Genomic DNA, 144,179 nt, shown 5'->3' with positions numbered 1-144,179 from the left:
CATAATTAAACTTTCATATCTTACATAATTGTACAATACATTAATCATGCTCAATTAATATCAACATATCTTAAACAGCTTTACAGACTGCATTAAACGTCATCGTTAGGTCTCATTATCATAAGGGGGTTCACTCTTTATCCAAACGTGCGACACAGATCGCACAAGCACTCATTACACTCCAACCTGGAAGTGCTCGCGAGGCGAGAGTTCTTACTCGCCATGGCGAGTACAAGACAAGTTCCAAACTAATGCTGTTCTAGGTTTAATCTTGTCCTACATTCATCCCTAATCATTACTAGGTATGTTCAGGCACTCAAAGGCACTCAAGGTCCAACTAAAAAGTCGAAATTACAAAATCCAACATGCTCTCTGCCTTAGCTCGCTATGGCGAGTAAGGTTGCTCGCTATGGCGAGCAATACCAAAAGAACTCGCGAGGCGAAGGGAAAGGCTCGCGTGGCGAGCGCTGAAGATCATCCCTCGCGAGGCGAGGTTCATAGCTCGCCGTGGCGAGCGATGAAGGTAGCTACAGCCACGCTTCCTATTTTCACAAAAATCCGACGATTCACAGGGTTCTAAGTCTAGTATTGATTCCAAAGTTTGTCCTAAACATTATCTAAGGTCCAGGAACACTTTCAACACCAATTTAATCAATTCCTACCGTTTAATCATCAATTTAGGGATTTGACCTAGTTTTCGTTTTTTTCCAATTCAATCCTAATTCTTGCTAACTAATCATCAGAATTACATTCAATTAACAATACTGAGTTATTAGTCTCACCCTTACCTTAATTTGCAGAAAATCGTAGCTCTCCCTCTTGGTTTCTCTTCTCTTGGCTTTTTCTCCCTTTTTCTGCAAAAACGTACGTACAACAATGTTTTTCTAAAGCTAGGTCTAACTCTTTTATATCTCCTCTTATTTACTTATCTTATCTCACTTTCTCCCCCAAAACTATCTAAAATATCAAAACAGCCATCAACTAAATATTTTATATTATTTTCAAATCTTTATTTTATTTAACAATAAAATAAGTCCCTTAATCTTATTAAATCTTCCAAAACTCATAATTTATCTCAATATCAACCAAACCATCAATATAGTCGTAAATCATTCAATTCATACCAAAATCATGCATATATTATATAAATATAATATAATCGCCTAAACTCGATTAAATAAACAATTAACGAAAGTGGGCGTTACACCGAGCACTACTCCTGCACAACGTCTACTCACCCATACAGGCAAGTAGGCGGTTAAAACCACTGGGGTAAGCATTACATTATCATAATCCAGATAATAATCAAATCAAATAATATCATGTATTTGAATAATATTAGTCATGCATAAATACTTACATCACAATTTGATAGCTCATATCAACATACATCAATCACATGAATAATTATCCAATCATGAATATTCTTTCACAACATCAATCATTGACAATCATTAACAACATTCACTCATCTCATTTCATTACCAATCACATATTTAACATAGGACTCATGCTATGATATGCACTTATTGACACATAAATGCATGTGGTACCAAATCTCAACAAGGTCGTCACCTTTCGATGCCACTTGCACATCGTATGTAAGGGCTCACATCTGCCTTACAATAATCTCGAAGTAAAAGAGTTCAACCCTTTTACAGCAACAACGGCTATGATGCATGGACATGTATAAGGACTCGATAATGCGACAACAATTCACAATCTCAACTCAATATATAGGACAACACCCAATTATATTGATTATCTCCACAATATTGTATTACCAAGGAAACATGCCCACACACAATTAAATCATAGTATTCATCATCACATAAACAACTTGATTATCAACAATCACAATATCATTCGCACAATTTCACTTAATCATATGAACATTTCACCACACCAACTTGAAACGAAACAACAAGGACAATTGAACACTATTAACCAATCTTAATCAATAAATCATACATGAAGTTAAGTCGTCTTCGGACCATCACATTAACCCAAGCACAACTTAAGTTCATGAAAGAATCCCGTTTTTACAACCTTTCATTTCCACCCAAAATATCATTTTTACTTTGATTAAGATATTGACCACCCTTGCAAGCATCAGCTAAGTCTATATAAGCTGTAGGTTCACTTGCAAGCCTTATTAGATTACAAAATTTGTTTTTCAACAAAGTTTGGAATTCTCAAAATTTCACAAGTTAAGACTCATTTCAAAATTCCAAGTATATGAGAGCAATCATTGTTCCAGTAGGTTTTGGAGGATTAACAGTGGTTAAACATGTCTAAGACATCATTTAAGAAAACTCGGATTGGCCCCCAAAGACCCGGAACAAAAGATCAAAGTGGCTGAAACTGGAGCTGTTCGCTTAAGCGACCACCTGGTTCGCTTAAGCGAACACGTTACAGTAGCAACTCACTTTGTTCGCTTTCTGGTCGCTGGCTGGTCGCTCAACAGTTCGCTTAAGCGACGACATGTTCGCTTAAGCGAACGAGTTCCAGTAGCAACCAGAAATCTTCGCTTACCGCTCGCTCACAGTTCGCTTAAGCGAACTGAACCCAGAAAATACTATGAATGTTCGCTTACCAGGTCGCTTAAGCGAACCTCTAAGCGAACCTTCACAGGTTTGCAGAAAAGTTACGGGTTTGGAACCCCTTTCACTCAAAATCCTCCAATTTGATCCCCGAATCCCAAAATGTGTTTCCAGAACATGTTTATAGGTCAATATGACTAAAAAGACTCACAAAGACACAATCAAACTTGAAAACACTTGACATTTGAGCTAACTCTTCATTTTTACCAAAACACCAACACAATTCAAATTCTCATCATCAATCCATAAATATGCAAACCCAAGCAATTATTCATCAATCATAATATCAAATAACATTCATAACATCACTTGAACACGAATCACATCTCAAATTAACAACAACTTAGGAGAAATTCACCAATTTAGCACAATCTTCATAACATATCATTTTTGCATATATGAACATGTAACTTCACCTACAATCATACAACTAACATCAATTCATACATACAAACATAACATCACAGCAAGCGCACGAATTTAGCATGAATTGTTCATCAACCCATTTTCATACAACATGAGAAAATGCAAAATTATACATGATTATGATAATCACTAACCCCCTTACTTTTGAAGATGATTATCACTAACCCTTGCTTCAATTCAGCTCCTATGTCACCCCACTTGATTCCTCAAGCTTCGCCTTCAACTCTCTTGTTCTTCTCTTCACCTCTTTCTCTCTCTACCTCTCCCTCTCTCTAGGAAAATGTTTTGTGAATGAATGAATGACAATTCTATGACAACCCTAGTGTTATCCCCCTTAATGGGCTCAACTCAAAATTGTAATGGGCCTAACCCATTCTAACATAATTCTAAAAGTTTCTACACACTCAAGGGTAATTACTAACAACGGTAAAATATAACCAACGGTCACTAACGGTAAAAACTAATCACTACACTAGTAAATCAGTAAAATAAGGGTTCTCACTAATTATTAAAATAATTCTCACCAAAATTACCATTTTACCCATACCCGCCAAATGACCAAAATACCCTTCTAATACGGTAATCCAAGTAAATGTACGTGATGACAATAAAATACACACAATCACAATTAATCACACAATAAAAGTAATTAAAATAAAACTAGCTAAAAATCGGACTGTTACAACTCTCCCCCCTTAAAAAGAATTTTCGCCCTCGAAAATTTAGTTGAAGGAAACAACTCCGGATACGAAACTCTCATCCTACTCTCTGGTTCCCAAGTGGCACTCTCTCCAGTTGGTCCAATCCAAATCACTTTGACCAAAACAATCTCCTTGCCACGCAAACGCTTCAACTCGCGATCCTCAATCCCAACCGGCCAAGTCTCAACCGTCAAATTATCTCTTACTTCCAATTCATCCACTTGAATCACATGAGACGCATCATGCACATACTTCCTCAACTGAGACACATGAAACACATTATGAATATTCGACAAAGACGGTGGTAACGCAATCTGATAGGCTACAACCCCAACCTTCTCAATGACGTCAAACGGCCCAACAAAACGAGGAGTCAACTTCCTACACTTCAAAGCACGACCAACACCGGACACCGGGTTCACCCTCAAAAACACATGATCACCAACTCGAAACTCAATATCGTTCCCCCTCTTATCATGATAGCTCTTCTGTCTACTCTGAGACGCCTTCATCTTCTCCTGAATCATCTTAACCTTTCCCGTAGTTTCTTGCACAACTTGCGGTCCTAACAAAACACTCCCTCCGGACTCAAACCAACACAACGGTGTCCTACACCTTCGACCAAACAAAGCCTCAAACGGTGCCATTCCGATACTAGCATGAAAACTGTTGTTGTAAGTAAACTCAATCAACGGTAAACATTCGTCCCAACTAACACCTTGCTCCAAAACACAAGCTCTCAACAAATCTTCCAAACTCTGAATAGTCCTCTCCGTCTGCCCATCGGTCTGAGGATGGTAAGCAGAACTCAATCTCAACTTAGTTCCCAAAGCAGCTTGCAAACTCTCCCAAAACTTAGAAGTAAACCTCGGATCCCGATCCAACACAATACTAGAAGGAATACCATGCAATCTAACAATCTACTCAATGTAGATCTCAGCCAACTTTGCTACAGACATACCATTCTTGATAGGAACAAAATGCGCTGACTTCGTCAACCGATCAACAATCACCCAAATCGAATCAAAACTCTTACTAGTCTTAGGCAACGCTCCAACAAAATCCATAGAAATGCTATCCCATTTCCACTCTGGTACAAACTGTAACACCCCGTTTTCCCAACGTGAAAATTTCATTTATTTAATCAGAGTAATTAACAAAAGCAAAATGTCACACTTCTTTTCTTAAAATCATAAACTGAATAAATAACTATTTATCCTTTAAAATTCAATAACTAAAAAGTCTTTAATATTTCGCAGCGGACATTATTCAATAATCAAAACAGTCTTTGGCACCAGGCCTCATCATTAATATCTCATACAAATTCGACAACATCTTATTCATGAAAATTCTTTAAGCAATACGTAAGGAATAGAAAGACAACATTAAAATTCCCATGGCTAAAGTGCACTTTCCCCCCCTTAACTTTCAAAAAGTTGCAATTTTGGTCCCCTATGTACAAAAACTATAATTTTGGTCCCCTAAGAATTAGCCCCTTTGCATATTTGATCCTTTTTCCCAATTTTGACCGGTCAACGCCTATGTGGCATGCCACGTGTGTAATTATTGAATTAAAAAAATTTAAAAAAATCATATAATCCTTTTTTTAAATTAAATAATTGAAAAACTAAATTAAAAAATAAAAAAATCAGGAAAAAAAATTAAAATTAAAAGAAGAGAAAACGCTACTTTCTATTGTTTTCTGAATCTGTTTTTTCCATTAACTTTTGCAGAAACCAGTGAAAAAGGGTTCGTTTACATTAAACCCCGGTGTGCAAGGTTTTTTCATCACTTGCGATGGTGGAAGAGAACACCAAGCCACTCGCGAGCGAAGCTCTCAATCAATAACGTATTATTTCATCATTCCTTTTCTCTTATAATCGCTTTCCATGAATTTGCTTTTTTGAGTGTGATGCTTTCCATAATCATGGTCACTAGTTATAAGCCTTGGTTAATTAGGAAACGGAATGGATAGTGATTTGGGTTTTATTTTTAGTTTTTATTTATTTTTTAATTTAGTTTTTCAATTATTTAATTTACAAAAAGGATTATATGATTTTTTTTAAATTTTTTTAATTCAATAATTACACACGTGGCATGCCACGTAAGCGTTGACCGGTCAAAATTGGGAAAAAGGACCAAATATGCAAAGGGGCTAATTCTTGGGGGGCCAAAATTATAGTTTTTGTACATAAGGGACCAAAATTGCAACTTTTTAAAAGTTAAGGAATGTCACTTAAACGTGAAATTTTTTTTAAAAGTTTTTGTAGTTTTCCCAACCTGAAAATTTCATTTATTTAATCAGAGTAATTAACAAAAACGGAATGTCACACTTCTTTTCTTAAAATCATAAACTGAATAAATAACTATTTATCCTTTAAAATTCAATAATTAAAAAGTCTTTAATACTTCGCAGCGGACATTATTCAATAATCAAAACAGTCTTTGGCACCAGGCCTCATCATTAATATCTCATACAAATTCGATCAACATCTTATTCATGAAAATTCTTTAAGCAATACGTAAGGAATAGAAAGACAACATTAAAATTCCCATCCCATTACGTATCAGAGCACCTAAAGACACATATGAGAGCTAATTCACTCACAACAGCAACTTAAACTCGATCACCTGCAAGTTACTCATACGAAGAGCAACATTTTCAAGCAGAAGGGGTGAGATTTCAAAAAACAATAATATCAAGCATATAATTCAATAATTATATTTAACAACACAAATAACTTCATCTATTATTAATAATAATTCTTCATGTATAATTCTTAATAGTACAACCAACTTCTATTATCATTTACTTCATATTCACCACATCATAACATCATCATATATCACGTATTAACTTAAACTACACAATATAATCATCACATCATACTCATAGTTCATATTCAACATAACAACATCTTAATCCTAATTCATAACAACATCATTAATTTGTAATAACATTTCTCCACCAAGCATCTCATGAATAGAAGACAACTTATCAACTTAACATAACCATCATCAAGTACATTCAACAACTCCTAGATAACATCATGTAATCATCATCACTAATAACTTAAACTACACAATATAATCATCACTTAATAATAATACTTATATACATCATAACATAAACATCTTCTTATAATAATATAACAACAACATCATATTCATCATTCTATAATAATATAACAACAACATAACATAATATTCACTTAATAATAATAGTAATTATATATACATCATCTCGTCATAATATAATAATATAAAACAACATATTCATCTTCTTATATTATATAACAACAACGTATTCAGCATCTTATGAAAATATAACAACAACATATTCATAACATTCACTTAATAATAGTTAATCATATATAGTACAACATATTCATCACTTAATAGTAACAATTATATACAACATCATAACAACATAACAATATCATAATAACATCTTAAACAACATAGCAACGTAACAATATCATAATCATTATCTTAAACAACATAGCAACGTAACAATATCATAATCAACATGTTAAACAACATAGCAACATCTTAGTCAACATCATATAATTCACATCGTATAATCTACGTAGGTACTTCTTTAACAACACATGGGTAGAACACAACTCGACGACTCATGGATGATAATTCATCGACAACTTAACAACTCATGGATGATAATTCATCAACAACGACTTTGACTCCACAAATGCGACAATGCAACTTAGACACTTATATGCATGTGGTACCAATCGTCATCATAAGTATTAATATACTTTCATCGTGCGGAGGACAAAGCTCCTAAACGTGCGGAGGACAAAGCTTCTAATCGTGGTGAGGACAAAGCTCAATGAAATGCTATGCATGGACTCTTAACAACAAAACACCGTAATCATCGTAATCAACATATCATCATGCATCCAATAATTTGGAGCTAAACGTCATCATTTCATCATATATATAGACATCATGCACTTAGTTAAATAACAGCAGTAGCACAGTCAAGTCACACAACAACAGAGAGATATCAATATATCAATTGCAATTCACAACATAACAATATTAATGTGAAGCATCAACAACTTAAACATCAAACATCTTCCACATAAGGCATATAAATATTTCACATAATCAACAACAGCAACATAGGCGACACATAAACATCTCAGGATATAAGAATATCAAATGATAATCAACAACAACTCATGCAACTTAGTTAAATAACAATAGCAGCATAATCAGATCATATCAACAGCTTACTAACAATTCATTTTCAACAACTTCCTCATCATTCAATAATAATTCAAGTAATGCAATCAATCAATAAATCACATTATAAACACTTAGCATTTCAATATAGCTTCACAATTCACAATCATTATCTTTAATAGGTCACACTATGTACCTAAAGTTCATTTCTAACCAATCCAAGCAACTCAAGTCTCACAATGCACTAAAACACTCAATTCTGGAAGTGCTCGCGAGGCGAGAGAATCTTCTCGCCGTGGCGAGTACAAGCCAACTTTCCAACTTAGGTTGTTCTAGGTTCAATCTCGTCCCCATTTGTTCCCTAATCATTAGTAGGTATGTTCAGGCACTCAAAGGCACTCAAGGTCCAACTAAAAAGTCGAAATTACAAAATCTAACATGCTCTCTGCCTTAGCTCGCTATGGCGAGTAAGGTTGCTCGCTATGGCGAGCGACACCAAAGGAACTCGCGAGGCGAAGGGAAAGGGCTCGCGTGGCAAGCGATGAAGATCATCACTCGCGAGGTGAGGTTCATAGCTCGCCGTGGCGAGCGATGAATGTCGCTACGGCCAGGCTTCCTATTTTCACAAAAATCCGACGATTCACATGGTTCTAAGCCTAGTATCGATTCCAAAGTTTGTCCCAAACATTATCTAAGGTCCAGGAACACTTTCTACACCAATTTAATCAATTCTTACCGTTTAATCATCAATTTTAGGGATTTGACCTAATTTTCGTTTTCTCCCATTCAATCCTTTCTTAAGGTTTTAAGCCTAATTTCGATTCCTTAATTCATCTTAATCATTATCTAAGGTCTAAGGACAGTTTCTACATATTTTTAACAAGTTTCCACCGTTTATTCATTAATTCTACAATTTTAACCTACTTTTCAATTCCTCAAAAACTCATCCTACATCATGTTAAACCTAACCATTGATTCACATACTTAATAGAATTGCAAAGTTAGTCTCACCCTTCCCTTAGAATTGGAAAATCGCAGCTTTCCTAGGTCTTCTCCCTTCTCTTGGCTTTTTCTCCCTTTTCTCCAAAAACAGTCGTACGTACGTTATGTTTTTCTAAACTAGGTCTCTCCTATTTATATAAATCTTTAACCTACTTATTTTTCTCTTAAATCCAAATATTAATATTCTATTCTAATATATACATATATATAAAATATTTCTATAACAATAATAAATAACAAATATATCTCTATAACATATATATATATATATATATATATATATATATATTTCCATAACAAATCATTTATATTTCTATAGCAAATGACATATATTTCTACAACAAATCATGTATATATTTCTATAACAAATGACATATATTTCTACAACGAATCATGTATATTTCTAAACCAAATGACATATACTTCTACAACAAATCATGTATAATAACATATATACATTTCTAAATCAAATAACATATATTATATTTCTAAATCAAATAGCACATATATATATTTCTAAATCAAATAACATATATATACTTCTAAATCAAATAACATATATATTATATTAATAAATATATAACATATATCATAACAAAATATCACTCATCAAAGTAAATCATATAAATCACACAAATCATATAAGTATATTCTAAACTCATTCAAAATAATCAAATAATTAGAGAGGGCGTTACACAAACAACGGTTGCATCAAACCCGATGGTCTCTGATGTTCAATCTTCGATTTCTGACAAACCAAACAAGGATAAACAAACTCAGCGATCTCCTTCTTCATTCCAGGCCACCAAAACAACCTTTTCAAATCTTGATACATCTTAGTTGCTCCTGGATGAATACTCAAACTACTTCTATGACCTTCGTCCAAAATTTGCCTCTTAAGCTCGAGAACATCCGGCACACAAACTCGATCACGAAACATCAAAACACCATTCTCATCCAATCTAAAGTTTCCACTCTTACCTTGATTAACCAACGTCACTCGGTCCACGAGTTCCAAATCTTCCTTCTGACCCTTCTTGATCTCTTTGATGAGATAAAATCGCAAGTGCACGGTCTTACCGAAGTAGTATAAAAGAGTATCGTTCCGACAGGGAGTAGTTCAATTTAATTAACCTTCAGAAATGATTAGAGAAGAGAAAGGAATTGTAAGTTGGGGGTTTTCTAGCGTTTGAAAATTAATAATATAAAAAGAGCCTTGGGATCGTTGGTTTCATCTAAATAACAAGTCCTTCTCAAACCAAAACTATAAGCTTATAATGTTATCTTAGACCTAATTTCTCAAGACAGTTTCTCTTATGTTCCTCTAGCAACCAAGCCTATTTCGCTGACTTGATTACTATTAGATTTTGGTTCCTCTAACAACCAAGCCTATTTCGCTGACTTGATTGTTATTAGTTCCCTTGAAGATCGAAACTATATGTCTCAAAGGTTGCAAAGCCTATTTCGCTGAATTTGCAATCCTTGTCTGAATTCACTTGTTCGAATATCAAAGCTCCACTTTCGTTTTATGAATTGATAGTTGGAATAATGGATAAACAATTATCAAACCCTCCACTTTCGTTTCCACAGTTTGATAATGGTTGATCCATGTTAAAGCGGTGAATTCAGATAAGAAATTAGGGTTACATAAGATTAAGGCTTAGAGCTTGCTTTGATTAGGATTATGTCATTTAGACTTATCCAACAATCCCAAGACAAGGAGAAGTCTACCCACTCATGTTCATTGTAGACATGGGGGAGAAGAGAGAAAGCATAAAAGTAAATGACAAGAATGTAAAGTAAAAGAAAAGAACTTTAATTAGAAAAGCAATTGTCACTTATTGAATTCCAAGTAAAGATGAATATTTGTGATGGATGGCTACTCTATTTATAGCATTTGTTCGACTTAAAATCTAAGCTATTACATTCGGACTAAAAATAGAGTAGCTTAAAATCTAAGCAAAAGCAGCAAAAGTGACTCTTAAGGGTGGCACGGCCGTGCCAAGGCTAGCACGGGCCGTGCCAGGCTTCTGACATGGGGGAGACATATTTTTGTCTCTCAATCTTCATATTTTTGCATCCAATCGGCTCCAAGTCCCTTTCTTTTGCTCCAAGACTCAATCCATCAAATATTCATTCCTGAAATAAAATAAAATGCAATTTAAAGTAAACTATCCTAAAAAGGAAATAATACTAACATAAAATAAAATAAAATCTAAATAAAACTAAACTAAAAAGCATATTAAAATAGTCAATAAATGACTCATCACTCTTCCAAAATATTGCTTGTCAACTTCAACATACCCAACCTCACACCATCAGGTTTCAACTCACTAACCAAACTCAAGTCTCGAAACTGCTCAATCAATTCCAACTCTTTAACCATCAAAGCAGACATATGCAAAGTCTTCCTACTAAAAGCATCCGCAACAACATTAGCCTTTCCGGGATGATAACTCAACTAAAAATCAAAGTCCTTAAGATATTCCAACCATCTCCTCTGCCTCATATTCAACTCTTTTGGATCAAACAAGTACTTCAAACTCTTGTGGTCACTGAACACCTCAAACTTAGAACCATATAGATAATGCCTCCAAAATCTTCAATATATACACAACAGCCGCCAATTCCAAATCATGAGTCGGATAATACTTCTCATGCACTTTCAACTGCCTCGAAGCATAAGCCACAACCTGACGATTCTGCATAAGCACACCACCAAGACCCATCTTAGAAGCATCACAATACACCACAAACGATTCTTTCGGATTCGGCAAAATCAACACCGGAGCTGAAGTCAACCTCTTCTTCAACTCTTGGAAACTCTTCTCACACTTGGCATCCTAAACATAAGCTTGTCCTTTCCGAGTCAACTGCGTCAATGGCAACGCCAACTTAGAGAATCCCTCAATGAACCTCCGATAATAACCGGCCAAACCAAGAAAGCTTATAATCTCAAAAACAGACTTTGGAGACTCTCACTGTACCACTGCATAAACCTTGGAAGGATCCACAGAAATACCACCCTTAGAAATCACATGACCAAGGAAACTCACTTCTTTCAACCAAAACTCACACTTAGACAACTTGGCACACAACTGGTTCTCTTTCAAGACTTGCAACACAATCCTCAAATGCTCAACATGCTCTTCCTCAGACTTTGAATACACCAAAATATCATCTATGAACACCACCACAAAACGGTCCAGATAAGGATGAAATATTCTATTCATGTATTCCATAAAGACACCTGGCGCATTAGATACTCCAAATGGCATCACAGAATACTCATAGTGTCCATACCTTGTTCGGAACGCGGTTTTGGATATATCTTCCGCCTTTACTCTAATCTGAGGATATCCTAATCTCAAAACAATCTTAATAAACACCTCTGCACCAACTAGCTGATCCATCAAATCATCAATCCTTGGAAGTGGATACCGATTCTTAATCGTCACCTTGTTCAACTGCTGATAATCCACACACAACCTCATGCTTCCATCTTTCTTCTTAACTAACAACACTGGATTACCCCACGGCGAAACACTCGGTCTAATAAACTGCTTCTCAAGCAACTCTTCCAACTGATTCTTCAATTCACCCAACTCTGATGCAGACATCTGATACGGCACAATCGAAATAGGACTCGTGCCTGGTACCAAATCAATTGCAAACTCAACTTCCCACTCCGGCGGTAACTCGGTAATATCCTCTGGAAAAACCTCAGGAAACTCTCGCACTACCGGCAAATCACTAGCTCCTTTCTTACCATTAACCTTCAAGGATGCAAACATCATAAACACACAAGCTTCACCATCTAAAGACTTCTTCACTTGCTCCGCGGTCAAAAAGTTCCTATCTAACTCTTCTACCGGTTTAGAAAAAGTCACACTCCTAGTCAAACAATTAATGCTCACCCCAAAAGCTAACAACCAATCCATACCAAAATTAACAGGACACTTAGCACACAACAGGGAAAAACAACAAGCATTAGTCTTGACAAGACTGACCACGGCTCTGATACCAACTTGTAACACTCCTATTTCTATTAAAGCAATTAAACATGCGAATAATACATTTATTCAAGAAATAGAGATTACGTCTTATTCAAAATTCAAAAACCGATAGACATGTATGTAAACTTCAACAGTTACAGCGGAATATAAATAAGAGTGATCAAATATATACATGCCATGAGCAAATAAATCATATCCCAAAGATAAATCTCAAAAACCCAAACATACGGGTAGTCATCAACAAAACAATAATCCAAAGGAAAATATAAACAACCTAATCTAGACCGACACAACAAACCTAGATCAGAGCCGACACTACACCGATATCGGAGAAAGCTCCCGATATCCCAAGCAAAGACTCGCCGAGCACTACTCCTGCACAACGTCTACTCACCCATACAGGCAAGTAGGCGGTTAAAACCATTGGGGTAAGCATTACATTATCATAATCCAGATAATACTCAAATCAAATAATATCATGTATTTGAATAATATTAGTCATACATAAATACTTACATCACAATTTGATAGCTCATATCAACATACATCAATCACATGAATAATTATCCAATCATGAATATTCTTTCACAACATCAATCATTGACAATCATTAACAACATTCATTCATCTCATTTCATTACCAATCACATATTTCACATAGGACTCATGCTATGATATGCACTTATTGACACATAAATGCATGTAGTACCAAATCTCAACAAGGTCGTTACCTTTCGATGCCACTTGCACATCGTATGTAAGGGCTCACACCTGCCTTACAATAATCTCGAAGTAAAAGAGTTCAACCCTTTTACAGCAACAACGACTATGATGCATGGACATGTATAAGGACTCGATAATGCGACAACAATTCACAATCTCAACTCAATATATAGGACAACACCCAATTATATTGATTATCTCCACAACATTGCATTACCAAGGAAACATGCCCACACGCAATTAAATCATAGTATTCATCATCACATAAACAACTTGATTATCAACAATCACAATATCATTCACACAATTTCACTTAATCATATGAACATTTCACCACACCAACTTGAAACAAAACAACAAGGACAATTGAACACTATTAACCAATCTTAATCAATAATGCATACATGAAGTTAAGTCGTCTTTGGACCATCACATTAACCCAAACACAACTTAAGTTCATGAAAGAATCCCGTTTTTACAACCTTTCATTTCCACCCAAAATATCATTTTTACTTTGATTAAGATATTGACCACCCTTGCAAGCATCAGCTAAGTCTATATGAGCTGTAGGTTCACTTGCAAGCCTTATTAGATTACAAAATTTGTTTTTCGACAAAGTTTGGAATTCTCAAAATTTCACAAGTTAAGACTCATTTCAAAATTCCAAGTATATGCGAGCAATCATTGTTCCAGTAGGTTTTGGAGGATTAACAGTGGTTAAACATGTTTAAGACATCACTTAAGAAAACTCGGATTGGCCCCCAAAGACCCGGAACAAAAGATCAAAGTGGCTGAAACTAGAGCTGTTCGCTTAAGCGACCACCTGGTTCGCTTAAGCGAACAAGTTACAGTAGCAACTCACTTTGTTCGCTTTCTGGTCGCTGGCTGGTCGCTCAACAGTTCGCTTAAGCGACGACATGTTCGCTTAAGTGAACGAGTTCCAGTAGCAACCAGAAATTGTCGCTTACCGGTCGCTCACAGTTCGCTTAAGCTAACTGAACCCAGAAAATACTATGAATGTTCGCTTACCAGGTCACTTAAGCGAACCTCTAAGCGAACCTTCACAGGTTTGCAGAAAAGTTACGGGTTTGGAACCCCTTTCACTCAAAATCCTCCAATTTGATCCCCCAATCCCAAAATGTGTTTCCAGAACATGTATATAGGTCAATATGACTAAAAAGACTCACAAAGACACAATCAAACTTGAAAACACTTGACATTTGAGCTAACTCTTCATTTTTACCAAAACACCAACACAATTCAAATTCTCATTATCAATCCACGAATATGCAAACCCAAGCAATTATTCATCAATCATAATATCAAATAACATTCATAACATCACTTGAACACGAATCACATCTCAAATTAACAACCACTTAGGAGAAATTCACCAATTTAGCACAATCTTCATAACTTATCATTTTTGCATATATGAACATGTAATTTCACCAAGAATCATACAACTAACATCAATTCATACATACAAACATAACATCACAGCAAGAGCACGAATTTAGCATGAATTGTTCATCAACCCATTTTCATACAACATGAGAAAATGCAAAATTATACATGATTATGATAATCACTAACCCCCTTACCTTTGAAGATGATTATCACTAACCCTTGCTTCAATTCAGCTCTTATGTCACCCCACTTGATTCCTCAAGCTTCGCCTTCAACACTCTTGTTCTTATCTTCACCTCTTTCTCTCTCTACCTCTCCCTCTCTCTAGGAAAATGTTTTGTGAATGAATGAATGACAATTCTATGACAACACTAGTGTTATCCCCCTTAATGGGCTCAACTCAAAATTGTAATGGGCCTAACCCATTCTAACATAATTCTAAAAGTTTCTACACACTCAATGGTAATTACTAACAACGGTAAAATATAACCAACGGTCACTAACGGTAAAAACTAATCACTACACTAGTAACTCAGTAAAATAAGGGTTCTCACTAATTATTTAAATAATTCTCACCAAAATTACCATTTTACCCTTACCCGCCAAATGACCAAAATACCCTTCTAATACGGTAATCCAAGTAAATGCATCCGATGATAGTAAAATACACACAATCACAATTAATCACACAATAAAATCAATTAAAATAAAACTAGCTAAAAATCGGACTGTTACAATGAACTTCATCACTCGCGAGGCGAGGATCATCGTTCGCGAGGGCGAGCGATGAATATAGGCTCGGGCAGAATGCAGTTTTTCACGAAAATCCATCATCTCACATGGTTTTAAGCCTAATTTCAATTCCAGAATTCATCATATTCATAATCTAATGTCAAAGGACAGTTTTTACATCTTTTTAACAAGTTTCCACCGTTTAATCATCAATTCTATCAATTTGACCTAACTCTCGACTTCTCCAATTCAATCCTATTTCTTGCTAATTACAACCGGATGAATTACATGATTAATAAAATTGTAGAGTTAGTCTCACCCTTACCTTAAAATCAGAAAATCGCAGCCCTTCTTAGTCTTCTCCCTTCTCTTGGCTTTTTCTTCCTTTTTCCAAAACTGATCGTACGTACGTTATGTTTTTTCTAAACTAAGTCTCTCCTATTTATAAAAATCCTTAACCTACTTAATTTTCTCTTATATCCCAAATCTTAATATTCTATTCTAATATATATATATATATATATATATACATATATACATAAAATATTTCTATAACAAATAACATATATTTGTACAACAAATCATATATATTTCTATAACAAATAACATATATTTCTATAACATATCATATATATTTCTATAACAAATAACATATATTTCTATAACAAATCATATATATTTCTATAACAGATCATATATATTTCTAGAACAAATTATATATATATTATACTAATAAATATCAACATATAACATTACAAAATACCACACATCAAAATAAATCATATAAATCATATAAATCATATAAGTATATTCTAAACTCATTAAATTAATCAAATAATTAAACAGGGCGTTACAACTCTCCCCCCCTTAAATGAATTTCGTCCTCGAAATTCAAAGCACAAAAGTAATGAATTCAATTACTGCTTAAATATCTTAAACTATATTTAGCCAAATAGAAACTTCAACAAAACATGTAAACCACATCAAAGTTAGTCAATCAAACATGATCACATAATAAACACTATTAATAAGAAACACAACAACAACTAATCAAACAGCATAAAGATAGTAATATAACTATTACTAAAACTCGACACGACTCTTCTAATTGGCCGGACGGACCGACCTGCTCTGATACCAATTGTAACACCTCGTTTTCCCAACATAAAAATTTCACATATAAATCAAAGTATTTCAATATAAACGGAATGTCACATTCTTTTCTTAAAATCATAAACTAAATAAATAACTATTTATCCTTTAGAATTCAATAACAAAATCTTTTAATACTTCGCAGCGGAATTTATTCAATAACTAAAAACAGTCTTTGGTACGAAGGTCTCTTCGTAGATGTCTCATAAAAATTCAATCTAAAAACATAGTCATAAATCTTCAAAAACAATACGTAAGGAATAGAAAAGCAATAACAAGTTCCCATCCCGTTACGTATCAGAGCACCTAAGACACACGAGAGAGAAACTTCACACGACATCAACTATTCTTGGTTACCTGCAAGTTACTCATACGAAGACAACCTAGCAACTATACGTAACATCATCAATTCATAATAATAATTATTCATCAAACATCTCATTATCAATTCATGAATAAAAGACAACTTATCAACTTAACATAACCATCATCAAGTACATTTAACAACTCATAAATAACATTATGTAATCGTCATCACTAATAACTTAAACAACATATTATAATCATCATCTCATAATAATAATCATATATAATACAACATAATAATAATCAGATACAACACAACATAATCATCACTTAATAATAATAATTATATACATCACAACATAAACATCATCTTATAATAATATAACAACAACATATTCATCATTTTATAATAATATAACAACAACAACATATTCATCATCTTATAAAAATATAAACAACACATAATAACATCATAATCAACGTCACAAACAACATCATATAACAACATCACAGACAACATCATATAACAACATCACAAACAACATCATAAACAACATAGCAAACGTCATACGCAACTTGACAACGTCATGAACATCGTATAATCTTCATAGGTACTTCTGTAACAACACATGGTACCAATTCAGGGCATGAGCCCCCAACGTTATTGAGTATTAATATCCTTCCAGGGCAAAATCCCCCATCGCTAATTTGAGCTAAAGCTCCATCGTGGTGAGTACAAAGCTCCATCGTGGTGAGTACAAAGCTACAGGGCATGAGCCCCCAACAAATGTATGCTGATGGATGGACTCGAGCTCTTAAACATCATAATCATCATCTCTTATATTAGTCCAATAATTTGGAACATCATCATCTTCAACAACTTAGACAACATCAACAACTTAAGACTCCACTACTTTGGAATACTTTGGAACGACAACTTTACAACTTAGACCAACACCTGCAACTTGATCAATATTCAACAGCAACAGAAACAGCACAAGCAATTCACAACATAACAATATTAATGTGAAACATCAACAACTTAAACATCATACATCTTCCACATAAGGCATATAAATATTTCACATAACCAACAACAGCAACATAGGCAGCACGTAAACATCTCAAGATATAACAATATCAAATGATAATCAACAACAACTTTAAACATCTTATATAATTCACATAAAGCATATACAAATATATTACATTACCATCAACATCAAATCATATTCAAATAATTCTCAAGTAATGCATAAAACATTATATCACATCATAATCAACAACAACACATCTTAAACAGCTTCACAAATTATAATTAGCCTCTTCATTAAGTCTTAATATTACCCAAAGGTTCAACTCTCAATAACTCGTGCAACAAAGGTCGCAAAGTCTCACAAGGCACTCTGTTTCCAGGACACTCGCGAGGCGAGAGCCTCTGCTCGCCATGGCGAGTTCAGGTCAGAATCCCACAAGTTTCATTCCAGGTTCAATATCATCCTACATTCTTTTCTAATCATTATTAGTCATGTTCAGGAACTCAAAGGCATCTAAGGTTCAACTCAAAAGTCAAAAATACAGAATTCAACATGCTCTCTGGTCATGCTCGCTATGGCGAGTAAGGTTAGTCGCTGTGGCGAGCTGTGACATACAACTCGCGAGGCGAAGGGAAATGGATCATGTGGCGAGCGATGAACTTCATCCCTCGCGAGGCGAGGATCATCGTTCGCGAGGGCGAGCGATGAATATAGGCTCGGGCAGAATGCAGTTTTTCACGAAAATCCATCATCTCACATGGTTTTAAGCCTAATTTCAATTCCAGAATTCATCCTATTCATAATCTAATGTCAAAGGACAGTTTTTACATCTTTTTAACAAGTTTCCACCATTTAATCATCAATTCTATCAATTTGACCTAACTCTCGACTTCTCTAATTCAATCCTATTTCTTGCTAATTACAACCGGATGAATTACATGATTAATAAAATTGCAGAGTTAGTCTCACCCTTCCCTTAAAATCAGAAAATCGCAGCCCTCCTTGGTCTTCTCCCTTCTCTTGGCTTTTTCTCCCTTTTTCCAAAACTGATCGTACGTACGTTATGTTTTTTTTCTAAATTAGGTCTCTCCTATTTATAAAAATCCTTAACCTACTTATTTTTCTCTTATATCCCAAATCTTAATATTCTATTCTAATATATATATATATATATATATATACATATATTTCTATAACAAATCATATATATTTCTATAACAAATAACATATATTTCTATAACAAATCATATATATTTCTACAACAAATTATATATATATTATACTAATAAATATCGACATATAACATAACAAAATACCACTCATCAAAATAAATCATATAAATCATACAAATCATATAAGTATATTCTAAACTCATTAAAATAATCAAATAATTAAAGAGGGTGTTACACGATAAGGTGCCATCGACACCGGCTTCATTCCCGGAACAAGGTCAATTGAAAATTCAACTTCCCTTTCTGGTGGCACATCTGGAATCTCATCCGTAAAAACTTCAGGAAACTCATTCACCACTGGTAACCTGTCAATCACAGCTTGATTTTCTAACGACAAAGATGCCATTAGAGAAAACATCAGAATTTCATCACGCTCCAACTGCTTCAACTGTTTAGTAGTTAGGAACTCTGCTCCACTATCTTCTTCCGCAGAAGAAAAATGCACCGTCTTGCTAAAACAATTGATATGAACTCGGTTATACTCTAACCAGTTCATCCCAAAAATAACATCTATTCCCGTCAACGGTAAACACACTAAATCGACCTGAAAGTCCCTACCAAACATAGACAATAGACACCTTAGATAAACAAGAGAAGTAGTTATTGAACCATTTGCTGGAGTTTCAACAACCATTTCCCCTTTCTTATCAGATATAACCAGACCCAACTTATAAGCACATTCAATGGCAATGAAACAATGAGTAGCACCAGTGTCTATAATAGCAATTAAAGGAGTACTATTAAAGAAACAAGTACCTCTGATAAGTCGGTCCTCACTAGTAGTCTACGTACCGGTCAATGCAAACACTTTCCCACCGGTTCTAACCTTCTTCGGCTGAGTATAATGCGAACTGATATGGCCTTCTTCATTGCAGTTATAACAAACAACATTACCACGCTTGCAATCAACTAAAGTGTGTCCTTTCTGACCACACCTGAAACACTTCTTCTCATCCTTAGAACAAACATTACTCTTGTGGCCTTTCTCGCCACACTTGTAACAAACGATCTCAGCAGGAGCGTCTCTCCTATTGGGCCTCCTCTCATCATTCAACCTCTGTTTTCCCTTGTCAGCAGGGGCACTGTATGATTTAGGACGACTCTGCTGTCCTTTACCTCTTCGTTCACTCATCACCTTGTAATGAGCTTTCGTGTTCTCCTCATATATCCTGCAGCTACTCACCAACTCGGAGAAAATTCTGATCTTCTGATACCCAATGGCTCTCTTGATACCAGCTCTCAAGCAATTCTCAAACTTTATACATTTGGAGAACTCAGCTATCTCCGCGGTGTAGTGGGGGTAGAACCTTGCAAGTTCCACAAACTTAGCAGCATACTCTGTGACAAACATGTCACCCTGCTTCAGCTCAAAAAATTCAATCTCCTTCTTTCCTCGGACATCCTTCGGGAACTAACTGTTTAGAAATTCTCTCCTGAACACAGCGCAGGTCACTGCAGCTCCATCCTGTTCCATCACAGGTAGCAAACTTACCCACCAGTCATCTGCCTCCTCTGCCAACATGTGCGTCCCGAACCGCACCTTTTGCACCTTAGAGCATTGCATTACCCTGAAAATCCGTTCAACTTCCTTAAGCTACTTCTGGGCACCGCTAGGATCATTGTAACGCCCCAATTTTATTTAATTATTCTTAGTTGATTTAAAGTCTTTTATATGATTTTTAAATGATTTATGTTGATTTTTTGGTGTGATCTATTTTATTAAATGACTATTTTTATTATTTAATAGAATAAGTGAGAATTAGAAATTATTTTGGAGTTTGGGGTTAAATTAGAATTAATAGAATTTAAAGGAGTTAAGGAATATCGGGTGGTTATATTTATTAAAGAATTAGAAAATAGAAGTCAGAAGCAGTTTTCACTTACAACGGAGAAAAGGGAGAAAAGTCAAGAAAAGGGAAGAGGACCTAGAAGGGCTGCGATTTCGATTATCTAAGGTAAGGGTGAGGCTAACTCTCAATAATCATAGTGTATGTAAACTCTGAAATTGATTTAACATGTAGTTGTTCTTGATTTTGGGAATTGGGAATTAGGTTTTCCATTGTTGAGTTTGATTAGAAAAGTGTAGAAACCATGGTAATTGTGTTAAGAATTGATGTTCAGGTTGTAGAATAACAATAGGTGATGTTCCTTATCAAATTTGGGAGTTTGTGTTTGAGTTTAGTGATTTAAGAGTGATTCTTAGGTGAAAAAGGCATTGTTAAACTGATTTTTGAACAGCTGTGAAGCTCAAAATCGGCCACCGATTTCTGAGCTCATTTTCTAGCTTTGGTTCGACGAAAATTGGCCACCGATATATCAAAATCGGCCGCCGATTTTCTGTCAGGAAAAATTCACATTTTTCACCCGTTTCCGTTTCAAACTGGGTTTTGGTGTAAACATGAAAGTTGTAGATAATTTTGTTAGCTTTCCAATGGATTTGGTTTGACTTGAAAATGATTTTTAGTTTTTAAGATATGATGAAAATACTCCAAGAAGGTCTTAGTGAAATCTTATGAAAATTCAGCATAACTGTTTCTAAGTTAATCCAAAACATATGGGATAATTCCAAAGCTCAAAACTAGAAGTACTATGAGTTCAATTAAGGTGTTTAAGAGTATTTAATCCATGTTGTGAGTTGAACTTTGGGATAGCAATGAAAGTTGTATAGGATATTAAGGATGATCTGTGAAGTTGATTGTGACGAATTGAGGTTATTTTTAATATGATATAATTGCATACGCATTACTTGGATTATGTGGGAATGGTAGATAGTGTTGAATTGCAAAGATATTGTTATATCACGCTGTTTGTATACTGTTTGCGTTGCTGTTGATTGATTATGATTGTTGCTGATTGCTAGTTTATGTTTAACTGCATTCCATTAGAATACACAAGGTGTAGGTTCGAGTTGTAAAAGTTGCAAGTTGTCGTTCTAAGTAACGGAGTCATAGGTTGTTGATGTTGACCAAGTTGGGGAGTAAGTCATAGTTGTTATGCACGGTTGTTGTCATTGTCGTAGTTGAGTTGTATGCTGATATACACAAAGTCGAGTTCATTACATAAACATAAAGCGGTGAGGGCTCATGCCCTGGAACGCCTTGTCGTTCAAATTGGTGAGGGCTTATGCCCTGGAATGCTTTGTCATTCAATCTGTTGAGGGCTCATGCCCTAGAATGTTAATCATTCAACCGTTGAGGGCTTATGCCCTGGAATGCCTTGTCATTCAATCTGTTGAGGGCTCATGCCCTGGAATGATCATCATTCAAATTGTTGGGGGCTTATGCCCCGGAATGCTTAGTCATTCAACCCGTTGAAAATGGTACCACAAGCCTTTAAATGTTGTCGTTGTTGTTGATTATGCCGTTGTAGTGATCGTTGATGGAGTTATTGTTATTGTTGTTTGTTATGCCGTTGTAGTGGTCGCTGTTGGAGTTATTGTCGTTGTAGTTGATTGTGTAACACCCCGTTTTCCCAACATAAAAATTTCATAAATTAATCAGAGTAAAACACCGTAAACGGAATGTTACACTTCTTTTCTTAAAAATCATAAATGGAATGATTAAATAATTATCATTCAAATTTCAACAACGTAACAATTAAAACTTTGTAGTAGAATTAATTCAACGACAATAAAAACTTCAACAACATGTTCCAAAATTGATACATAAAGGAATGATAAACATAGCAACAATTTCCCATCCCGTTACGTATCAGAGCCCTAAGACACTTGAGCCACCACTCCTACTAATCTTTATTACCTGCAAGTTACCCATACGAAGGGCAAAATTTTCAAGCAGAAGGGGTGAGATTCACAATCAATAATAATAATATATAATTCATCAAATGCATCTAACAACTTAAACTCCATCAATTAGTAATAATAATTCTTTTAACGACTCCTAAACCATATCATGTACTCATCAGATCAACAGTCACAACAGCATCATTTAACATCATAATCAACATCTTAATCCTAATCATATAACATCATACTCATAATTTGTATACAACATGAAAACTTCATAATCCATGACATAAACAACGTAACAACATCATATTCATAGTTCATATACAACATAACAACATCATTAATTCGTATTAACATTCTCCACCAAGCACCTTATTAACAACTCATGAATAGAGGACAACTTAGCAACTATACGTAACATCATTATTTTATAATAATAATTATTCATCAAACATTCCATTAGCAATTCATGAATAAAAGACAACTTATCAACTTAACATAACCATCATCAAGTACATTTCAACAACTCATAGATAACATCACATAATCATCATCACAACATTCATAATCATCATCACAACATACATAATCATCATCATTTAACATCATAACAACCTCATATTCAACACCATAAACAGTCATCATCACATCGTAATCAATATCATAAACATCTTCTCATAATAATATAAACGACACAACATAATCATCACATCATAACAATATAAACAACTACATATATTCAACAATAATGTTCTCACTTCTTTAACTTTAGTAACACTTGCTAATTCAACCAACAACGACGACAACAACTTAATCAACAACAACAACAACAAATCTCTCAAGATTAACGGCAACTACAATTATCCAATATATGTATATATTTCATAATCAACAATATCATCAATAATAGATATCTAATTCATCAATTAAATCTAACACCCTGTCATAATAATAATTCATCAATATATAAGTATATCATCATTAACAACATCAACAACAAATGGTAAGTAAAACCAACAACGACGACTCATGCAACAACTCGACACCACCGCTAAGACTCATGCAAGACATGACAACTCCACTAAGACTCCTCAACAAATGCAACTATGCATGTGGTACCATATCAGGGCCGGAGCCCTCACCGCTATAGAATGGTTAAAGCATTCTTTTATCAGGACATGAGTCCTCACCGCTAACACCGCTTTGAACAACATAGTGTTCCACCGCTTTGAACGACAAGGTGTTCCAGGACCGAGGCCCTCACCGCTTTTATACTTATGCAACTGACTCCACTTGTGTATACCTACATACAACTCAACAACATCAACGACAACCACTACTCATCAATGCGTATATGTAACTATGACTTCACCTCGACAATCCAATTAATAATACTTCAACCTTTGAAAAGAATTCAGCAACATGTATAATTTATTTAAATATAAATATACATCACAGTCAACAATAATCCATCATAATTGATCCAACGATTCCAGAAAATACACAATTAATCATAATCAAACTAATGCATCGAGTTCATTCAACATAGTATATGTTCACTTGGTTTCATACTCAATCATCTCCAAATTCACTAAACTCAACAACGGCAACATCAACGACAACGTAGACAACGACGACTGTGCATAAATAATTATAACTTACTCCACAACTTGGTCAACATCAACAACTTAAGACTCCAATACTTTAGACGACATCTTACATCTTAGACCGACACACGCAGCTTAATCAATTTACAACAGCAACATAGGCAGCACATAAACATCTCAAGATATAACGATATCAAATAATAATCAACATCAACTTAAGAAACTTATATAATTCACATAATTCATATACAAATATATCTCATTACTAACAACATCAAATCATATTATATCTGACTCACTCAACATCAACAGTACTATAATCAACCTCCATTCCTACCCCAAGGGTCAACTCACAACATGTGTTAGATACTCTTCAACACCTTAATTGCACTCATATTACTTGTAGTTTTGAGCCTTGGAATTATCCCATAAGTTTTGGATTAACTTGGAAATGGTTGTGCTGAATTTTCATAAGATTTCCCTGAGACCTACTTGGAGTATTTTAATCATAACTCCTAAACCAAAAATCATTTTAAATTCAAACCAAAGCCATTGGAAAGCTAACAAAATTATCTAAAACTTCAATGTTTACACCAATGTCCAATTCAAAACAGAAACGTGTGAAAAAGACACAAGAACACGAAATAAGAAATGCTGTCAAAAGGCACTTCGCTTAAGCGAACTACTTACGGTAGCTGTTCGCTTACGGCTCGCTTCCGGCTCGCTTAAGCGAACAGTCATCGTTTCTGCATAATTTTTCACGCGTTTAAACCATTTTTCACCCCAAAACTCCCAATTTTGATCTCCCAATGCCCAAACATGTTTCCAAAGATTGTTTATAGGTTCATTATACAATTAGGCATCTAAAGCAACATAAAACATGCATCAACAACAACAAATACAGATCACTCCACCATCATAAAAATCTTCATCAATCCATCCAATCAATCATAATTTCAATCAATTTATGATCACAACAACAATATAGATTAAGTTTTCATTCTGAACATTACAACAGAATTAACATGATCAATACCCATTCCCCTCAGAATCATCATCAAACCCTAATTCCCAATTCTTATTTTTCAAGAACAATTCTAATCAAACAATTTTCAGAAATCATATATTATAATCATTGAAGGTTAGCCTCACCCTTACCTTAATTTAGATGAACAAAAGCACAACAATCGGATTCTCTGACTCCACTTGTTCTTCCCACCCTTGTTCTTGATTTTCTCTCCCAAAACTTGTTTCACGTAAAACTGCTTCTGACCTTTTCTTTTCCTCACTCCTAAAACTATAACTCCCCCTTTATTTCATTAAACTCCCTTAATTTTTATTAAATCCTAATTAACTCCCACACTCCAAAATAATCCTATTTCTCATATTATTCTAATTATATTAAAATAAATTATATAATAAAATAATACACACCACTTAAATCACAATTATTATTTAAAATCACATAAAAGGCTCTAAATAATTCTAAAATAAATAAAATAACAACTAGGGCGTTACAGATTGTGTCGTTGACGTAGTTGTCGATTGAGTTGTTGTTGTCGTCGTTCGTTGATTTAGTAAGTTTTATTAAAGTTGAAGAAGTATGAATATTAATGTTGAACATATGTTGTTAATAATATTATTTAATTAAGTTGTTAAATGCAGATGATGATTATATATATATCTATTATTATTGTTTGTGAATCTCACCCCTTCTGCTTGGAAATGTTGCCCTTCGTATGGGTAACTTGCAGGTAATGAAGATTAGTAGGAGTGGAGGCTCAAGTGTCTTAGGGCTCTGATACGTAACGGGATGGGAAATTGTTGTCGTGTTTTCATTCCTTATGTATCATTATGAACCTGTTGATGTTGAATTTAATCTTTACATATATTTTTGTTGAGGCCATGTGCCAAGGTTTTATTGGAAGTTGTTTAACGTTGAAAAATATTTTCCGCTGCGATGTTTGATAGGTTTTAACAAAACTATTAAGAATAAATAGTATTTTATTCTATTTATGGATTTTTGAAAAGCAGTGTAACATTCCGTTTGTTGTTTTACTCTGATTATATTATGAAATTTTTATGTTGGGATAACGAGGTGTTACAATCATACCTTCCCTTGAATGCTGGTGGATGATTCCTCAAAAAGGTCTCCAGCATCCTCACTTCACCATTACCAGCTCCAGCTTGCGGTTGCTGTTGAACAGCTTGAGCTACAGCCTCAAGTGCAGCAGCAAGAGCAGCATCATTACGACCAGCCATCTTAAGATTCTACATAAGAAACAACAATTCAGAACAACAACAAAACAACATTAGAGTTGACACTCTATCCTAGGTGGCTCAACACGACTCTACTACTCGGCCGAACGGACCAACTTGTTCTGATACCAATTGTAACACCCCATTACCCAAAACAATTAAATAATAAATAATCATACATCAGAGTATTTCCAAAACGGGCATGTCACACTACTTTTCAAAATTTCTTAAATAGATTATAAAACTATTTAATAAAACCACAACTTAATAATTTGATCAAAACCATGTAGCGGAATGTTTTCAACCTTTAAATAACATCAACATCCAACATATTAATTCTCCAATAATTAAATCTTGGCATAAAAGCCTCAACGACATAAATTCAACAAACAACCAAAGGGCTACATCATCAAGTTCCAAAAATTGATACACAAGGAATGAAAGCAATAAATAAATTCCATCCCGTACGTATCAGAGCCCTAGACACTTTGAGCCACCACCAACTACTCAGGATTACCTGCAAGTTATCCATAGGAAGGGCAACATTTTCAAGCAGAAGGGGTGAGATTCACAACAAAAATATAGATAAATAATTCATCAATTTGAATTCAACACCCTCTCATAATAATAATTCATCAACATATATAAATATCATCATTATCAACATCAATAACAATCGGTAATTAAAAACCAATAACTGCAACTCATGCAACACTCGACACCTCCACTAAGACTCCTCTACAATGCATGTGGTACCATATTCAGGGACGAAGCCCTCACCGCTAATCGAATGGTTAAAGCATTCTTTTTCAGGACATGAGTCCTCACCGCTAAACACCTCTTTGAACAACGTGTTCCACCGCTTTGAACGACAAGGCGTTCCAGGGCCGAGGTGTAACGCCCTACTTCTATTAAAGCAATTAAACATGCGAATAATACATTTATTCAAGAAATAGAGTAAATTCAAAACCGATAAACATGTATATAAACCTCAACAGTCGCAGCGGAATATAAACCAGAGTAAATTCAAATATACATGTTATGAATCAATAAATTACATCAACATAGATGCATCTCAAAAATCTCAACAAACGAGTAATCTCCAACAAAACAGAAACCAAAGATAACCTAATCTAGACCGACACAACGAAGCCTAGATCAGAGCCGACTAAATAACTAAACACCAATATCAGAGAAAGCTCCAGATATCCACCAAGCACAAGAACTCATCAAGCAACTAAACCTGCACAACGTCTACTCACCGATACAGGCAAGTAGGCGGTCCATAACAGATCCACTGGGGTAAGTATTACATTATCATAATCCAAATAACAGTTAACATGAATATTTCAATTTAAACATCATGCACTTGATCAATAATAATATTCTCATATCAATACTTACATCAAACTCCAATATCTCACATCAATAATCACCAATTACATGTGTCATGAACAAATATCAATTCACAGTTATTCATACACAATCACCAATCATATACATCATGAACAATCACCAATCATAAGCCATGAACAATCATTAATCATATTTCATGAACAATCACCAATCACATGTATCAGGAACAAATATCAATTCACAAATATTCATTCACAATCACCAATCACAAACATCATCAATAATCATTCATCTCATTTCATCACCAATCACATATGTCACATAAGACTCATGTTATGATCTGCACTTATTGACACATAAATGCATGTGGTACCAAATCTCCAAAAGGTCGTCACCTCCGATGGACAAGTCAACATCGCATGTAAGGGGTCACTCCTTACATAATCTCTGAAGTAAAAGAGCCGGATTCTTTTACAACAACTCGACTATGATGCATGGACATGTATAAGAACTCGATAATGCGACAACAATCCACAATTTCAACCTCAATATATAGGACAACACCCAATTATATTGATTATCTCCACAACATTGCATTATCAAGAAAACATGCCCACACAAATAAATCATAGTATTCACCATCACACATCAACATGATTATCAATAATCAACAATGTCATTCAACATCAACTATATCATATAGTTTCACCATTCCAAGCAATTCTCATATTCCAAGTAAGAGAACATACAACATGTCATGACAAATATCATATCCAACATATAACCATTCAACATCAACTATCACATATAGTTTCACCATTCAAGCATTCCTTACATTCTAAGTAAGATATCATACATAACTCATGATAAACATCATATCCAATACAATCATTCATTCATACAACTTCACTTAGTCATACAAGAATAATCTCAATAACTCACAAGACAATTTGCTAAAGAAATATTTCCGACAAAAATCCAAATCATGTGGCAAACGGCCAACATTGATAATTTTTAAAGCTAGGCAACTTATTCAAATTTGAAATCCTACAATTCGATCTTAATCAATCATATAGCCAAGGATTTAAGCCACTTACAAACTATTATAAATTAGTTCAAAGGATAGCTTAAGTTCGTATGAGAAAATCCAAGACAAAACGACATTTGAGCTCAAAATCCGTTTTCACCGATTCAACTCCGCCCAAAATATTTCTTAACCAACAACACATTCACATTCCAAAATACATAAATGCAAACTCAATCATTCACCATAAGTACCTCGTTAACCCATTATTAAGTTTGGAAAAGTTTCACGGCTTATAAAAAAAAATTATGATAAGTTTTCACAAAAATCCACATGACCCATGTGTAGTAATTTGATCATAACTCAAGTTCTAAAAATGATTTGGACCTCAAACCAACGTCATTATAAAGCTAACAAAATTATCTAAAACTTTCATGGTTACATCAAAATCCAATTCAAAGCAGAAAGGGGTGAAAAATAGTGAAATATGCAGGATCTGGTTCGCAGAAATCGTGTCCCGATTTTGAAAATCGTGTCACGTTTTTACGTCCAGAAACACTAAATTTTCAGCCAACAAAATCGTAACACGCTTGCCAAATCGTGACACGTTTTGCCAGCATCAAGTCCAGAAATCAGTTCTTCAAAAAGTGCGTTTTTCACAATTTCGCGCGTAAAATTCAAACCGTTAATCGGATTTTGATGCCGTTTTCTCCTACACGCTCTTGACATTTGACTCTAACATAATCTACAAAAATTTCATGTTTCAACCATCCCAAAAGTCATTTTCCAAAACCTCACATAATCACTTATTGGCGAAAACGCTTAAACATCGACATTTCACACGAAAGACCCGTTTTCTCCCAAACGACTCAACTAACACAACCACAACATGAAAACAGAAATTCTCATAGGTTCAATTCATCCAACAATAAAAAAATTTCAGTCAACAACCATATATATATCAAAAGTTCATTTTGGTCCTTCACATGAACACTTAACTCAACTTCACCAATTTCACAAAACCACCAACAACAATTTATTTCTCATCATCAATCCACAATTAAGTATACCCAAATCATGATTCACCCACAATAGCATAAGTTAACAATAACCACATCAATGGAATATGATTCACATCTCATTTCAATCAAAACATATCAAATTTCATCAATTAAGCATAATTTCATAACTTAACATTTATACATACTTTGAAACATGTAACTTCACCCACAAACATACCATAATCATCAATTCATGCACAAGAAAATAGCATCACAGCAAGAGCACGAATTTAGCAACAATTGTTCATCAACCCATTTTCATACAACATGAGAAAATGCAAAAATTGTACATGATTATGATAATAACTAACCCCCTTACCTTAGAAGAAGATTAACTCAAACTCTTGCTTCAATTCAGCTCCTAAGCTTACCCCAATTGATTCCTCAAGCTATTCTCTTCAAAACCCTTGTTCTTCTCTTCACCTCTTTCTCTCTCTACCTCTCTCTCTAGGAAAATATTTTGTGAAGTGAATGAATGATATTTTCTATGACAACCCTAATGTTATCTCCCTTAATGAGCTCAATTCCAAATTCTAATGGGCCTAACCTATTCTAACATAATTCTAAAAAGTTTCTATACACTCAACGGTAATTACTAACAACGGTAAAATATAACGAACGGTCACTAAACGGTAAAAACTAATCACTACACTAGTAACTTAGTAAAATAAGGGTTCTTACTAAATACTAAAATAGTTCTCACCAAAATTACCATTTTACCCTTACCCGCCAAATGACCAAAATACCCTTCTAATACGCTAATCCATGTAAATGCACCCAATGACAATTAAATACACACAAGCACAAATAATTACACACAAACATATAATAAAAGTAATTAAAAATAAATCTAGCTAAAAATCGGGGTGTTACACGAGGCCCTCCCGCTTTCATGTTTGTGCAACTGACCCACTTGTGTATATCTACATACAACTCCAACAATGCATATGTATTTATATGACTCACCACTCCATAATACCACATCATGTATAACTTAATTAAATAGAAGCATACATCCCAACCAATAACAAATCATTATAAACAGTCCAGTCAGTCCAGAAAAATGTACAATTTAATCATAATCATGCTTAAACACCAATACCAATCAACATTAATCAATTAAAAACAAACAGCTTAGAAAACTGGGCACCTCGCCTCGCGAGTACTTCTACTCGCTATGGCGAGCTCAAGAAAAAGGATGCTCACCGTGGCGAACTCAAAACAGGTGCTCTCGGGAGTTTTGACATTTTTCTCACTAAAACCTCATTTTTAAGTTCCTTATTCATATTTTTAATCTGAAAATTGTCACAGACCTCTCTAAAATCATCTAGGTACACAAAACTAACCAAATTACGGCTTATAACAACAATTCAAAAATCATGATCTCACAGGCACTAGCTCGCCGTGGCGAGTGGTTCTGCTCGCGAGGCGAGCCATGAAGATTGCTCACTCGCGAGGCAGGAAGGTCTACTCGCCTAGGCGAGCGATGAATATCAACACGACCAGAGTCTAGATTTTTCCCCAAAATCCCAATTTTCTCAATTTCACTCCCCAAATCAGTTTACAGATATGAAACTAAATGTTGTATGCAACCAGAACATATTTCTAACATCAAAACAACAGTCTCTGCACTCAAACCCACTAATTCAACATAAACCTAAAATTCCCAATTTTCTACCAAAACCTATTAAATTCAAAATCGGCAATTAGAATCTATACTAATGAAGAAAACCTCACCCTTACCGTAGAATTGCAGAAAAATATGCACAGCAAAATCAGTTCTTGGCTCTACTTGTTCTTCTCTCCCTTTTCTCCCAAAAATTATGTTGTACGTAAAACGTTTTCTGACTTCTCTCTTTTCTTAACTCCCAAAAGTAACATCCCTTTCTTTTCATTAAACCCCCTTAATTCTAATAACTTCCAATAACTCCCCAAACTCCAAAATAATATTAATTTTTCACTTATTCTAATTATTATAAAATAAACTATATAATAAAATAATACACATCACATAATCCACAAATATTATATAAAATCATATAAAAGACTCTAAATAAATCAAAATAATTAATATATCGACTAGGGCGTTACACTACGCATTGTTTTATTGCTTATGATTTGTGCTACTAAGTTGGGTCTTGTCATGTCTGATATGAATGGAGAAATGGTTGTCGAAACTCCAGCTAAGGGTTCGGTGACTACTTCTCTTGTGTGTTGAAGATGTCCTTTGTCTATGTTTGATCGTGATTTTGAGATGGATTTGGTTTGTCTACCTTTGAGTGGTATGGATGTGATTCTTGGTATGAACTGGTTGGAATACAACCATGTTCACATTAATTGTTATAGTAAGTCGGTGTATTTCGCTTCTGCTGAAGAGGAAAGTGGCGCAGAGTTTTTGTCTACTAAGCAGCTGAAGCAGTTGGAACGTGATGGCATTTTGATGTTTTCCTTGATGGCTTCCTTATCTATTGAGAATCAAGCGGTGATTGATAAACCCCAAGTGGTATGTGATTTTCCAGAAGTTTTTCCTGATGAAATTCCGGATGTGCCTTCAGAGAGGGAAGTTGAGTTTTCGATTGATCTTGTTCCTGGAACGAAGCTTATGTCTATGACAATTATAAGAAACAATTAGAAGATTTACTTGAGAAAAAGTTTGTTAGACCAAGTATTTCGCCTTGGGTAGCGCCGGTTTTGCTGGTGAAGAAGAAAGATGGTAGCATGAGATTGTGTATTGACTATTGACAGTTGAACAAGGTGACAATAAAGAATAGGTATCCACTTCCGAGGAGTGATGACTTGATGGATCAGTTAGTGGGTGCAAAAGTTTTCAGCAAGATAGATTTGAGATCGGGTTATCACCAGATTAAAGTAAAAGATGAAGATATGCAGAAGACAGCTTTCAGAACGCGTTATGGTCACTATGAGTACAAAGTTATGCCTTTCGGTGTTACGAATGCACTTGGAGTATTTATGGAGTACATGAATCGCATCTTTCATGCATTTTTGGATCGGTTCGTGGTTGTTTTTATCGATAATATTTTAATTTACTCCAAGTCTGAAGAAGAACATGCTGAGCATTTGAAGCTGGTGTTGCAAGTGTTGAAAGAGAATAAGCTTTATGCGAAATTGTCTAAGTGCGAATTCTGGTTGAAAGAAGTGAGCTTTCTAGGACATGTAATTTCTGGTAGTGGTATTGCAGTAGATCCGTCTAAAGTTGAAGCGGTATCGCAATGGGAGACTCCTAAGTCAGTTACTGAGATTATAAGCTTTTTGAGATTAGCTGGTTAATATAGAAAGGTTATAGAAGGATTTTCCAAGTTAGCACTTCCGCTAACGCAGTTGAGTTGTAAAGGTAAAGCCTTTGTGTGGGATGTTCAATGTGAGAACAGTTTTAGTGAATTGAAGAAGCGGTTGACGACAGCTTCAGTTTTGATTTTGCCGAAGTCAGATGAACCTTTTGTGGTATATTGTGATGCGTCCAAGCTGTGTTTAGGTGGTGTGCTTATGATGGAAAAGTAGTAGCTTATGCTTCGAGGCAGTTGAGAATTCATGAGAAGTGTCATACCCCAATTTTTGACCTAAGACAACACTGACACATGTCATTTAACTCTGACCGGTCTCAGCCTTTCAAGCAAAAAAATTCGGCAGGGAGGTATTTTAAAATACCTCATATTTGATTCCAAATCGGACCCTCTTCTCTCAATTTTCATTTCTTCATTTAATTTTAATTTCCATCTCATTTTGATCCACTTTAGTCCTTGTATTCTTTTTTATTTTATCGTTATTATTATTATTTTTATTATTGTCAAATTTGGTCCGCTAATACCCAAAGTGAACACAACACAAAGGGGCCTCTCAAGCTTCCTCTCCAAGCCACAAAAACAGCTTCCTCTCCAAGCCACAACAGCCTGTCAATTTCCTCTCCAAGCAACAAAATATTGCTCAAATCAGCTCTATAAATACATCATACAAGCAGCACACAAAAGGGGAGAAGACGCTCAAACCAGTTTATAAACAACACAAACTAATATATTTTTTTCTCGACCAAACAAAACAGCAAGAGCAAAAAACACAAAAATTCCATCACAACATATTCAACACAAATCCATCACCGTATCACAAACCCACACACACACACACACAAGTCCAAAACCGTAATCTCAGTTACCAAATGTACTTGCATAAAAGTACAATAAGGATTCTATGGTTAAGAATCGTATACTAGGGTATTTAGACTGATTATTAGATATCTGAGAGTGTTCTCAAGGGTGGTATTTATAGCCTTCTATGGGCTTGGGTTTTGGTTGCTTAGTCTCCAAGTAATAGGGGCATTTAAGTATTTAGGGCGGGCTTCTAGAAGTTTCTAGAGATTTAGTATGGCGGCGATATGATAATGCGCGCCTTGGGCCTTTTGGCTTCTTTTAAAGGTACTAAGGCCTTCTTGAGGGGTCTAAAAGTCCTTTTGGAGGTCTTGGAGGTCTTTCAGGTCCTTAGGAATATTATGACAGTCCATAGCCCCCAAGCACAAGTCTTGGCACTAGACGTGGTGCTTTTTAAGCAGAAGAGATTTAGGCAAGTTCTAAGGGTCTATAAGGCCGACGTCTTTTTAGGAGAGGGCGCCTAAACCCAACAGACCCTTTGGAGACCCTTTGCAGGTCTTTTTAAGGGATGGTTAAGCCCCGTTTGGAGGGCTTTCTACTTTTGAGGGATATTATGACGGTCCAAGAATCCTTTTGTTGGATCTATTATCAGCGTACTATCAATGAGTTGACGAGTATTTTGTTCGGAATATGGATATGATGAGATAAAACCGCAAGTGCACGGTCTTACCGAAGTAGTATAAAAGAGTATCGTTCCGACAGGGAGTAGTTCAACTTAATTAACCTTTAGAGGTGATTAGAAGAGAGAAGAGAATTGTAAGTTGGGGGTTTTTAAACGGTTAAAAAGCAATATAATAAAAGAGCCTTGGGATCGTTGGTTTCATCTAAATAACAAGTCCTTCTCAAACCAAAACCATAAGCTTATAATGTTATGTTAGACCTAATTTCTCAAGACAGTTTCTCTTAAGTTCCTCTAGCAACCACGCCTATTTCGCTGACTTGATTACTATTGGATTTTGGTTCCTCTAACAACCAAGCCTATTTCGCTGACTTGATTGTTATTAGTTCCCTTGAAGATCGAAACTATATGTCTCAAAGATTGCAAAGCCTATTTCGCTGACTTTGCAATCCTTGTCTGAATTCACTTGTTCGAATATCAAAGCTCCACTTTCGTTTTATGAATTGATATTTGGAATAATGGACGAACAATTATCAAACCCTCCACTTTCGTTTCCACAGTTTGATAATGGTTAATCCATGTTAAGATGGTGAATTCAGATAAGAAACTAGGGTTACATAAGTTTAAGGCTTAGGGCTTGGTTTGATTAGGATTATGTCATTTAGACTTATCCAACAATCCCAAGACAAGAAGAAGTCTACTCACTCATGTTCATCGTAGACATGGGGGAGAAGAGAGAAAGCATGAAAGTAAAAGACAGGAAAATAAAGGAAAGGAAAAGAACTTTATTTAGAAAAGCAATTGTCACTTATTGTATTCCAAGTAAAGATGAATATTTAGTGATGGCTAGCTACTCTATTTATAGTACACAATTGACTTAAAATCTAAGCAAGTATATTCCTAGAATATTCCTCGGTAGATTGTGCGCCAAAATAGAATAGCTTGGAGTCAAAGCAAAAGCAGCAAAAGGCATCTGGAGGGTGGCACGGCCGTGCCAAGCTTCTGACTTGTGGGAGATATATTTTGTTTCCCAATCTTCATATTTTTGTGTCCAATCTGCTCCAAATCCCTTTCTTTTGCTCCAAGACTCTCTCCATCCAATATTCTTCCCTGAAATATAATAAATTGCATTTTAAAGTAAACTATCCTAAAAAGGAAATAATACTAATATAAAATTATATAAAATCTAATTAAAACTAAACTAAAAAGCATATTAAAATAATATATAAATGACTCATCAAACTCCCCCACACTTGAATCTTTGCTTGTCCTCAAGCAAAAGGCATAAACATAGTAGCTCCAACAGTTATATCAAATGACAATTCAATTAAAGCACATGTCTCCTCAAGGGCTTAAATCCCAAAATGTACACTAATCACAAACTTAAGTATTTCTTGAAATCTTTATTCTACCCAACAATCAAGTTTCAAGTGAGTGTGTGTGTGAAGTCCAACCCTTTTCTTGCTCCTGTATAAGATAGGTATAATGAGGAAACATGGTCTAATCCTAGCACTAAACTAACCAAGAAAAATTCCTTCTACAATTCACATAAGAGAGATGGGAGTTTTTGAGAATCTTTGTTCTTTTGCCAAATGCACATTTTAAGTTCTTTATTTAAGGAACAACATCTTCACGTAGGAGGTCGGAGGGCCTACCCCCTTCCCCAATCTAGATTCAATGGTATCCCTTAAAACATCATCTTCACGTAGGAAGTCGGAGGGCCTACCCCCTTCCCCAATCTAGATTCAATGATGCGTTTTAAAGTTTTTCCTCAAGATAACAATCACCTTCACGTAGGAAGTCGGAGGGCCTACCTCCTTCCCCAATCTAGATTCAGTGATGAGATCTTGGAATTATTTGGCTTTTTGGCTTTTTATGATCTCCCTTATACTCACTTATACTACTGGCGCTTTGAGAATTTTTAAAGGTTAATGCACCACTAAGATTAGAACGCGTTTCCTTAAAATACCTATTCATACATTTACTCAAGGGAAGCAACTTTGTGTTTTTCTCATTGGAGAATTTTATTCACTTTGAAACAAGATGTGGTTATATCAAGAAGACTTAAAACACAAGAGTTTGCTTTTATGCACAAGAATCAACAAAATAAGAGGAGACAATGAAAATTTTTGTGTCATGATTTTTTTTCAATAAAAGTTAGCTACTTAACTATGCCTTTTACAATAAAACAGAACAAAAGAATAAAGTTCAAGGGAGTTTGGAAACACTACGACTAAAGACACTTTATTAGGCTCCCCCCACACTTAGGAGAAGCATTGTCCTCAATGATTCAAGAGAAAAGAAAAATAAAAGAGAAGTAGAGGTAGAAGAAGAAGAAGCAGAAGGAGAAGGAGAAGGATAAGAAGGGAAGAGTGGAAGAGGAAAGCTCACATTTTTATCATTGAGGTCCATATGGAGGACCTTGGAGGTGAAAGTGGTGCATCATGTTCCGAAGCATTTGGTTATTTTCTTCGGATATGCGGTTGCCCCTTTGGACATCATGCCTTATGCTCATGAGTTCAACACCTTGCCTTTGTTGCTCGGTGTTTATTCTATCAACCTCGGTAGTCATCCATGCCGATCTTGCATCCTCATTTGGTTCATCTTCATGAGGGTCATGGTATGCCTCATCATGGTGCAGTTGTGCACCTTCCTCTTCCTGATGCAAGTGTGCATCCTCTGTTTCTTCATTAGGCTGCTCTATGTGCACCTGTGGGTCATCAGCAACATACAACAAATTTGCTTCCACCTCGGTGTTAGTTCGAGATGGGTTAGGCAATAAAATCAAGATGGGCACATTGAGTTGGAGTGTATAGACAAAGGGGACTCGAGTTTTGATGAAATTCATAGAGATGAGAATTTCTATGTTTAGTCTATTGTTACCCTCGATCTTGTTTATCCCTAGGTCTTCACTCACACCGAATCGCCCAGCTATGTATGTTATGATACCACCAACTACTATTTCTCCCCTACTATCGGACCTATTTCCTATAAGGGAAAGGTAGTCAAGCAAGTAAAAACAAGTGTTAATGGGTTGGTTGTGCAACATAGCCCAAAGCATGAAGAGTTCATCATTCCTAGTGTTCCCTAGTTCTTTCCGTCCCCTAATGGTGCAAGCCATAACCCTTTGAAGGTACCTAAGTACGGGGTTGTGAATGTTGCTAGCTTTGTTGGCACGTGTGTTAAATTGGTCAAGACCGGTGATTTGCTCCCAAAAGGCGGCGGGGTGATAGTCAACCGGTTTTAAATTTTGATCCCAAGAGTCGTGGATGAACCCCGCATTTGCGAAGCCCATCTCATCACAGAAGTGCTGAAGAGACATCTCGTAATCAATATTCAAAAGCCGGAATGAAACTCTATGGTTAGGGTTATCAAAGTTCAACCTATCTTTCGTAAAAACAATAGAACTTAAAAATTCATAGGTGAAATTTTCACACCCTCGCATAGGTCTCAACATATCAACCCATCCTAGCCTTTCTAGCAATTTTAACACATTTTCTTTAATACCTAGCTTATTCATGTCATGGTTATCGGGGTACCTGCAAGGTTGTAGAGGTTTAGAGATTAGAAGTTTGTACCTATCCCTTTGCTTGTTGTCCCGGAAGATGATGCCATGATTTTTGGCTTGTGCTTTCTTCTTTGGGGGAGGTCCTCCGGATGAGCTTGCAACTTCCTTTCCACTTCTCTTTGAAGTCATTGCCTTGACCTTGCCTTTGGTGTGGTGGTTTGGGTAAGGGTTGTTTTGGTGGAAAAGGTTGGATTAGTGTTGTGGGGAAGGTTTAAGTGAGTTTTGGGGGTTGGGTTATGAGATTGGTGAAGAATTTTAGGTTTTTGGGTTAGGTTTAGGAGGGTTACGAATTTGGGGATGTTGTTTGGATGGATGAAATTGGTTTTTGAATGGTGGGTTATGATTGGAATGGTGTTTGTGATTGATTGGGTGGAGAAAATTTGCGAATGGGTGTGATTTGGGGGTAGTTGTGAAGGTTTGTAGTTGTATGGTTATGGAGGTTTGAGAGAGAAGGTGTGAAGTAGAGAGAAGTTTGTGTTGGAGAGTGAGGGAAGAAGAAGTCCAAAAGGTAGGGTTATATTTACCTGTGGTCGGGCACGGCCGTGCCAAGCTTGGCACGGGCCGTGCCAACATTCTGGACCTTTGGGTGGTTTTGGATAGGCGTGGTCTGGCACGGCCGTGCCAGTGGGAGCACGGGCCGTGCCAAGGTTCTGGACAGTGGCCTCAAAATTTTTCTCGTTTTGCTTGAATCACCTTCGGACAATTACCTACGAAATAACTTGAAAACAGAAACAAAAACAAAAGCAGTTAAATGCGTGGGTTGCCTCCCACGAAGCGCTCGTTTATTGTCATTAGCTTGACGTTAGGAAAGTGTCTTTAGAAAGGATCAAAGAGGTCATATTGTGTAGTTGACGCTAGAAAGCGTTCTTTCACATTATGTACTTCAATCATGTTACAAGAATAAAGAGCGGGACCTTTCATAACATTTTCCAGCTCGAACCCAATCATTGCATCACTTGCTTGAAAAACTATCCTTCCACTCTGAACATCTATTATAGCACCTGCAGTAGCTAGGAAGGGTCGTCCTAAGATTATCGGGACATCAAGGTCCTCTTCTATGTCGACCACTACAAAATCAGTCGGGATATATATCCCTTCTATTTTAACGGGTATGTCCTCGATGTAGCCAGCTAGGGGGATAGTAGAACGGTCTGCTAGTTTTAAGATCATCTCAGTCGGTTTAAGCTCTCCTATTCCCATCCTTTTAAAGAGGGATAAAGGCAACAAACTTACACTAGCTCCTAAGTCACACAAGGCCTTGTCAACGGTTTCTTTTCCTATCACACAAGGGATGGCAAAACTACCTGGATCTCTAAGCTTGTGGGGTTGCTTCTTGATGATTGCACTACTTTCCCTAGTTAAAGCTATTGTCTCCTTATGATCTATAGCCTTTTTCTTTGAAAAAATTTCTTTTAAAAATTTGGCGTATAGAGGCATACGAGATAGGGCTTCAACAAAGGGGATCTTAATGCAAATCCTTTTAAGTATGTTTAAGAATTTAGCAAACTGGGCCTCCAAGTTGAGCTTAGTGAACCTTAATGGATTAAGAGTCTTGTTCTTATCAAGTGGTGTTTTTATCGCATCCTTCTCACCTAAAAGCTTAACACTCTCTCCCTTGACACCTTTGGCTTTGGTAATGGTCTCTTCTGACTTATTGCCCCCAAGAGAAATTGCATTGACATGGGCTTTGGGGTTTGTTTCAGTTTGACCAGGAAAGACTCCTGGTGTTTGAGAAGAGATGGCCTGGCCACTTGTTGGGCCACTTGGGAGATTTGGGTCTCAAGCATTTTGGTGTGTGTGGCGATGGTATCAACCTTGGTATTGAGCTTGGAGAGAGAGTCGTTCAGAGATCCTGTTTGGTTTTTTAACTCCTGAAGTTGTTTATTTTGATTCATCATGCAATTTTCCAACAGTATTTCCAAACTAGATTTCTGAGCTACTCTCTGGTTGTTTGTATAGCCAGGTGGTGCTGTTTGCCCATAGGAACCTTGAGGATTTTTGTAAAAATTTTGATTTGGCCTCATTCCTTGGTTGTATTGAACGTAATTCAGTTGCTCAATGTTGGCAGCACTACCTAACTGACAATCAACACCTATATGACCAGTTATACCACAGATTTCACAAGGAGGGGATGCAGAGGAAGGTGGGACAGCATTAACATTAAGTTTTTCAATTTTTTGTGTTAATGCCTCAACCTTAGCAGCAAGGTGGTTATATTCAGAGACTTCGTGTATACCTGCCTCTTTCTTAGAGGGAGTAGGAGTGGTGACGGCTCTTTCGTTGGTCCATTGGTAATGATTCTGAGCCATGTCCTCAATCAAAGCATAAGCCTCCGTGTAGTTTTTGTTCATTAGAGCTCCACCTGCAGCTGCATCAACGGACATCTTAGTGGTATATGACAAGCCATTATAAAACGTGTGGACTATAAGCCACTTCTCTAGGCCATGGTGGGGACAAAGTCTAAGCATTTCCTTGAAACGCTCCCACGCCTCATAGAGAGATTCCCCATCTTTTTGATTGAAACGTGTAATTTGGTCTCTAAGCTTAGCTGTTTTGGATGGGGGGAAAAATCGGGCGAGGAATGCTCGCCTCATATCGTCCCATGAAGTAATGGAACCGACTTCTAGGGAATGGAACCAAGCGCTAGCTCTATCCCTTAAGGAAAAGGGAAAGAGATGAAGTCTTACGGCTTCTTGGTTCTCTTTTATGGTGCCACTGAGTCTAAGGAAGGAAGAAATATGGAGATTTGGATCCTCAGTGGGTGATCCAGAAAACTGGTTTTGCTGCACTAAATTGAGTAGTGCAGGCTTGATCTCGAAGTTATTACCCGCAACCGTTGGGTACACGATAATAGCTTGTGGCTCTTCCGTTGAAGGAGTAGCATACTCTTTGAGAGCACGTTCAGCCATAGCGGTATTATTTTGTGCCTCTCTCTTTTTTTTATGCAAAAATCTTTCGATCTCAGGAATAAATTCTCCGAGACTTTTACTTCTTCGCATAAGAAACCAAGAACCCAAGAAGTTAGTGGTAAAAACAAAAAGGAAGAAAAGTAGAAGAGAAGAGGAAGAGAAAAGAGAAGAGAGTTCTAATCACAAAGAAAGAATCAATTAAATTAGTTTACTCCCCGGCAGCGGCGCCAAAAACTTGATGAGATAAAACCGCAAGTGCACGGTCTTACCGAAGTAGTATAAAAGAGTATCGTTCCGACAGGGAGTAGTTCAACTTAATTAACCTTTAGAGGTGATTAGAAGAGAGAAGAGAATTGTAAGTTGGGGGTTTTTAAACGGTTAAAAAGCAATATAATAAAAGAGCCTTGGGATCGTTGGTTTCATCTAAATAACAAGTCCTTCTCAAACCAAAACCATAAGCTTATAATGTTATGTTAGACCTAATTTCTCAAGACAGTTTCTCTTAAGTTCCTCTAGCAACCAGGCCTATTTCGCTGACTTGATTACTATTGGATTTTGGTTCCTCTAACAACCAAGCCTATTTCGCTGACTTGATTGTTATTAGTTCCCTTGAAGATCGAAACTATATGTCTCAAAGATTGCAAAGCCTATTTCGCTGACTTTGCAATCCTTGTCTGAATTCACTTGTTCGAATATCAAAGCTCCACTTTCGTTTTATGAATTGATATTTGGAATAATGGACGAACAATTATCAAACCCTCCACTTTCGTTTCCACAGTTTGATAATGGTTAATCCATGTTAAGACGGTGAATTCAGATAAGAAACTAGGGTTACATAAGATTAAGGCTTAGGGCTTGGTTTGATTAGGATTATGTCATTTAGACTTATCCAACAATCCCAAGACAAGAAGAAGTCTACTCACTCATGTTCATCGTAGACATGGGGGAGAAGAGAGAAAGCATGAAAGTAAAAGACTGGAAAATAAAGGAAAGGAAAAGAACTTTATTTAGAAAAGCAATTGTCACTTATTGTATTCCAAGTAAAGATGAATATTTAGTGATGGCTAGCTACTCTATTTATAGTACACAATTGACTTAAAATCTAAGCAAGTATATTCCTAGAATATTCCTCGGTAGATTGTGCGCCAAAATAGAATAGCTTGGAGTCAAAGCAAAAGCAGCAAAAGGCATCTGGAGGGTGGCACGGCCGTGCCAAGGCTAGCACGGGCCGTGCCAAGCTTCTGACTTGTGGGAGATATATTTTGTTTCCCAATCTTCATATTTTTGTGTCCAATCTGCTCCAAATCCCTTTCTTTTGCTCCAAGACTCTCTCCATCCAATATTCTTCCCTGAAATATAATAAATTGCATTTTAAAGTAAAATATCCTAAAAAGGAAATAATACTAATATAAAATTATATAAAATCTAATTAAAACTAAACTAAAAAGCATATTAAAATAATATATAAATGACTCATCAGGATACCGTTGGTTTTTCGCAATATATAACGGCCCTCAAACAAAGTTCTTTTTTCGAACCGAATGCTTGGAGTTTCACGTAGGTTTTCTTATCACTTGATATTGAAATTTACAGAACCTTTATTATGATTGATCTCGGATTCTTTTAACCGGGTCACCAAGTACAGAGCCTTTAACAAGGTTGGTGGCGATCTCTCGGATTCTTTTAATCGGGCGCCATGTACAGAACCTTTAACAAGGTTGGTGGCGAACTCTCGGATTCTTTTAACCGGGCGCCAAGTACAGAGCCTTTAACAAGTTTGGTGGCGATCTCTCGGATTCTTTTAACCGGGCGCCAAGTACAGAGCCTTTAACAAGGTTGGTGGCGAACTCTCGGATTCTTTTAACCGGGCGCCAAGTACAGAGCCTTTAACAAGGTTGGTGGCGAACTCTCGGATTCTTTTAACCGGGCGACAAGTACAGAGCCTTTAACAAGGTTGGTGGCGAACTCTCGGATTCTTTTAACCGGGCGCCAAGTACAGAGCCTTTAACAAGGTTGGTGGCGAACTCTCGGATTCTTTTAACCGGGCGCCAAGTACAGAGCCTTTAACAAGGTTGGTGGCGAACTCTCGGATTCTTTTAACCGGGCGCCAAGTACAGAGCCTTTAACAAGTTTGGTGGCGATTGGTGGCGAACTCTCGGATTCTTTTACCCGGGCGCCAAGTACAGAGCCTTTAACAAGGTTGGTGGCGAACTCTCGGTAATCTTCTTTTTATCGGGCCACCGAGTTCAGAGCCTTTAAGAAGGTTGACCCAGTTTGGGCGGTCTCTCGATAATCTTCTTTTTTTTTAAAAACCTGCAAAACAATCTCAAAGGTCGAAAAAGTTATTTTAGAATATAATTCCGCGTTTCATCTTTATGTTTTTCATGGCGGGACTGTTGCTTCCATGCTCGTTTAATTATGGCGTATTGATTGGCGAGTTCTCTCCTTTCATTCATCTAGCCCTTGATTTATCTGAAATATAACAATTCTTCCAAACTTCCAAAGTAATCAGTATCATAAATAAACAAGTCTTTAATCATGTGCAATCATATTTAATGGAAACTAACTATTCTTTGTCCTCTTTTATTTAGCTCGCCTATACGTTGTATTTCTCTTCCTTTCATCCTCTCCTCTTCATTCTTCTACTAAACTTAGAATTGAAGAAAGTATTTATTCTTTCTAACTCGGGATTGTCTCACCCATTATCTTGTCATGCTCCTATTAAATCCAAACTAATTCGATCATTCCACTATGTAAAGCTAATTTGACTATAAGACTTATTATCCACATATGATGTATATGCACCAAAAAATAATTGCAACATAAACAAAATCGATAAGAGACTTCGAAATTAAAAATCATGATAGATGATAAATATATATGTATGTGTTTATATATCATAATCATAATGCAGACTACCATAGTTAAGGTCATTCTTTTTGCACATAAGATCAACAATAAACCAGAACTCAACAACTAAACCATCAATTCTCATTTGTTCATAACATCTAAGTATCTTGATGAAGTTTACATGTTACCAAAAGCATATCTAAAGCCATATATATACACATATGCAAGTCAATACACTGCTGTAAAATCATTTGACTACAAAAGGAATATTTTCTCTTGTGAGTGACTAATTAAACAAACATGTACCCATATAACAGTTCATTCCTATCACCACATCGACTAAAGTATGAGCAATTGGCCAAGAAAAGGGAATAAATTTTAGATTGGATATAATAAAAAGGTCAAAGAAAAAAACTAATTCTTCCACACAGTATCTAAAAAACTAAATTCGAACCAAGCGAATCAGAGCCTCTCATGCAAATACATAAACAAAGGAGGCTCTAACAAGCAACGTAAAAATAACTGAAAGGAGGTTCTAATTACATATAATTATATAAACAATAAGTTTAATATTTTGCAACTTATAGCATTCATAACAATGTTTTTTAGACAAAACTCAGAAGGGCAAAAGTGAAACGCAAGCATATACGGTTCCTACAGCAAGTGCACAGGTAAAATAATAACTGAAACACAAATCTCAGTAGGGCAAAAGAGAAACATATATAACAACACATTCTGAAACATATTAGATTTGTACACTTCTATCCAACAAATAAGTTTGGTTCATATGCTTTTATTATTTATTTCTGTTTTTATTTTTTATTTTTTATTTATATCCTTTTATACATATTAATCTTTAATACTTTATTATCTTTAACAATTTCTACTTGAACCACTTACCGTTAAACTATGGAAAAGAAAATGCATCATTGCAAATAATGAGAAGGTAACCAAATAAAGAGTCATAGATGGTAGAAAATTACATGCCGTAGATTGAATCAAATTCAAACACTGACAAATGTGCTAGCAAAACACAGAGAGTCATTAAATTCAAGAGTAAAAGAAAAGATGATAGCCCATATCCAAAATCAAAACAATTGATGGGAATTAGAATGAAAACACCTGTTTTTTTTTTTTTTGCGGCGGTGTTACTGATTAGGACTTGAAGCCATTGGGATAATTTATCGCACTTCTCAAACAAACGTTTCTAAAAAACTTTGTAGCTTCCAATATTTCGAAGACAACGATTGGTAGGGTTCATAGCGCCTCTCGATTCTGACTTCGCCATCTATAGCCTCGGAAGTGATTTCTTTTTGTGAGATCGGGACGAGGTGCAGGCATGGCGGCGACGGAATAACTTCTTATCGGCGAGGGTTTGTTGATGTCCTCTCAAGACGGTGTCGGTAGGGTTCATGGCAGTGTGATTGTTAGCGGCTTCGATGATGAGATGGATGCGGAGGTTAGTGACGACGGCCTCAAACAAGGCTGGATTGAAGTGTGGCCCGGGTCAGTTTTACCGATTCCCACAGACGGCGCCAACTGTACTTGCATAAAAGTACAATAAGGATTCTAGGGATAAATATCGTATACTAGGGTTTTTAGACTGATTATTAGATATCTGAGAGTGTTCTCAAGGGTGGTATTTATAGCCTTCTATGAGCTTGGGTTTTGGTTGCTTAGTCTTCAAGTAATAGGGGCATTTAAGTATTTAGGGCGGGCTTCTAGAAGTTTCTAGAGATTCAGTATGGCGGCGATATGATAATGTGCGCCTTGGGCCTTTTGGCTTCTTTTAAAGGTACTAAGGCCTTCTTGAGGGGTCTAAAAGTCCTTTTGGAGGTCTTTCAGGTCCTTAGGAATATTATGACAGTCCACTAAACAATCCCACAAACCCTCTCACACAAAGCCTCCGGCGCGGTGGCTCCGCCGCGATAACTCTCCGGCCACCGCGCCGGAAAACCCGTCGGCCACCACCCTCTGGCCGGAGAAGAAGAAGAAAGGAAGGAGAGAGAAGAGAGCTTCTCTCTCTAAAAGAAGGTAGAGAGAGAGGGGGAAAGAAAAAATGAGAAAAAAAACCGGCACTACATATATATAGTTGAAACTGGTCCGGTTCTCCCCAAACCGAACCGGACCCCAAACCGGTTTGCTTTAAACCCAATACTCTACTGGGCCTTGCACTTTGGCCCTTTCCTTTTCTCTGTTTTCTTTCTGTTTTGTTCTAGCACCCCCTTTATTTCTTGCTTACCCCCCAACATCTAATTTTTATTTCTTTTTCATGCATTTTAATTCTCTTTCTTTTTCATGCATTTTAATTCTCTGTCCTAAGTTAATTGTTAATATTATATTATTGTTTAATTTAATTATTCTCCAAAACAATTTGGTCCTTGTAAATTAAATTAATCCAGAGTGCTCTGGTCCTCAATTAACTGTTAATGTTATATTTTTGTTTAATTTAATCATTCTCCAGAGTGCACTGGTCCTATGCTTTTATTGCCCTGTTAGTTTAATTTTCATTCATTATTCAAAAACAGCAAAAACATTCAAATATCAAAAAATCACAAAAAATATTTTGACTTTCAATCAAGTAACCGTCTTTTTATTTTATTTTTCTTAATCAAATTTTCAATCAATTTAATTCTACTTTGAGTCGATTATCTTTCAATATAAAAAACACAAACACATTCTCATTTGCCACTTGACTTTTCATTTTAAAACATTTTTTCAAAACATATAAAAAACACAAAACCAATCAAACGTCAATTTCTACCCCGAACTACGAGGTTTTGATACCTCACGGGTACGTCGGCAGAGGACACTTGTCCTTCCAAATCAAATAAAAATAACCAAAAACATACTTCTTCTCCCTCCATTCTTTCACTTAGCTTTTTTAGGTAATAATTTTTCATGTAAGCAAATGAATTTAGCACAAGATAATCTAGGTAAGAGGTTCCTTTGGAATACCATAGACGCTTAGGGTGCTAGCACCTTCCCTCCGCGTAACCAACCCCCGAATCCAAAGTCTTAAGGGTTTTTACTCATTTTTTCCCTTCCCACGAATAAAAATTGAGAGTTCAAAGATTGACGACTCAAATCAATTAATGGTTTGATATCCGAAAATCATGAGCACATAAATGGCGACTTCAGTGGGGACCTAAATTTCACGCGTGTTAAACCCACCTTACTTTCTTTATTTTGTGCTCTATTATTTGTTTATGTTTTGTAAATATTTGCTTACATGTTTACATTATTACGTGAGGGGTTAGAAAATAAGCTCTACACCCTAGCTTGAGGGAAATATAAGATAGGAGTGGTAGACTCATAGTGGCATACCCAGAGTATACTCGTGTCTTGAAACATGTGAGATAACCACACTTAGCGGAGGAGCTTGAAGTGATATATGTCGGCGTGTGTTTTCACGTTTAGACTTTATTACTCCTAAGTTTCCATTGAAGCTAAGGACCTTTAGTAACCCTTAACCCATCTTGGCCTTTTAGGACGTAGTGCGGTGGCTAACCGGGTGTTTTCTCGGAACTAGTCGACACGCGATGCTATACTCAAACGAGACTTTCCTACGAACGTTGTTGGACCGGGTGTTTTCTCGGTATCCGATAATATTCGGAAGTGGTCGATGACTTTGGGAACCTTGGTAGAACCTTTGTTACAAGTGCAATTTAAACCATAGTCCTTACCAAATGGCGTTGTTACCCTTGACTCCAACATTGTGGAACTTACCCTCACCATGTATTCCGTTTTCTTTAGCATAACCATGCATACATGCATTCATTTATAAACAACTTTTTTTTCCATCAAAAATTGAAGGACTTAGACAAGTTTTTGTAAATATCATGCATATGGACCTTGTAAGAATGAACACCAAGAGATACAACTTTAAAAATCTTAACTAAGCTTTAGCTTTAGTACTCTTTCCTTGGTTTCGTTCTTACCTTTTGAAAAAGAAACCGTTTGCAACGTCTTTACAATGTCCAAAATGAAGCCATGTTCCACTACAATGTTTACAATTCACTTTGATTAGTCCTTGAAAAAATATAATTCTATTTTTGCATAAGCATATCATGCATCATTTTGCATTCATAGTTTCTAGTCCGTGTCTTATCCTGTGTCTTTCTCTACAAAAGGTCAATCCATCAGTCGACTCACATCTACAACGCTCGAGCAAATCATAATGGATCATCTTGAACAAGAGAACCACAAGCTCCGTGAAGAGGTGACAACCCTCCGGACCGAGAATGAGATTTTAAGGAACTTACTATCTTTGATAACGGTTGCACAGAGACAGCCATTATCTCATCCTATTGTCAGCTCTCAAGCTCAGACGGTTGCTTCCACCACCCCAATTTCAACAGTATTTTCTAGTAGTCCTCAACATGCTATGCTTGAAGGTTATCTCTGGGGCACACCCTTTGGTTCTAGTGAAGTATTTCGTCCCGATATCTCCAAGGTTCAAGCTCCCTTTGTGCAACTGACAACACCGATCCCTCAATCGGACCCTATGTTCCCTCAAGCTTCTATGTTTCATACTTCTCAGCATGGCCATAGGCCAATCTATCACTCAGAAAATGTGGTTGCATACGACCGGATAGCTGAACTGGAAGAAAAGTTTGACAGAATACAGTTGGAATTGAAAGCTCTTCGTGGGAAAGAACTGTTTAGGAAAAATACTTATGATCTTTGCTTGGTTCCCAATGTTGTGATACCACCCAAATTCAAGGTCCCTGATTTTGAGAAGTACAAAGGGAACACTTGCCCTGAGCTTCATTTGGTAATGTACGTGAGAAAGATGTCTGCTCAAGTAGGTAATGATGAGATCCTTATCCACTGTTTCCAAGATAGTTTGACTGGTGCCACACTGATATGGTATATGGGTATAAACAAGGTTGATGTCCAAACTTTCAATGATTTGTGTGAGGCTTTCGTCCAGCGATATAACTACAACCTGCATTTGGCCCCAGACATAAAGGAACTGCAGGCCATGACCATGAATGATAATGAATCCTTCAAAGCTTATGCCCAACGGTGGAGAGATGTCGCCGCATAAGTTCGTCCACCTCTGGAAGAGAAAGAGTTTGCCGAGATTTTCCTGGAGACTCTGGATCGGTTCTATTATGAGCATATGTTTGCAAGTGCATTCGGCAGTTTCGCGAAGATGATGACCGTGGGCATGCGTATTGAAGAGTGGGTCCGAAAAGGACGTTTACTCAAAGACAATGTTCCCACTGATGATTCAGAGGAGGAAGATCAGGAAATGAGTATAGTAGAAAGTCAGCCTCAACGACAGTATCTAGCTTATCACCCTGTTGCCGCTGTTATGCCTATCATAAATGTTGTTCAAGATCCGGGTTATCAACCCCAGTTTCAGCAGTATAAACAACAACCTCCAAGAACTCAAATTGATCCTATTCCTATGAAGTATGCGGAGTTGTTTTCAAGGTTGTTTGAAAGGAATTTAATCCACACCAAGGCACCTCTCTCGGTGCCGACAATATTTCCAGAAGGATATAGGGTTGACCTCTCTTGTGCTTTCCATCAAGGGGCACCAGGTCACGATATTGAAGAATGTTTTGCATTTCAGAAGATAGTTCAGAAATTGATTCGAAAAGACCTCATCTTTCGAAGAGTTTGAATTTGAGTGTGCATCTTAATCCGCCATCGGATCTTGGTATCTAAGGTTGACACATGAAATGTTTTAGCTGCAATTGGGTCGTTGCTGATGTTTATTTACTCATTCGTTCAATTAATTGTTTGTTTGTTGCTTTATGTTTTTCAAAAAAAAATAAAAAATCCTTTCGTCCCACCCGAGGCGAGAGTGAATTTGTTTAGGGCTTTTTGCTTTATGTATTTTCAACATTAATGAAAGGTAGTCTCAATCCCGACCTTGTTTTATTTCTCTTTAATCATTTCCGCATATATGCATAATCATAATGTTTATATCAATAAGCAAATCATGCATTAATAAACCCGTTGAACACTTAAACCATGTACTCTCTCTCGACTTTGAGTTCTTTGTACCCGAGGTTGCAGAAGAGGATGAGGAAGAAGCTTCCACTGAGATTTCTCGCCTACTAGGGCATCTTGGCCATAGAAGCTGCAAATATCAAGAAAGATTGTCTAGAGAGGACTTTCATGTACAAAGACTGGCACGAGATGCCACCATCTGTCTTGCAGTGATATCGTACTTCATGCACACTTTAACTGGGACAAACCCCCTTACCATCCCGCAGTATACAATATAAAGGCAGTGCCGCGCATGGAGGTCAAAGCTCGGAAGTTGCAATGAAAGCTAATTTCGATTGAATTTAAAAGTATTATCGCCATATGCCGTGGACTGTTATATCAAAAGGATGAAGCAAGTTTTCAACAAGAGAAGGCTCGTCCCCATGTCAAGAGAGTGGCCTTGTGCTCATAGTTATATTATCTGATGTTACCTAATTCCAGGGGAAAATGGATGCCAAATCACAAAGAATGGTGGTAAAATTGTATGTCCTGTGAATACTAATGCAGTCAAGAAATACTTTGTTAAAATAAAAAGCTCGATGAGTCGCAAAACTGAAAAGGCGACTTAGGCAAAAAAGAGTGTCTCGGTGGACTGAAAACCCAAAAGGGCGGTCCATGCAAAAGTTAGAGACATATAAAATAAAAAAATGATAAAATAAAAAGTGTTTATCCTGATGGGTTGAAACCCGCAAGGGAGACCTATGCAAAAGTTAGGATTATGACAAAGTAACTGCATTTGTTCGGACATGACTCACTTGAAGCATTTCAGCCGTCAAAAGATTTCCGACTCATGGCAAGGCAATTGCATTAAATCAGATATGATTCATCTAGCGGCATCTTAGCTATTAAAGGGCTTCCGATCTGAAGCGTCTGCAAGTCAAAGACTCAGAACAGTGGAATTCAAAGTTGGTAGAGGAAACAATGGTTATTGTGTTCAATGTGCCTTTTCCATATAATTACCATTTTCCAAACTTTTTTAAATTCCGTGGAGCCACGCCTTTGGCAGGCCACCACTCCATTTACATTAATTTGAGCTTATGCCCATTTATTTGAAATTCTCATTTATTCTATTTTGCAAATTTTCTTCTGTTTTTGATGATAATATGTAAGGCAAAAAAAAAATTAAACTTTTTCATGTCTTTTGAATAGCATAAACAACAGGTATATCTTCTTTGAACTTATGAGTAGGTGAAACATACATCAACATCTGTCTCAAGTACAGTTAAACTCTGCAAGGTAAGCATGACCAAAAGCTGTGAGATGACCTCTGTAAAAAAAAAATATATACAAAAAAAATAAAAAAGCTCGGTAAGTCAAAAACCGAAAGGGCGGCTTAATTAGGCAAAAAATGAGCGTCCTTATGGACTGAAAACTCGAAACGGCGGTCCAGCAAAAATTAGGGGCATATAGAAAAAAAAGATATATTCCTAGTGGATTGAAAACTCAATAAGGCGGTCTAGGAAAAAGTTAGGGATTCAAAAAATGATGAATGAATAAAAAAAAATTGAAAAAAACAGAGGCATCACATTTCAAGTGGGCCAAACAGAAGAATACACCTTATGTTGGTTTACAAATGGCGACTTCTGCCAGTGGTTTGATTAATGCCAACTTCTGCAAGTGGTTTGATTAATGGTGTCTCCTGCATGTGGTTTGATTGATGATGACTTCTACCTGTGGTTTGTTTGATGGCGAATTCTGCCAAATTGTTGATTAATGAGTTGTTCCCCCAAGTGGCTTGATTATAGGGCTCTACCCCTTCAAGTGGTTTGATTAATGGGTTTTACCCCTTCAGTGGTTTGATTAATATGTTGGTACCCCATCAGTGGTTTAATACCGGGCTTTACCCCGACAGTGATTTGATTCATCTCTAGTGATATTATTCTCAATGAAGATTGATGAGTGTTTGTACTGTGTTGTCATTCCACCTCCATCTTACTTGTCCAGTCGTGTTAGTTTCACTTGTTATATAGAGTCGTCTAAATCATACATTCATTCATATATATAAACATTCTTGCACATATAACTTGAATACAATCATCACTCATACATGAATGCATTGACCATCCTGTGTCTTATTTCAATTGTATCTCACAAAAGCGTCATCCCCAATGTGTATGATCCGGAGATGTCATATGTACTCTTCTTTGGTCGTATTCCTTCAGTTTGGTCTTCACTTACCTTTTGGACCAGGTTAATCTCCTGCCAATACCTTTTGGACCAGGTTAATCCCCTACCATTACCTTTTGTGCCTTTTGGACCGGGATTAACCAGGTTAATCCCCTGCCATTACCTTTTGTGCCTTTTGGACCAGGTTAATCCCCTGTCAATACCTTTTGGACCAGGTTAATCCTCTGCCATTACCTTTTATACATTTTGTTGGGAAATGATTCATTGTCATCTTCCTTGGTCTCAGTTTTTAAAGAATAGAGTAATGAAAAATCAGCAGCCAGTTAAATATCATATTTCTTCCTCTATATGGAGTGGAATTAAACACAAATACACAGAAGTCATTGATAATTCATCTTGGTTACTTGGAAATGGATCAAAGATCAACTTCTGGACTGATAATTGGTGTGGTGAGACTTTAGTTTCTACTCTAAACATCTCTCCTATCATTCATCCTTTATTGAAGTCAACTGTTAGTGATTTCATCAATGGCACCACATGGAATATCCCAGTAAGCTTAGTTCAAATCTTCCCCAATTTACAATCCATCATATACAAAGTTTGCATCCCTGTTGCTGATAAAGATGACCAGCTAATGTGGAAACACTCACATGATGGTAAGCTATCTTTTAAAGATGCTTATCAATATCATTGTGTGATTGGCCAGAACATATCTTGGGCCAAAATCATTTGGCATAACTCCATTCCTCCTTCAAAATCTCTTATGGTCTGGAGAAGTTTGCACAATAAGCTTCCAACAGATGAAAATCTGTCCTCTAGAGGTTGTCAGTTACCCTCTATTTGTTGCTTATGCAGAAAGGAACAAGAAACAACTAATCACTTATTGCTCACTTGTGATTTTGCTAAATTAATTTGGCAATGGTTAGCCTCTATTATCAAAATTCCTTGCATCTTTGTGACTGTTCAGGAGGCCATCAAGGTGGTTCAGAGAAGCTGGTCTCCCCTCTGCAAGGTGGTTGTCCTCTCAGCTGTTATTAACTGCCTAAATACAATATGGTACTGCAGGAATCAACTGATATTCTCTGGTAGAAAGATAAACCATCGGTCAGCTATCAACTTAATTATTTCAGCAACTGCTATGTCTGGTAATAATTCAAAATGTGCTGCAAATTCTTCTATTGCTGACTTTGTTCTTTTGAAAGCTTTTTCTGTCAAAATCAATTATGGGAATGCTCCTAAAATTAAGGAGATAATTTGGCAACCTCCAGTGTTTGATTGGATAAAATGTAATATAGATGGTGCCTCTCTTGGCAACCCTGGACCATCTTCATGTGGGGGAATATTTAGAGACAAAAATGCAGATTTTCTTGGAGCTTTTGCCTATAATCTTGGAATCTCAAATTCTTTAGTAGCTGAGTTAAATGGGGCAATGTTTGCAATTGAGTTGGCTCATCACAGAGGTTGGAATCACTTATGGCTGGAAACTGATTCAATGTTGGTGACCTTGGCTTTTAAATCTATGAAGATTGTTCCTTGGCAATTAAGAAACAGATGGGAAAACTGTTTACATTTAATATCATCAATGTCTTTTTTTGTAACTCATATTTATAGGGAAGGGAACCATTGTGCTGATCAATTAGCTAATATTGGGCTTAGTTTAAATACTTATTTCTGGTGGAATCAACTTCCTCAACAAATTGGAGTTGATTTCGCCAGAAATAGGTTAGGTTTACCTTTCTTTAGATTTTGTTAATCTTGGAGGGTTTTGGTTGTTTGTCCTCCCTCTTTTTGTTTCTCTTTTTTGATTATCAATATATTTCCTAAAAAAAAAAAAAAATATAAATATCTATAAAAAAAAAAGGTTAATCCCCTGCCAATACCTTTTGGACCAGGTTAATCCCCTGCCAATGCCTTTTGTACCTTTTGGACCAGGTTAATACCCTGCCAATACTTTTGAATCGAATTTATTCCTTGCATATTCGTCTTTACCTAATTCACGGTAATAGACACGATCCTCTTTCCCGCATATTCGTCTTTACCTAATTCACGGTAATAGGCATGATTTCTTTCTTTTGCATATTCGTCTTTACCTAATTCACGGTAATAGGCATGATTTCTTTCCTTTGCATAATCGTCTTTACTTAATTCACGGTAATAGACATGATTTCTTTCTTGTAATGTCGTCTTTACCGATTCTAAAGGTAATAGACATGTGATGACGTCCTTACCAGTTCAAAGGTAATAGACAGTCTTTTCTCCCTAGTGATTTCTATGAGTTTACCCCCGGTCGGCTTAATAGTCTGTGTCTTTCTATTCATACTTGCTTCATATACATTCATAAGCATTGCATTCTTATCATTTCAAGTGGTCAAAATTGGTGTACTTAATATTTAAGTCTCTTCGACCCGTTGATTTAAAAGTTTTATTTTTTAAATCTCCGTGAAGGAGAAACTTAAATAGGGGCATCTATCATACCCTAATTTTTGACCTAAGACAACACTGACACATGTCATTTAACTCCGACCGGTCTTAGCCTTTCGAGCAAAAAAATTCGGCCGGGAGATATTTTAAAATACCTCATATTTGATTCCAAATCGGACCCTCTTCTCTCAATTTTCATTTTTTCATTTAATTTTAATTTCCATCTTTTATTAACTTTAAATCCGTTTTAAATTTTTATATTTTTTTTTTTATCTCATTTTGATCCACTTTAGTCCTTGTATTTTTTTTTATTTTATCTTTATTATTTTTATTATTGTCAAATTTGGTCCGATAATACCCAAAGTGAACACAACACAAAGGGGCCTCTCAAGCTTCCTCTCCAAGCCACAAAAACAGCTTCCTCTCCAAGCCACAACAGCCTGTCAATTTCCTCTCCAAGCAACAAAATATTGCTCAAATCAGCTCTATAAATACATCATACAAGCAGCACACAAAAGGGGAGAACACGCTCAAACCAGTTTATAAACAACACAGACTAATATATTTTTTTCTCGACCAAACAGCAAGAGCAAAAAACACAAAAATTCCATCACAACATATTCAACACAAATCCATCACCGTATCACAAACCCACAAACACACACACACAAGTCCAAAACCGTAATCTCAGTTACCAAACAATCACACAAACCCTCTCAAACCAAGAAGGTAGTTTTTCATTAACTTTTAGTTTTAGATCTAGGCTCGGATATTTTTTATTTGAGGTTTGCGAGGCAAAAAACGTATAGAGGAGAGGGAGTAGAAGAGAAAGAACAAAAAAAAAAAAAAAGAGGAGTTTTTTTTAACTCCGGCGTGATAACTGTTAATATTATATTTTTGTTTAATGTAATCATTCTCCAGAGTGCTCTGGTCCAATGCTTTTATTGATCTGTTAGTTTAATTTTCATTCATTATTCAAAAACAGCAAAAACATTCAAATATCAAAAAATTACAAAAATTATTTTGACTTCCAATCAAGTAACCGTCTTTTTATTTTATTTTTCTTAATCAAATTTTCAATCAATTTAATTCTACTTTGAGTCTATTATCTTTCAATATAAAAACACAAACACATTCTCATTTGCCACTTGGCTTTTCATTTTAAAACTTTTTTTCAAAACATATAAAAAACACAAAACCAATCAAACGTCAATTTCTACCCCGAACTACGAGGTTTTGATCCCTCACGGGTACGTAGGCAGAGGACACTTGTCCTTCTGAAAAAAATAAATATAACCAAAAACATACTTCTTCTCCCTCCATTCTTTCACTTAGATTTTTTAGGTAATAATTTTTCAAGTAAGCAAATGAATTTAGCACAAGATAATCTAGGTAAGAGGTTCCTATGGAATACCATAGACACTTAGCGTGCTAGCACCTTCCCTTCGCGTAACCAACCCCCGAATCCAAAGTCTTAAGGGTTTTTACTCATTTTTTCCCTTCCCACGAATAAAAATCGAGAGTTCAAAGATTGACGACTCAAATCAATTAATGGTTTGATATCTGAAAATCACGAGCACAGAAATGGCGACTTCACTTGGGACCTAAATTTCACGCGGGTTAAAACCACCTTACTTTATTTATTTTGTGCTCTATTATTTGTTTATGTTTTGTAAATATTTGCTTACATGTTTACATTATTACGTGAGGGGTGAGAAAATAAGCTCTACACCCAAGCTTGAGGGAAATATAAGATTGGAGTGGTAGACTCATAGTTGCATACCGAGAGTATACTCGTTTCTTGACACATGTGAGATAACCACACATAGCGGAGGAGCTTGAAGTGATATATGTCGGCGTGTGTTTTCACGTTTAGACTTTATTACTCCTAAGTTTCCATTAAAGCTAAGGACCATTAGTAATCCTTAACCCATCTTGGCCTTTTAGGACGTAGTGCGGTGGCTAACCAGGTGTTTTCTCGGAACTAGTCGACACGCGATGCTACACTCAAATGAGACTTTCCTACGAACGTAGTTGGACTGGGTGTTGTAACGCCCTAGTCGTTATTTTATTATTTTTAGAATTAGTTAGAGTCTTTTGTGTGTTTTTAATTAATATATGTGATTTAGGTGGTGTGTAGTATTTATTTATATAATTTATTTAATATAAATAGAATAATATGAGTAATGGAATTATTTAGGAGGTTGGGGAATAATTAGAAATTAATAGTAATAAGGGAGGTTTTAATGAAAAAGGGGAAGTTATAGTTTTGGTGAGTTAAGGAAAGAAAGTCAGAAAACAGTTTTAACGTGAAAACAAGTCTGAGAGGAGAAAAGCTAAGGCAAGGAGAGAAGACCAAGAGAGAAGAGCTTAGGAACTGATTTGCTGTGCTATTTGTCTTTGCAATTCTAAGGTAAGCGTGAGATTATCTTTCAATAGTCATAATATATAATTTCTGAAAATTAATCAATTGAACTGTTCTTAAAGGTAAAATTGAGAATTAAGGGTTAATGATGATTTTGAAAGAAAAGGTGTAAGAATCAGGTTTATTGTGTTGTAATTTGATGTTAGTATGATTTCTTAATCTATGTTGTTGATCGTGATCAAAATTGGAATGAAAATAGAATATGATGGATGAATTGGGAAGTTTTGTATGAATGCTTGAATGGGCTGAATTGTTGTTGTTGATGTTTATTGTTCTGTTCCTTTGATGTCTGGTTGTGTATAGGACTTGTAAACATTTCAGGAAAACGTTTTGGGTGATCAGGGGATTAAAATTGGGTTTTTGGAGTGAGGAGAAGTTTGAAAATCGTAGCTTTTACCCTGCCCAGATGATTGGTCGCTTAAGCGAAGCATCCGTCGCTTAAGCGAGCATTCAAGTAAACTGCCCAGAATGCGATTTTACCCGTTCGCCTAAGCGAACGGGTAAGCGAAAATTAAGTTTGATTCTGTCAAGAATTCGCTTAAGCGAACCGTGAGCGACCCGTAAGCGAACTGAACCCAGACCTACTGTAAGCTGGTCGCTTAAGCGAACTGAGCGTTAGTCAGCCTTTTCTGAATCTTGCTTCGTGCACTAGGGGACCCTTTTGAGTACTTCTAAGTGTTTCTCTTAGCTGGTATAACCCTTGAATAGGCATAAAATCCTACTTAAATCACGATGTTAATTAATTGGTTAATTGTATGAATTTTGAAGATGTTGGAGTACTTGAATCAAGTGAATGAACATGTTGCATTAAAAGGGTGGTGAGTCATATAAGTACATATGCATTTGTCGTTGAGTTGTATGTAGATATACACAAGTGGAGTCAGTTGCATAAGCATAAAAACGATGAGGACTTCGGTCCTGGAACGCCTTGTCGTTCAAAACGATGGAACACTATGTTGTTCAAAGCGATGTTAACGATGAGGACTCATGTCCTGATAAAAGAATGCTTTAACCATTCTATAACGGTGAGGGCTTCGGCTCTGATATGGTACCACATGCATAGTTGCATTTGTTGAGGAGTCTTAGTGGAGTTGTCATGTCCTGCATGAGTCTTAGCAGTGAAGTCGGGTTGTTGCATGAGTCGTTGTTTACTGTTTTTATTACTATTGGATGTTGAAGTTGCTAATGATGATATACTTATAATTGATGAATGATCATGATGATAGGGTGTTAGATTCATTTATGTTATTATATATTATTATTATTGTTTGAGAATCTCACCCCTTCTGCTTGAAAATGTTGCCCTTCCTATGGGTAACTTGCAGGTGATCCTGAGTAGTAGGTGGTGGCTCACAGTGTCTAGGGCTCTGATACGTGGGATGGGATTTTATTGCTTGTATTCTTTCCTATGTATCAATTTTTGAAATACTGCTGATGTAGCCCTTTGGTGAATGAATTTTATGTTGAAATGGCTTTTATGCCAAGAATAATTATTGGAGACTTATTGATGTTGCAAATATTCCGCTGCGAGTTAAATGACAATTTTGTGAATGACGTTTGATTAAATAGATTTTTATATATTCTAATTAAGAATTTTAATGAAGACATGTGGCATGCCCGTTGTGATTACTCTGATTATCGATGTATTATTATTATATTTATTTTAATTGATTTGGGAAACGGGGTGTTACAGGTGTTTTCTCAGTATCCGATAATATTCGGAAGTGGTCGAGGACTTTGGGAACCTTGGTAGAACCTTTGTTACAAGTGCAATTTAAACCATAGTCCTTACCAAATGGCGTTGTTACCCTTGACTCCAACATTGTGGAACTTACCCTCACCATGTATTCTATGTTCTTTAGCATAACCATGCATACATGCATTCATTCATAAACAACTTTTTTTTCCATAAAAAATTGAAGGACTTAGACAAGTTTTTGTAAATATCATGGATATGGACCTTGTAAGAATGAACACCAAGGTAAAGCTAATGTTGTTGCAGATGCTTTGAGTAGGAAGACCTTGCATATGTCTGCCATGATGGTAAAAGAGTTCGAGTTGCTTGAACAGTTCAGAGATTTGAGCTTAGGGTGTGAGATGTCGTCTGAAAGTGTGAAGCTAGGAATGCTGAAGATTGATAATGAATTCTGAAAAGTATTAAAGAGGCACAGAAAGCTGATGTTAAGTTTGTGGACTTGTTGGTTGCTAGTGATCAGACTGAAGACAGTGATTTTAAAATCGATGATCAAGGTGTACTGAGGTTTCGAGGTCGGATTTGTATTCCCGACGATGATGAGATGAAGAAAATGATTCTTGAAGAGAGCCATAGAAGCAACTTGAGTATTCATCCGGGAGCTACGAAGAGGTATCATGATCTAAAGAAGTTGTTTTGGTGGTCTGGATTGAAACGCGACGTTGCAAAGTTTGTGTATTCTTGTTTGATTTGTCAGAAGTCGATGGTTAAGCATCAGAAACCTGCTGTTATGATGGTATCGTTAGATGACAAGTTTGCCTAATACTCCTAAAAGGAATGACGCGATTTGGGTTATTGTTGATAGATTGATGAAGTCGGCTCATTTTCTTCCAATTAATATTAGTTTTCCTATTTCTCAGTTGGCGGAGATCTACATTCGTGATATTGTGAAGTTACATGGTGTTCCTTCGAGCATTGTGTCAGATAGAGATCCAAGATTTACTTCTAGATTTTGGAAAAGTTTGCAAGAGGCTTTAGGTTCTAAGTTGAGGTTGAGTTCGGCGTATCATCCGCAAACAGATGGTCAGTCGGAGAGGACGATTCAGTCGTTAGAAGATTTGCTGAGGGTATGTGTTCTTGAGCAAGGATGAACTTGGGATAGTCATCTTCCATTGATAGAGTTCACGTATAATAACAGTTATCATTCTAGTATTGGAATGGCACCTTTTGAGGGGCAAAAGTTATGGTGCATAAGCCATAACTTATGCACCATGCATAAGTTAATCACAACCATCAGATAACAGGACACGTGTAATAATCGCGAAACTGCTATCTTTCTCCGTTTTTGCGACTGCATTCTTTGCTCCGATTTCGGACGTGGTTTTCCGGCTACGTCACTGCGTGATTGCGCCGATTTCACCGGCGATCCTTGCTTCACGTTTGCTCGCCGCTCCGACGTCGTTTTCCAGCCGTGATTGCGACGTGATTTCACCATCTAGGTTTCGTGATTTCACCCTTTCTCACCGGTCCGACGTCGTTTTTCCAGCTATCTCCAGCAAATTCGTACTGCATTTTGAAGAGGTAATCATGTATATCATTTTTGTTGTATTTAGTTTTTGATTCAAATTTAAAATTTAGGTTTTGATTCAAATTTCGAATTTGTTCTTAGTATAGTATCAATTTAGTGATTCAAATTTAGTGATTCAGTTGTATCAATAAGCTTCATTTTTCGATTTGTATAAGAATCAATTTTGCTTCAGTTGTATTTTCAAATCAACACTCTGAAACCATTTCCAGAGCAAAATGGGCAAAATGGTTTCAGAGTAAAACTTGAAAAAACCATTTACACAGTATATTGGTTTTGGCATATTAGCTTCAATTTTGCTTCAGTTGTAGTTTCAATTTATGATATCTAATGGTTGTTTGTTCTTAATAGTGTTTGTTGCTGTTTTCAATGGATTTGATATCAACTTCATCTGAGAGTGGACAACTGAGTGTTGAAACTTCATCACTGATTCATGCTGAGAGTGGACAACTGAGTGTTGAAACTTCTTCAATGATTCATGCTGATAGTTCTCAATGTTACTCCCCTAGCAATGAAGAATCATGGAAGTCTTTAGTCTTTCAATCTATTAAAGAGATTGAAGAATTTTATGGTAATTATGCATATAACACTGGATTTTCTATTAGGACTATGTTGAAGTCGAAGAATAATTCACAAAATAAGAAATCAGATAAGGTACATTATGTGCGTGATGGTTGTAACAAACAAGGTTTCAAGAAGGGAAGTTTGCTTAATCCTAACAACAGGCCAACATCAGACAGTCCACTGGTTATTGAGTTTGTGAAACTGAAAGAAAAACCTGAGGAAAGGGTCGGTTGTAAAGCTGGAATATCTTTGAAGCTGGATGAAGTTTTGAATGTGTATAAGATTTATAGACGGGATGTGGCTCACTGTCATCTATTACATAAACCAGAGCATTTCTGTTACCTGAGATCATTTAGAGAAGTAAATGAAGTTCAAGGACAACTAGCTCTAATAAATTCTAAAGCTGGAATGTCGATGAGAACGTCTTATGAAGTTCTTGGTCAAGGAGTTGGAGGTACGGAGAACTATCCAATGACAATTCGACAAAAGGAGATGGTGGTTGGTGAAGCAACTGTAATTCAAGAATTCTTTAGAAATGAAGCTCTCTCAAAACCATCTTTTTACTATGATATCCAAGTTGATGCTGCAGAAGACATAGCTAGCATTTTTTGGGCAGATGGAATTATGCCACTAGATTATTCTCTATTTGGTGATGTCATCAGTTTTGATACAACTTACTGAACAAACAATCAATATCGGCCATTAGGTTAGTATCTTTTACTTCTCTCAGGTTTTTAGTTAGTGTCTACTTTCATTATGTTGTATTTTGTTCTGGCATGGTTAGTATAGGTAGGAGTACATTTTGAACTGCCTAGTGTCTAGGTGTGTCTGTCATATGTGTCCGAGATTGACTGTAAGATTGATAAAGTTGCAGGCATTTTTACTTAGCCAGAAATTGTCTTGTGTGATCGATCTTTAGTACATACTTATTAGAATACTTAGTGTCTATGTGTTTTATCATTGAGTTTATTCACTGCTGAGGCGTGATTTCTTATAATTTGTGATTACAGACTAGCATAAATGCATTATAATTTAGGGTTGGTTTCATTATTTAGTGTAAGTTATATATATGTTGTATTTTGTTCTGATTTAGGTCATTTATTGGTCATTATTTCAGCTGCCTTTATTGGTTTTGACAATCATCGCAAGAGTGTTTTATTTGGTGTTGCGCTATTGTACGATGAGACAGCAGCTACTTTTGATTGGTTGTTTACAACATTCTTGAAGTGTATGTCCAATAAGAAACCACGGACAATATATACAGACCAGGCTAGTGCATTATTGTGTTCAATTATGAATATTTTTCCAGGTGTTTTTCACGGGCTTTGTTCCTGGCACATGGCAGAGAATGCAAAGAAAAATCTTGGCTCTCGTGCAAACAGTGCATTTTTCGATGAGTTAACTAATTTGGTTTCAAATGTAGACGATGAATCAGATTTCGACTATAATTGGGATCAGATGATGAAAAATTGTTTTAATGGAAGGCCTACTTCAGACTTTAGGTGGCTTGTCCAAACTTACGGAAATCGTATGCATTGGTCTTCAGCTTGGGTCAAGTCACATTTTACAGCTGGTCTGAAAACAACTCAGTTAAGTGAGTCTTTCAATGCTTTTCTTCATGGATTTCTGCAGCCAGACCATTCACTTGTTCGATTCTTTAGTCATTTCAACATTATGGTTCAGAGAATGAGAGATAATCATGCTGAGTTGGACTTCAAGGCTGCAAACACTAGAACAAAAAAATAATTATCCCAATAGTCAGCTGATGCGGTCCGTTGTAAACAAGTACACACCAGCTTGCTTTGCATTTATTCACAAGCAGTATGACCTTTCCTTCAAATACTATTATGAGGAGGACACAACAAAAGGGTCTGCCTTTAACAAGTTTTTCAAAGTTTTCACAATTGAAAAGGTTGATGATAATTATGATGATGTTGATAATGATAATGACGGGGCTTCCAATGTTGATGTTTTGGATGCAGAACTTCAAGAAAACCTTTTCCCAAGTTTTGAAGATCATGATCGACTTGATGAAAGGGTTGTCACAGTTGAGATTAGAAGCAAAAGTTTTAGTTGTTCATGTCGTATGTTTGAGAACAGGGGCTTTTTATGTCGACATGTTTTGAAGACAATACCTGGACAATATGTTTTAAAGCGTTGGAATAGAGATGTGCGTCCGTCTGTTGATAAGCTGAAATCTACCATCAATGTTGGCACTGAAGACACCACCCAAGCACAACGATATCAACAAATTTGTGCTGTTACCGTTCAGCTTTCTACACGTTTTTGTGCAGATCCGGAGGCATCTGAAATTTTTCTCGACGGTGTTCTTGAAGCTGGGAAAAAGGCAGAGGAGTTGCTTCTTTCTAAAGGTATTCGTACAGACTCATCTTTCGTGACATCATCATCCAAGTCTTCAAAAGGAGTTGCTGTCGGTGAACCATCTGCTGGGGTGAAGTCCACTGCACCAAAGTTCAAAGAAAGACCAAATGCAATTAAGTCAAAGAAGCGACTTAAAAGTGATTATGAAAAAGCTTGAGAAAGGCAGAAATTCCTTATAAATCGGAAGAAACAAAAGAGAGATGATGAAGCTTTAAAAAAAAAACGGTCACTGATTGATTGTTTTTATGTTATAAGTTTGTAATAGATTTTACTGGGAATATTTTGATATGATCTATTGGAAATTATACATTCACATTCTTTATTGTTATGTATTGATGATTATAGGTTGTTACAAAACCATTAGACAATTAGTTTGGTTTCACATTTGAACATTCTTATAAATTTTAATTAAATTGAACATTCTTATCACATTTGTTTTTATTTACAAAACCATTAGAACCTTGTACCGATAATAATTTCATCTAAAACCATTACACCATAAGTATGGTTTTACATAGAACACTATCAAAACCATTAAACCATACTTATGGTTTCAGTATTCCATACCCCTAATTTTGATCAAATTTTAATTAAATTCAACATTCTTGGGCCTAAAATAACTGTTAGAACCATATACCGATAATAAATTCATCTAAAACCATTACACCATAAGTATGGTTTTACATAGAAGACTATCAAAACCATCAAACCATACTTATGGTTTCAGTATTCCATACCCCTAATTTTGATCAAATTTTAATTAAATTCAACATTCTTGGGCCTAAAATAACTGTTTATCACATTTGTTTTACCCCTAATAATTTCATCTAAAACCATTACACCATAAGTATAGTTTTACATAGAAAACTAATGGATTTGCAACTTCCGTAGTTTGCAAGCCTTCTTTCATATACTCAAGAACATGCGAGCACCAGTTATAAGAAGATACCCCAGCTGGATCTTCTAATATTTGTGCATATTGGAGAGAGACGAAGCTACTATTAGTTGGGCACAAAATTTTGTGAATTATAAAACATATTGCACCATTCACCCAAGCTTTTGGATTCCCTTGAGTATGGTTGAATGTTTTCAGGGATTTGCTTGTGCATGTTTTGTGTTAAAGATGTTTGGGTCATGGTAGAGCCTATACGGTCATCTTTGTTTATGACTTCATGAGTCACTGTTAATTAATGATCATTTGAATTTGCAGTTTTAAAAAATTACTTATTTTTATTTATTTGTTGTGATGGTTAACAGTTTAAAACATTATGAAATTCGTTAAATGGTTAAATCAATTCGTGAAATTCGTGAAGCAAACTTATGGTTTGCACAATTATTTTGGTTTCACATACAAGAATATCGAAACCATTTATAATATTTATTTGGGTTAATAGTGTTTTTCACCCCTGTAATATATGTCATTTCCGGTTTTCACCCCTATAAAATTTTCGGTTTGATTTGCACCCTCGTAAAAATTTTATTTTTCGGAAAACACCCTTAATAGGCCATTCAAAAACCAAAATTTCATGAAAAAAATTCTGAAAATGGCCTACTAGGGGTGTTTTCCGGAAATTTTATTTTTTACGAGGGTGCAAATCAAACCGAAAATTTTATAGGGGCGAAAACCGGAAATGACATATATTACAGAGGTGAAAAACATTATTAACCCTATTTATTTTAAATAAAATATGAATATTTTATTGGAAACCATAAGAGATCTACTTTGGTTTCACATACAACACTAGTGAAACCATTAAGCCACACTTATGGTTTCAGTTATAATATTTATTTAAATAAAATATGAATATTTTATTGGAAACCATAAGAGCTGTACTGCTAGCTTTTGAAGCTTTTTTTCATAGTATGTTTTTGCTTTATTCTCCACAAGATTTCTTCTGCAATTGCTTGTGTTGCTTAAAATTTTTGAACAAATTCCAATCCTGAGATCCATAATCTTTGCAGCCTTCTCAATTTTTTTCATTTTGGACCAACCTTTGAAAGAATCCAGTTCCGTGTTGTCACCTCCCCATTCATCAAGAAATTTCATGCAGAAGACTCCACAACTGTCTTTATCAACTTGATTAGGCATCCTTGGTGTATCCCACTTAAATGTGCTAAACTTGAAGGGCATTCGGATTTTTCTAGTTTTATACATTTCTTCCACAAATACTTCCACCTCGTTCAGCCAGACATCAAACATATCCTTGTATACAGTGGGTGCGTCATTCTTGGTGTGCAATTTATCTCCCGTCAAGTTGTTCAGGAATTCAAATTTTTGGCTCTTCAAATTCACGACGAAGCACACATAATGACTTCCCGGATCCCCAATTAAAGCTGGCGTCATGATCTGCAGTTCCAATGAGAAAACTATTATTTACTATGTGAAATGCATCAAAAGATAAAACTATAGTCTATGTATGCAGTTCCAAAGAAAACTATTATGTACATCAAATGGTTTTGTAAGACAAGTGTCAGAAACCATTCCTTGGGTTAAATGGTTTCAGACGTACAACACTAATAGTATTTCAGAGTATTACTGCAGATCCAAACATGCACTAAAATTAAAAAACCATATTGAACTGAAACTTACATATTCTAGACTGTTAGGGTCAATAGCTTTCCAATCCAAGTACTTGAACTTGCTTAGTCTCTCGATGAATCTTGTGAATGCAGCTGGGTTATTTTTGTCAAAGGCACTAGGTTTTTCAAGGTCAACCTGTTTATATAAAAATAAATCAGTAAAATCAATTATTCAGCTTAATGAATAAAATAAACCATTAATATTCATGGAATATAAGGCATACATAGTTAATCATGGGTGTAATCAGTCTTGTCATCTTGTCTCTTTGTTGATTCCAGTTTAAGCAGTTGACCCAGACATTGATCACGAAGCATGACACCCATTCGTCTTGTTGCAGCGACCACAAGTCTATCCTTTCTAGAGAATAATCATGAGCACTGTTATCCGAGCAGTACAGAAGCTCATTCCTATACAATTATTAAGCATTTTAGGATTTGTAGTACTAGAAACATGATTTCCTCAAGCATTATGCAGATAGATACATGGCCAAAATTGATAGCAATTCACTCATCAAAGGCAGACACAAACATCCAAAAGATCAATCGAAAAATATCATAGCATAAAACTGTAAAATAAACACATTGAAATGAACAGTAAAGAAAACTATAGTATATATATGTAGTTCCAAAGAAAACTATTATTTACATCAAATGGTTTTGTAGGGAAACTTTCTGAAACCATTCATTGTGAAAACTGGTTTTGACATACAAACAGCCAACATACAAACATAGTTCAAAACAACAGCTTAAAAACCAAATAAAACAACCAATTTGGAAAAAAAATCAACATGACTATAATTAATACTCATCACACTTACACTAAGATTATGTTTTGGCATAATCTCACTTATGTGAACTATGAAATTGTACATTAATGACTCGGCAAAATGCTTCCTCATAACAGCTAAATAAGAAATTGTTTTCACTTACTGATCAAGCTTCGAGCTCCATGCATATGTTGATAAATTTTTCTAACTCAGTTGCAGTAGACTCGTGGACAGCGTCATCATACGGGCTGTCAAGGTACTTCGATTTCTTCACTGCACGTCGACGCTCAGGGTATGTGCTATCAAAATAAAGCATATTATGCTTCTTTCTTTTCTTTGTCGTGATTGTTTGCACATTGTCCAAGTCAATTATTTCATCTGGCATCACTGACTTTAGTGGAGTTGCACTGTCAAATAATATTACATAAGAGTGTTTATTTTTGCAGATTTTAATTAATATTGTTATTGTGCAGAATATAATTAATCAATTCTAAAGTACAATTATCACATTGCTTGATTCGTACTCTATAACAACGTTTGAGACACATTCTGTAGGCTTCTCCCCATCCGTCACATCTATAACAACGTTTGAAGCTGGATTCTCTGAATCATTTGTATTGAACCTGAAACCTTTAAAAAACATTTTAGTTTTCAGACATCATATATCAAAACCATTGATAAACACTTTAAAAGTTATGGTTTAAGATGGATTTTTTAAACCATTAGTTTGTTATTATAGTTTTACACATCATAAATAAAAAACCATTAAAACACATCATATATAATCATTTCTTACCCTGCATTCGAAGCTTCAAAAAACTCTGGAAACTTCAAGATAGTTTCCTGTGTCAATGTCATTCCCACATTGCATGCTGCCTTAACTGAATCATCAATGATCTTTGCATCAATCTCAACTTCTTCATCATCGACATTTTCATCATTGCTTTTGGCATCATCATCTTTAGTTTCAGCTTCAGGTACTTCCACCCCCTTCTGAGTACCTGAACTCTTATTCTCCTTAGTTGTGCTTGGTTCTTCTGAAAGTGCATCATTTTTCGCAGACTTTTCAGTACTTGAAGTCTTATTCTCCCCAGTTTCAGGTTCATTCGATGTGTTTGTTTCTGCTGAAACTAGGTCATTTTTTGCAGAAGTAGAAGCATTTGCCTCAGCTATTCTCCTCTGCAAGGTTTCTGCGGTTCTAGTGTAGACCCATATGCAACCCCTACAATAATTTAGATGCTCCTCTGCCTGCAATCTAGTTATGTACATGTATTGTTAGGATTTTTGAAACCATAAAAAGACAATATTATGGTGCAATTGTTTTATGCATTATGAAAGAAAATAATAGCATTCACTCATTCATAGGAGAATAGTCTTTCACTATTAACAATTGTTATATATATACTACTAATTTGTATCAGATTAAAACAAAAATGAAGAAAAACATTTAAACTAGCAAGTAAAATTATTTAACAATACTAACGGTTTTACTGTATAACATCTTAAAACCATTTAAGATAAATTAATGGTTTATACATTAACATTGCATGAGTATCATTAATTTTCTCTCACCTGAGATAGTGGACATGTATCTGCATCAAAACACATTACAAGCAGACCATCATCGGTGCTCTGCAGTCTTTTGACCCCAACTGTCAATCCTTTATCCAGTCCCATAAGCTCATGCACCTTCTGAAGGTCTTGGTTTGCTGACTTGACATCCCAATCACGAAGCGATGCCTGCTTGTATTTTCCTGTAAGGAATGTGCTTCTCTTCCCCATTTTCTCCATGTAATTAATCTGCAAAATAATTAGTATCATCATAATTAGCATCATCTTCTTCATCATGATCCTATAGTCTATGTATGCATGCAGTTCCAATGAAAACAATTATGTACATCGAATGGTTTTGTAAGACAACTGTCTGAAACCATTCCTTGTGCAAAATGGTTTCAGACATACAAACAGCTAACATAAAAATAGGAATATATATAATGGTTTGAAGCTAAAAATAGGAATATATTACCGCAGCCAACATACAAATACAAATATGGGAGAAAGAGAGAGAGAGAGAGAGAGAGAGAGAGAGAGAGAGAGAGAATGATTACCATTAGGAAGTGTAAGTCCGCTAATGGATTTGCCACTTCCGGATTTTGCAATCCGTCTTTCATATATTGGAGAACATGGGAGCACCAGTTATAAGATGAAGCCTCTTCTAATACTTGAGCATAATGTAGAGAAACTAAGCTGCTGTTAGTGGGGCACAACATGTTGTGAATTATAAGACAAATTGCACCATTTACCCATGCCTTTGGTTTCTCCATTTTCTTCAGTCTTATCTCCAACTCTGTCGCCATGACAAATGGAGAATAATCACCATCCAATCCTAACTCTACCCTGAGTCTCTTTATTGCTGCTTCTGAGCAGAGTTTAATGTTGATCTGCTCCCTCGCCATTGGGAGATGATACACTCTGTGCACATCTTCTTCTTTCAATGGGAGCACATCCGTCTTGCTCAGTCTTATCCACATATTCTCCTTTTCAAAGTGTCTGACAACCCATTCCACTAAGAATGTGTGGATTTTTGTCCATTTGCATATATGAACCATTCCTCCAAACCCACTCTCATTCAAAAGTTGAATTATCTGGTCCTTTCTTCTTTTTCCATCTATTGACTTCATAAGGTCATAGACCTTAGGTATGCTAAGCTTGTGCCTCAATCGTTGATCGACATCCAAGTTTTTCTTTCCATTTTCGTCATCAGAACTTGCTTCATCAGATTTGTTAACCTGGATAAAAAAAAAAACAATTACCAGCATCAAATGATTATTCTTGAGAGATTAACCAAAATTTATTAATAATACACTTGAGACATTAATCCAAAGAAAACAATTACCAACATCAAATGGTTTTGGTGTAAAACTTTCTGAAACAATTCCTTGTGCCAAATGGTTTCGGGCAGTATTAACAAATTCCAATTGTTTTTAATTTTACAGTATTAACAAACAAAGGCATTGAAACACAGAATTAACAGTATATTATTCCTGAGAGATTAACAAAAAGTTATTAATAATACACTTGAGACATTAATCCAAAGAAAACAATTACCAGCATCAAATGGTTTTCGTGTAAAACTTTCTGAAACCATTCCTTGTGCCAAATGGTTTTAGACAGTATATTAATAATATACTTGAGACATTAATTCCAACTGTTTTTAATTTTACAGTATTAACATCTTAGGATTCAATTGGAAGTGATGAAGGAGAATGGTGTGTTTTCACCAAGTTAGGATTAATAAGTTGCACGGCTAAACTAGTCGAACAAACGTAACAGATAGGCTATAAAATGATGCAGATGGACTGATGCAGTATGGGAACTCTAAATTCATTAGCTTAACAGACAAAATTACAGCAATTAGTATACAAAATATGGCAGATGGTATTGTAGCATATGGCAGCTGTAATAAAAGTAAGAATATGTATACAAAAATACCTTCCTTTCATCAGATTCTTCTCCAGCAGATTGTTGTTTTTTCTGATCCGGCTTCTTTTTCATCTTTTTACCACTCTTCTTTGCATTTTTGTCATCAGATTGTTGTTTCCTTTTCCCACGGTTTATCTGATCCGGCTTCTTTTCCATCTTTTTACCATTTTTTTTTCCATTATCGTCATCAGATGCTTGCTCCTGCTCTAATTGCGTAAGTCCAATACTGAAGTTTGGAATTGGCCCGTCGTTAGATTTGTTAACCTGGATCAAAGAAATCAATTACCAGCATCAGATGATTATACTATACTTGAGTCATTAATCCAAAGAAAACAATTACCAGCACCAAATGGTTTTAGTGTACAACACATAGAAACCATTTCCACAGAAAAATGGTTTTGGTATTATTTTATTAAAAAAAAAAATACAATATGGACATTTTATTAAAGTAACTTCTAAGTTCTAACTAGACATGCACAATTGAAAACTTTACAGGACCAAAATGGTTTCAACTTTACATGACCAAAATGGTTTCAGAGTAAAACTTGTGAAAACCATTTACACAGCATATTGATTTTCAGAGTAAAATGGTTTTCTATATGATTTTTAAACAAAACATACTATAATAAGAAACAAGTCAAGAGTATGAAACCATTTCCAGAAATTAAATAAATTAACACTATGAATCAACACTATGAAACCATTTCCAGAAATTAAACCAATTCGAAATTAAACTGTGAATTTAGGGTTAAATATGCAATTACATACTGCCTATGTTGCTGTTTGTTATTTAACTAAGCTGCATGAGTCGGTCTAAGTTGTTGAAGATGATGATGTTCCAAATTATTGGATTAATATAAGAGGTTGTCGAATTAAGTTGTTTAAGAGGTCGAGTCCATGCATTAGCATTCATTGTTGAGGGCTTGATGCCCTGGAGCTCTGTACTCACCACGTTGGAGCATTAGCTCAAATTAGCGATGGGGGCTTGATGCCCTGGAAGTATATTAATACTCATATAGCAATGGGGGCTTGATGCCCTGTATTGGTACCACATGCATATAAGAGGGCTTGAATTTAATTCTGCTTTTATGTTGAAGTTATGTTGAAGGATAAATTATTATTTATCTATTTTGAGATTTTTGAGAAGAGGTGGCCACTTGTTTGGCCACTTGGGAGATTTGAGTCTCAAGCATTTTGGTGTGTGTGGCGATAGAATCAACCTTGGTATTGAGTTTGGAGAGAGAGTCGTTCAGAAATCCTGTTTGGGTTTTCAATTCTTGAAGATTTTAATTTTGATTCATCATGCAGTTTTCCAACAGAATTTCCAGGCTAGATTTCTGAGCCACTCTCTGGTTGTTTGTGTAGCCAGGTGGTGCTGCTTGTCCATAGGAACCTTGAGGATTTTTGTAAAAATTTTGATTCGGCCTCGTTCCTTGGTTATATTGAGCGTAATTCAGTTGCTCAATATTGGCAGCACTACCTAACTGACAATCAACACCGATATGACCGGATATACCACAGATTTCACAAGGAGGGGATGCAGAAGAAGGTGCGACAGCATTAACATTAAGTTTTTCAAATTTTTGGGTTAATGCCTCGACCTTAGCAGCAAGGTGGTTATATTCAGAGACTTCGTATATACCTGCCTCTTTCTTAGAGGGAGTAGGAGTGGTGACGGCTCTCTCGTTGGTCCATTGGTAGTGATTCTGAGCCATGTCCTCAATCAAAGCATAAGCCTCCGTGTAGTTTTTGTTCATTAGAGCTCCACCTGCAGCTGCATCAACAGACATCTTAGTGGTATAAGACAAGCCATTATAAAACGTGTGGACTATAAGCCACTTCTCTAGGCCATGGTGGGGACAAAGTCTAAGAATTTCCTTGAAACACTCCCACGCCTCATAGAGAGACTCCCCATCCTTTTGATTGAAACGAGTAATTTGATCTCTAAGTTTAGCAGTTTTAGATGAGGGGAAATATCGGGCAAGGAATGCTCGCCTCATATCGTCCCATGAAGTAATGGAACCGACTTCTAGGGAATGGAACCAAGCGCTAGCTCTATCCCTTAAGGAGAAGGGAAAGAGATGAAGTCTTACGGCTTCTTGGTTCTCTTTTATGGTGCCACTGAGTCTAAGGAAGGAAGAAATATGGAGATTTGGATCCTCAGTGGGTGATCCAGAAAACTGATTTTTCTGCACCAAATTGAGTAGTGCAGGCTTGATTTCGAAGTTATTATCCGCAACCGTTGGGTACACGATAATAGCTTGTGGCTCTTCCGTTGAAGGAGTAGCATACTCTTTGAGAGTGCGTTCAGCCATAGCAGTATTATTTTGTGCCTTTCTCTTTTTCTTATGCAAAAACCTTTCGATCTCAGGAATAAATTCTCCGAGACTTTTACTTCTTCACATAAGAAACCGAGAACCCAAGAAGTTAGTGGTAATACAAAAGAAAGAAGTAGAAGAAAAGAAGAAGAGAAGAGAGTTCTAATCACAAGGAAAGAGTTAATCAAATTAGTTTAATCCCCGGCAGCGGCGCCAAAAACTTGATGTGATAAAACCGCAAGTGCACGGTCTTACCGAAGTAGTATAAAAGAGTATCGTTCCGACAGGGAGTAGTTCAATTTAATTAACTTTTTAGAGATGATTAGAAGAGAAGAGAATTTGTAAGTTGGGGGTTTTCAAGTGTTGAAAGATAATAATAATAAAAAGAGCCTTGGGATCATCGGTTTCCTCTAAATGACAAGTCCTTCTCAAACCAAAACTATAAGCTTATAATGTTATGTTAGACCTAATTTCTCAAGACAGTTTCTCTTATGTTCCTCTAGCAACCAAGCATATTTCGCTGACTTGATTACTATTAGATTTTGGTTCCTCTAACAACCAAGCCTATTTCGCTGACTTGATTGTTATTAGTTCCCTTGAAGATCGAAACTATATGTCTCAAAGATTGCAAAGCCTATTTCGCTGACTTTGCAATCCTTGTCTGAATTAATTTGTTCGAATATCAAAGCTCCACTTTCGTTTTATGAATTGATATTTGGAATAATGGATAAACAATTATCAAACCCTCCACTTTCGTTTCCACAGTTTGATAATGGTTGATCCATGTTAAAGCGGCGAATTCAGATAAGAAATTAAGGTTACATAAGATTAAGGCTTAGAGCTTGGTTTGATTAGGATTATGTCATTTAGACTTATCCAACAATCCCAAGACAAGGAGAAGTCTACTCACTCATGTTCATCGTAGACATGGGGGAGAAGAGAGAAAGCATAAAAGTAAATGACAAGAAAATAAAGGGAAAAGAAAAGAACTTTAATTAGAAAAGCAATTGTCACTTATTTTATTCCAAGTAAAGATGAATATTTGTGATGGATGGCTACTCTATTTATAGCATTCGATCGACTTAAAATCTAAGCTATTACATTTGGGCTAAAAATATAGTAGCTTAAAATTTAAGCAAAAGCAGCAAAAGGCACTCTGGAGGGTGGCACGGCCGTGCCAAGGCTAGCACGGGCCGTGCCAAGCTTCTGACTTGTGGGAGACATATTTTTGTCTCTCAATCTTCATATTTTTGCATCTAATCTGCTCCAAGTCCCTTTCTTTTGCTCCAAGATTCAATCCATCCAATATTATTTCCTGAAATATAATAAAATGCAATTTAAAGTAAACTATCCTAAAAAGGAAATAATACTGATATAAAATCATATAAAATCTAAATAAAACTAAACTAAAAAGCATATTAAAATAGTCAATAAATGACTCATCATAGACCCTGGTGGTACTAGTGGATTGGTTGTTGTTCCTGATGCGGTAGCGGCGTTCGATGCCGCTGCGCCTGGAGCGGGAGGAGGACGCGTCATTTCAGGAAGTTGTTTTTTATTCCTCAAACTCATGCACAATGCAAACCAACAATTTTAAAGTTATAGTTAAAAAGATTGTAAATAAAAGCACAAAAGGTCCCACTGGGCGTGCCAATTTGTTTACACTGAAATTTGGTAAACAGTCGTTGGTTTCAAAATGTTTACTTGCAAGATCAACCGGTAAATCTTAAGAGCATATTGTGCTTTATTTGTCTCTTTGGAATTGTGATGTTTGTTCTTGAAGAACATTGATAAAAACAAGAATAAATAAAAGGCAATCGAATCCAACCAAGTTGAATCCAATCGAAGTATGGTGCGAACGAAAGTAAATGAATTACTCAAAATAAACAAGTAAATTGCAAAGACATTTAAAGAAATGTATTGAAATTGCATTGACTGAATGTAAGTTGGTACACATATTCATACATTGCAACTTGTGACTCGTTCATCGCTTCCATACAGATATTTTGAGCGTAAGTTGGTACACATATTCAGGAACTTGAGTGAAGCATCTTGCCTTTAACAATATGAATCTATTCAAATAATCATCGACAAACTCAGTTGATCGTCTCTTAACACTTGGTAATTCCTTTAGACTTATCTTTGATTGGCCCATGTAAAATTGTTCATGAAATAGTCTCTCTAATTTTGTCCAATGTTGAATGGAATGCGGTGCAAGCTTGGTGAACCACGTAAAGGCATTCTTTGTTAGAGAATTTGCGAAGAACTTTAATCTCAAATTCTCATTGTTCGCAATATCCCCAGCCTCTGTCAAATAATGTGTTATATGTTCAACGGTAGATTCGCTGGTGTCACTAGCAAACGTTGTGAACATAGGAATTTTATAAACCCTAGGAAGTTCAGTTTGTAGAACATATTCTAATAAAGGAGATACAAAGTTTTTCCTATGTAAACCCACGTTTAAGCTATTATGAGCCATGATATTTTCAACCTAATTGGCTATATTGTTATATGCTCCGATATTTTGTTGTTGGACATTTCTAACAACTTCGTCTTCATCATGATTTCTATCCACCAAAGTTAACTAAATGTTGACCACATTAAATGTGCCTGTCGAAATTACAGGCTAACAACCAGTAACATTATGCAATCAAAAATAGGTTTACTCCTAAAATCTCGCTCGGCTGCAAACAAACTAAATTGCAAAACCCCATTTATCTTTTATTATTTTTATTTACTCTATTGTTCTCAAATAAGTAACGTGAATTTTCTAGTTAAACGACAACCCCTGTGAATACGGTACTACTTACACTTTATTACTTATTAAACGATTTGTGTGCACTTGCCTAAATTAGACCATCAACATTCAAGCCTCCACTGTATTTTTGGAACATATGTTACAATGTATTAGAAAAGGTCAGTTTCAGCTTAATGTTATTAAATCGAAATTATAGAGAAAAAGATCATTTTTTATTCAACTGTAAAGCTTCACTATTCAAACTTGTAAGTTCGGGTAGACAAAAAAGAAGAGATAGTGTATAGAATCTGAAAGGGTATCGTATACACTATACTAGAAAATCTCATAGTCAGTGGGGACTAGACTAGCAAAATTAGGGTAAACTAGTATAACTTCTTTACGCCGTCTTGTCTATCTAGTAACTCCTTCATTTAATAGTTGAGAAGCAAGAACAATAATCCAATTTCTTATTGTATCAAATATTTTGATACATACTTCAGAATTCAGATCATCAGATAAGAACATCTTCTCAAGGTTGAGAAAGAGCAAAAATTTCAAAGATTCACAATTCAAACCCCTTTTGTCAGGGTTTAGTACCGTTTATTGTTTCTTTTTTTGATATTTAGGTATAGTGCTATTTTTTGCCATTAAAGAAAAATTAGCTCACAAAAAAATTTCAAATCACCCTTGCATCGAACCACCATATGATCTAGTATTGTTTTTTTTTTTTTTTAATAAATGATCTAGTAATGTTTTGTAGTTTAGATATTATAAAAACATAATAGAACGTGATGGCATCCAATCCTTTGATTATCCTTCTAATAATTTAAATATGATGTTATTTTATCTTAAAAATACTCAAACCATGAAACTGAACGTAGAACATCTGTTTCATTCTGTTATATATAGTTACAACACATTAAATTAAGTTTTATTGAAAAGTAAATATTAATAATAAAAGACCTTCTTGTGTTGAGTTTCAACATAGAACTACACAACGATCTAATGATCCCAAGAAGAATCATAATCACGAAGATTGGAATCCGAGAAATAGTTACCAACATTTGGAAACTCCGTATTGAAGTTGATATCTTCTTGTAATGAAGAGTATGAGCAAATTCTGTCATTGCCTACTTGCTCCCCCAGGTTCCATAAATTGTCCGACCACATTGCACACGGTAAGGGGACATTACTAGGTTGTGAAGTAGAAGCACAATCTCTACCACTTTTATTTGGATGGATAGGCTCTGAGTCGTGAACATCTTTGGTAATATTACCATCTTTATTTGAATCCATTACAGACTGTGTCACAAAACTACAATGTTTCCTATTAAACCAAGGAGAATCAGGTGAAAAAGTTTGAGGTTGAGGTTTAATAACATCATGACCTTTCACATTTTCCTTTGGTATTTTCTCTTCTTTTATTTCTTCTCTTTCTAAAACAACCTTCTTCCTCAAATGTGTGTGCCAATAGTTTTTGACATCATTAGCTGTTCTAGCCGGAAGCCTTCCCGCAATCAATGACCATCTATATTATATTTATCCAATATATGAGTAAGTAAATTAATTGAAATATTATCTAAATAGGAAGAATTTAAAAGTACTCTCTCCCAATCTCCCAAAGTGAAAAACTCGCTTGAAAAGAAAAAACTGTTACAAAATTAATAACAAATTCTACTTTCCTTATAAAAAGCAATCCAATTAAATCCTCTAATTATTCCAACTTGCATCACTCTCAAGTCATTATCGCTCACTCTATATTTATGATATAGTGAATATAGGGAGAGGATTGTCTCAAGTGACATTAGAGACATGTTTATTTATAGCCTTTTATTTGGCATGAGAGAGAAAGAGAAAAAGGGAAAAGGAGAATTTAAGGGTGAGGGTTTCTCCACTTGAGACAGTTGTGGAAAAAACCTTAATACAATCTATTCCTATGAATATATCAATATTTAATAAGAGTGAGGATCATGCTAACAAGTCATGTATTTTCTTGGTCATAATCATAATCATACAAGTTTCTATATAAATATTGTTTTGGCAAAATTATCCATGGGTATCTACGAGTAAAATCCGTCACGGGCACGTGGAGGGTAGTTAAATGAGTATCCACATGTATAGTAAACGGGTATTTGACTACCAGTTATTATATGTATATGGATACATATTTGATTGTACCCATACCCGATAACAAATTAATTAAATTACTAAAATATATTCATATATATTATTACTTAAAGTTGTTACCTTATTGTTAGTAAAAGTTATAAGATTTTATGCCAATTATCATTGTCATGTTGATTATTTCGATTTTGATTTAGAGATTTATGCGTTTTTATTTCAGGAATTGGGAAGTCAAATGAAGTTATTGAAGTTTGGAATGTATATGAAATTTAAATGTTTATTTGGATGTTTTTATGCTTTTATTTTACTTCAAGAATTTGTATGGGTTATGCAAGAATCATGAATTTTCTATGGATTATGTATGATTTATAAAATTTTGAATGGATTATGTATGGATGTTTAAAAGTTAAAGTTTTTTGATAATTAAAAAAAATTATTCATTATACCAAAAAATAAATAAATTCAAAAATCTTTGAGTATCCATTGACATCCCTATAATGACTATTTAAGGATATATGCTATCATTCTTGAAGAGTAATTATCAAATCTATTAATTGGACTATCAACTATTTATATCCACATATAAAGTTTGTTATTATTGGGTATGAGAGTGTATAGGGAAATACGAAACCTGAATCTCATACTCCCTCCGGTCCTTAACATAAGAAACAATTGACTTTTTAGATTTATTGAATAATTAATGTATCTTGTTATAAATATAGATTAGATACATCATTTGTACAATGAACCTAAAACGTCAATTGTTTCTTATAATAAGGACCCGAGGGAGTATTAAATAAAGATAAGATAATATAAGCAATTTTAAAATTGTCCCTCATCCTCTCACAAGCCAATCTTATAAGAATGAGTTATTTTGAATAAAAAATCCAACTCATAATTAATTTATACAATAATATACATTTTAGCATAAATATATAATAATTAATTCTAGGTGAACTACAAAATGAGCTCACCACCTAGCTTGCATACACACACGAATTTTTATTTGTCATTGGAAACATTTTTTAGAGTAAATTTTACACCTCCTTTCATTAGGATATTGTTAAATTACACTACTCTTTCCTCTTATATCCAAATATACACCATCCTCCTAAGATACAAAGCACAATGGTAAAAGACTCTTGTATTCACACATGTCGCATAACATTCATGTGTGAGAGAGCTAGAGAGAGAGAGAGATGCAATAGCCTCGTTCCACCCTACCGGCGACATCATTCTCTAGAAGTGAAGTTTGTCAGATGGGGTGGGCCAATTGTTGGCGAGGCACAAACAGACTGAGGTAAGAAACAGACGTCAGAAAGCGATGGAACCGGTGGTGCAGGGACAATATAGACAACCGAAGAGCAACAAACACAGTGAATGGTTGGGAAGATGGTCGTGAGAAAGGTTACGATAGGATTAGTAGGTTTTCTAATCAATAACTGGGATATCTAGGGATCACGATTCCTCATTTATGGTTAGGTTTAAACAACGGTGAGACAGGTTAGTTTTTCGTCGCAATCATCGAAATTATCATTCAAGAAGGCTTTCATGCGTAAGTATGTACAAGAGAAGCAACGACTGAAATTATCATTCAAAAAGGCATTCAGGTAGGGTACTTTTCTAGTATCTGCTACTTACTATATTTCTAATATATCTGAACATCTACAATATGTTAAGTTGAGAAGGGGATTTGAGATTTATGGTATACTATGTGAAGTTTATCTCTCAAGGAATTGAAATGCTCGAGGTCAAATATTTCATTTTGCTAAATTTATCAAGGTTTGGGATATAAAGCTCTTAATAATGTCTATTATTGAGATAATAGGTTGTTTGCGAACGTTGTTAAATTTGATAGGTTTGTTAAAAATATTGGACGGAGGTTAGGATAGGGAGAGGTATTAGAGATATAGATTAGTAGCATATTAGTCCTAGTAGAGAGTAGTATAAATAACTTGTAACCACCCCATTAGAGGGAACTTTTCTCATTTTGTAATATTCCATTTCTATCAATACAAAGAGTTTGTTAGATTTCTCTCCTTCCTTCCATGGATGCCATGTTTCCTAACAAGAGGGAGAAAAAGTTAATAGTGTCGAGGAGCAAAAAATTGGAAGGGACGAGGTAGGGAAAAATTGAGGGAGGTGGGGAGGGGAGAGTTGGAGATGGTATTTTAAAGGAAAACATGTATTGGAGAGGGTGAAGGAGGAAGCATTAAGGAGTGACGAGGAATGGGAAAAGGTGAGGGAGGCAAAGGAGAGGGGAGGGATGGGTGTGGTGAATGGGGATAAGGTTGAAGTGGAGGTCGGAGCGAAGTTTATGGGGGAGGACTTATGTATGGAAAAGTCACAAGGAACGGAGACGGTATGTTTCAAGTATTTGCCTTTACATGAGGATATAGCTTGGTGTTCTAGAGCTTTGACAGCTAGAATTTGAAATGGTCTTTTTGTTCTAGTGCTACAACAAACTATCTTGGATGCTGGTTTTTTGAATTTGAAGATAATCTCCTTAGGAGGGAAAAATAAGTTTTTTCTATCTTATTGGTGATGTGGATTTGATGTACATTTCTAATGAAGTCGTTATTTTTTTGGTAATTTTTTGTAAGATTGTCGGCCTTGGTTGAGGGACTCTGTAGTTACTTATGACAGAGGTTCTTGAGTGATATGTTATGGTATTCTAATACATGCTTAGAATAGTTTTTTATTTCAGGAACTTGCATCATCACAAAGCATATTACTTACAATAGATGATCATATGTTCAATAAAGACAAGATGGATTATGCATGTTTGTTGATCTCTTTTTCTATTTTAAAAGAATTGAATTTGGATCGATGGGAGGATTTATCCTATTCGTATCATTGAGGATATTAAATTTTGTCTAGGTGATGATGCATGTTTGGTGGAGTACGAGGATGATCATAAGTTTGTGTGTTCAGAACCTATCTGTATGCAGGATGATGAACCCATTGTGGAAACTCTAGTGAAACAATTGAGAGACAATTGTAATAGTTAGGTTCATAAAGAGTCTGGGGGAGTAGTTGGCATGTTTTCTTCTGATCAAAACAATCACAAAATTCTCAATAAAGTGCTCGGTTCCAATGAGGCTCGAGGCTTGGAAAAAGATTTGAATTACTCAAGGAAAGAAAGTGTGTTAATTTTAAACTCAAATGGGGTTACTCATTCAGATAGTATATTGTGAGTGAAAATAAATTGGTGCCATCTGTGATTGATTTGAAAGAGGTGGATTGGTTTTGGGAAAAGGATAATAATGATTTGATTTGTTCTCTTAAGGGTATAAAAAAATTTAAGGTGAAATGAAAATCTTTGAAGGGATCCCTTGGGAAGAATGGAGGTATTTCTTTGTCAGCAGGATCTGGTTCATCGGCATCAACTAAAGATTGGAAATATTAGGTGGTTTTACGTGGAAGTAAAAAGGATGTGGAGGATGATGTTAGAGAGGATGGTAAGATTTTAGGCGTTCACTATGAGAATATCTTTCAAGTTTTGTCCATAGGAAGCAATGGTGGGGTAAAAGAAGCAAGATAGAGTAATGGGGGAGGAGGGGATGTTAAATGTGAGGAGGGAGGGTGATGATGTTTAGGTGGTCGGGTGTTGGGTTTTGATTATGAAGATTTTTCTTACAATGTTCGTTAGCTTGGGGGTGGGAGAAGAGGAGGGAGTTTGAGAGGTTGGTAAAGGAGAGGACAGCAATTGTGGTGTGTATTCAGGGACTAAGTTGGGGGAAGTGGATGAATTTTTTTGTAGGTCTTTATGGGGTATTACCTTTGTTGTATTTTCTTATAAGCCCTCGATAGGTGCGTCGGGAGGTATCTTAACGCTTTGGGATCACCTTGAGGTGGATGTTTGGGTGACTATGTGTATTGACAATTGATCGAGGATCAAGGGTCTACAGAAAAAGAAGGCTCTCTTATCACCTCTAATGAGAATTGTGGGGGTTGATCTCAACTTCTCTAATGTCCAAGGGGATCAAGATTTCAAACATAACAAAGAAGAATTCTTAATTCTTGGTAAAGTAATTCAATGGATAGCATGGAAGCTTGAGATTCGTAGATCTAGAGGCTCTGAAATTTCAAGAGGACTTGAAGATTGGTGGTAGTGTGGTTTCTCGGGATTGAAGATTAGGGAATTGACGAAATCTTCTATAATCATAACGATTTGTAGACATTTTTCATCATAGTGAGAGTCCTTGATAGAGGGGTTTTCTGTCAATAAGAGTGGATGTACCCTTAGCGAGGTTGAACAATGGGAACCATTTAAAATTGTGATGGAATAAGAAGGGTCTTGTACAATTCCTCTAAGGTTTAAATGATAACAAAGAAGTAAAGAACAATTGAACATACTAATATTTGTTCAAGTGTGAAAGATAATAGAATATATCGATCAAACATTGAACATGTAATAAAGCAAGAGAAACACAAGAAAAAGATGCCATTCAAAAGCTAAAGAGATCGTCAGATTCTGTAGACATGACTAGACTCAGAAGTTCCAGCATGACACAGAAGACCCCATTAGACTTTGAATACCTTCACACTTAAGAAGCATCTGAGGGACCTAGAATCCATGTCAGTTTTATCATCTTCAATAGCTGTCAGCATAGTTTTGTGTTCTTCTGACCACATGTAGAATCAAAAAAGGACTTCAAATGCAAAAAGAATGACAAAGGTGACAAAATCTATTCCTTGTGATCAATATAGATAGGAGGACAGAGGAGTAATTGTGCACATTAACACTATCATGGAAAAGGTTTCCTCGGATCACTTGACATTCTTGTTACTTGGGTAGCAGTGATGTGTTTCTAGATACTGCTCATTCATTATAATATTAAAGAATAGATTTAATATTATTGTCAACGTGAAAAGAACCTATAGGGTTACACATAATAGAACGGTCAAAATGAGGAAATATAAGTAAGATTATAAGATGGGTGCGCTTAAGAAATAACGTTAATCAGTTAGCAAAAGATAAATGCGTTAATGGGCTTATGGAAGCCCAGTAACATTTTCTGACTTACATAACACATAAGGAGTTCTATAAATAGAACCCTTGTGCTGAAGTCAGAGGTTATATGTTTCAGAAACCCTAATTATCCCAAAACCTCTTCTCGTTTGGCTAGCACCGGGAACCAGATGAGCACCATCCGTGTGGACGAGCAGAGGCTTTGCTTTTTGCTTTGTTTTGATCGCGACTTTTTATGCACTTCGAGAGGTAACATTCTTTCACCAATCATGTCAAATTCATAATGATCCAATGAAAGGAAATCGAAATTTTTATTCTGCTGCCTCTTTATGTAATCAATTTCCCTTTAGTGGTATCAGAGCCAATCGTGAAACCATGAATCAGATTATTTTGTTACTGCTTTATGTTTTAATTCGATTTAACATAATGAATGAAATTAAATAATTAAGAGAATTAAAATTGACATCTTATCATATTTTTGTGCATGGATTTTTGGTTTATTTGATGCTTCAAAAACCGTTTCTAGTAAAGCTTTGATATATCAATTATCCATATCGATAGGAGCCTGATTGATCGATCATAAACCCATATAATGATATCAATTACGTGTATGTGCATAGCTTTTCAATTTGTTTGAAGCTTCCGAAACCATATCTGATGAAGCATCAATATATTGATTATCCATATTGACATAAGTGTGTTAATAAATTATGTGTTACATTGGTATATGTGATATACTAGTTTTGAAGTGAATCGTTCATATCGAATTAGCTAACTCTGCGTAGTGTGCTGATCGGGAAGCGGAACCGCAGGCTAGCTCTGCGTAGTGTGATCAATTGTTGAATTTTAATTTAATTTATTTAATTATGAGGTGTAAATAATATTAATAATAACAATAATAAAAGTATGTTTGTTATTATTTTGTGTGAATGATTATGGTTTTAGTCCTTTTATTTTGTCTTTTGGATTTTGAAATACAGTTTGCGTTTCGAGCCTCTCTCTTAATTTCTTTTGTACATTCTCTTCTCATCCACTCCCTTGGGTGTAAAACGAGTTTCTTTTATATGTAATGTAATTAGAATACAATGAGGTAACAGGGCTCAAGACGGTAGATAGTCATGGACGTCTAGCTTGGAGAAGAAATATCGTTTCTAGGATTACTTTAGATTCTCTCATTGGCTTGAGAGAGTCATAGCGTTAGGAGGCCATAATCATGTCGCTTTTATTTTGTATAATTGTTATGTATGTTTGAATGAGTGGAGTACGAACATATATGAAATATAAATCGTGTGAGGTGATATCAAACTTAATAAAAATCCTTCAATTTAATATATTAAGTTTAATGCTTTCCAAAAGGATAGCACCCTTCATGACTAATAACGAATGTGTCGGTTTGCCTCCGTGAAGAAATTGTTCAATACTAATAAGTAGCGGTGCTGTAATCTCATTTACACAAGTGTTATTCTTTTGGGTTTAACTTAACTAAATTAATTTTTATAAGATTCTAATAAATTTAGAAGCAATAATTGGGAATTGTCTATATGATAGATTTGAGTAAGAGTTACTCACCTAATTGATTTGAAAGTTGTATAGAATAAAATTGGAAATGTTCCTACCTAAATTACCGAGTTTTAAGGGTTCAGCCCCCGCTGACTCAAAACTATGTTAAAAAAGGATTTCAACCTGCTAGAAAATCTTCCAACGAGACCAAATCAAATGTTTGAAGGTCATTTGATTTGAGTAAAATAGTGGGAGAATCTTTAATTGAAGGCCAATTTAAATATGTTATTTTCATGATACTTATTTTCTATATTTTAAAATTGTAGATGGCATCAAACACGTCAAACAATATTTTGTGATCAATCCTTTAGAAGGAAAAACTGTCTGAAACTATCATTTTACACTGGCACCGAAACATGAGAAAAAGTTGTATGTGCTTGATGAACCTATTCTCGAGGAGCCACCTGCTGGAGATCCTAGGGCTCAGAGGGATGCTTATCAGAAGCATCTCAATGATTTTGTGGAATTCTTTTGCATCATGTTGGCAACCATGACCCCCGAGCTTCAAAAATAGCACAAGAACATGGCTGTGTTCGATATGATCGAACACCTTAAGACTCTATATGAAGATCAAGCTAGGCATGGAAGGCCCTTTTCTCAACCAAGGTGCCCGAAGGAAGGTATGATCTCATGTACTCAGGATGATTGGGAATGTTGAAAACCTCGAGCGATTGGTGTAACGCCCTCTTTAATTATTTAATAATTTTTAAAGTTTAGAGTCCACTTTGATGATTTATGTGATTTTATATGATTATGTTAAGTATTGATATTTTATTTAAAGACTTATTTTATTATTTACTAGAATAAGATTTGAAAATAGAAATAAGATTAAGTTGTGGGGCTGTTTTGAGGATTTAGAGAATTTAGTGGATTAAGTGGAAATAAGATAAAATAGATGGGAGGAGATATAAATAGGAGAAGACCTAGTTTAGAAAAAGTAGTAGGTACGATCAGTTTTGGGAGAAAGGGAGAAAAGTCAAGAGAAGAGAGGAGAACCTTCAAGAGAGCTGTGATTCTCGATTTTACTAAGGTAAGGGTGAGACTAACTCTCAATGATTTTAGATTATATAACTTTTGATGTTGATTTAGCAAGAGGGTTGTGGTTCAATTGGGATTTGGGGTTTAGGTTTTGATTATAGATTTTTGAATTGAAAGCGTAGAAACCATGTTAATGATGAGAGATTGCATACAGATCATAGGTATAATCATATAGCAATGTTGTAATCAGTTTTGGGGATTGAATTGGGGAAAATTGGGACTTTTGGTGAAAAAATGCAGAATTAACGTAGTCTGGTCTGTCGCGATTCGCCATGGCGGAGAGATATTTCGCCTGGCGGATCATTCCAGTAGCTTTTCGCCATTTCCTCGCCAGTAGGTCGCCTGGCGAAACATCACAATAGGCACTCGCCTTGAGCTCGCCATTAGTTCGCCTAGCGAAATGTAGACTGCCCTATTTCGTGTTCTTGCATATTTTACACACATTTCTGTTTTGAATTGGCCTTTGGTGTAAACATGAAATTGTAGATAATTTTGTTAGCTTTCCAATGGCTTTGGTTTGACTTGAAAATGATATTTGGTTTTTGAGATATGATGAAAATACTCCAAGGAGGTCTTAGTGAAATTTTATGAAAATTCAGCATAACTGTTTCTAAGTTAATCCAAAACTTATGGGATAATTCCAACCCTCAAAACTAGAAGTACTATGAGTTCAATTAAAGTGTTTAAGAGTATTTAACCCATGTTGTGAGTTGATCTTGGGGTAGGAATGGAGGTTGAATATGATATTAATGATGATCTATGAAGCTGTATAATATGATTTGATGTTGTTAGTAATGTGATATATTTGTATATGCATTTTTTGAATTATATAAGATGTTTAATTTGATGTTAATTATCATTTGATATTGTTATATCTTGAGATGTTTACGTGCTGCCTATGTTGTTGTTGTCGGTTATGCGAAATAATTATATGCCTTATGTGGAAAATGTATGATGTTTAAGCCTTAATCTTATGTAACCCTAATTTCTTATCTAAATTCACCACTTTAACATGGATCAATCAGTATCAAACTGTGGAAACGAAAGTGGATGGTTTGATAATTGTTTATCCATCATCTCAAATATCAATTCATAAAACGAAAGTGGAGCTTTGATATTCGAACAAGTGAATTTAGACAAGGGTTTCAAAGGCAGCGAAATAGTCTTTGAAATCTTTGAGACATATAGTTTCGATCTAATAGGCTTGGTTGTTAGAGGAACCAAAATCTAATAGTAATCAAGTCAGCGAAATAGGCTTGGTTGCTAGAGGAACAAAAGAGAAACTGTCTTGAGAAATTAGGTCTAACATAAAGTTATAAGCTTTTAGTTTGGTTTGTGAAGGACTTGTCATTTAGATGAACCAATAATCCCAAGGCTTTTATCTTTTCTTTTCTTTTATTTTCTTGTAATTAAAAATCCAAACCTTTCTACCTTATAAATCTTCAGTCTAATCATTATCTAAAGTTAATTGAATTCATAACTCCTGTCGGAACGATACTCATCTTTTTACTACTTCAGTAAGACCGCGCACTTGCGGTTTTATCCCATCATTTATCATTCTTTTGTAGGCGGTGCCTGTGTTCCGCAATCCATACAGCATGACGTTGTACATGTAGTTAGCAACTTCGATCATAAACATCGTGTGTTTTATGTCATCCTTGTCCATGGGGATCTGGTTGTAACTGAAGAAGGCATCCACGAAAGGTAATAGCTTTTATCCTGATAAATTATCCGTCAACTTGTCGATGTTTGGGAGCGGGTAAGCGTCCTTCGGGCAAGCTTTGTTTAAGTCCATGTAGTCGACACAAATCCACTACTTTCTACTTGCTTTCTTTATAAGGACTACATTGAAGAGCCATTGTGTATAATTGATTTCGGAAATGAATTTGGCTTGAAGCAAGCCTTCGACTATTTCTTAGGCATCTTGTGCTTTAACCAGGGAGTAGTGGTTGTTGGAACCAAATGTGTTTAACATTATCCTTTAAAAGTTTTGATAATAACAAGGTATTAAAAAATGACAATTGGATATGCTAATATTTTTTCAAGTGTACAGGACCTTAGACAAAAATTTGACATCTTAAAAAGGTTCTGAAAGAACAAAAGAGAGCAAATGAATCAACAAATAGGAAGCTTGAAGCATCTGAAGAGAAGCGCTCCTGAAGACAAAAGTGCTACTAAAGTGATGACGTCATCAGAAGTATCTCATCAGAAGCAAGGACACCAGAAGCTGAAGTTCATCAGGAGATGCAAGACTTAAAGCTTGAAAGGTTGTTAAATGAATTTAATTTTGTCTAAACATTGCAGAAGACTGGAAGAGTGAAGCAACGGCTATTTTGAAATGATATTAAGGCATTGGATGCTTGTTCTTCAAAGAGCGTTGACAAAGTACAATTGTACGAAGTGTGCAACCACTACCTCCACTACTTTGTTTTTTTCTTCTGCTACAAGACAAGAAAAACAGCTCTGCCTACAATGATGTTCCCTCTCAATGGGAATGGATTTGAAATTGATCCTTCGGACGACAATAACCATATCAGGCAAAAGATCATTGGTGATTGATCAAAGCTTCAAACGACTCTATTTTGATGTGCTGGCAATTCACAACGTCTCTTTCACACCTCTATATAAGGAGTGAAGACTTAGAGAATGGCAAGGACTCAACAACAATTTACAAGTGCCAAAACTCTACTGAAATTGTTATGCATTCAAATGTTCACTTAGAATTTCTTATCAACTTTCATATCTTAGAAATTCTAGAGTCTTAAGAGTCTGTATCTGATTTGTATTGTATACACCATTGATTGTATATCAAGTGTTCAACCTCAAACATTTTTCTGTGTAATTCTGTTTGAATTAGAAGTCTCTTGCAGTTGTGCTTGAGCATCATAAGTCTCTTGATTGTGTTCAGGAGCATAGCAAGTCTCCTGTAGTTGTGCTTGAGCATTTGAAGTCTTTTGCTTGGTTTGGCAGTGAACAGTTGTAATCAGATATTACTTTTTTAGTGAACTATCCTTGGAAGTGCAAGGGGGACAAGACTGACTTCCGGTTTGTGGAAGGAACTTATATAATTGCTTTGTGTCTTTCTTCTCTCTCTCTCTCTCTCTCTCTCTCTCTCTTCTTTATCCACTGCAAGTTAGTCCTGAACATCACTTCAGAAGTAGAACTCTATCTGCTTATGATCAGTGTTTTCAGCTTAGGAGAAAACGAAGAAAAAGTTAATACAATTCAACACCCCCTTCTTGTGTTTTTCTCACCTTCGGTGGCGCCTCTTCTAACTTACGAACTTTGCTTCCAGGTTCACATTTAGTTTGTGGCATGCGATGCTGGGGTCCGTTTCAAGCATTTCATATGGAGATCAAGAAAAGACATCCATGTTGGCTCGGAGGCGCTCGATGAGATCCTCTTCGACTTGAAGTGGCTAGTTCGGCCCAATCTTCAACTTCTTTGTCGGGTTATCGTCTAGTTGGAAAAATTCAAACTCCCCATCGGGTGTGGGGCACCTGAAGGGAAGCTTTGCTTCCAAGGGAAATGGCATATCTTGTTCTTTTTCGTTTCTTGGGTGTTTCTTCTACTGGCGGGTGAGTAGAGGTTGTGACTTATTTGAATTATTTATGAGGAGTTGTGACTTATTTTATTGTTTAATTAAATAATTCAAAGAGGGCGTAACACCTCTACTCGCCCGTGGGGTTGTGACTTATTTTATTGTTTAATAAAATAAGATTTGAAAATAAAATAATTATTGAGTTTAGGGGTTGTTTTGAGATTTTAGAGAGTTTTGGGGGAGAAAGAGAAATAAGATAAGATAGATGGAGGTGATATAAATAGGATAAACCTAGTTAGATTGATGTAGAAACTGTTCCTAGACCTTAGATAATGTGTAGGATGAATTCTGGAATCAATGTTAGGCTTAAAACCATGAGAAATAGTGAATTTTCGTGAAAACTGCACTTCTGCCCGAACCAACATTCATCGCTCGCCTCCCGAGCTATGATCCTCGCCATAGCGAGTGATGAACTTCATCGCTCGCCACGCGAGCAACTTTTACCCGCCTCGCGAGTTGCACGTCGCAGCACGCCATAGCGAACTGATGAACTCGCCATAGTGAGCATGACCAGAGAGCTTTTCAGATTTCGTAATTTTTACTTTTGAGTTGATCCTTAGAAGTTTTTGAGTGCCTGAACATGTCTAATAATGATTAGGAAAGATTGGAGAATGAGATTGAACCTGGAGAGACTTTAGAATGAATTTTGTGAACTTGACCTGAACTCGCCATGGCGAGCAGAGGCTCTTGCCTCGGGAGTACTTGTGTTATAGACTGTCTTGTTTAGGTTAAATGTGATCCTTGTCGCACGAGTTGATGTGAGTTGATCTTAGAGGTTAGAAACTAAGTTGTTCTCTTGTTGTTGTTGTTCAATTAAGACTAATGCCTATGGTTTGCATACTGCCTATGTTGTTGTTTGTTGTTTAACTAAGCTGCATGAATCGGTCTAAGTTGATGATGATGATGTTCTAAATTATTGGACTTATAAGATGATGTTGTTTTAAGTTGTTAAGATGTTGTGTCCATGCATTAGCATTCATTGTTGGGGGCTTGATGCCCTGGAGCCCTTGCTCACCACGTTGGGGGCTTGATGCCCTGAAGGTATATTAATACTTATTACATTGAGGGCTTGATGCCCTAGATTGGTACCACATGCATATAAGAGGTCTAAGCTGCATAGTCGCATTTGTCGAGTCAAGGATGATAAGTTGTGAAGTTGTGATTGTTTATATGAACTATGAATGAAGTGATAAATGATACATTATTATCTATGATGAATATTATGATAATTTCTTGTTGTTAAATATAATTTTTGAATTATATGGTTAATATTATTGTTTTGTGAAATCTCACTCCTTCTGCTTGGAAATGTTGCTCTTCGTATGAGTAACTTGCAGGTGATCAAGTTTAAGTAGCTAGAGTTGCTGTCGTGTGTGGTTATCCCTCACTGTGTCCTTTTAGGTGCTCTGATACGTAACGGGATGGGATCTTTTGTGCCTATTTCTTGTTCCTTTACGTATTTGATTTATGATTAAGTTGTTTGACTGAATTTATGAAATGTTTTGATGAGGTCTGCGTGCCAAGACTTTATTTATGATGATGAATTTATCCGCTGCAATGTTTTGGAATTTGATTTACGTTGAAGGATAATTAGTTAATTATCTTATTTATGATTTTTGAAGTGTAGCATTCCGTTTATATGATGAATACTCTGATTATATGTTTGAAATTTTTAAGTTGGGAAAACGGGGTGTTACAAGAGGCTCCCGCCTCGCGAGTACTTGTGTTACAAAATGCCTTGTCTAAGTTAAATGCGATCTTTGTCGCACGAGTTGATGTGACTTGCTCTTAGAGGTTAGAAACTAAGTTGTTTATCTTGTTGTTGTTGTTTCAGTAAGCCTCAATTAATATGATCTAATGTTGTTGTTAATGTTATATAATTGTATATACATTATATGAATTATGTTAATATTTGAGATGTTGTTGATTTGCATTCGATATTATTATATCATGATGATTTGCATACTGCCTATGTTGCTGTTTGTTATTTAACTAAGCTGCATGAGTCGGTCTAAGTTGATGATGATGATGTTCCAAATTATTGGATATATAAGAGGTTGTTTTTTATAAGAAGTTAAGTTGTTGTGTCCATGCATTAGCATTCATTGTTGGGAGCTTGATGCCCTGGAGCCTTTGCTCACTGATGCCCTGGAGCCTTTGCTCACCACGTTGGGGGCTTGATGCCCTGGAAGTATATTAATACTTATTACGTTGAGGGCCTGATGCCTTGGATTGGTACCACATGCATATAAGAGGTCTAAGTTGCATAGTCACATTTGTCGAGTCAAAGATGTTAAGTTGCCAAGTTGTTGAACTTGTGATTCCCTTTATGAATTATTGATGAAGTGATTAATGATATATTATTATCTATGATGAATATGATGATGTTTTCATGTTGTTAAATATAATTGCTGAATTATATGTTTAATATTATTGTTTTGTGAAATCTCACCCCTTCTGCTTGGAAATGTTGCTCTTCGTATGAGTAACTTGCAGGTGATCGAGAGTAGTTGTCGTTGCTTTGCTGTCGTGAGTGATTATCCCTCACTGTGTCCTTTTAGGTGCTCTGATACGTAACGGGATGGGATCTTTTGTGGCTATTTCTTATTCCTTTACGTATTTGTTTTATGATTTTATGATTATGTTGTTTAACTGAATCTATGAGATGTTTTGATGAGGCCTGCGTGCCAAGACTTAATTATGTTGATGAACTAAATCCGCTGCAATGTTTTTGGAATTGATTTATGTTGGAGGATAATTAGTTAATTATCTCATTTATGAATTTAGAAGTGTAGCATTCCATTTATGTGTTGATTACTCTGATAAATGTTTTTGAAATTTTTAAGTTGGGAAAACGAGGTGTTACATCTCTTCTTTGCTACTTTCAAGGTTGGTGCCGTTGTCTGGACCGCCATTAGCTCGACTATCTTTCTTTTGACCGTGCCCTTCGAGTAGCTTCCTGAAGGGGTGAATCCGCCCATTATTTCTCTGAGGAATATTCAATCTCTCTTTCCCTCATCTTCATTATTGCTATCGTCGTTCATTCTTACTCCTGTGATGGTGTCCCGGGCCTTCCTTGGAGGAGATTTTCCCCGCTTTGAAGAGTGATTCTTCTTCGGGGAAACCATTTGGCGCCCGTCTCGTCTCTTGCCTCCTTTCTCGGTGAAGCGGTCTAGCTTCACTTTCTTTATCAATTCTTCGATTGCATCCCGAAGTAGGTGGAAATCTTCTGTATCGTGGCCACGACTCTGATGGTAGCAGCAGTACTTCGTACTATCAGTCCTCGATGACTCTCTCAGCAGTTGCGGTGCATTAATGCATGCCTCCTTGAATTTTGTGTAGTTCGTAAAACGGGTGCACTGATTTTTTGTCTTTCCGTTGTCGTGGAGACGCTTGTCATCGCCGCTCTTGCCGGATTGTTTGTTTTTTAACGTCTTTTCTGCGAGCCTCTTCTTATCGTAGTTAATGTAAGCCTGGATGCGTGTCAGCAGGTCACTCATGTCTCTTGACGCCCAGAACCCTAACTCCTCTTTGAACTTGCAGTAATCACGGAGGTTGGTTTCAAAACTAAAGCACTTCAAGATGTCTTGGGCACCCTACCCTTACATGCGCACTCGACTGAATTGCTCGACGTACTCCTTAAGGGTTTCTTTCTTGTCTTGCTCGCATTAAAGTAGGAAGTGAATTCGTCGCATAGTTCTTTCCAGGATTTGATAGAGTCGTCTTCCAGTCCCTTGAACCAAGTCATGGCAGCGTGCGCCTATCAGTGTCAAAATGAAATGCTTGCATTTCACCACGCCTCGTGCCTAGTTGTAATCGATGATGGTATCTAGGTGTTCCACATGTTCGTCTGGATTTATGGCGTCGTTGTAGGTCTCCAACTTTGGTTGTTTTGCGAAAACGTGGGGAATAATATATTTTGTTATCTTCCGGGTAAAAGGTCCTCTACGGCTATTCCTGTGGTGGCGCTATGAAGAATAATCCTTTTTTTTTTTCGGCGGCTCTAGCATGGGGGAGAATCATTCCCTTCATGGCGGTCTAATGGTTTACCGCAATGATTACGACGAGGAGAGGAACTGCTACTTCCTTTGTCTGAGTGATTGGGAGGCTTCATGCCGCGTTTTCAAAGGTATTTTTGGATGGAGGCAAAATCATCCACTGTCAGCGGTGTTGAGTGATGCTTGTTCCATTATTCTTCTACGATTTGTGTGGCGAATTCCTTCGAAATCTTTCCTTGATTCTTTTTTACGCGTTCGAGTCTATAAATTTGTTGTTGGAGTAAGTTCACCAGGTTTGTCAAGATTTTATTAGTCTCTTGTGGCGGAGGAACTAGAGGAGACGGTGGAGGCAGAGGAACATCCTCCGTGTGTAGAAGATGTGGAGGGAGGATCATCTTGTTCGTCGCTGCAGTAGTACGAGCGTCGAAGATCGTTAAGACTACATTGTTTAAGTTATTTGTTTTTTATGATGTTCCTTAGCTTAGGTTTGCTTAGTTTTTCGTTTTGATGTTTGTCTTATAGCTAACATGTAAAAAGCACCATGGAATCTATGTGTTTTGGTCTTGTTGTTTTGTGTCCTTTAAAAAAAGTGTCAGAAATCATTTTGGATCAGTTCGAATCGACTCAATATAGTCTGAATCGATTCAATGAAGTCTCTGTCTTCTTGTAAATCGATTCACATATGCTTGAATCGATTCATGTATGAATCATCTCTTTTATGTTTGAATCATCTCACACAACTCTCTGACTTGCACTTGAATCGATTTATAAGAAATTTGAATCGCATCAATCTTCATCCTAGGTTCACTTGAATCGACTCAATTGTGTTTTGAATCGTTTCATCCTTCACGCTTCTCTGGTCTGATTTTTTTTTATGTCTGAATCTATTCAAGCATTTAGTGAATCGATTTAATCTGTTAATGTTGTATGGAAATTGGGTCTTTTCACCCTTTACTATATATACACTTTTCTTCACATCTCCAAATTTATTGAATCATTTGCATCTATTCTCTCTAGGTCTCAAAAACCCATTGTTCATATATTCTTCAAGATTAAACACTTTTTATTAGAATCACTTTGTTGTTTGAGTGTATAGATTCTCTAGGGTGGTAAAAGGGATTGTAAGTTGGTTTTCTCAAGAAGATTGATTAGGCTTAATCGAGGCTTTAAATGAAGGGAATAATCTCATTCCACTTCCAAAAGGACTTGGGGATCTTTCTAACCGTTCTTGAAGTCGAAGGGGGTTCGTTTTTCGGACGTAGCATTGAAGACTCGAGTGAAGAGTTCGAAGGAGTGCACGGATAATTCAAGGATCTGAAGATTCAAGAAGCACCAAATTCAAGGGATACTTGAATTTTGGGGGAGTGTTTTACTTAGGAGTTGAAGAATTAGGGCTTTAATTTGAAGGAACTCTTGTAAACATCGTAATCAACATTTGTTACGTAGTGGATAACTTTGGTTAAGGTGTACTTCATCAAGTAGAGTAGACGTAGCCCTAAGCGAGGACGAAAAAGGGTGAACTACTATAAACACCAGTGTTCTCTCTCTTTCCCTATCCTTTTTACTTTTTGATATTGCTTGTGATTAATTGAATAATTGATAGGTTAATTGCAAGTGGTCATCTAACTTGTTTTTCATTGAAAATTAACCTAACTCTTTGAGTTCGCTTTTACACAATTTTCCTAGATCAATTGATTGCAAAGTCTTTTCAATTCTTCAGTTACACTTGGATTGTGTTTTTTATTTGATAGCATAGTAATTTTGTTCACATAGGGTTGGTTTGAAATTGTGTATTGTTTTGTACCTTGTTCAAGGTTTATTAATATTTGATTGTATAAAAAGATTTGTATCGTGAATCTCTCAATTCTAAGATAAAATCTTATTCCACATATATTTTCTTCTTGTTGATTCATTGATTGTGATTTTTCGAGCAAAATTCCAATAGTCAATTTCATTAAAATTCGTTTTTATCAAATCTCTAGAAAATCTTTTAAAAAGCTATTCACACCCCTCTAGCTTGTTAACTATCTAGCCATATACACCAACAAATCGTGTCATTTTCTTTTGGATTCACCGGTTTGAGAATCGGAACCGTTAAATCTTGGAGGATTTAAGTCGCAAGACGTGATTCTTGCACGCTGAAGGAGAAACTGGTGGTGGTTCTCCTACGAGTTCCGACCATTACTTCGGAGAATGGAGTTCCGACCATTACTTCGGAGAATGGAGTAGTAAATCGTGGTGGTTCTCCTACGTGTAACTGAAAACGGTTATGGCAGAGGAGCGCATAAGAAAATGTTTACGGTGGACGTTCGTTGGACCGTGGCGGTTAGTGAATGAACCTCTCCTTCTAGCACCAAATGATATGAACGGTGAGGATGGGTGAGTAGCATCGGTGGCGGGAAATGCTTCGATGTGATGATGACAGTTTCCGACACAGCGGTGATGATTTTCGCGGTGGGACAAAAGGTTCCTGCAGGCACGTTACCACTTCAACGCTCAAGTTAGTAATGGAACTGAGAAAGAGTGCGTAGAAAGTGTTGTGAAAAGTGAATCATACCTTCAGGGTGAAGCAACGTCACCCTTATATAGGCACGCGTTTGGAATATCTACCTCCGAGTTTTGCGGCGTGTGATTAGGGACGGTTAGAGGACACATGTAGAGTGATCCTTGTAACGCCCTCTTTGAATTATTAGATTTATTTAATTATTTAATTGAGTCTAAAATTTATTAAGAAGAGTTTAAAACATATTTATTTGATTATGTGATTTATTAAGTGGCTTATGTTGTTATTTAATAGATTAAGATTTGAAAATAGAAATAAGATTGAGTTGAGAGTTTGTTATGAGATTTTAGAGAGTTTTGGGGGAGAAAGAGAAATAAGATAAAATAGAAAAAGGGTTATAAATAGGAGAAACCTAGTTTAGAAAAAACATAACGTACGATCAATTTTGGAGAAAAGGGAGAAAAAGCCGAGAGGAGGGGGAAGACCTAGGAGTGCTGCGATTTTCATCTATAAGGTAAGGGTGGGACTAACATTCAATAATCTTAAGTCATTGATTCTGAAAATTGGATTTAACATGTTGTAGGTTTTAGTTTTTGAGAATTTAGAAATTAGGGTTAAAAGTGATTATTTGATGATTTTCTAAAATAATGTTTTGGGTCAAATTTTATATGGTTTCGAGTCTCTTTTGATGTATATAAATGTTTAGACAAACTTTGGGATCAAATTTGGGCATAGGGAAGTTAAAATTGGGATTTTGGGGTGAAAAGTGTGTTTTTCCCGAGTTGCTCTCTGACAGCATGTCCTGTTTCATGTTCTTGCGTCTTTTTCACACGTTTCTGTTTTGAGTTAGCCTTTAGTGTAAACATGAAAGTTGTAGATAATTGTGTTAGCTTTCCAGTGGTGTCAGTTTCACTTGAAAATGATTTTCGGTTTATGAGTTATGGTCAAATTACTGCACGTAGGTCACAGTGAATTTTTATGAATTTCAGCACAACTTTGTCCGAATTGAAATGAAAACTGGTATTGATTGGTACATAATTGGTCTTAGGTATAAACACGAAAGTTGTAGGTATGGATGTTAGCTTTCTAGTGCCGTTGGTTTGACTTCAAAAGGATTTATAGAACTTGAGTTATGGTCAAATTACTGAACGTAGGTCACAGTGAATAATTGATTATGATTGATGAATTAGTATATGTATGTGTATGTTTGTGAATATGATATTGTCCATGATTGATGAAGTGTTATATGTATATATGATGTTTTAAGATGTTGATTATTATTTGATGTTGTTATACTGTGATATAATTGTATATGCATTACTTGAATTATATGTGAATAATTGAGACGTTGTTGACTTGCATTTGATATTATTATGTCATGCTGTTTTTGTATACTGTTGTGTTGCTGTTGTTATTTAACTAAGCTGCATGAGTCGGTCTAAGTTGATTAAAATGATGAAGTTCCAAATTATTGGATTATATAAGAGGTTGTCGATTAAGATGTTTAAGAGGTCGAGTCCATGCATTAGCATTCAGCGATTGGGGCTTGATGCTCCGGAAGTATAATAATACTCAAATAGCGATTGGGGCTTGATGCTCCGGTAGTATAATAATACTCAAATAGCGATTGGGACTTGATGCCCCGTATTGGTACCACATGCATGATTAGAAGATTAAGTTGCATAGTCAAGAGGTTAAGTTGTCAAGTTATCAAGTTGTCGAGTTGTTAAGTTGTTAAATCATGAAATTGTTTAAAGCTGTGATTCTTTATATGAACTATTAAAGAAGTGAATTATGATATATTATTATCTATGATGAATATTATGATGATTACATGATGTTGTCTATGAGTTGTTAAATATGATTGATGATGCTTATGTTGTTAAATGTAATTGATGAATTATATGCTTAATATTATTGTTTGTGATATCTCACCCCTTCTGTTTGCCCACCATGGGTAACTAACAGGTAACCAAGAATAGTTGATGTCGTGTGAGCTTTCCTTCTCGTGTGTCTTAGGTGCTCTGATACGTAACGGGATGGGAACTTTGTTATTGCTTTTCTATTCCTTACGTATTGTTTTTGAAGATTTATGGCTATGTTTTTAGATTGGATTTTTATGAGACATTTATGAAGAGGCCTTCGTGCCAAAGACTGTTTTAGTTATTGAAATAAATTCCGCTGCGAAGTATTAAAGATCTTGTATTTGAATTTTAAAGGATAAATAGTTATTTATTCAGTTTATGATTTTAAGAAAAGAATGTGACATTCCGTTTATGTTGAAAAACTCTGATTATTTATGCGAAATTTTTATGTTGGGAAAACGGGGTGTTACAATCCTCAGTGGGGGCACGTTCTATCTGGCTTGGTGCATTTAAGCTGGTGTGTTCCTTCAGGCGCGGAGCTTTAAGGTGGTGTAAGTTAGGCCACGTGTCAACATATGATTGGTCTTCGGACCGGTCTAGAACAATTTTTCAATTTGAATGTGTGTGTACTGATTGTTGAATTATACTATAAGCTTTATTATTTGAACTTCTGACTTTACCTCTGAATCTTAGTTTATATTCATTGTACTAGGGGTTGCCAATTGGTGGGGATCCTATAAAGCTTCAGTTTTGGCATCCTTTGGTACGGGTAAGGAGATTGAATGAGTTTAAATCTTTACTTGGAAAATGGGTGTGGAGGATTTTGGAGGAACGGGGAAGTTAGTTGTATATGTGCTTAGGGAGAAATATGGTGAGAAGAGGGGAGGTTATGCTTTGGCGGTGGAGGGGGTACGATATTGTGGAAAAACTTGAACCATATTAGAACGGGGGTTGGTATGTTAGATGACCTATGACTATTGGATAATAATATTAAAGGGTGGGGGATGGGGTGTCTACGTTTTTCTGGAAATATTCGTGTTTAGATGGTTTACCATTAGAACAAATTAACTAATATTGCAAAGATGTTCTTTTTTGGTTGGGAAGTTAATGGTGAGGCGTGGAAGTGGTGTAGGAGGTTGTTCACGTGGGAGGAGGGTATGGTGAGATTATGTGTGCATCAAATGTCCCATGTTGTTTGTAGGTTGGAGTGGCAGATCAACGGGTTTGGAAGTTTCGTGCTTAACAATAGTATACAGTCAAAAACTCTTCCAACAATTAGACTTCTGCTGAAGTTGTTGTTAATAAAAGGTTGAATCATGTGTCGTGGCATAAGGCAGTTAAGTTTAATATTTTTATTTGGCTTTTATTCTTAACTCGTCTAACAACTGTAACAGCCTGATTTTTTGGTAGATTTATTTTTAATTACTTTATTATGTGTTTTATGTGCATGTGTGTGATTATTCATCATTGGGTGCATTTTCATGGGTTTCCGTGTTAGAATGGTATTTTAGTTATTTTGGACTTAGGGGTATTTTGGTCATTTTGTGAGAATGGGTAAATTATAAGTTTGATGAGAATTACTTTAGTATTTGGTGAGAGCCATTAGTTTTACTGAGTTACTAGAGTAATAGTTAGTATTTTACCGTTTAAATTGAAATATTTATGTTAACCGTTATATGGAGTTTAAATTTAAATATTTATGTTAACTGTTATGTGGATTATGATGATGTAATACTTACCCCCAGTGGTTTTAACTGCCTACCTGTCTGTATGGATGGGTAGACGCTGTGCAGGAATAGTTGCTTGGTGAGTTCTTGTGCTTGGTGGATATCGGGAGCTATCTCCGGTATCGGTGTTTATAAAGTATAGGTTGGCTCTAATCTAGGCGTAGTTTGTCGGTCTAGATTATCTTTTCTTTGGATTTTCTTATGATTGGAGATATACCCATGTGTTGGGGTTTTGAGATTCATCTATATTGATGTAATAATTGATTCATGACATGTATATTTGGAGTACTCTGTTTTTTATTCCGCTGCGACTGTTGAGGATTATATGCATGCATGTTGATTTTGAATTTTGAATGATGACGTAGCATCTATTTCTTGAATAATTGTATTATTCGCATGTTTAATTGCTTTAATAGAAATAGGAGTGTTACAGCAACCACAGTGAACTTATTTAGGCGAAATAGTTTGGATCATTGTAAAACTTTGTACTAGGCCGAATGTGGCACAGTGGAGGATCGAGATAATTTGTTTTTTACTTGTGTTGTTTATGGCCAACTTTGGTGCTTGATTATTGGCTGGTGGGTATTTCGTCGGCTTTTCATTATTCTTTAATTGATCACTTTATTCAGTTTGGCAATCTAGGGGATTTTTCCAACACGTTTTGTTTGACTTTTAACATAATTTGGGTTTTAGTGCCATATATAATTTGGAAGGAACATAATAGAAGGATTTTTCATAATAGGAGGGGACAATTTATCTCCTTATCGGAAAAGGTTAAATCCTACTTGGAGGTTAAATTCTACTCAATTTTGATTATTCTACTTGGAGGTTGAATCCTTTGTCGTGGTTACAAGTTGTGTAGTGTTACATTCGTCGTCTTTGTACGACGTTGTATGTCTTTCTTTTTTTGTTATGATATTTGTTCGGTTCAAATTGTCAAATCAGTTTTGATCCAGTGTAGATCAAATCATGACTTTGGCGTTGTCCACGTTGCAGATTCGGTGACATGAGTATTCCGGACACTTGAATATGGTCATATATGTAGGCTTTTGTACTTTGTCGTTCAATGCTATTAACATGAATGTTGTGAGTTTTTTGTTTTTAGTGAATTTGCATTGTATTAATGTACTCTATCAATTTGAATGAATAAATATAATTTATTTTTGTTAAAAAAAAAACCACTTGAAAGAAGATTTTTTTTTTTACGATTAATATGAAGAAAAATACGCCTCATTTTTTATGTTTTTATGGACAAATATTGTGATAATTTTTTTATTATGGTCTTGATAACGTGATTAAGTTTGCAGATGAGATTTAAAAAGTTTGCAGATGAGATTTAAAAAGTTTACAACAAATATTCATTCAATATTTTTATAATATATACTAATTTTGAATCACAGTTTAAAAAATATAAATTCGTTTTTTTAAAGTTTAAATGTCAATTATAATTAAATTTAAATATTTTGTTATGAATTTTATAATTTGAAGTAAAAATTCACATATAAATAAGAATTACTTAATTGACTTTAGTTATTTACACATATTTTTATTTTATTTTGGATTGTTTCAAATTATATAATAGGGTTTAAAACTACATGTTAATGAAATTGTGAATAAAAAATAGCTAAAAATATGTATTAAAATTTTGATTATATTAAAATAAACCTAAAAAAATTATTGAGGGGGTAAAGCGTAGATTTTAACATAAGAGGGGAGGGGAATGTAATCCATGCTTTTCTCAAGGGGGGGGGGTGAAATATTTTTTAATATCTTTTGAATAAGAGGGAAGAGAAGTTTTTAACATATAAGAGGGAAGATAAGTGTAATTGAAGCATCTTTGAAGGAAGGGGAGTATAATTTACTCTAAATACAATTCAAAAGTTCATTAAACAATTGATATGTGTTTGAATGTATCTAAATACATAAGTTATTGATTTAATTGGAGCAATACATTGGCCATTAGAAAAATAATAAAACTAAAATGAGGTTGCAATTTAAAAAAAAAAAAAAACACCAAAAGAAAGCAAAACAAGAGCATAGAAAATCTTACCTGTTTTTTAGGAGTTTTTGTAACCTTAGGATCATATCAACTTCATCCTCAGAAAATCTTTCTTTGTTGATGGTTGGGTTTAAATAGTTAAACCACCTTAATCTACAACTTTTTCGACACCTATTTAATCCTGTCAAATACATATAACAAATATGTTAACAAAAATATTAAATAAACTTACAATCCAACTGTTAAATTTAAAAATTATATATCAAGTAAAATAATATTTAGCATTGTACTATGGACGAATCCATAATAAATCATTGTGTAACCTATTGAAACCAGATTTTTTCCAATAAAAGTTTAGATATGAAAAATGTCTATTAGAATAAAAGCGATGGGTGAACATTTTTCATAAAAATATGGAGAATGAAATTTTACTTCAAAAAGGAAGGAAAAATGAAATATTAGAGGAAGTAGTTGGGTGATTTTCTTCCAATTAACAATAGTTAAGGTTATAAATGGACTTGAACTAATATAACTATAAAAATTGTTATTTTCGACTAAATATTACATATATAGTCCTTAATTTTATTAGACAAATTTTTTTTACACTATTACTTTTCCCACACAAATAATTAGTTATGAATACCCCATCCCCGAGTGTAACATTCATGTAACATTACATCCATCTTGAGTGTAACTTTACAAAAAAAAAAATTAATTTGGGCAAATTTTTCATAGCCCAATAAATTTGATTAGCATTCAGTTTTTATTTGAATAAATTTTTATATATATGAGTGTATCCCTAGCTAAAATTTTATCCCAAAAGATAAGAAATCGTCAAGATATTTAATTATAAGAAAATTAAATATGGAGCTGTTGGGAGTCTTCACTGTGACTACCGTGTTGGAAGGTTTCAACTAATTTAACTGTTGATATCTGTTATTGTAAATGGTGAAGTCTTTTTGTGGTGAATTTTGCGGTGCACTGTGGGTTTGTTTTGAACTGAGTGTATTTTTCCGGCATGCAATGTGGTTTTTTTTTTGTTTTTTTGTTACAGCAATGTGGTTTTTTTCTGTTGTATATATATCTTTAGTTTGGAGAGCTATATATATATAAAAACCGAAAAAAATAGATAATACAAAGATGTTAAGAGTACCGAGAAAAGCTTTGATAGTTTTTTTTTTAATAAGGAAAAGCTTTTATAGTTGTTTGTTCAGTTTGAATAGTTATATGCCAAATACATAATAGAATAAGCATGATTCGTATATACCTGCTCTTCGAGGAACTAGATGCCATTTTCCTTGACCATACTTGTTAATGCATGCCTTGAGTAAGTTATCTTCTTCATTCGTCCAGGTACCTTTTTTCACGCCACTGGTATTATCCATAGGCGTCCTTCCACATATAAGCTTTCCTTAATTGTCTACACACAAATGTAGGCGTGACCTTTTGTCTTAATATATATCTTTATATAGAATTTTTTTTGGGAATATATAGAAAAATATTTTGTCCACACTCATTCACTCATTAAACATGATATGGTTGATGATATGGTAAAAACACAAAGGAAGAGATAAAACGAGAAATTTATAGTGAGTAAGATTAAGAAGTATCCAAATATCATCAATGTTGATGCATATGTATGTATATACGACAATAAACAACCAATGACTAGGGCCCACTCTTGCCAGGAGGAAATAGCTCTACAAAGTAGGGCCTCCATTTTATGGGGCCTCTAAATTTTCATTACATGGTTATTGTTAGCAGTTAAGCCTGACTAAAATATTAGTCTAAGTTGTAATTTTATGTTATTGATTAGAATATGAATCTCTTTTATGTTCGTTACATGAATGCCTATTTTTATTTATTAATGTTATTTACAATTTAAGTAAAAGATGGATTTTTTCTTAAATTACGTTTTTATTTTATTAAAGATCCATTTTTAATAGTAGGGCCGGACTTTCAAATTGTTAGAGAGGTTAAGACAAACACAAACTTATTTATGATTTGTTGTTCTAGTGCACAAATTTAGTATAGTCTTTTTTCAATAACAAATAATATATATATATTACAAACTAAAAAAAAATTAAAAACAACAACAAGGACATGACTAATAAAATTCTCCTAACCTAAAGGAATATGACTAATAAAATCTAAGAAAAGGCGACAAAGAAAAGACTGCCCTCCCATAACCTCAAGACACACGCGCGAACAAAATTGCATCAAAAATATTAGAATAGTCCTAATAGTAAAAACAAATGTCTTTTGTTCGAATTCAGTTAATATATGCATTTTTTGTATTATTATTATTTTTCTTTAGCCAAATCAACAAAAAACAAAAGAAAAGACACCACACCTATGTAACCATATTCGTGTAACATTTTAATAATTTTGTTTTGAATGAATAATATTATTACACTACTCAATAATGTTATAAAGAATAAAACTCAACAAAATGTAACCAAAAAAGAATAAAATAAAACTTTACAAAATTCATTTTGGATAAAAAAAATTAAAATAGTTTGTGTTCTGGACCGGTCAAAGAACTGGGCTTAAGCCACTTAGGCCCAACAACAAATCAAGCCCAAATGCTGCATTTCACAGAATTACTCGCGACACACCCCTCCCCGCGAGAGGGGTACACAGAGGAAATGAGAATAGGTCAAACGTCCTTCAACGGTCAACAACCTCTCTCTACCCACGTTCCTGCGAATATCTCATTGGCGGTTACACTTCTTACGATTTCCTAACCGCCGGTCACACATGTGTCCTACAACGGCTCTGCATTCACCCACCTCTATAAATAAGAGGCTCCTCGCAACCTCTAAGGTAGAATCTTCTTCACTCTAAAACCCCACATTATGAACCTCTACTAACTTGAGCGTCGGAGTGTTTGCAGGTACACACCCCTCATTCGGTCCAGTGCTCATTGAAGTTCTCTCACCACCATGAACCAACACCTTTGACCAAGCATCGACAGCCACCTTCTGATCAGGTACAGTCAGTGGCGCTGATCAGGCCCACCACCGTTTTTTACATACAAAAACAAAATCTTTCAAATATAAAACCATGGCTGCCAACGATGTTGCACGTCTTCAAAGCGTTGTCCAACGTCCAAACGAGGATGGACACACCGCTTCTCCATCTCCAGCACCTAGCCCACGGAGGGTGCACGTGTGTTCAGTAAGATTGATTTAAGATCGGGCTATCACCAGATCAAAGTGAAAGATGAGGATATTCAGAAGACGGCCTTTAGGACACGTTACGGACATTACAAATATTCGATGATGCCTTTCGGTGTTACTAACGCCCCTGGAGTGTTTATGGAATATATGAATCATATTTTTCATGCTTATTTGAATCGATTTGTTGTTATGTTTATAGATGAGATTCTAATATACTCTAAGACCGAGGAGGAACATGCCGAGCATTTAAGAATGTTTTGCAAGTGCTGAAGGAGAATAAGTTATATGCCTAGTTATCGAAGTGCGAATTCTGGTTGAACGAAGTAAGTTTTCTTGGCCATATTATTTCTGGTAGTGGTATTGATGTAGACCCATCTAAGGTTGATGCAGTATCACAATGGGAGACTCAGAAGTCGGTTACCGAGGTTAGAAGCTTTTTGGGTTTTGCTGGTTATTACCGAAGATTTATTGAGGCATTTTCCAAGTTAGTGTAACACTCCTATTTCTATTCAAGCAATTAAACATGCGAATAATACATTTATTCAAGAAATAGAGGCTACGCCACATTCAAAATTCAAAAACCAATAAACATGTATATAAACCTCAACAGTCGCAGCGGAATATAAACCAGAGTAAATTCAAATATACATGTTATGAATAAATAAATTACATCAACATAGATGCATCTCAAAAATCCTAACAAACGGGTAATCTCCAAACATAAAAAAATCCAAAGATAACCTAATATAGACCGACACAACGAAGCCTAGATCAGAGCCGACTAATTTTAAACACCGATATCGGAGAAAGCTCCCGATATCCACCAAGCATAAGAACTCACCAAGCAACTAAACCTGCACAACGTCTACCCATCCATACAGATAGGCAGGCGGTCCATCACAGATCCACTGGGGGTAAGTATTACATTATCATAATCCAAATAACAATTAACATGAATATTTCACTATAAACATCATGCATTTGATCAATAACAATCACACATTAATACTTACATCACACCCCAATATCCCACATCAATAATCATCAATCATATGAACAATTATCAATTCACAAATATTCATTCACAATCAACAATCACATTTATCATGAATAATCATTAATCACATTTCATGAACAGTCACCAATCACAATCATGTATTCATGAACTTGAGCCGTCTCCGGACTATTAGACATTAATCCAAGAACAACTTAAGTTCGTATGAAAAACCCAATTTCACAACCTTTCACAATCCCACCCGAAATATCACTTTTTACATGATTAAGACATTGAACCAACTTTAGAAATCAAACAAGCAATATACAACCTTAGTCCTATGCTTTTTCTTTGAGAAATCGAGTTTTTGGAAAAATTCATGTTCTAGGACTATTTTCAAAAGTTATGATACGATTCACAAAACCGAGTCCAATCTAATTCAATTGATGTTACAAAAGGTTTAGAAAGCTCAAATACATTTAATTACATTAAAAGAATCAGTTTGGAACCACCCGGATTGATTCCCCATAGCCCAAAATACACGAAACGAGAAGTGCAGTTCTGGGCATCTCGCTTAAGCCAGATTTCTAGCTCAAGCCAGATTTCTCCAGGGAGAGCTCACTTAGAGCTAGCTCAAGCCAGATTGACAACTGTTTACACTGATTTTTTGTAAACAATCGCTGGTTTCAAAAATGTTTACTTGCAAGATCAACTAGTAAATCTTAGGAGCATATTGTGCTTTTTATTGTATGATGTAAACGTAATACTTGTTCGTAAAGTATTTTAATAAAGTAAGAGACAAGAACAAAATGCAAATAACCGAATTCAACACAATTGAATCCAATTGAAATTCTGTAAAAATAACAGTAAAGGGAAATACTTCGAAAAGGTTGAGTAAATTGCAAAGATGTTTAAAGAAATGTATTGAATTTGTAAAGACTTAATGGAAATTGGTGCACATATTCATACTTTGCAACTTGTGACTCGTTTGTCGCTTCCATACGGACAGTATTGAGTGTAAGTTCTTAGTATGATTGAATTGTGACCCGTTTTTCCTAAGAAAAACTACTATTTATACAAATAGACCTATAACTACCCAATCATAGCCATTTGCTATCTTCTTGATCTTATGTACAAAGTTGATGGCGCTTCGATAACTTCCTTTATCCGTCGAACTAGAATTAGCATCTTCGATTCCTGCTGAGGACACATCTCCGATAGATTTTTTATAAAGCTAAGTCCATCTTTCTTAGGTCAAACATTTGACTACATTAAATGAAACCCTTTTCACAAATATTGGCTAACAAATTGCCCCCCAGAAACGTTATGTTTAAACTCTTCTTTCGATCACGAGAAACTTGACGTTTCTGAAAATTGTCGATAAAGTACAACTTCTTCGCATGATGTCATTTCTTTAGGAAAGGACATTTCAAAAGTTATTTTTTTAAACTATACCCACCATAGCTTAGTGGGCCATGTTTGTTATTGGGAACCATCAAAAACAACCGTTCCATGCGATTGTTGACATCTGTCAAATATCAAAGGCTATATATAACCTTGGATCATACTTTTACTTTCACTTTGCCTCTTTTTATCATTTTTACTCTTTTCACCGTATCCTCCTTCTTCCTTACGATACAACACTGTTCATCGTTCCCAATCTAAAATTGTAACTCCATGACGCGTGCTGAAGGTTCTTCTTCTCAGTCAACAAAACATCATGAACCAACTGATTTCAACCTTCGCAAAAATCTTCAATTTATGGAAGAACCGGATATCAAAGAAGCTGAAGACAAAATCTGGAAATCCCAGGTAATTATCTCATGCCCAAATTCATCGCATGTATACCTAGGGCCTTTGCCGGATGACTCTGACGATCAGGAAAATCTCAATACTGTTTTCCCTTGTAATGAGGAACAATTGCCCCTTGTTTTTTCAAAAGGTCCATATGACCTAAGCTTTTTGAAATCCAAATTTAGAACCGAACCTAATATAGAAAATAATGAGAAATACCTTGGTTGGCTGGATAAAGTGGAAAAAATCAAAGGTTCATTTTGGAGAGAAATGGGGATTTTTGATCTCATCCAGCTATCCCGTCAGGGACCCAAATATCATAATGAGAAGATCATTGCTGCCCTTCATTTCTGGAACCCTTCGACTAATAGTCTTCACTTAAAATGTGGAATGCTCACGCCCACTTTGCTAGACGTTGCCGGTCTAGTTGGTTTAAAACCTATCGGCCAAACCTTCGATCCTGACACACATTCATCGGAAGTGTCTTTCGAATTTTCGAGACCTGCTTGTGGCAATTTCATGATTGACCATCACAATACTTCTAGTACTGAAGTGTCTGATCAGGAACATATTGCTTTTTTGACTTATTGGCTGTCTATGTATATTTTCTGCTCAAGATCGATTCAGATTCCTAAGAAGTTTACAACTTTAGCTATTCAATTGCATGAAGGGAGAGACATTTGCTTAAGTAAGCTCATCCTAGGATCTTTATATGAGAATCTGAACCAAGCAGTGCCTAGCATAAAAGATTTTCAACCTGGTAGCAGCCTTATTATACCTGGCCCCATCTGGTTATTTCAATTATGGCTCATAGCCACTTTCAGAACAAAGTTAGCAGTACATCTGCCCCCTGCTCTTTCGAAAGCCTATGACAATAGACCTATTGAAGGTTTAGGTTTGGCCATGCTCCAATATGGCAACAGGAGCTCTCCAGATTTATTTGCAATGGCTTACAATGCTTTTTTAAGTTGCACATCCTTCACACCTTCGATGGCTCCTTTTACCACTAGGACTCACGGGCCTACATGGTTTACAGCAAAGTTTCCAACTAATTCTACGGAAGATGAAGTAGATGTTCATGCTATTTGGGAAGCTTATCGAAATCCCACTTTTCTGTCTAGTAGAGTAACTGCTGGAAGCCCATATGGAGTGTATGGCTATCAACCCAACCATGTAGCCGGACAATTTGGCTTAGTTCAAATTAAGCCAGATTCATTGTACAAGTGTTTAGATGACCTGAGGCAACCTCTTATAGAACATGTATGGAGATCTACTTTACGTCGGGCTCAGCGGCAAAAGCTCATTTTCGAACCGAAGCCATATATTTCATCTTTTGCATGCACATAAACATTCTATCGATGGTGGCAGTACTATTTCAAGCGCCAAACCGATCGTATAGATCCTGATACTCTGCTTCCCGAATTGATTCTTGCTTTTCATGCTGTGCAGAGGAAATCGAAGAAAAACAGAGGTACGCATATTCGAGAAATTCAAGCTTTACAAAACTTCTTTCAAACTGTATATGACCCTCTTCACCTAAAGAGGACAGTTTATTATGCGGCTAAAACGCTAAGGGATAAAATCCATGACAAAATTCCCTCAATGTATTTCCCTCCTTTTACCCCCAGTAAATACCTTTTTGCACTTCATTTTAAAACGAGGTTTCCCGTTTTGCCAACTAGTCAGTTGGCAGTGGCCTTTAGGCCATCCTATCCCAAATGGTTGTTTTGTGATAGTCTAATGGGAATGAAACAAAAATTTGTAAAGAGAGACAAGGACAGAGTGACTGCAACTAAGCACAGTTTGTACACTTTTAGAGGTCATCTACACTTAAATCATCCTCACATTCGAATTTTGTTCGAAATAGGATTAGGTATTAAATCTTTCGATTTTCTTTTGCAGAATCCAATCAAACCTCGACTCTCTTATATTAAATAAAGGAGGAAATTTACTTATCTGATTTATATTTTTGGCTCGTAGCTCTTCCTTTGGCTTCAGGGGAAGTAGAATATCCCGAAGAGGACAGCTCTCGAAAGACCTCAAAGTCAAAATCTGACAAGACGTCTCAGAAGAAGAAATCTTCAAAGACGGAAAAAAGGAAGCATTTTGAAAAATCTTCCAAGGAAAAGCAAGCTCGCACTGTCGAGGATGTGGTAAGTTAACTCTCGATTTGTTTCATCCATGCTTATCGTAGGGGATCTTTGAGTTTGGACTTCCCTGTAGGTCGAAGTCTCTCCCAATACTGCTGGAAGACCTGCTGTCTCTGAACTTGTTAAACAGAAAGAGGGCCATAAGAAGAGGAAACATGATTCTATGACAATCGAGATAGATGCAGTTGATGAATCTTTAGGCCAACCTAGCCCAAAAAAGACAAAAACTCGCAAAGATTCAAATCCCAACAGTGCTCATTCCTGCGTTGGTGACAACGCTCTAAAGGTGTTTTCAGAAACCTCTTATCTTTTCTTCAAATATGAGTAGTGAAATGCGTTCCTCATAACTGTATTTTCTTCCTGCAGGCTAGCCAGATTGACATACCTCAACATGCCCAACTTGGTCAAGCAGAGGCTTCGCCTATTGCTGAAGAGGATGAAGGTGTCGAGACTAGCATTCCTACTCCTGATATGGAGATCACTTCTCCTAATCAGATTGTGGTGGGATCAAGCGATCGTCAAGATGAAATACCTGTAGGGGGTAGCGATGCGGAAGTGGAGCTAGACGAAAACCAGTTTATCATGACTTCGAGAGAGGCTCCTATCGCTGAAAACCGTCCACTCGCTCGTACCCCAGATTCGATGGGTAATGTTGAACCAATTCAATCTGATTCAACCATGGATCCAATAGCCTTAGGTCAACTTGAGGAAGCTAATCCTTTGGATTCCTTTGACCTCTTAGCCAGTGACATTCTCCTTTCTAGAAGTACAGGGAGATCTTCTAATGTGTCTGCTTGGGATCCTTCACAAACTTCGACTGAAAATCTCTTCGCAGAATTTTGAAGCAAAGTTTTAAGAGCTGATCTATTTGAGGGTATAGAGCAAGATGAAAATGTCATTCTCGAAATACGAGAATTATTGTGCAAGCTCATAATCCTTCCTTCAGGCCATAAATTCCAAAAATTTTCCAAAGCGCTAGATGTAACACCCCGTTTTCCCAACATAAAAATTTCATAAAAATAATCAGAGTATTCACATAAACGGAATGTCACATTCTTTTCTTAAAATCATAAACTGAATAAATAACTATTTATCCTATAAAATTCAATAACAAAATCTTTAATACTTCGCAGCGGAATTTATTCAATAACTAAACAGTCGTTGGCACGAAGGCCTCTTCATAAATGTCTCATAAAAATCCAATCTAAAAACATAGTCATAAATCTTCAAAAACAATACGTAAGGAATAGAAAAGCAATAACAAAAGATCTCATCCCGTTACGTATCAGAGCACCTAAGACACACGAGAGAGAAAGCTCACACGACATCATCTATTCTTGGTTACCTTATAACTCAAAATCGCCTCTTTCTAGGTCTTTCTCCCTTCTCTTGGCTTTTTCTCCCTTTTCTCCAAAATTGATCGTACGTTATGTTTTTTTCTAAACTAGGTTTCTCCTATTTATAACCCTTTATTATATTTTATCTTATTTCTCTTTCTCCCCAAAACTCTCTCAAATCTCATAACAACCCCTAAACTCAATATTATTTTATTTTCAAATCTTATTCTATTAAATAATATAAAAAGCTACCTAATAAATCATATAATCATATAATATATTCTAAATTCTTCTTAATAAATTCTAGACTCAATTAAACAATTAAATAAAACATATAATTCAAAGAGGGCATTACAACTCTACCCCCCTTAAAAGAATTTCGTCCTCGAAATTCAAAGCACGCAAGAAAAGGAATTCAATTATTGCCTAACCATCTTAAACCATATATAGCCAAATTGAAACTTCAACAAAACATGTAATCCACATCAAAGTTAGTCAATCAAACATGATCACAAAATAAACATATCTATTAATCAGAAACACAACAACAACCAATCAAACAGCATAAAGATGGTAATACAACTGTTACTCGACACAACTCGACTCAACTACTTGGCCGGACGGACCGACCTGCTCTGATACCAATTGTAACACCCCGTTTTCCCAACATAAAAATTTCATAAAAATAATCAGAGTATTCACATAAACGGAATGTCACATTCTTTTCTTAAAATCATAAACTGAATAAATAACTATTTATCCTATAAAATTCAATAAAAAAATCTTTAATACTTCGCAGCGGAATTTATTCAATAACTAAACAGTCTTTGGCACGAAGGCCTCTTCATAAATGTCTCATAAAAATCCAATCTAAAAACATAGTCATAAGTCTTCAAAAACAATACGTAAGGAATGGAAAAGCAATAACAAAAGATCTCATCCCGTTACGTATGAGAGCACCTAAGACACAGGAGAGAGAAAGCTCACACGCCGCTTTCTAGTTCTTTCTTCCTTCTCTTGGCTTTTTCTCCCTTTTCTCCAAAATTGATCGTACGTTATGTTTTTTTCTAAACTAGGTTTCTCCCCAAAACTCTCTCAAATCTCATAACAACCGTTAAACTCAATATTATTTTATTTTCAAATCTTATTCTATTAAATAATATAATAAGCTACCTAATAAATCATACAATCATATAATATATTCTAAACTCTTCTTAATAAATTCTAGACTCAATTAAAGAATTAAATAAAACATATAATTCAAAGAGGGCGTTACACTAGAGCCCCTTTTGGATAACATAAAGCAAGGGTGTCTTCAGAAAAAGGATGGCAAGGCTAAACTTGAGGAACAAACCATTCGATATAACCAGCTTTTGGATGAAATTGCAGAATTCAAAGCCAAGCTTAAGGCCTTTCGACAAGAAACCCCTGTGATCCAATCCCAAGTGGCAGAGATTGATTCATCGATTGCCCAATATAAGGTAAAAATTGGGCAGTTGGAGGGTCAGAAAGCCCAACTTTTGGCTAAAGAAGGTTTCATGAAATCAGAGACCCAAATTGCTATCAAGAAGATCAAAGAATCGAAATCTTCTCAGCAAGAAATAGCAATTCTTACTGACCATGGCAAAGTCCTTGATGAAAAACTTGGTGGTTTACAACAACAATTGTATCAACTCACCTCTGGCTTCAAAATGTGAACCATTTTGCATCGAACTTTATACGGACATTTTCATTTCGAATTTGTTCTTTTTCATTTCATATGTATTTGTTTTCTAACGGTCCAAAAACCGTTTAACATTAATATAACATATGTTTTATTTGAGCAACTTTTTATTATATATTTTTTAGTTACTCCTTTGATGGAACAAATTCCAAGACAACTATAATGATGAGAAACTAAAAAGTTTCTTCTTAACTTGATAGGATTAACTTGTCTTGGAAACCGTAAAACTTCTAAAAAATCTAATTATGAGATTCTTTTAGGGAAGATAAAACAAAAATTTTCTTACAACTTCTTTCTCAAGGCTCTTCGAACTGCGGCAGCACCCTTATGCCACGTGTCTTCATCTGATCTATGATGATCAAACAAGGAAGAACCGTCGTTTGAGTTTCAAAGAGAAAAAACCACTTTTCAACTTCCTTATTTCACTATAAATATCACCCCTTTGTCTTGTGATACTCATCTTCTCATTTATCTTTCTTTGTGTTTTGTAAAACATATTTCCATAAACAAAAGTTTCATCATGGAATTCATAAGTTGTTTGAGTGATGATCTGATCATAGACATTGCGGCAAGAACTGCTAGCCACAACATGTTTGATCTTTTCTCTTTCCAGAGACAAAACAAGAGGATTGCCGCTCTTTGCAGAGATCGTAAGGTCTCAAGAGCTTTTGGGGAGGATTGCATCAAGTTACTTACTGATCTTAATCCTACACATCCAAAGTTGGATTTCATGTTTCGCTTATGGGATCATGGGAACCCCGTGTTCTGTGTTTTGCGATGCACTCAGCTAATGCTAAACGTTGAGCCACACATTCCCACTATCAAGTGCTTGCTTAGGAATGCTATGGATGCTGGCTCAGTGAGCGCGCTCTACTTTGATTTCATGCTGAGGGCCCTCGACGGCATTACCCCAGATGCCACAGAACTTTTCAACGACTTCTGGTCTCTTCTAAGGACACAGAATGTTGCGAACTACCGCAGAGACATTATGGGAGGAGATACCCATTTTCGTTTTGTCTCGGGCTGGTACAAAAGGTTGTTGCCCCCTCAATTAATTCGTCTCCGATTCTACAACAACTGGCGCAACTGCCCTGGAGATGGGATAAGGAACAACTATCGGGGATTTCTTACTACTGAGGATGAACTGTACAATCTTCAGCGTTTTTTCCTTCGCTGTCGTCTCGATAGTGAGATAAGATGGTTCCTTGACGTTTTTGGCTTTGGCCAATTTATGTAGAACGTCCCATCGATTTGCACAAACTCTCTTAGAGTTTTTCTTTTTAGTTTCTTTTTTGTAGCATTTCTTTTTGTAATGGTTTACTCTGCGCTCTTAGAGCCCATTTTGAAGACACTTTTATGTAAACCGCCCATCAGTTAGCCTACTTGATATCAAATGCTATGTTTAAATTTTCTTTTCGAATTACTCTTGCATGATTTTAATTTCTTGTAATGTCGGTTTATACTTTTTCAAGTACTTTCCGTTTATTCGCAAGATCCTTCGATCTTCATTTAATTCTTCGATCTCGTATGCATTGTTCGAAAAGACTCTCAATATCTGCCATGGTCCTTCCCAACTGGGTGACCATTTTCCCAAAATTCTATCTTTTTTGTCCTTTGGTTAAATGACTTTCCACACCAAATCTCCCTGGGTGAAAAGTTTCGATTTCACCTTTTTATTATATGCTTTTGCCACCCTCTCCTTTTGTCTTGCAAGGACTTCCAATGCTGTTAATCTTTCTTCATCGAGATCGATCAATTCGTCCATGACCATGTCCCAATAATGATTAATTAGTATTTCGCATTGTCTTTGGATTCTGGTTGATTGAAGCAAGATCTCTACAGGTAACACAGCATCATGACCAAATGTCAGCCTAAAAGGTGTGGTGTTTGTCGATTCTTTGGGAGATGTTCGACATGCCCACAAAGCTTCGCCCAAAACTTCAGGCCAATTTTTTGGCTTTGCCTTTATTTTACGTTTGATAATGGCAATGATATTTTTGTTTGCTGATTCAACCTGACCATTTGCTTGTGCATAATATGGTGTTGAGGTTAGCAATTTAAAACCTATATCTTCGGAAAACTTTGCCATCTTTCGACCAGTGAACACGGATCCCTGGTCTGTGGTTATGGTTTCTGGAATATCAAACCTATAGATAATGAACTTCTGGATGAAACTTATAACTTCCTCTTGAGTAACATCTTTTAAGGGAATTGCCTCTATCCATCATCTTTCTGTAAAATAATCTATTCCTACCAAGATGTATCTATATCCTTTCGATGAGGTGGGTTTGATTTCCCCTATCACATCTAAGGCCCATCCTCTGAATGGCCAAGGTTTGATTATCGCATGAAGTTCACTTGTCGGGACGCGTTGAATTCCAGCGTACTTTTGGCATTCTTGACATCGTTTTGCGAATTCTATGCAATCTTTGAGCATAGTTGGCCAATATAACCCTTGTCGAAACAAAAGCCATTTCATTTTATGGCCAGCTTGGTGTGATCCGCAAGTTCCGCTACGTGTATTAGAAATAGCCAAATATGCATCTGTTTCACCCAGGCATTTCAGCAAAACTCCTTCCGAAGTCTTTTTGAATAATTCATCGCCCATTATTACATAGCTCAAGGCTCTATATTTCACCTTTCGACAAGTGGTTCCATCTGGATTTTCTAAATATTTCACTATAGGCTTTCGCCAATCATTTTCATTTAAATCGTTAATGACAAAAATTTCGACGAAATATGTACCTTTTATGAACTTTTGGTATGTTTCAGTCCCCCCAAGTTTTGGCGTTAACGATTTGCTAGAGAATGAGTCCATCGAATTTCGTCTGTTTCTAATCTCTATCGGCTCTTGCATCTGATCTTTCGGTAATTTGTATCCTGGTTTTCCATTCAAGGTACGTGCCGATTTCCACGTGAGTGAAACGTTTCAACAGCCTACTAGCTATTGCATGATAGGTGACCAAACTTTCCTTGACGCATTTATACTCTTTAGTCATCTGTCTAAGGACCAGTTCAGAATCTCCTCTAATTTCGATGGATTTTGCCCCCAGTTCGAGTGGTATTTCTAGACCCGTAATCAAGGCTTCATATTCAGCCTCATTATTAGAGCAAAATTGATTGATTCGAAACATATATTTAAATACATGGTGTTTGGGCGAAACTATCATTATTCCAACTCCGGTACCATTTTTATGACTGGAACCATCGAAATATAATTTCCAAGGATGGTTTGCTATTTCAGTTGTCAAAACTTCTTCTACTAAATGATCTACAATAAAATCGGCTACAATTTGGCATTTGACAACTTTTTATGACTGATAAGTCAGTGAATATTCTGTCAATGCTAAGGCCCATTTTCCGACTCTACTGTGTAGAATTAGTTTCGATAACATATGCTTAATAATATCAAAATGGGAATAAACATAAACGTCAAAAGGCTTTATATAATGCTTAATTTTCGTACATGAGAAGAATAAGCAAAGACAAAGTTTTTCACTAGGATGATATCTAGTTTCAACATCATTGACTACCCTACTTAGATAGTAAATGGCCCTTTTTGTGCCATATTCATCCTCTTGTGCTAACATACTTCCTATAGTGCCATCTGACGTTGCTATATACAATTTCATTCTCCTATCTTTCAATAAAGGGGAAAGAACCGGAGGGTTTACCAGATATGACTTGATTTCATCAAAAGCTTTTTGGTGTTTTGGTTCCCATTTGAAAACATCATCTTTCTTTAGTCGGAGTATTGGTGAGAAAGTTGATTTTTCCTAGTAATGACTGCAATTCTTTCTTCGTAGAAGGAGCTTTGGTCTCAATTATTGCCTTGGTTTTGTTCTGGTTGATTTCGATTCCCTTTTTATGCACTACGAAACCTAGAAAGTCACCTTGCAGGCCTGATAAAGCCGCATTTCAGCAGTCTCTCGATTTCTTCTTTGATCTTTGGCAAGATCTGCGGAGCAAACCTACGAGGAATTTGTTTTACTGGCTTTTTGTCTGGTCGAATTGGTAATTTTAATTCCACCACCTCCTGGTTTAGACCAAGCATTTCATTGTAATCCCATGCAAAGCAATCTCTATATTCTTTTAATAGCTCTGCAATTTGACTTTTGAATTCTTCAGGGATTTTGGCGCTTACGTAAGTAGGTCTTCTAACAGTGCCATCTCCCAAATCAATTTCTTCGAGGGGATCTTGTGCTTTCATTTTGGTAGTGGATCCCATGGGATCTTCTTCGAAACCCAACGGTTCATCATCATAGATGCAATCCAATCTTTGGTCTTCGATAACATCATATGTGGATCCTTCCATTGGTTTCTCGATCACCTCTTGCTGCAAATCTTCGGCCTCTTTGGCCGTTTGAAGTTTGTTCTCGGCCAAGTAGGCCGTAATTTTCTCCCAAATATTGGGTTCAGTCATGCGTTAGAAAAATTTGGTGTAAGGCTATCAACAACCTTTTTGTATGCGTGAGCTCTAGTTTCGAGCAAATCTTCATTTCCTATATGAATTCGCTGTTGGTTGACCATCACAAAATCATGGTCTTTAAATTCTTTTTCTCACACGAATCTTGCTTCTGGCTGTAGTTTCATGGAGTATATCTCATCGTTCGAAATCATGCTTTTGGGTCTTGGGGATATGACTGGGGCTATATGTGCTAGTTGCTTATCGAAATTTTTCTTGGTGATTGTGTTTATTTCTGCCAAGAAATAACTTTGATCAGCTTCAACGTTCTCGACTAGCCCATCATCTTTCCATAACGTTCTACCAAGTCATTTCTTCATCCTCTTTGGGATGATCTTTCTTTAAAATTGACAATGGGGGTTAGATTCTCTCTGTTGCTGGTTTTTTAACCATTTCGAACACAACTTTCTGCTTTACTTTCCCTTTGTCAACATTGGTGATGTCTTGTAACGCTGTTGCTTTTTTCTGGCGTTGATATCTACGCCATTGAGTTCGTGTCATAGGTTGCTTACCTTTGTAGTTATTATTGTAAGAATACCTGCTAGGCACTTCTGGCGCATCATGTCGAGGAGCAGGGATCTTTCTCTTCACCCATTTGGATGGGGGAGCAGAATATCCAGATTTCTTACCTCCTGGAAAGACCCAAGTATCAATGGGGGACTTTGCAGATGGGTTGAAAGTTCCTCTCCGATTTTTTCTTTGAGAATTTCCGGCCGAATGGTCTTTGTACGGGACACCCCTTTTGTTGAAAGCAAAGTTAGGGCGATTATCTTTCCACTTGCCTCTTCACTTTGTCCGTGGCTGAGAACCTTCAACTGCTTTTGCGGCTTCCTTATCGAAGACTGCGCTACATCTTAGACAAAGCATGGCGTTGGTATTAGAAATTTTGCAGCGGTTAAGAAAATCAACCAAATCCTCTTCATCTTTAGGATATGCCCTTTTCATATTCTCATTGAGTTGGTCTTAAGTGACCATACTGGTATCTCGAACATGGTCTTCAGTAACCATTTCAACGTCATTAAGGAAAACTTTTCCTAGTGATAGTTTGCCATCACTTGACTCTGCAACATCCACCATGTTTATGCCAATCACATTAGGCTTCATCGAGAGCCTTCTGCACAGAATCCCTGAAACGAGTGCAACGGGATAAGTTATGGCCCAAAAAACCATGAAATTTACAAAAACCTCTCTTCTTCCTCTGTTTTAGAGGAGGAAGTTTCATGTTTTCTGGCACTAAAATTATGCCATCAGAAACTAGAAGATCAAATATTTCTTCACATTTAGATACATCAAAAGTATAAGTTTTTGGGGGATATTTATCATTTTTGAACTCTTCTACGTTTTTTCCACTTGATGGCCTTAATAACTTACAAGTATAAGCCGGCCCATCTTTTAATTCTGCAAGATTTATCTCGTTATCTTAAGCAGAGTCTGATCCCCAATCGAATTCTGGCTCACTATCTCCAGTATCGATATAAGCAACTTTTTCTTTCTAAGGGAACCTATTTGTTCTGGCTTTTTCAGCCTTAAGTCTCTCGACTTGGCGAACCCTATCTGCTAACTGCGCCATATCCCTAAGATATTGTGTATCTAATTTCTTTCGAACAGAATAATCTAAACCACCTGCGGCCATTTCGACCAATGCATGTTCTGGCACTGCGGTGAAACATCTGGCTTTAAGGAGTCGAAATCTGTTCAAATAATCATCTATTGACTCATGCGTTTTTCGTCTAACACTAGCCAATTCTTTCAGACTAATTTTAGATTGGCCCATGTAAAACTGCTCATGAAAAGCTTTCTCTAACTGATTCCAACTAACTATGGAGTGTAGAGGCAAAGTTGTGAACCATGTGAATGTATTCTTTGTTAGAGAACTTGGGAAATATTTCAATTTTAAATTCTCATTATTTGCTAGATCCCCAGCCTCCATAATGTATCGAGCAACATGCTTGACCGTGGACTCATTCGTTTCCCCAGCGAATTTGGTGAATTTGGGGACTTTGTGGTTTCTAGGCATTTCCGTTTCTAATACGAATTCGGACAAAGCCGAAACAAAATTTGGACGGTGTAATCCAGTATTGAAACCATTTTGGGCCAACAATCCTTCGACTATGTTAGCTATATTATTATGGCCTTCATAATTATTTCGACGGGCCTGCATGACCACTTGGTCCGCATTCTGGTTTCTATTTACCATTATAGGAATCCTGACAGGCTCTTCTGGTATTTCAGGCTGCAATTCTTGCGCTTGGTTTTCAGGCACTTGGTTTATCTGTTCTTCGATAGGTGCCTCTCTTTGCCTGGCATTCGTATTTCGCACAGCCGGCGTGACGCGTACTTGGGATGCGCCCAGAAAATCTGCTATTCGCCCCATTTGTTGTGATAGGGCTTGATAACTGCTATTGGTTTCTTGAATCAAAGGATTGATAACCGTCGTGACTTGTTGAGTAACCATATTAACCATGTCGTGGTTAGTATCTGCCATAGTTTGCCTTAACGCATTTATCGAAGCGTTGGTCAACGATTGTTGAGGCGAACCAAATGGAATAAACGCTTGTTGGGATCTCCCAAAAGAGATATTCTCCCCTTGGTTAGACAATGGTGGTATGGTCATATTTGAATTGTCAGGAAATACCAAAGTACTTGTGTGTGAAGTTTTTGTCGAAGAGGTTGGTATCCCATAGGATTCTCTTCCACCGTTTCCTAGATCGAGGAACCTTTAAGAAAACATATTTCCCGCAGCCTGGGTAGTTTGAGCAGCCGCTGTAACCGCCGGGCTACCTCGTGAAGTAGTAGTGGCCATGGTATTCGACATACTGGCATGTGATGTTTGTGAAATCACATTATCATCCGCTAGGGTGTATACAGGTTCTACTACTTGAGCCATGCTACTAGTCTGGCTAGGTTGCGTAGACCACGTCAGTATTGTTTGATTGGTCGTTGTTCCTGAAGCGGAAGCAGTGTTCGATGCCGCTGTGCCAGGAACGGGAGGAGGACATGTCATTTTAGGAAGTAATTTGTTGTTCCTTAAATGTATACACAATGCAGACAAAAAAATTTAGAATTGAAAAATTCAAAATAAAAAGCACAAAAGGTCCCACTGGGCGTGCCAATTTGTTTACACTGATTTTTGGTAAACAATCGCTGGTTTCAAAAATGTTTACTTGCAAGATCAACCAGTAAATCTTAGGAGCATATTGTGTTTTTTATTGTATGATGTAAACATAATACTTGTTCGTAAAGTATTTTGATAAAGTAAGAGACAAGAACAAAATGCAAATAACCGAATTCAACACAATTGAATCCAATTGAAATTCTGTAAAAATAACACTAAAGGGAAATACTTCGAAAAGGTTGAGTAAATTGCAAAGATGTTTAAAGAAATGTATTGAATTTGTAAAGACTTAATGAAAATTGGTGCACATATTCATACTTTGCAACTTGTGATTCGTTTGTCGCTTCCATACGGACAATATTGAGTGTAAGTTTTTAGTATGATTGAATTGTGACCCGTTTTTCCTAAGAAAAACTACTATTTATACAAATAGACCTATAACTACCCAATCATAGCCATTCGATTTGAATATCGAATAGAGCCGTTGCTATCTTCTTGATCTTATCTACAAAGTTGATGGCGCTTCGATAACTTCCTTTATCCGTTGAACTAGAATTAGCATCTTCGATTCCTGCTGATGACACATCTCCTATAGATTTGTTATAAAGCTAAGTCCATCTTTCTTAGGTCAAACATTTGACTGCATTAAATGAAACCCTTTTCACAAATATTGGCTAACAACAGCACAGTAAAAATTCAGTTTTCGTTTCGCCATTTCGTCCGAGAAATTCAAACCGTTAATCCGATTTTGATTTCGTTTTCGTCTACGCGTTCCTTACACTTAACTCTATCTTATTCCACAGAAAATTCATGTTCCAACCATCCCAAAACAAATTACCCAAACCTCACATAAACACTTATTTTCAAAATAGTTCACAATCGAAGTTTCACACGAAACTCTCGTTTTCTCCCAAAAGACTCAACGACCATTTTCTTAAAGTCAAAACAGAAAATTCAATTTGTCTAACTTACCCAAAAACACCAAAAACTTAATCAACAACCAAATATTCAAAATGTTCATTTAAAAATAATTCACCCAATCAACCCATTCCCACAAAACCGATAACAACAACTTATTTCAAATCACAAATCATGAGTTATGAACACCACCCAAGCCATGAATCATCAACAACAATATCTCTTAACCACAACAACATCAATTAAACATGATTCTCATCACAATTCAACAACAACATGTCATAAGTCATCAATTAAGCATAATTTCACAACAACCCATTTTCATACATTATGAACATGTTATTTCATCACCAACAATTCATTTATCATTCAATTAACATACTCAAACTTATCACCAAAACAAGAGCACGAAAATTAAAGATTGGGTTCATACAAATTCTCACTCAATTAAGCACTTTTTCATACAAACCAAGAAAAATTGCAAACAAACAATTATGATTATGATGAAGACTAACCCCCTTACCTTAGGTTATGATCAATTCAAACTTGAGCTTCACTTTAGCTCCTAATTCTCCAATCTTCAAGTTTTCCCCCTTTGCTAACCCTTGTTCTTCCTTTCACTCGCTTTCTCTCTCTACCTCTCTCTAACTTTGTGAAATGAAAAAAAAATGAATGAATTCCTCTCCAAGTTTTAGGTTTAGGTGTGTTCCCACTCAATTGGGCTCAATTCTAGACCCTAATGGGCTTAACCCATTCTAACACAATTCTAAAAAGTTTCAATACACTCAACGGTAATTACTAACGACGGTAAAACTTAACCAACGGTCACCAAGCAGTAAAAACTAATCACTACACTAGTAACTTAGTAAAATAAGGGTTGTCACTAAATACTAAAAATAATTCTCACCAAAATTACCATTTTACCCTTACCCGGTAAATGACCGAAATACCCTTCTAATACGGTAATCCATGTAAATGCACCCAATGACAATTAAATCCACACAAGCACATATAATCACACACAACACATAATAAACGTAATTAAAATACATCTAGCTAAAAATTGGGCTGTTATAGTTAGTACTTCCGTTAACTCAGTTGACTTGTAAAGGCAGAGCCTTTGTGTGGGATGTTCAGTGCGAGAATAATTTTAATGAACTAAAGCAGCGTTCGACGACGGCTCCGATTTTGATTTTACCAAAGTCTGACGAGCCACTTGTTGTATATTGTGATGCATCTAAGTTGGGTTTAGGAGGTGTGCTTATGCAGGATAATAATCTAGTAGCTTATGCATCGAGGTAGTTTACGATTCATGAACGCAATTATCCTACTCATGATCTTGAGTTAGCTGCAGTGGTTTTTGTACTCAAAATTTGGAGGCATTATCTGTATGGTTCTAGATTTGAAGTTTTCAGTGGTCATAAAAGTATAAAGTATTTATTTGACCAGAAGAAATTGAATATGAGGCAGCAAAGGTGGCTAGAATTGCTAAAGGATTATGATTTCGGATTGAATTACCATCCGGGTAAGGGTAATGTTGTTGCAGATGCTTTAAATAGGAAAACATTACATATGTTTGATATGATGGTTAGAGTTGGAGTTGCTTGAACAATTCAAAGATTTGAGTTTGGTTTGTGAAGTGTCGCCGTAGAGTGTGAAATTAGGAATGCTGAAGATCAACAATGAATTTCTGAATAGTATCAAATAAGATCAGAAAGAAGATGTGAAGTTAGTAGACTTAATGGTTGGGAACAATCAGACTAAAGATAGTGATTTTAAAGTTGATGATCAAGGAGTGTTGCGGTTTCGGAATAGAATTTGTATTCCTGATGATACAGAAATGAAGAAGATGATTATGGAAGAAAGTCACAGAAGTAATTTGAGTATTCATCCGGGAGCTACAAAAATGTATCAAGATTTTAAGAAGTTATTTTGGTGGTCCGGGTTGAAGCGACATGTGGCACAATTTGGGTATGCGTGTTTAATTTGTCAGAAGTTAAAAGATGAACACCAGAAACCTACTGGGTTGTTGACACCTTTAGATATTCGAGAGTGGAAGTGGGATAGTATATCCATGGATTTTGTGACGATTTTGCCAAATACTCCAAAAGGACATGATGCGATTTGGGTAATTGTGGATAGACTAACGAAGTCGGCTAATTTTTTTTCCGATTATTATCATCTTTCCTGTATCTTAGTTGGCAGAAATTTATATTCGTGAGATTGTAAAACTATATGGTGTTCCGTCAAGTATTGTATCAGATAGAGATCCAAGATTTACTTCTAGATTTTGGGAGAGTTTGCAGGAGGCGTTGGGTTCTAAGTTGAGTTTGAGTTCGGCGTATCATCCGCAGACAGATGGGCAGACAGAGAGGACAATTCAGTCGTTGGAGGACTTGTTGAGAGTTTGTGTACTTGAGCAAGGAGGAACTTGGGATAGTCATCTCTCATTGATCGAGTTCATGTACAATAACAGTTACCATTCTAGCATTGGGATGGCACCATTCGAAGCATTGTATGGTCGGAGATGCAGAACTCCATTGTGTTGGTATGAATCCGGTAAGAATGTGGTACTAGGACCGGAAATTGTCGAAAAAACTACACAGAAGGTTAAGTTGATTTGGGAGAAGATGAAAGCGTCGTAGAGTAGACAAAAGCGTTATCATGATCAGCGTAGGAAGTGTAACACCCTATTTCTATTAAAGCAATTAAACATGCGAATAATTCATATATTCAATAAATAGTCGCTACTTTCACCAAATCAAAGAAAAACAAAAGCAAATCAACGGTCAACATGCATGTATATAAAACCTCATCAGTCGCAGCGGATACAAAATCATATACATCAACATACATGTCATGTGATCTCAAAATACATAAGTATAAAATCTCCAAGTATAAAATATATCCAACAAGATCTATAGCTAACAACAAAACCCTAAATCAGAGCCAACTCTACTCTAAGACCCGATAGCAGAGAAAGCTCCCACTATCCACCAACATCAGGAACTCACCAAGCTACTAAACCTACACAACGTTTACCCATCCATACAGATAGGCAGGCGGTCCATAACAGATCCACTGGGGGTAAGTATTACATCAACATAATCAATAACACAGATAAGCAGGTATAGCATAATTCAATGTCATGTATGAATCAAAATAGATATATATTCCATACATACATTATCATCTCAATTCATGTCTTTCCAACATATATTCAATGAACACATCATCATTCACAATTCCACTACTTCCTTGAGTTTATCAATTCACAAAGATTCATACACAATCACCGATCACATATATCATGAACAATCCTCAATCATACTTCATGAACAATCACCAACCACATATAACATGAATAATCATCAATCACATTTATCATGAGTAATCATCAATCATATTTCCACCACTTTCTTGAGTTTATCAATTAACATAGTTAATCATGACATGACACACCAATCCATCATATACAAACATTACCATTAATCACTTACAACTACAAGTACATTAAGTAATTTCACAACTAGGACTCATGTCACCTCATGATATGATCCTAGACACGACACCTACATGCATGCGGTACCGGTCATCACCAATATTTTAGGCCGTCGCCCATCATCACCAAATCAGCACCAATTGGATATATAAACATATCCGTCATCACCAAATATGTATGCATTAACATATGACTCAACAACAATGCATATGTTCACACAACAACTCACCATATCATCACCAATATTTTATTTGCATTTATGCAATCACACCAATAATTCATCACCACGTATATAATCATACACCATGTCATAATAAACATACACGTGGATTCACCAATATCATCACCTTCTCATAATTTCATATCAATTACATGATTTACAATAATCAACAAACATCAGTTATCACATGTCGTTTCACCAAATCAAGCATTCTCATATTCCAAGTAAGAGGGAAAACAACATCTCATGATAAATATCATATTCAACATCTACGATTCATCATACATCAACATGATTATCAATAATCAACAATGTCATTCAACATCATATATATATTCACCCACCATATCATAATAAGGAATGTATATGGATTCACCAAAATCATCACCTTAAGATAAACATCACATTCAAACAATCATTCAATCATACAACTTCACTTAGTCATATAAGAATAGTCACAACAACTCATAAGATTCAAATCATGTGGCAAACGACCAACATTGATAATTTTCAAAGCTAGGCAACTTATTCAAGTTTGAAATCCTACAATTCAATCTTAATCAATCATGTAGTCAAGGACTTAAGCCACTTGCAAACTATTAGAAATTAGTTCAAAGGATAGCTTAAGTTCATATGAGAAATTCCAAGACAAAACAACATTTAGCTCAAAACCCGTTTTCACCGATTCAAATCCACCGAAAATATTTCTAAAACCATCAACACATTCACATTCCCAAATACATAAATGCATACTCAATTATTCACTCCAAGTACTTCATTAAACCCAATATCAAGATTGAACAATTATCAATTCATTCCAATCAACCCATTTCATACAACAAGGAAAATTGCAAACAAAACAATTATGATTATGAAGAACACTAACCCCCTTACCTTAGGTTATGATTAATTCAAACTTAGGCTTCACTCTAGCTCCTAATTCTTTAATCTTCAAGTTTCTCCCTTTCTCTAACCCTTGTTCTTCCTTTCACTCACTTTCTCTCTCTACCTCTCTCTAACTTGTGAAATGAAATGAATGAATGAATTTCTCTCCAAGTTTAGGTTTAGGTGTGTTCCCACTCAATTGGGCTCAATTCTAGACCCTAATGGGCTTAACCCATTCTAACATAATTCTAAAAAGTTTCTATACACTCAACGGTAATTACTAACAATGGTAAAATATAACCAATAGTCACTAAACAGTAAAAACTAATCACTACACTAGTAACTTAGTAAAATAAGGGTTCTCACTAAATATTAAAAATAATTCTCACCAAAATTACCATTTTACCCTTACCCGCCAAATGACCAAAATACCCTTCTAATACGGTAATCCATGAAAATGCACCCAATGACAATTAAATACACACAAACACAAATAATCACATAATAATTAGTTAAAAATAATTCTAGCGAAAAATCGGGCCAGTCACAACTCTCCCCCCCTAAAAGAATTTTCGCCCTCGAAAATTACCTGAAGGAAACAACTCCGGATACGAAACCCTCATCCTACTCTCCGGTTCCCAAGTGGCACTCTCACCAGTTGGTCCAACCCAAATCACCTTGACCAAAAAAATCTCTTTGCCACGAAAACGCTTCAACTCACGATCCTCAATCCTAACCGGCCAAGTCTCAATAGTCAAATTATCTTTTACTTCCAATTCATCCACTGGAATCACATGAGACGCATCATGCACATACTTCCTCAACTGAGACACATGAAACACATCATGAAGATTCGACAAAGACGGTTGTAACGCAATCCGATACGCTACAACCCCAACCTTCTCAATAACATCAAACGGCCCAACAAAACGAGGAGTCAGCTTCCTACACTTCAAAGCACGACCAACACCGATCACATGGTTCACCCTAAAAAACACATGATCACCAACTTGAAACTCAATATCCTTTCTCGTCTTATCATGATAACTCTTCTGTCTACTCTGAGACGCCTTCATCTTCTCCTAAATCATCTTAACCTTTTTCGTAGTTTCTTGCACAACTTCTGGTCCTAACAAAACACTTTCTCCGGATTCAAACCAACACAACGGTGTCCTACACCTCCGTCCATACAAAGCCTCAAATGGTGCCATACCGATACTAGCATGAAAACTGTTGTTGTAAGTAAACTCAATCAACGGTAAACATTCGTCCCAATTGACACCTTGCTCCAACACACAAGCTCTCAATAAATCCTCCAAACTCTGAATAGTCCTCTCCGTTTGCCCATCGGTCTGAGGATTGTAAGCAGAACTCAATCTCAACTTATTTCCCAAAGCAACTCGCAAACTCTCCCAGAACTTAGAAGTAAACCTCGGATCCCGATCCGACACAATACTAGAAGGAATACCATGCAATCTAACAATATGCTCAATGTAGATCTCAGCCAACTTAGCTTAGCCACAGACATACCAGTCTTAATAGGAGCAAAATGTGCCGACTTCGTCAAACGATCCACAATCACCCAAATCGAATCAAAACCCTTAACAGTCTTAGGCAATGTCCCAGCAAAGTCCATAGAAATGCTATCCCACTTCCATTCTGGCACAAACAACGGTTGCATCAAACCCGACGGTCTCTGATGTTCAATCTTCAATTTCTGACAAACCAAACAAGCATAAATGAACTCAGCAATATCCGTCTTCATTCCAGGCCACCAAAACAACCTCTTCAAATCTTGATACATCTTCGTCCAAAATTTGCCTCTTAAGCTCAAGAACATCTGGCACACAAACTCGATCACAAAACATCAAAACATTATTCTCATCCAATCTAAAGTCTCCACCTTTACCTTGATTAACCAACGTCACTCGGTCCACGAGTTCCAAATCTTCCTTCTGACCATTCTTGATCTCTTCCAATACATTGCTTGTCAACTTCACCATACCCAACCTCACACCGTCCGGTGTCAATTCACTAACCAAACTCAAATCTCGAAACTGCTCAATCAATTCCAACTCCTTAACCATTAAAGCAGACACATGCAAAGTCTTTATACTCAAAGCATCAGCAACAACATTAGCCTTCCCGGGATGATAACTCAACTAAAAATCAAAGTCCTTAAGATATTCCAACCATCTTCGCTGCCTCATATTCAACTCTTTCTGATCAAACAAATACTTCAAACGCTTGTGGTCACTGAACACCTCAAACTTAGAACCATAGAGATAGTGCCTCCAAATCTTCAATGTATGTACAACTGCCGCCAATTCCAAATCATGAGTCGGATAATTCTTCTCATGCACTTTCAACTGCCTCGAAGCATAAGCCACAACCTGACGATTCTGCATAAGCACACCACCAAGACCCATCTTTGAAGCATCACAATACACCAAGAACAATTCCTTTGGATTCAGCAAAATCAACACTGGAGCTGAAGTCAACCTCTTCTTCAACTCTTGGAAACTCTTCTCACACTTGTCATCCCAACGTACGCTTGTCCCTTCTGAGTCAACTGCATCAATGGCAACGCCAACTTAGAAAATCCCTCAATGAACCTCCGCTAATAACCTTCCAAACCAAGAAAACTTCTAATCTCAAAAACAGACTTAGGAGATTCCCACTGCAACACTGCATCAACCTTAGAAGGATCCACATAAATACCACCTTTAGAAATCACATGACCAAGGAAACTCACTTCCTTCAACCAAAACTCACACTTAGATAACTTAGCACACAACTGATTCTCCTTCAAGGAAGCAAATATCATGAACACACAAGCTTCACCATCTAAAGACTTCTTCACTTGCTCCGCGATCAAGAACTTCCTATATAACTCTTCTATCGGCTTAGAAAAAGTCACACTCTTAGTCAAACAATTAATGCTAACCCCAAAACCTAACGACCAATCCATACCAAAAATCACATCCATATGCTTCAACGGAAGACAAACAAGATCCAACTTAAAATCAACATTATCAAAATTAACAGGACACTTAACACGAACCACAACCAATTGAGCCTCCGCAACCAAAGATACTTTCCCTTGCTAGACTAACACAAACCACTAACCGCTAAGAAAACAGCACAACAAAGCAAGTGCCGAAGGTACTAACCTACCATTCGCACACAACAAGGAAAAACAAAAAGCATTAGTCTAGACACGACTGACCATGGCTCTGATACCAACTTGTAACACCCTATTTCTATTAAAGCAATTAAACATGCGAATAATTCATATATTCAAGAAATAGTCGCTACTTTCACCAAATCAAAGAAAAACAAAAGCAAATCAACGGTCAACATGCATGTATATAAAACCTCATCAGTCGCAGCGGATACAAAATCATATACATCAACATACATGTCATGTGATCACAAAATACATAAGTATAAAATCTCCAAGTATAAAATAAATCCAACAAGATCTAGAGCTAACAACAAAACCCTAAATTAGAGCCAACTTTACTCTAAGACCCGATAGCGGAAAAAGCTCCCACTATCCACCAACATCAGGAACTCACCAAGCTACTAAACCTGCACAACGTCTACCCATCCAAACAGATAGGCAGGCGGTCCATAACAGATCCACTGGGGGTAAGTATTACATCAACATAATCAATAACACAGATAAGCAGGTATAGCATAATTCAATGTCATGTATGAATCAAAATAGATATATATTCCATACATACATTATCATCTCAATTCATGTCTTTCCAACATATATTCAATGAACACATCATCAACAATAATCATCATTCACAATTCCACTACTTCCTTGAGTTTATCAATTCACAAAGATTCATACACAATCACCGATCACATATATCATGAACAATCCTCAATCATACTTCATGAACAATCACCAACCACATATAACATGAATAATCATCAATCACATTTATCATGAGTAATCATCAATCATATTTCCGCCACTTTCATGAGTTTATCAATTAACATAGTTAATCATGACATGACACACCAATCCATCATATACAAACATCACCATTAATCACTTACAACTACAAGTACATTAAGTAATTTCACAACTAGGACTCATGTCACCTCATGATATGATCCTAGACACGACACCTATATGCATGCGGTACCGGTCATCACCAATATTTTAGCCCGTCGCCCATCATCACCAAATCATCACCAATTGGATATATAAACATATCCGTCATCACCAAATATGTATGCATTAACATATGACTCAACAACAATGCATATGTTCACACAACAACTCACCATATCATCACCAATATTTTATTTGCATTTATGCAATCACACCAATAATTCATCACCACGTATATAATCATACACCATATCATAATAAACATACACATGGATTCACCAATATTATCACCTTCTCATAATTTCATATCAATTACATGATTGACAATAATCAATAAACATCAGTTATCACATGTGGTTTCACCAAATCAAGCACTCTTATATTCCAAGTAAGAGGGAAAACAACATCTCATGATAAATATCATATTCAACATCTACGATTCATCATACATCAACATGATTATCAATAATCAACAATGTCATTCAACATTATATATATATTCACCCACCATATCATAATAAGGAATGTATATGGATTCACCAAAATCATCACCTTAAGATAAAGATCACATTCAAACAATCATTCAATCATACAACTTCACTTAGTCATATAAGAATAGTCACAACAACTCATAAGATAATTGGCTAAAGAAACATTTCCGACAAAAAAATCCAAATCATGTGGCATACGGCCAACATTGATAATTTTCAAAGCTAGGAAACTTATTTAAGTTTGAAATCCTACAATTCATTCTTAATCAATCATGTAGTCAAGGACTTAAGCCACTTGCAAACTATTAGAAATTAGTTCAAAGGATAGCTTAAGTTCGTATAAGAAATTCCAAGACAAAACAACATTTAGCACAAAACCCATTTTCACCGATTCAACTCCGCCCAAAATATATCTTAAACCATCAACACATTCACATTCCCAAATACATAAATGCATACTCAATTATTCACTCCAAGTACTTCATTAAACCCAATATCAAGTTTGGAAAAGTCCCACGGCTCATAGAAAATGTTATGCTAAGTTTTCACAAAAATCCACATGACCCATGTATAGTAATTTGATCATAACTCAAGTTCTAAAAACCATTTGGACGTCAAACCAAAGCCAAAAGAAATCTAACACAATTATCTAAAACTTTCATGTTTACACCAAAGGCCAATTCAAAACATAAATAGGTGAAAAAGACGCAAGAACGCGAAACAGGGGATGCTGGAACTGGCAATTTTGCCTGGCAGAAGGTTTTGCTCGCCATGGCGAGAGAAGGCAGTAGCTGCTCGCCACTAGCTCGCCTGGCGGAAGTGCACAGTCCAGAAAAATCCAGTTTTACGGGAAAAATCCATTTTTCACCCCAAAATCCCAATTTTCGACTTCCCATTACCCAAATTCGATTCCAAAGTGTATCCAAACGTTTCTTAACATGAAAAGACACTCAATTACATATAATCACTTGAATCAAACATCATCTTAAACCAAAATCACCATTTGACCCATTTTTGCAAAACAACCAACATCTTATTTCTCACCAACAATCATGATATATGAACACCCAAGCCATAATCATAAACAACAACATGCCTCAGCAACAACAACATCAATGAAAACTTGATTCTCACCTCATTTCAACAACAACATGTCACAATTCATCAATTAAGCATAATTTCATAACAACCCATTTTCATACATTATGAACATGTTATTTCATCACTAACAATTCATTTATCATTCAATTAACATACTCAAACTAATCACTAGAACGAGAGCACGAATTTTAACAACAATTATAATTTCATTCCAATCAACCCATTTCATACAACAAGGAAAATTGCAAACAAAACAATCATGATTATGAAGAACGCTAACCTCCTTACCTTAGGTTATGATTAATACAAACTTAGGCTTCACTCTAGCTCCTAATTCTTCAATCTTCAAGTTTCTCCCTTTCTCTAACACTTGTTCTTCCTTTCACTCACTTTCTCTCTCTACCTCTCTCTAACTTGTGAAATGAAATGAATGAATGAATTTCTCTCCAAGTTTAGGTTTAGGTGTGTTCCCACTCAATTTGGCTCAATTCTAGACCTTAATGGGTTTAACCCATTCTAACATAATTCTAAAAAGTTTCTATACACTCAACGGTAATTAGTAACAACGGTAAAATATAACCAACGGTCACTAAACGGTAAAAACTAATCACTACACTAGTAACTTAGTAAAATAAGGGTTCTCACTAAATATTAAAAATAATTCTCACCAAAATTACCATTTTACCCTCACCCGCCAAATGACCAAAATACCCTTCTAATACGGTAATCCATGAAAATGCACCCAATGACAATTAAATACACACAAACTCAAATAATGACATAATAAATAATTAAAAATAATTCTAGAGAAAAATTGGGCTGTTACAGGAAGGTTCTTGAGTTTCAAGAAGGAGACCATGTAATTTTGAGAGTCACTCCTGTGACCGGTGTAACAGCCCAATTTTTAGTTGGATTTATTTTAATTACTTTTATTATGTGTTTGTGTGTGATTATTCATCATTGGGTGCATTTTCATGGGTTTCCGTGTTAGAAGGGTATAGTCATTTTAGACTTAAGGGTATTTTGGTCATTTTGTGAGAACAGGTAAAATTATAATTTTGGGGGAGAATTACTTTTAGTGTTTAGTGAGAATAGTTATTTCATTAAGTTACTAGAGTAAATTGAGATTTTACCGTTTAGTGACCGTTAGTGACATTTTACCGTTATTAGTTAAATATCGTTTGGAGTGTAGAAATATTTTTGGTTTCAATAGAAATGGGTTAAGCCCACTAGAAACTAGGTTAAGCCCATTAAGGGTCATACCTAAGGAGTTGTCTTAGGAAATATCACTTCATTCATTTCATAAGATATTTTCTAGAGAGAGAAAGTGGGAGAAGAGAAGAACAAGGGTTAGAGAGAAGAGGGAGAGATTGAAGAATCAAGATTGGAGTGAGCTTAGGAGCTAAATTAAAGCCTAAGTTGGGATTAATCTTTATCCAAGGTAAGAGGGTTAGTCTTTATCATAATCATCATCATTTTGTAAATTTTCAAATGTTGTATGAATTTTGCTTATGGATAATTGTTGCTAAATTCGTGCTCCAACTGTGATGATATGTTTGTATGCATGAATTGATGATAATTGTATGATTGTTGGTGAAATTACATGTTCAAATAGGAAAAAATGATAAGTTGTGAAAATTGTGCTCAGTTGGTGAATTTTGCTAAGTTGTTGCTAGATTGAGTTATGATTCTTGTTCAATTGATGTTATGGCTATTAATTGATGTTGTGGTTGATGAATCATTGCTTGGGTATGCATATTCATGAATTGATGATGAGAATTTGAATTGTTGTTGGTGTTTTGGTGAAAATGATGAGTTAGTCCAAATGTCAAGTGTTTTCAAGTTTGATTGTGTCTTTGTGAGTCTTTTTAGTCATATTGACCTTTAAACATGTTTTGGAAACACATTTGGGTAATGAGGGATCAAATTTGGGGGTTTTGAGTGAAATGGGGTCCAAACCCATAACTTTTTCTGCAAACCTGTGAAGGTTCGCTTAAGCGACCTAGTAAGCGAATACTCATAGTTTTTCTGGGTTCAGTTCGCCTAAGCGAACTGAGAGCGAGCAAGTGAGCGAAGATATCTGGTTGCTACTGGAACTCGTTCACTTAAGCGAACATGTGGTCGCTTAAGCGAACTGGTGAGCGACCAGAAAGCGAACAAAGTGAATTGCTACTGTAACGTGTTCTCTTAAGCGAACCAGGTGGTCGCTTAAGCGAACAACTCCAGTTTCAGTCACTTTGATCTTTTGTTCCGTTTCTTTGGGGGCCAATCCGAGGTTTCTTAAATGATTCTTTAAGCATGTTTCACTACTGTTAATCCCATAAAACCTACTAGAACAATGATTGCTTGCTTATACTTGAAATTCTTGAACTGAGTCTTAACTTGTGAAATTTTGAGAATTCCAAACTTTGTCGAAAACATATTTTGTAAACTAGTAAATCTTGCAAGTTGAACCTACAGCTCATATAGACTTAGGTAATACTTGTAAGAGTGGTCAAACATCTTAATAAAGTAGAAAGTGATATTTCGGGTGGGAAACTGAAAGGTTGTGAAAACGGGATTTTCATATGTACTTAAGTTGTGCTTGGGTTAATGTTGATGATCCGGAGGCGACTTAATTTCATGAATACATTGTCGATTAAGATTGTTTGAAGTTTTCCAACTTGTCTATGTCGTTTTGTCGTAAGAAAGGTGGTGGCTATGTTTATATAACTAGTGGAGGCACATCAGGAATTTCATCAGGAAAAACTTATGGAAAATCGCATGCCACTTGTAGTTTATCAATCACTGCTTGATTCTCAATAGATAAGCAAGCCATCAAAGAAAACATTAAGATTCCATCACGTTCTAACTGCTTCAGCTGCTTAGTAGACTAAAACTCTGCGCCACTTTCCTCTTCAGCAGAAGAGAAATACATTGACTTACTAAAACAATTAATGTGAACATGATTGTACTCTAACCAGTTCATACCATTCAAAGGTAGACAAACCAAATCAATTTCAAAATCACGATCAAACATAGACAAAAGACACCTTAAACACACAAGAGAAGTAGTCACCGAACCTTAGATGGAGTTTCGACAACCATCTCTCCATTCATATTAGACATAGCAAGACCCAACTTAGTAGCACAATCAATAGCAATAAAACAATGTGTAGCACCAGAATCAATAATAGTAACTAAAGGTGTACTATTAAAATAACAAGTACCTCTGATAAAGCGATCCTCGTTCTCAGTCTGAGTACCAGTCAATGCAAAAACTCTACCAGTAGTCTGTGTAACGCCCTCTTTAATTATTTGATTATTTTAATGAGTTTAGAATATACTTATATGATTTATTTTGATGAGGCCTTCGTGCCAAAATTATTTTAGATGTTCGAATAAATTCCGCTACGAAGTATTAAATATTATGTTATTGTATTTTAAAGGATAATTAGTTAATTATTCCGTTTATGATTTTAAGAAAAGAAGCGTGACACTCCGTTTATGTGAATTACTCTGATTAATTAAATGAAATTTTTACGTTTGGAAAATGGGGTGTTACAATTGGTATCAGAGCAGGTCGGTCCGTCCGGCCATGTAGTTGAGTCGAGTTGTGTCGAGTAACAGTTGTATTACGATCTTTATACTGTTTGATTGGTTGTTGTTGTGTTTCTGATTAATAGATATGTTTATTATGTGATCATGTTTGATTGACTAACTTTGATGTGGTTTACATGTTTTGTTGACGTTTCTATTTGGCTATATATGGTTTAAGATGGTTAGGCAATAATTGAATTCATTTCTTTTGTGCTCTGAATTTCGAGGACAAAATTCTTTTAAGGGGGTGGGGGGGAGAGTTGTAACGCCCTCTTTAATTATTCGATTATTTTAATGAGTTTAAAATATACTTATATGATTTGTGTGATTTATATGATTTATTTTGATGAGTGATATTTTGTTATGTTATATGTTGGTATTTATTAGTATAATATATATGCTATTCGGTTTAAAAATATATATGTTATAGAAATATATTTGTTATAGGGATATATTTGTTATTTGTTATAGAAATATTATATATATATATATATATATATATATATATATATATTAGAATAGAATATTGAGTTTAGGGGTTGTTATGAGATTTTAGAGAGTTTTCGGGGAGAAAGAGAAATAAGATAAAATAGAAAAGAAAAGTTATAAATAGGAGAGACTTAGTTTTTAGAAAAACATAACGTACGATCAATTTTGGAGAAAAGGGAATAAAAGCCAAGAGAAGGGAGAGAGACCTAGGAAACTGCGATTTTTATATTCCAAGGTAAGGGTGGGACTAACATTCAATAATCTTGAGTCTATGATTCTGAAAATTGTATTTAACATGTTGTAGGTTTAGTTTTTGAGAATTTGAGAATTAAGGTTAAGAGTGATGATTGTGATGATTTTGAATGAAAGTGAAGTTGAATAATATAGGTTGCTTTTTCTGATTTTTCTTTTCATCTCTGCCCCGAATTTGAAATAAAATCTGGTATTGATAGGTCCAGAATTGGTCTTAGGTGTAAACACGAAAGTTGTAGGTATGGATGTTAGATTTCTAATTCCATTGGTTTGACCTCAAAACGATTTATAGAACTTGAGTTATGGTCAAATTACTGCACGTAGGTCCCTCTGAATTTTTATGAATTTCAGCACAACTTCGTCCGAATTTGAAATGAAAACTGGTATTGATTACTACATGATTGGTCTTAGGTGTAAACACAAAAGTTGTAGGTATGAATGTTAGCTTTCTAATGCAGTTGGTGTGACTTCAAAAGAATTTATAGAACTTGAGTTATAGTCAAACTACTGCACGTAGGTCACAGTGAATAATTGAATATGATTGATGAATTAGTATATGAATGTATATGTTTATGGGTATGATGCTGTTTATGATTGATGAATTAGTATATGTATGTATATGTTGTGAATACGATATTGTCCATGATTGATGAAGTGTTATATGTATATATGATGTTTTAAGATGTTGATTATTATTTGATGTTGTTATATTGTGATATTGTGAGAGTTAACTTAAAATCAGAAATCTGGAGAATCGTGCCACAATGGAGAAGCATCGCGCCACGATTGATGAAGCAAGATTCCTGGGAAGCTACTGGAAAAATCGTGCCACGATGAAGCCGTGTCGTGCCATGATGGTCTGATAAGTGCTCAAAAGTAACATATTTCATGTGTTAAATTAGGCAAATTAGTGACTTGTTTTGCAAGTTATCCAAGGAAAAGCTACCATTTGAGTGCAATTTTACCATTTATGCTTTACATGCCTGATTCTACCCAATTTATGCAGGAAATGACAAGCAAGGACCAAAAGAAGGAAGCTCCTGAACCAAGGTCCGTTCGCTTAAGCGAACTCCTGTTCGCTTAAGCGAACCAATTACAGAGAGCAACCAATCTGTTCGCTTACAAGCATGCTTCCAGTTCGCTCATGAAGAAAGGTCAGTTCGCTTAAGCGACCTATGGTTCGCTTAAGCGACCAAGTTCCAGTGAGCTCCAGGAAAGTTCGCTCACATGTTCGCTTGTGCTTCGCTTAAGCGAAGTTCATCCAACTTTAGAAGATAAGGACCACGTGGCAGCACCTCAATGGCCAACTGGAGATTTCTTGGATGTTCGCTTAAGCGAACTCTGCTTCGCTTAAGCGAACTGGCACGCAGTCAGCCCATATAAATAGTTTTCTCTTCTCTTTCCATATATTCTATTACATTTTTATTCATATTTTTCTGGTTTTAGAGAGAGACTAGGGCTTTTCTAGAGAGAGAAACACAAAGCAAGGTAGTTAGGAGTAGATTCAAGCCAAGATTTGTTGAGACATCATGGAATCTTCACCCTTTCTTCATCCTTTGCAAAGCTATCATAGACATATGTAGCTACATCTACCCTTGTAGTTTTGAGGTATTCAAACAAGCTATTATGTAATCTTTTGATCTTTTAATATATGGTTCTAGCTTATTTATTCAATATTGTTGTTATTCTTTCTTTTATTGTTTTATTGAGATTCAAAATGATATGGACACATACTTTTGAATCTAGAAATAGAATAACAATCTATCTTAAGTTATAACTCTAGACATGGATGTTAATATTTGATAATCACTTTTAATCTAGGACTTAATGCTTTTGGGTAATTTAATCGGTTGGGAAATCGTCGATTAAACTACCCAATCGACTTTGTGATCATTTAAATGTTTGGGAAATCGATGTTTAAACGATCCCTTAGAAATAACGATATCATTTGGACACGAATGATATTGTCGAGTGATTGTGATAATATGGTTTAAAAAGCTAGAATCCGTTAATTGATCGAGAGATTGCAGCTGTTACGCTTGGTTGATGTCTCTGACTGCAAGCGGAATAGCCCTATCTCTTCTCGCTTTACTTTTATGTCTATTAGGAAAATAGTTTTACACAAACAAACAATTTATACCCAAACACTTAACGTGATAAATATTGTGAAAATGCTTATGAAATACGCAACTCCCTGTGGACACGATCCTATATATACTTATGTGTAAATAGTTTTCTGAGAGGTAAAAATCCTTCATCATGGTAGCGCTGAAGATAAAAATAAAACGTATTTTCAGTTAGATTTGTTTCAGTTTTTTAAGGGTTTACTTTCACTATAAATACAGCCTTGTATCAGATGATAAAAGTGTGTAGAAAAACAAGGTTTAGAAACCAACATACAAACTAGGGTTTATAGGGAATTTCTCTTGGCAACAACTCCAGGGTTGGGATTGTTTTGATTCACCTTGAACAAAACAGTATTAGGATTGAGTCTCTTGGTCACGGGAAAAGGTTGGGACTTGGGTAGAATTAGGTTTGAAGACTGATTCTTGAAACTCATTATCTCTTTGTAAAGAAACTCATATCATTATAATGGATCGGAGAGCTGCTCTCTCCCCCAGACTAGGTCATCATTAGACCGAACTGGGTAAACAAATATCTTGTGTTCTTTCTCTCTCTTCCTTTTATCTCTTGCTGTTTTGTTTGGATTATTTGCTACCCACTTGATTTGATTACTTGGTATTAATTTGCTCCACGCATCAAGTTTTGTATTGGTGTGGTTTTCTCAACGAATTCACAACAATTGGCGCCCACCGTGGAGCAAAGGTCAAATCAATAACCAGGTATCATGGGTTCGAAGTGAGATATTGAAAAGTTTACCGGTAGTAACGACTTCGGGTTGTGGAAGGTAAAGATGAGGGCAATTTTAATTCAACAAAAGTGTGTTGAAGCATCAAAGGGAGAAGCACAGATGGCAGCACATCTGACACCTGCTGAGAAGACGGAGATGAATGATAAGGCGGTTAGCGCTATCATTTTGTGTCTTGGGGATAAGGTGTTGAGAGAAGTATCAAGGGAGGCTACTGCTGTGTCTATGTGGAATAAGCTTGATTCATTATCAAGTCTTTGGCACATAGACAGTGTCTGAAATAACAACTCTGCTTTTACCGAATGGTGGAGTCAAAACCTATAATGGAGCAACTGACGGAGTTCAACAAGATTATTGATGATTTGGCGAACATAGATGTTAATCTGGAAGACGAGGATAAAGCCTTACACCTACTGTGTGCTTTACCTAGGTCCATTGAGAATTTCAAGGATACTATGCTTTATGGCAAAGAGGGCACTATCACTTTGGAGGAAGTTCAAGCGGCTTTGAGAACCAAAGAGTTAACCAAGTTCAAAGAGTTGAAGGTTGATGATAGTGGAGAAGGCTTGAATGTCTCAAGGGGGAGAAGTCAGAACAGAGGAAAAGGGAAAGGCAAGAATTCCAGGTCAAAGTCTAGGTCGAAGGGTGATGGCAATAAAACACAGTACAAATGTTTTATTTGTCATAATCCAGGTCACTTCAAGAAGGATTGTCCAGAGAGAAAGGACAATGGAGGTGGAAATTCATCCGTTCAGATTGCAAGCAAAGATGAAGGTTATGAGAGTGCTGGAGCACTAACTATGAGAAGTTGGGAACCTGAAAAGAGCTAGGTCTTAGACTCTGGGTGCTCTTATCACATATGTCCGAGAAAGGAGTACTTTGAAACGTTAGAGCTGAAAGAAGGTGGAGTAGTTCGCCTTGGTAATAATAAGGCTTGTAAAATTCAAGGTATTGGTACTATCCGTCTCAAAATGTTTGATGATCGTGATTTCCTTTTGAAGGATGTGAGGTATATTCCTGAACTTAGGAGAAATTTAATATCCATAAGCATGTTTGATGGTCTAGGCTATTGCACTAGAATTGAACGTGGTGTGATGAGAATTTCTCATGGTGCATTGGTTCTAGCTAAAGGGTCTAAAATACATGGTTTATATATTTTAGAAGGTTCTACCGTAATAGCTCATGCATCGGTAGCTAGTGTTGACACTCTGGACATAACTAAACTATGGCATTTGAGGTTAGGTCATGTCAGTGAGAGGGGTTTGGTGGAGCTAGCTAAACAAGGTTTTCTAGGGAATGAAAAATTGAACAAACTAGATTTCTGTGATAACTGCACATTAGGCAAACAACACAAGGTGAAGTTTGGAGTGGGGGTGCATAAATCTAGTAGGCCTTTTGAGTATGTTCATTCGGATCTTTGGGGTCCAGCATCAGTCAATACTCATGGGGGAGGTTCATATTTCATGTCTATCATTGATGATTATTCTAGAAGAGTATGAGTTTACATTCTGAAGAATAAAAGTGATGCTTTTGAAAAATTCAAAGAATGGGATATACTTATAGAAAATCAGATTGGAACTAAACTAAAAGTGTTGAGAACTGACAATGGCCTGGAGTTTGTTTCATAGCAGTTTAATGAGTTTTGCAGGAAGAAAGGTATAAAGAGGCATAGAACCGTGGCATACACACCTCAATAGAATGGTCTTGCTGAAAGAATGAACAGGACTTTGTTGGAGCGTGTGAGGTGTATGCTGTTGGGAGCTGGATTGTCCAAGAGTTTATGGGGAGAGGCTGTTAATACTGCAACATATTTGATTAACAGATGTCCATCAACAGGGATAGATCTCGAGACACCTATGGAGGTTTGGAGTGGGAGACCGGTAGACTACTCTAACTTGAAAGTCTTCGGAGCTTTAGCGTTTGCCCATGTCAGGCAAGCCAAATTGATGCTAGAGCTGTGAAGTGTATTTTCATGGGTTATCCTGAAGGTGTGAAAGGTTACAGACTGTGGAAGATGGAACCTGGAGGATCAAAATTTATTATAAGCAAGGATGTTACTTTTGATGAGACCCGCATGGGGATGAAGTGCAAAGACCTGGATACAAGCTCGGAAACAAGGACAGAGAAACTTCAGTTTGAGGTGGAGCCTATCACTGATGAAAGGGAAGAGGAGGATCAGACTCCAGTACCTGATGAGGGTGAAGGCCAAGAGATAGTTAATCCTGACTATCAGCTAGCAAGAGATAGGGAGAGGAGACATATTAATCCACCTAAGAGATACGGTTAAGCTGACCTTATTTGTTATGCTTTGAATGCGGCTGAAGAATTGCAAGACTCGGAACCAAAGAACTTCAGGGAAGCATTAGAAAGCAATGAAAACAAGGACTGGCTGAAGGCAATGAATGAGGAAATGCTTTCATTGGAGAAGAACCAGACTTGGAAACTTGTTTCATTACCTGAGAATCAAAGGGTAGTGGGAAGCAAGTTGGTGTTTAAGAAGAAAGAAGGTATACTAGGGGTCGAAGTACCAAGGTATAAGGCAAGACTTGTAGCAAAGGGTTTTACTCGGGTGGAAGGGATTGATTACAATGAAATCTTTTCACCGGTGGTAAAACATTGTTCTATAAGGGTACTTATGGCGATTGTTAACATGTATGATCTTGAGTTAGAACAGATGGATGTGAAGACCGCATTTCTACATGGAGAGTTGGAAGAAACTATCTATATGCAACAACCAGAAGGTTTTGTAGAAGACAATACAAAAGTGTGTTTGTTGAAGACATCTTTGTATGGGTTGAAACAAAGTCCAAGGCAGTGGTATCGTCGGTTTGATGAGTTCCTAGTAAAGGCTGGTTTTGTGAGAAGCAACTATGATAGTTGTGTTTACATGATGAGAAGGAATGAGAAAGTCATTCTCTATCTTCTTCTTCATGTAGATGATATTCTTATGGAAAGTTCTGACATGCAAGAGATTCAGAAGCTAAAGGAAAGATTGAATGATGAATTTGAGATGAAGGATCTTGGTAAATCAAAGAAGATACTTGGTATGGGACCGGAACAAAGGTGAGTTGTTCTTATCTCAGCAGGTGTACTTGAGGAAAGTGGTGGATCGGTTCAGAATGAAAGATTCTAAAGTCGTTGGCACTCCTCTTGGTCACCACACAAAGTTATCGATAAAGCAGTGTCCTCAATCCGATGAAGAGAAAAGCAAGATGGAGGGTACTCCCTATGCAAGTGGGGTTGGAAGCATCATGTATGGTATGGTTTGTAGTAGACCGGACTTATCCTACGCAATCAGTGTGATAAGTCGGTTTATGGAAAATCCGGGTCAAGTGCACTGGCAAGCTTTGAAGTGGGTTCTGAGATATTTGAATGGATCTTTGAAAGGTGGTCTAAGGTATACAAGGTCACAACCAGGTAGGGATGCTTTGGAGGGATATGCAGATGCGGACTATGCAGGTAACGTAGACACTAGAAAATCTTTGTCAGGTTTTGTGTTAACATTGTTCGGTACAGCAGTAACTTGGAAGGAAAATCAACAATCAGTTGTAGCTCTTTCAACAACTCAAGCAGAATACATAGCCCTTGTTGAAGGGGTCAAGGAAGCCATACGGTTGAAAGGTATGATTGGAGAAATGGGGATTGGTCAAGGGTGTGTGAAGATACATTGTGATAGCAAAAGTGCCATTCATCTGGCAAACCATCAGGTGTATCATGAAAGGACAAAGCACATTGACATTCGTTTGCACTTCGTCAGAGACATGATTGAGACAAAGGAGATCATGGTAGAGAAAGTGGCATCGGAAGACAATCCAGCAGACATGTTCACCAAATCATTACCAAGATCAAGATTCAAGCATTGCTTGGACTTGATAAACTTCATTGAAGCATAGATGAAGGATTGGAGAGAGCAGCGAAGTGATTGATGGTTAAATTGGCATCATCACTGATTTGAAGTCAAGGTGGAGAATTGTGAGAGTTAACTTAAAATCAGAAATCTGGAGAATCGTGCCATGATGGAGAAGCATCGCGCCACGATTGATGAAGCAAGATTCCTGGGAAGCTACTGGAAAAATCATGCCACGATGAAGCCGTGTCATGCCACGATGGTCGCGCTGAAGATAAAAATAAAACGTATTTTCAGTTAGATTTGTTTCAGTTTTTTAAGGGTTTACTTTCAGTATAAATACAGCCTTGTATCAGATGATAAAAGTGTGTAGAAAAACAAGGTTTAGAAACCAACATACAAACTAGGGTTTATAGAGAATTTCTCTTGGCAACAACTCTAGGGTTGGGATTGTTTTGATTCACCTTGAACAAAACACTATTAGGATTGAGTCTCTTGGTCACGGGAAGAGGCTGGGACTTGGGTAGAATTAGGTTTGAAGACTGATTCTTGAAACTCATTATCTCTTTGTAAAGAAACTCATATCATTATAGTGGATCAGAGAGCTACTCTCTCCCCCAAACTAGGTCATCATTAAACCGAACTAGGTAAACAAATATCTTGTGTTCTTTCTCTCTCTCTTCCTTTTATCTCTTGCTGTTTTGTTTGGATTATTTGCTACCCGCTTGATTTGATTACTTGGTATTAATTTGCTCCACGCATCAAGTTTTTTATTGGTGTGGTTTTCTCAACGAATTCAGAATAGATATAATTCTATATGCATTACTTGAATTATATGTGAATAATTGAGATGTTGTTGACTTGCATTTGATATTATTATGTCATGCTGTTTTTTGTATACTGTTGTGTTGCTGTTGTTATTTAACTAAGCTGCATGAGTCGGTCTAAGTTGATTAAGATGATGAAGTTCAAAATTATTGGATTATATAAGAGGTTGTCGATTTAAGATGTTAAGAGGTCGAGTCCATGCATTAGCTTTTAATTGTTGGGGACTTGATGCCCTGGAGCCTTTGCTCAATTAAGTTAAGGGCTTGATGCCCTGGGAGCCTTTTTACGCTCAAATAAGTTGAGGCCTTGATGCCCTGGGAGCCTATTTACACTCAAATACGTTGGGGGCTTGATGCCCTAGATTGGTACCACATGCATATAAGAGGTCTAAGTTGCATAGTCAAGTTGGAGTCGCATTTGTCGAGTCAAAGATGTTTAAGTTGCCAAGTTGTTGAAGCTGTGATTCTTTATATGAACTATTAAAGATGTGATATATGATATATTATTATCTACGATGAATATTATGATGATTTTAGGTTGTTAAATATAATTGTTGAATTATATGCTTAATATTATTGTTTTGTGAAATCTCACCCCTTCTGCTTGGAAATGTTGCTCTTCGTATGAGTAACTTGCAGGTGATCGAGTTTAAGTTCCTGTTAGATTGCTGTCGTGAGTGGATTATCCCTCATGTGTGTCTTTAGGTGATCTGATACGTAACGGGATGGGAACTTTGTTGCATGCTTTTCTATTCGTTACGTATTTCTTATGAATTTACATGATTAAGTTGTTAATTGGATTCTTATGAGATACTTTGATGAGGCCTTTTTGCCAAAATTATTTTTAGATGTTCGAATAAATTCCGCTGCGAAGTATTAAATATTATGTTATTGAATTTTGAAGGATAATTAGTTAATTATTCCGTTTATGATTTTAAGAAAGAAGTGTGACATTCCGTTTATGTGAATTACTGTAATTAATTAAATAAAATTTTTACATTGGGAAAACGGGGTGTTGCAGTCTGCGCCTTCATAGGATTCTTGCACTGTGAACCAATGTGACCTTTCTCATTGCAATTAAAGCACACAATATCATCATGTTTGCACTCA

At 36.0% G+C, this 144,179-nt stretch overlaps 3 protein-coding genes, 1 long non-coding RNA gene and 2 other non-coding genes across 6 annotated transcripts; 2 read left to right on the top strand and 4 right to left on the bottom strand.

Moving 5' to 3' along the window:
• The first annotated feature begins 41,390 nt into the window (after positions 1-41,390).
• On the top strand, positions 41,391-41,497 carry LOC120577274 (small nucleolar RNA R71). The gene has a single exon (XR_005643344.1). It is a non-coding gene; the product is annotated as a small nucleolar RNA R71 (small nucleolar RNA).
• A 26,130-nt stretch (positions 41,498-67,627) lies between these two features.
• LOC120577175 (uncharacterized) lies at positions 67,628-68,275 on the bottom strand. Its single transcript, XR_005643225.1, has 3 exons — positions 68,060-68,275; positions 67,788-67,886; positions 67,628-67,670 (listed from the first exon to the last, which is right to left on the bottom strand). It is a non-coding gene; the product is annotated as an uncharacterized lncRNA (long non-coding RNA).
• A 2,295-nt stretch (positions 68,276-70,570) lies between these two features.
• On the bottom strand, positions 70,571-75,543 carry LOC120576983 (uncharacterized). Its single transcript, XM_039827863.1, has 3 exons — positions 75,064-75,543; positions 70,756-71,010; positions 70,571-70,654 (listed from the first exon to the last, which is right to left on the bottom strand). The coding sequence occupies exons 1-3, from the start codon at positions 75,541-75,543 to the stop codon at positions 70,571-70,573; spliced, it is 819 nt and encodes a 272-aa protein (XP_039683797.1).
• LOC120577273 (small nucleolar RNA R71) lies at positions 72,592-72,698 on the top strand. Its single transcript, XR_005643343.1, has one exon. It is a non-coding gene; the product is annotated as a small nucleolar RNA R71 (small nucleolar RNA).
• Positions 75,544-76,667: 1,124 nt separating the features above from the next.
• LOC25479720 (transcription factor MYB1) lies at positions 76,668-102,633 on the bottom strand. The gene is made up of 3 exons (XM_013587847.2): positions 102,459-102,633; positions 101,243-101,372; positions 76,668-77,329 (listed from the first exon to the last, which is right to left on the bottom strand). The coding sequence occupies exons 1-3, from the start codon at positions 102,574-102,576 to the stop codon at positions 76,804-76,806; spliced, it is 774 nt and encodes a 257-aa protein (XP_013443301.2). The 5' UTR covers positions 102,577-102,633; the 3' UTR covers positions 76,668-76,803.
• Positions 102,634-113,989: 11,356 nt separating this feature from the next.
• Positions 113,990-114,460, bottom strand: LOC112418407 (uncharacterized). The gene has a single exon (XM_024774748.1). The coding sequence runs from the start codon at positions 114,458-114,460 to the stop codon at positions 113,990-113,992; it is 471 nt and encodes a 156-aa protein (XP_024630516.1).
• Positions 114,461-144,179: the final 29,719 nt, after the last annotated feature.

The sequence above is a fragment of the Medicago truncatula genome, chromosome 7 (genome assembly GCF_003473485.1).
Source record: "Medicago truncatula cultivar Jemalong A17 chromosome 7, MtrunA17r5.0-ANR, whole genome shotgun sequence".
NCBI lineage: Eukaryota > Viridiplantae > Streptophyta > Magnoliopsida > Fabales > Fabaceae > Medicago > Medicago truncatula.
Note: the sequence above shows the minus strand (reverse complement) of the source record. Positions and strands in the feature narration are given on the sequence as shown.

Excerpts from the sequence above, each read along its gene's own strand:
- LOC120576983 (XM_039827863.1), bottom strand. The coding sequence starts at position 75,543 with ATGGCTCATAATAGCTTAAACGTGGGTTTACATAGGAAAAACTTTGTA. Across the intron at positions 71,011-75,063 it reads AACTTACGCTCAAAATATCT|GTTAACAAATCTAACGACGG; the intron begins GTATGGAAGCGA and ends TCTTTGATCCAG. Across the intron at positions 70,655-70,755 it reads AAGAATCTGATGAAAGGAAG|CTAATGAATTTAGAGTTCCC; the intron begins GTATTTTTGTAT and ends TTGTCTGTTAAG.
- LOC25479720 (XM_013587847.2), bottom strand. The coding sequence starts at position 102,576 with ATGGATAATACCAGTGGCGTGAAAAAAGGTACCTGGACGAATGAAGAA. Across the intron at positions 101,373-102,458 it reads TCTAGTTCCTCGAAGAGCAG|GATTAAATAGGTGTCGAAAA; the intron begins GTATATACGAAT and ends TGTATTTGACAG. Across the intron at positions 77,330-101,242 it reads CAAAAACTCCTAAAAAACAG|ATGGTCATTGATTGCGGGAA; the intron begins GTAAGATTTTCT and ends AATATAATATAG.
- LOC112418407 (XM_024774748.1), bottom strand. The coding sequence starts at position 114,460 with ATGGCAAAGTTTTCCGAAGATATAGGTTTTAAATTGCTAACCTCAACA.